Here is a 137,500-nt window from a genome sequence, read left to right as displayed (position 1 = left end):
TGTCTGTGTGTGTGTGTGTGTGTGTGTTTGTGTGTGTGTATATGTGATTACTTGCTATGATTTGAGGAAACATTTCTCTCCTTTTTTCTTCAATTCTGTTGTAAAAAGGTAAAGGTGTGTCATTATTATTACTTGTTGCTTCCTGTAAAATTGGGTTTAGGCAGCTATTACAGTAAATACAGCTGTTGAGCACCCTGCTCTACAGTTAGTGATTGGTCATAATGACCATATTCATATTCCGAGTACAAATATCCTGGATGTTATTAATGATAGAGAATGTTGTATTTCTCAGTGAAACCCCGGTAGGTTCTGGCTGTGCAGGAATATCCAGCACTGTGCTGGATGTTAATATGTCTGAATAGGACCAAACCACCATTTGAGGTATGGTATTACAGTATAATCACTGGGTCTGCAATATCTCAGACCCCCAGTGACTCGCTCCTTCTCAGAGGCATGGTGGCAGGAGAGCTAGCACACTTGCGGCTCCTCGTTAATAACTGAAGAGAATGTAATCTGTGCTTGTTGACGAGCTTCATAAAAGGTTATTTACCAAGGAGAATAAATGAATACGCTGAGGAATGTTAAACAGCCAATGATGTCTGTCGCCTTTGCATTATCAATGTGGATCTTTGTCTGGTTTCTTTCTTTTAAATGGAGGATCTTTCCCAGGTGACTGTCTTCTTGACAATGTTTGAAAAGACCAACATGCTCCTTAAGATGACATTTACACTTACGCCATGGACACGTTTTGTATATCTGAGACAACTGGTCAACTAGCTACCAGAGGGTCACAACACAAAAGAAATTACCATTTGAAATGCCAGCTTTATTTTTGTCAGCAGCTACAAGCACAAGAGTGGATGAGGTGCTCCTTGCTGATAAGTGTTTCTACTGGGATTAAAAGAGTACAATTTCCTTATGAATATATTAACATTTTATGAGTCGAATCAAGGAATAGCAATCTCCTCTGCATAAATAATGTGCAGGCTTAATATCTCTACCTGGTGGGAGACTGTGCCTGAAGTCTGAAATTGAAGGGGTCGTTTGATCTGTGTGTGCATGTGTGTGCGTAGGTGTCGGGAGCAAATACACCGGGGCATTGCAGCTTTCAGTCATTACATCTGTTTAGCTTACATAAAAGTTGCTTTGACAATGCACGCGCATCTACAATGGGAACTACAATTGGAAAGCGATCGATGACATTTCTGTGAGGGTCACCGTGGTGTTTATCCACAGAGGGTGAGGAGAAGAAGAAGCTTTGCAGTAGGAATGACTCCGCAGGGCCGGAGACTGTGGAGTCATTCCTGTGACGCTGGGTGGAAGCTGTTTACCATCAAACACAACCGCTTGTTTATTCAGTTCACATGTTTGTCTGTCGTCGTCAAATGAATGAGTCAGCTAAATATTGCCTGTGATCTCCCTGGAAATGAGCTCTAGTGTGACCAAGCAGAATGACCGATTCAATCAAATCTAACATCTCTGGCATGTTTTCCTGACAGAAATTCTATTTCCTGTTTGTGGGGTCCACAAAACAAAGCAACAACAGATGACATCAGCGGGAACATCAGCAACACAAACAAAACAGTGATGACAACAGCAGTGTAAACTACCCACGCAAGACAGCTTCCAGAAAGACAATGCTTTTTATTCAGAAATGATATCATATTTTTATAAATATTTATATTATAATGTTACAAAACAATTTGTCACTACACCATTAAATACTTTTACTTAGGTCATAGGTCATGATCTTAGAAGTAACACATGCTGCAAATCTTTCTCCCCTTTTAAGAGTACTTGGATTTGGTTGTATTGCTATGGAAATGTATCTGATATCAGCCTACCTGTTTTTGAATCCAAACTTCAGTCAATTCCAGGTTAAAGCAGCTGAACTGACTCTTATCTCGGTATAAGTGTCCCGTGTCTGAAGCAGGTCAGCCTCCTTCCACTCCAGACCTCACACTCATCCTTCTCCACTGAAGCAATCAACAACCGGCGGCCCCACAGACCGAGATGAGAAGGTCCTCGTGCATGTCAACTGGGATGTGGAGAGGGCCTCTCCGGAGAGGGTGTCCATCTAGATGCCTGTCTGGAAGGCAGCTCTAGACCTGATGGACGAGGTCATGATAAGGGGAGGTGATGAAGAGGCCTATTTGAGCGAATGATGAAATGATGAAGTCTCAGGATGGAAAGAAAGGTAGATGGTGTGGAAATTTCAGGAGAGAGTTAAAGAACCAGGCACTCCAAACACAAACACGAAACACACAAGCGTTGATGGGTGGTGGGGGGCGATATCGAAAAATAATGTCCCCATCAATTTCATTCCCCATACTGTGTGTGATATTTTCGGGCAAATTCCAATTTGATATTCGCTTAACCGCAAACCCAAAATAAAAGCCAAGAAAAAAATAAAAAATGTTTTCTATACCAAAACCCCCATTTCAATATGAATGTGATTGTGAGGTTATTGAGAGCAGAAAGCCATTATCTGTAGCCAGGGCTTGGCTCCTGTCCTTCTCTCTCAGTGGGGGTCTAATGAGACTCAAGCTCCCAGAAGCCCTGGAGCCCCTCTGTGAGAACGTCTGCGCAGGATCACAACCCACCGCTGAAGAGCTCCTCCCAGCATTACAGGGTCTCTCCCTCTCTCTTTCTCATTCATTCACCCTCTGTTATCTTCCTGCTTCTTTCTATCGTTCTCCTTCTCTCTTTCTCCTGCTGTCTCTCTCTCTCCTCTCCCCTCTTACTCCCTCCCTCTCTCTCATTCTCCCTCTCCACTCCTTTCTTTCTCTATTTTCACCAGACAAGACTTTGAGCCTCGATGGAAGGTGACAACAGAAGCCAGTGAAGCTCTCCAGATGAAAGTATCCCAGTCCTCCAGTGTTCCACAGTCACCTTGAGAAGAGACAGGAGGATGCAGGGTTGGTTCGCTCAGAGAGACCAGCATTACACATGCTAATGTGGGAACAAAAGACTGACATCCAATTAAAATTGAAATACTCAAGGGGGTTGAGCCAGGCAGCCAATCAGACACCCCGCCAGGCAGGCAAGCAGCCGCAATCCAATTTTCAAATAGTCCTATTCCCTCTTTGCCCAGGGAAGCTTTGGCCTTAAGTCCTGACTTCCATTAGACCAGTGCCTTTTCAAGAATTTGTCTCAGTGAACATAGAAATTGGAGGAGGAGGGTCAAGCTAAGTTCAGAGTAAAAGGGCAGTTTTGTGGACTCCCCTCACCTAGTGCAGCTTGATGAAATACCAGGAGACATCAATAGAAAGTCTACTGTAAAGGTTAGGCTAACGTTATGTAAAAACGATGCCCATTATGTCACGAAAGGGCTGCAAAATAATAACCCTGGAAAGCAGAGGAGACTGAGCCTGTTTGAATGTGATGCTTCAGGGAGCAGACAGGGAGTTTACTTTGAAAGGAAAACATGACCTTGAATATATTTTACGGAAACAGTTTCATCGGTGAAAGCTTTCATCGTCCCAATGCTTTCAAGACAGTTGTCATTACTCCTCACAATGTCAGCCTCTTCAGTGTCGTCTTCATGATGAAATACAAGGTGAAGCCTTCAAATGCGTGTTTTTTTCAAGAACTGAACTATAGTGAAGGAACCCAGAAAGACTAAAGAGAGTCTAAGAGTCCGTTCTCTTGGTCTAAGGGTACTCTCCAGGGCTTGGTGGGAGAGCAATCACGGTTCAATCCCCACGGGGCTCCCATTAGACCATGGAAAGAGGACGAGTCAGATGAGAGGAGAGCAGATAAAGCGCGTGAGAAAGACTCCAGTCCTTTGGTGTCTCTCAGACGGCTGATTGGAATTGCCTTTGTGTTCCCGCTAATGTGTCCGCCTGCTGATCAACATGGTCTAATTGCTCCATCTGTTTCTAAGGTGGGCCTGACATCTCCTATCTCTCCTGACTCAGTTCAGTGCACTCCACAACTGTTCCTAACCCACTCACACACCCCCTTGGGGCCACCCCCCCAACCCCACCCCCCACCCCCCCGCCTCGCCACCTAGCCTCATCTCAGGTACATCAAGAGGACTCATGGGAAGGGTACGGCAGGCTTGGATGGCAGGGCTTAGAGGCTCTGTGTTCCCATGATGCCCTGGGAGTTCTGTCAGCGCCCGACAACTGATCCTTCCCATCCAATTATGACGAACCCCGCGCTGAGATGAAGAAGAGCCCGGCTGCTCGTCTTCTTCTTCCCTCGCTCTTTTTCTTTCCTTTCAAACCCTGCTTTTACCTTACCTAACCCCTCTTCACACACACACACACACACAGGCGTTGCCTCTTCTTGTAAGTGGGTGTCTCATCACCGTGACATATAAAACATCTGCTAGAAAAGATCAATGCCATCTTCCTGGTGCTAGCCTCCCTGCCTGTCTGTTTGGCCTTCCTGCCTCCCTGCCTCCCTGCCTTTTGTGTCTCCCTCCCTGCCTCGTTACATGTCCTGTCTGACTCCCTGCCTCACAACCTCTCTCCACTCTGCTGTCTTTAACCCACAGAGTAAGGATAAAGTTCAACCTTGAAAGCTGAAACACGTATTGAACAGAGCCAGTTGGTTGACACAATGTGCATATGCAAACCTGGAAAGGAATCCAAATCAAATATCACCCTTGAATATTACCAAACATTTTCTGGTCGTTGTGTTGTGAAACATTTCGAGAGAGTTCTCTGACTATTCCTGATGGTGCTTCGCTGTGGGCTGCTCCAGTCTGCAGAAAGCTGAGTGTGTCCTCCATTAAAGGCCTGTCGGAGTCACAGTTTCCCAGCGGACTGAGGACACAGGTGGTGCTGGATGCTTACATAACGAGACCATCTGGGAACCGAGGGTTAAGGTGGGGAGGGGGAAGAGGGGGAGGGATAGAAGGGTCTGTGGCGACCAGCCGCTGGTGAACTAGGGGTGAAACTGGAGGACAGGGCACATGCTCAAAGCTGATTACCCACCGCGTGTCTGTGTAAGTGCCATGGGTCTGTTCATATATATATATATGTGTGTATATATGTTGTGCTTGTATGTGTGTGTGCCGATGTCGACATTGCTGTTGTCAGCCCCAGGATGTTTGTGTCGACTTGTTCTTGTAATCACATAGATGATAAGAAGCCGACAGAGAACAAGACAGACACCTGGCATGTTTACCTCGTAGCAGATGCCATTTACCAGCTAAGGAAAAGAAAGCATGAATCATACCCAGGACACACACAGACACACACAGACACACACACTCATTGCTCAACTGCATTGTGTAACTCAAAGACAAAAACTTGTCTTATACAGGCTGCCCAGCCTCAGCATTTACTTCACTAAAGGGGAAACATTGTATGCTCGGATATCTATCAAATGAACAAATGTCTATTATATGTACTGTATTATAGTCTAACCACAGCATCAGCTTATTCGTGGTGATGTTATACAATAAATTTCAGTTATCGTTCATAAAATAAATCCGACCATGGATATTAGAAACTGTCTGATAGGACAGTTGTATCTCAAGCTCAGACTAACCGTGAAGCCAAGAGTCGTTTAACAGAAGTCTTTATCCCAAACAGGCCGTGTTGTCTTCCAGTCCAGGCTGTGTACACTGAACACAAGGGTGAGTCACTGGAGGTTAGCAAAGCTGTTGAAGGAGTTGGGATTCAGGTTTTTCCTGTTCAAAATCCAGAGAACTACCAAGAAGTGTCGTGTAACAGCAGGGAGGGAGGAGGCAGCAGTCTGCCCTGTTGTCGGCTGGCACACGGTGCTCTCACAGGCAGGAGCAGTGTTGAGGACCCCTGGGCGGCACTTCCAATGTAGGTCAGTTTGGGGTAGGTTAGGGTTAGGGTGGAATATGTCACACAGTATAAGAGTAGGTTAGGTTGAGATTCGGATTGTTTAAAGTAAGTTGGTTTGGGGTTCTTTTAGAGGGTTAGTTCAGGGTTAGGTTAGGGTTCATTTAGTAGATGTAGAGATTGAAGCTGTGTATATCTGGTGACAAAGAGTGTGTTTGTTTATAACTGATGATGAATCACCTCCAGCATTCAATAGTGGTGTAGCACTGACACAATATTCTCAGAACTCCTATAAGTTAGCTGCATGACTTGTTAATCCTGGTACAGTACACCCCAGGGACAATATGCTAGAGAGGGGAAAAAAACAACAATACGTTTTATGACGATCCATGTTTGAGTTTATTACTCACTACCACCATGATTCATATCAATATAAAAGAAGTAAAAAAACACCTGGTGAGTCATGCTGTTGACAGGTGGTTTTAAAACCAATCGTTTACACAGGTAAGTTTGTATTTGACAAAGTATAGTCATGCACACTTACCACATCAAACCCTCTCAACAGAAGCCGATATAACAGTAGACCACATGTATATACCCTTCCAGCATTCATCAACACACGATCAGAGCTATTATAATAAACCAGTGTCTGATCCTAGCGTGTTCGCACGAGGAGTCAGGACAGGAAGGTCTATGTAAGGACCCTGACCAAACCACAGAGAGAGTGATCATGGACACATCAAAGCAGCGTGAATGTCACTTAGAACCCTTGGAGAGGAATTACAGCTTAATGTGTGTCGTGGCGGAGACAGACACAGTGAACATGAGGGTGGAAAGGACAGGCTTGTTACAAGGCACTGAGGCGGGCCGGGCTTCTGGGCCGTTCCCCGGCCGCGCCTGGTTCCCGCGCACGCAGGACACATTTGGCATTATATTACATGCTTGTTGATCTCAATAACCGCGAGGACGAGTGTAAATATGTACCTAGCGCCCATCTCGGTCCGTGCCAGGAGAGTTGATGGTGTGTGAAATTCTGTATGTGTTGCTTGGCCGGGGCATGCGCCGAATCCAATGAACCTGATTTAGACGATGGAACATGCCAGGTGCCGGCAGAGCTGCTAAAGCAGGTCTCGATGCTTTTGTAGCCGTGAGCGTTTCAAAGGGCCCTTAATAGAACCCCCGAGAGTCAAACTTCAAGGAGCAAATATGCCAGACCTAGACCGCAAAGGATGTCCCCTTGGCCCAGTGACTCATGTTCTGGCTTAGCAGGAGAGACCAGGGTGTCTTTGTCATGTTTTTTTTAAACCATGTTGACCTTCTAAATGACAACAAGGCAGAGAAAATGCCTCTATGTCAACTGTTAACAGGAAAAACAAGAGTAATATCACATGATTTAAAAGGACCAATCACTGGAAGCCTCAGAAACACTGACATGATATAACCGACAGTTATGCAATGAGAATTGCATAAGACACAGAGCTGAATAGAATTTGGCTCGGTCTGCTGTTGGAAGTTATAATCGCTTATATGTTTACCCATGTCTTTGGATCTGCATGGACTGTCTGTACAATGTCAAAACACCAGAGTATTACCATAGCAAACTTGTATGTAACTCAGTAAACCAGAGCACTACCATAGTAACCCTTTAAACAACTGACGTTTTGAACATAGAGATAGAAGACAATAATTTTGTACACACATGAATGCTTGTTAACATTCCCTCACAAACACACACCAACAGAACAAGCCTGGCAGTACTGCGACTGATCATCTCATGTTATCATCGAAGTGTAGTCCTTTGTCTCTCTTGAGTTTATAGTGGGAATACGTTCATTTCAAAATAGATACTCACACTAACACTTGACAGAGTTTCAATAACCTTCCTGTGCAAATTCCCTCTCCACAGTGGAACAAATACTGACACCATTCTGAGGCAAACAGCCTCCATACATACGCGAGGTGAAAGCAGTGTAATTTCAGCACATGAATTATTCAGAGCTCTGCTTGATTTTTCTTCTTCCTGACAGTTGCTGCCGTATGTCTCAGTTCCCTTACGCGTGTCACTTCCTTCCCCTCCTTCTCCTCTCCCCTCCCTCTCTCCCTCATCAGGCTCTTTCAAGTCTTGGATAGGCCACACCCAGCAGCAATACGCTCTGCCAGAAACAGTTTGCCAGAGGGTTTGAATACTTGCATCAAAAACAACCATCCATGGCAGATCCCATTGGAGTCACAGGCCATCTTCTGATTGAGAGAGAGAGAGAGAGAGAGAGAGAGAGAGAGAGAGAGAGAGAGAGATAGAGAGAGAGAGAGAGAGAGAGAGAGGACGGATTTGGAAAGAGACGAGAAGTGGAGACAGTGAAAGATGTGGAAGAGAGAGCTGCAGGAGGAAGAGGGACAGAGAGGGAAAAAGAGGGATCAGTAACTGATACAGTTAAAAACAAACAGTGAGACACAGAGAGAGAGAGAGAGAAATAGAGAGAAAGAGGGAGATATATATATATATATTAATGATTGAAATAGAGAGAGGGAGGGGTCAGGACTCAGGGGCTGGGGGGGTAATTAAGGTGGTGTCAGGGAGTACACATCTCTCGGCTGCTCCACAACCCCCCAGGAACTGGAGGAGACGAGGAGAGGAGGAGAGGAGGAGAGGAGGAGAGGAGGAGAGGAGGAGAGGAGGGATGCTCCCTGCTATAATCCAGAAGATGATGCCGGCTGCTTTGTAAAGCTCCCTTTGTTGTCTGCTGCTCTGTCCTCAGCAGTAAGCAGGACTAAAGCAGAAAGACAGGTAGATTGACAAGCAGGCAGGGAGACAGACAGGCACACAGACAGGCAGCCGGATAGACACGCAGGCAGGCAGGCAGGCAAGCAGGCACGCAGGCACATAGAAGAAGCAGGCAGACAGTCAAGCAGGCAAGCAGCCAACTTGAAGAATGCAAGCAGACAACAAAGCAAGGCAGGCAGCTAGACAGGCAAACAGTTAGAAAGCAAGGTAAGCAGACGGGCAGGCAGACATCGAGAAACATTGAGAAGCAGATGCTCAGCCAGGCTGATGGAGACCCAGCCTGCGCTTTTCAGCCGGCTGCTCATCCTTTAGCGGGGGAGATAAGAGCAGGCTCGGCAGACGAGCTAATCCACCATGAAAATACAGTTAGAGACGGAAGGATTGATAACTGGTGGAGAATGAAGGGAGGGAGGGAGAGGAGGATGAGGGTGTAGGAAAGGCGTCGAAACAGCGAGAGAGATAGCGAAAGCGAGCGAGAAAGAGAGAGAGAGCAAAAGAGAGAGAGAGAGAGACTGAGACGGGACGAAAAGGGAAGCAAGAGCGGTTGGATCCCTCAAGAAAGATAGAGAGCTCTGTCTGCTGCGTCCCCCGGGTCTGTCTGCGCGCTGCCAGAGATGGAGGCTGCAATCCCTCGGAGTCTCCACACGATGGCTGCCCGCCGTCACGGGTCGGGGGGAGGAGGAGACAAGAAGAGAGAGAGGGAGGGGATGAGGAGAGGTAGGGAGGGGAGGGGAGAAGAGCACGCTGCCAGCCGACGAGCCTGCCTCGTCTGCCTCGTCTGCTGCTCTCGTCTGTGCTCTCACACCCAGACATGACTGGGATGAATTTAGGTCAGCCAGTCTGGGCGCGCCCTACGCAGGCGCTCAGCAGCCGTCCGCTCGTCCGGAAAGGCGATGCCCATCCCGGGGACGTTACCGGACGGTGTGGAGACACCGCTGGATCGGTTACCGAGCTGGGGGAGAAACGGAGGTCAGGCCTGGAGCACTCACCTAGGAGGAGGAAGAGGAGGAAGGGAGCTCTTTTGTTGTCAGGCGGACTGCTAGCTTGACCGTGTCTACCGGGTGTAAAGGGGGCAAAAGGAAACAACGAAACAAGGCGGATTTTTGGGTCGCCCCCCCCTCCTGTTCTCGATCTTTCCCACAGAAGCTCTGGGACTACATTCGCTCTCTCCGGAAAACAGAACAGAGATCCAAGTTGTTTTCCTCTCTCTGCCACTGTCTGCGTATTCCCACCGTGCTGGTCCTAGTCATTACTCCTGGGTAACACAGACAGGGAACACAAAAAGCCCAAACAAATGTGGATTTACGAGGGTGCTGCGACGACACGAGAAACCGGGAACCTCCGTCCTCCTCCTCCAAACGCTTCTTCTTGTTGATCCTCCCCTCTTCCAAAAAGCCAAAACCTGGAGAGGAGCTGGTGTGTGCATGCGTGTCTGCTCCTCAGAAAAAAGTGTCGACGTGCCGCAATGCGTCTGAGAGCCAGTGGCTCCGGCAGGCAGTCAGGGAGGCAGGGGGGCAAGGAGGCAAGCAGGGAGGAAGGCAGGCAGGCAGGCAGGCAGGCGGGCAAAGTGGGAGGCATGCATGCAGGAAGTGAGGCAGGCAGGGAGGGAGGGAAGCAAGCAGGGAGCTGCGAGGACTGTCCTGATGACACAGCAGTCAGCTGACGCAGCGGTGCTATCCCCCTGTCCTCTTGGTAGAGGGGGGGTGGGTTAAACGCCGGGCGAAGAGGTAAAGAGGCATAGACGAGTCTTCCTCACCTCCCAGACCACACGGTGACTCGGGATGCTTGCACCCATCCAGCGTGGTGGACTGGCTGACTGGGGGGACTGTTCTGGAGACGAAGAGTTGGTGAACGCTGTAGAAAGGACCGTGGACGGAAAGAAGTCTGACTCGGCCCCTGACACACTCTCTCGTAACGCTCTCCCTTCATCACACACACACCTTCCCTCTCTCTCCCTCTCCCTTTTTAAACCTCTTTTTCTTTCCCACATACACAGACACAGTCTGTCTCTATCATGCTCTCCCTCTCTTCACTCACAAAATCGTGTTCTATGCCAGCCTCTTGGTTGCTCCTCCCCTTTCCTCCTACACCAATACTACTTTCCTCTCTCCCTTCCTCTCCTCTCCTGGCCAAGGTCATCCGACAAAGCGCAACACTGCTGAGTCACACTCTAGCCTGGTTACGACCCAGCTCATTGGGTAACGTGTGGGCTTTCCCTACAATCCACAGTCCACAGAAGCACGTCAATAACAGGAACCGAGATAGCGTGATGCAGAAGCACTTCAAAACTCTCTTGTGCGCGTTGCCTCCCATAAAGGCCGTTCCACTGATCTCAGTAGAAGCAGTTCTATGCTTCTACACGCTGCCATATCTATTTACTGTCAAAGCTTTTTGTCATGCAAACAGACAATAAGAAAGCAGGGAGAATATCAACAGGACAGACATGCTAATGCATGCTAACATGGTTTGCTTCGGAGAGTGGAGAGAACAGGTGCTTTCAGAAATGTACAGTACATGGAGATAGCATTGGACATACCTGACCTTTCATCCTCAAGGAATGAGTGGAACATTCTCTTCTCAAGTTTGTTACCTCAGTGACCCTCAGAGACCTTCTCACAGCTTACTTCTAAAGACTGTAATCATGCAATTATTTATTGAATAGCCAAGAATTGGTGTGTGTGTGTGTGTGTGTGTGTGAGAGAGGCTAATATGAGTGGGTTGGAGATGAGACTGTGGGAAGGTCAGGCGTGGAGTGACAGGTAATTGCTTTGCTCCCAGAGTTCATACACGTCGCTGTCTCTCCGTCTCCCAGCATGCAGTGGGAGGCCATTCATTCTCCATATGTCTCTGTGACCCACCAGTCCCACCATGCGAGCACCACCTGCTATCTGATGCTGTGACACACCTACGCACACACACACACATTCTCTCTTTCTCTCTCTCACACACACACACACACATATTTATACAATCAAGCACATACAAAACTCTTTTATTCACAGACTCACATGCACACACAAAGATATAGACATACTTACAGCATCATGAAAGGAGCTTTCAATCATTTCATCTACATCCAATTTCCCGACATTGTAAGGAGAATTGAGCTACAGGCAGTATTGGAATAGACTTCATATTAGCTCCTCCCTGGGCCTACAAATTACCTTGACTACTATCAGAATGAGCTCTTTTATCGCCTTAGCCTGTCATTAAGTTTAATGTCAAAGTGATCAGGATTATTTGTCACATATGGAGGGGGAGAGGACAGGTGTAGCTGCAGTTCACACAGTCACAATCTGAATGATGGAGGGAGATGAGGAGAAAGAGCGGGAGAGAGCGAGTGAGAGTGTGAGAGAGAGAGTGTGAGAGAGAGAGAGAGAGAGAGAGAGAGAGACATATAGACCTATATTATTCTCTTCCATCCATGTTTCTAATCCTTAACAACAGTGTTTTCAGAAGCCCTACAACATAACAAATGCATGTTTGTTCGCATGGCACTTAGTGATGTTTATTCACACATGGTAAAGAACTGCCTGAACAACCCCCTGCCCCGCATTAAAGATACAGGAAGTGTTTGACAGAAAAGTGGAAGTATCAGGTGACAGATTCACAGACACTCGTTCTTGTCTCTCAGTCTCTTTGTCAACACCCTTTCCTCGTGCTGTGGTGGAGGAGGGAGGGGGGGGGTGGACTGTAATTGGTGTGGTATCAGTTTGTCACTTCGCATTTAATCCACTAAAGGTGTTTCTCCTGGAAACTGGAAGGCGGGGGGAGGGGGGGGGGGTGGCCTGTAAATCAAATGAACTCAGGGCAAAAGCCATTAAAAGATACCTGGGTCTTCAGCTGTCATCCAACCCAAATCAGGAGGAAGTCAATTAGAAGATCGTGAAAGTGTGAGATGAGAGCCTTGTTGAGTTGGAGCTGTTTCAGTGGAGGAGCCCAAGGGGACAGAAAGAGACCCGGGTAGAGACCAGCTATGTCATAAAAAAAGGTTTTTGTGATGTACCCTGAACATTCTGCTTCTTCTCATGATGGTAACAAGTTCACATATTGTTACACGGTTTCCAAATTTCACAAGCGTCACACCGTTTCAGACAACCTCCGTGATTATGACTGGGGAGATGTTAACTTGTCCAGATACGAAGCTAACAGGGTTTACTCCTCCTACGTGAGAAAACAAGAGCTGCGGTAACCGAGCCGGGGCATTGATCCATTGATCCAGGTCTACTCACTGCAGCGAATCAAAGAGAGTGGCATTTAGCCTGCCTATCATGGAGACCTCCATGATCTGACCCCGACCCCAGTCACTAACCTGCTGCAGCGCCTGTCCTGGGGGGTAGAGAGGTGAGGGGTGCAGGTGGGGGGGGGGGGGGGGGGTCTAGGGGCGGGTGGTGGGGGCTGGCCTCGAGGGGGCAGGCCACAGTGGATGTCACACACGTCTGAGCTGCAAGTGTCTGGGTGTGTGCTTCCCGCCCAGGGGGGTCTGGGGGTCTTCAGGGGGAAAACTCTACACACGTTCTCCTTCTGGAACCAAAGAGTGACAGGGTCCCTCTGATACAGCACGTGCACACACACATATGCAAATACTCGCGTACACACACACGCACGTTCCTGTCAGGCCTGGCGACACACGGTCACCTCTCGGGGCTAATGTATGCTCCTCAGATTCTGCAGGTCACAACCCTGTATGACACTCGGGCGGCTGGTCTGCTGCCTGTCACCGCGGCTGTAGACCACTGTTAATATGGATGGAGCGTGCCAAGTGTGTCCCTGCATATCTGAATGTTCTGGAAACACTAAACATCACTCACACAGGTGGTCAGCTGTGACAGGCGAAGTAGGGAGGCGGAGAGGGACACGGAACTGTCTCTTCTGGACAACAGGGAATAGGCCTTGTTACTGTGTGTCCGGAGTCATTAATCAAGTCCTGGGTTGGTTACACCCTGACTCTTTGGTGGAAAGGTATTTTGAAAGTGTTTTCAGCCAGTATGCCTAGATGCTCATTTGAACAGCCTGAACAAGCCCTGAGGCTTCAAACAGGGACAGGTATCTATTTATCATCGCTGTATGTATTTTATTCCTGGTTAGAACAGACTTCAGTTCCAGAGGACCATACTCTTGAACAGACTGGTACATAACGACATCTGTCACTTCTGCAGGATATTTACAGAAACTGGGCACAGTTTCTTTCTAATCTTCAATCATATATCACATTTGATTTGGATTGTCTGAAATAACCCGTTATCTAATCGGAGACGGTGTATGGCAACAAACCCTAATCACCTCTTCCTTAGTTGTTAGGAGCTTTTCTATGTACGTAGCCCGCAGAGCAACCTTGAGATGCAGCAGATGTTCAAACTAACCCCACAAACTTCAAAAAATCAAAGTTTGACACTAACAATGAGCTCTTGTCAGTAAAAGAGGCTAAGTTAAGTGCAAACACTGAGAATCATTAACTGGACCTATACAGCAGCTGCTCTGTGAATGAGATAAGAGAAAGCGAGAACACCTGTTTAAACATACTTTTAAACAATATTTGAATGAATACATTTGGTATACTGTAGCACATATAGACATAGATTTGGGTAACCATCTGTCCTTTGAGGGGTAATAGAGACATTCCACTTTGTTAGCAACCATGATTTAAAAAAAGATGTGATAACATCTAGTAATAACACATAGTATTCTTGTGGAAACATTCTGTGACAAACTGTATCATGTCACTCTCACAGACACCAGTGCACACTTTCAGTTACAAGATCCACAGTTACTGACAGAACCTTCAGGGATTATGACTGAATCTGTACATAAATGTAATGGAAAGTGACATCCCAGAGCTGGTTATGGAGGGAACTGATGTCTTCCAGATTATAAACACTAAAGGATTGATTTAGATTTTCTGGAATTATGTTCTAAGGGTTATATGTTTGGGGTCTTAAAGAACAGCTTTCTTATAAATCATATGATGCTGTACAGTTTGTATCCTTGTTTGTATCCGTTTGGGATTAATTGTTTAATTCAAATGTGTATATTTTCATTAAAATATGTTACACGTGGAGTACAATCAGGAGGCAGCTGGTGACTTGGAAATGAAACAGACTCTTGATTTAAATGCCAAAAAAATAAAAGATAATTCAAAGTCCAAATGTTTACGTGTTGAGTGAGTTGTTTTGTTCCAAGATGTGTTCACCAAACTGTGTAACTGACGCCCGAAGACTTAGATTTATCATTCATCGTTATATAGCCTACTCTCGCTGATCGTGCTGAGGCACAGATGATTCAAACGGGCAGCGCGAGCAACACCTGTTGTGATTAAGGCCTGGCTGGCACGCGACCCACTCGTGTGGCAGCTGCGCACTATAACAATAGTCATAAAAGAAAGTTCGAGTGTATTTCACCATACGCATTCACACACACACTCTCACACACTCTCACACACTCTCTCTCTCTCACACACACACACACACACACACACGCACACACGCACACACACACACAATGTGTGAATCATTGAGAAAGAAAACCTGCGGACAGTTTCTACTTTCAATTGTGTTATATTCGGCGTTTAAACACCCAGTCCTGAAGTAAGAAACAAAACCCCCCACCCTACCTCAACATTCAGTCTATTGAAACAAGAAAGGAGTCTTTTGGTTCTTTTGGTTTAGAATCAAAAACCCACTGACTGAGAGCCGAACAATGCATGCGCATATACCATCTGCTGAAGGTGTGCAGGCTAAACCTCACACCGTCACAGGTGCTCCGGTGGCCCTGGTTTTCCGAGGCTGCATACCATAATCATTATAATGCATGGTTACAGTTTGTGTCCTGTGAGTAAGGTGGGTCCAAAGATGGAGCTCAATTAATGCTGGCTCAAATGTCTTGAATACGGCCTTCTTTGAATGCGGACAGATACAAGGCGATATCACATCTAATTGAAGTAGGAACAGATCAACGCTCTAGCTCCTACCGAGTATCACAATCAAAATCTCATAACAATTGTTTGTCCCATTGCCATGGGGATCTATGTCTGTAACGACAGGTACACATATAGGCACAGCAACAACAAAGTAACATGGACAAAACTACTTCTCTGTGCTGAACGCAGGCATGTTTGGAAAAACGCAGTAGAACTTAACAACTAACAGTGTACGGCTGCATATAACAGAAGCATTATGTAATAAATGCATACACTGTAGCTACACTGTATGCACTGTCTGTAGGCATCTGAACGCTTCACTGGCGCTCACTTCTGTCCTTTGGCTCCACTATGCCATCTAGTGTCACACATAAATCGCATATCGGTTCCTGAAAGGTTAGTATGTGTCAAGTGCATAATAGTGTAATAGAAAACTTGGACTACTAAAACACGTAGTTTTTTGTTCAATTTTAATGTATCTGTAGTCCCGTGAGGAATGTGAGAGTCTCTCCAGTCAAGTTAATGTTGCTCATATTGTATCATGTATGTGTGCGTAGAATAAGTATGTGTGTGCGTAAGAGGCGGTTATTTGCCTTAAGTCCACATGTTCCGTCTGTTCAACCGAACAGTTTGTATTTTTCTATACTAAGAAACAGCGAATGTGATTGCTTGTGTTTTGTGCCTCTCCTAGTTTCTCCCAGCTCTCTGTCTGATACAGTAGGACGTGCGTTATGTGACAAAGGACCTCCTGCCTGCTCCCCTGGCTCCTCCCTCCGAATCTGCTTGCCGAAAGTATAGCCTACCCGAGAATTTTTTCTCACCAGTCCTACGGCTGAGGTGTTCGCAAGCACAAGCCTGAGACATTTGCGTGTTTTCGAACGAGCAAATAGAGGCGGAACGGGGAATGTGACTCAACTGTGGAGGCACATTCGTCTGTTTTTTGGTCTGGACATATTTAGGCTATAATCAAAAGTACACATACATGATCAAAACATTATTATTATGATTTTTCTATAATGGATACATTAATGCTTCCTAGTATTGGTGAAAAACTGTGTTGTACTGAAATGGTTAGTAGCCAATCATAATATTGCAAACCATAAAGAGGTCTTGCACATTTGTCCAAATTCCTCGATCTCATTCAGCTATGTTTTTTATTATCACAAAACAAAAACGTAGCCTATTATAACCCTAATATGGTCCACTATCCTACTTTGATTTCCATAGAGAAATAAGTTAATAACATACATATGTCTGGTAGGAAAGTACATAACATAAGCATGTGTCTTTAAGACTAAGTTTGGTGTATACTGGAATGAGGTCAGACATAAAGCTCCTCATTGCACGCGCTGATTATTATTAGATTCCTTTTTTAGCCAATGTGCGCTGGCGGGGCGTGACTTTGGCACAAGGCAGCGTAGAGACAGCCTCGGATTGGTTGTATTTTATCGCCGTTATATCTTTGGAAGAGAATAAAGCTTCACGGGGAGAAATTGGAGGCTGCTGAAACATACAGACTGCAGATGGAAGGCAGACCCTAGTGTCAGTTTAACCGCTTGGTCTTCCCACATGGTGTTTTGAGGGAAGGCTATGCAGAAAATAGTTAACTTACTTTCAGAACGTAAAGGTTTTTCAGTGTCAGAGCGCAAACGGAGACACTCAGCGTATGCTCAACTGCGTTAACCGCGCACAAGTTCAGTTCTACAACACTGTTAAGGCTGATTACCTTGTACAAGACATTACCGGAGGAGAGACATAGACAGACAGTGGAGACACAGACAGGCAGTGGAGACGGGGCAGTTTCGCTGTCTGTACTGTATCATAATTTAGAGACGTGGAGAATAACTTTTTACCACATCCAGCCTTTTTAAAGAGCTAGCGACGGACTCCAGCCTGTACCATCGCCGGTTACGGCGCATCTCAGGACTGAATTCTCCCCACTCAGCCAGAACTGTGAAACAAAAAGCTGAGTTTGCTTTTAAGTAAACGTAACGTCTGGACCAAGGGAGCAAGCACGCGCTCTCTCCGTCTCTCTCGCTATGGTACAGCGGACGAGCAACACGGAGAGCTCGGAAGCGGTCTTTTTCGCCGGCGAGTCCTCCGACTCCGGAGCCATGGATCTGGACATGGCATCCTCCCCGACCCCGGGCTCCACGGCTTCGGCAGGGGACAAACTGAACCCAGCCTGGTGCAAAACCCCCAGCGGTCACATCAAGAGACCGATGAATGCTTTTATGGTGTGGTCACAGATTGAAAGGCGTAAGATCATGGAACAGTCGCCGGACATGCACAACGCGGAGATATCCAAGCGACTGGGTAAGCGGTGGAAGCTACTGAAGGACTGCGACAAGATCCCCTTCATTCGAGAGGCGGAGCGGCTCAGGTTGAAGCACATGGCAGACTACCCCGACTACAAGTACCGGCCGAGAAAGAAGGTAAAGTCAAGCAGCTCCAAGCCCGGGGAGAAGGGGGAGAAGATCAGCAGCAGCAACTGCAACACCAGCATTAAACCCTCCTCCAAAAAGAGTGGTTCGAAATCATCCAGCAAACCTCACAAATTACTTTTGGGGAGCACCAAAGCATCGTTCCCAGACCAAGGTACAGCAGATCACCATTCACTCTATAAATCTAAGTCTGTCTCGGGTGCCAAACAAATACCTGAGAAGAAAACGAAGCGGGTGTATGTTTTTGGAGGCGGAAGCCTGAGCGTCAGTCCCTCCTCGGCGTCGGTCCCAGCCAGCCCGACCCTCAGCAGCTCTGCTGACTCGAGCGACCCCCTCAGCTTCTACGACGACGCCGCAGCGAGCGGAAAAGAGGGCGGCGAGTCTCCCAGCGCCTCGCCGGAGTCGGACCACAGCCACAAGTACACCAGCATGCGGGCATCCTCACCTGCACCCTCCGCTTCTCACTCCTCGTCCTCATCCCAGTCCTCGTCTTCGGATGAGGAGTTCGAAGACGACTTACTGGACATTAACCCCAGTCCTGGCTTTGACAGCATGTCACTGGGAAGCTTCGGCTCCTCCGTTTTGGACAGAGACTTGGATTTTAATTTCGAGTCGGGGTCCGGTTCTCACTTTGAGTTCCCCGACTACTGCACCCCTGAGGTGAGCGAAATGATTTCAGGGGACTGGCTAGAGTCGACCATTTCTAACTTAGTTTTCACGTATTGAACGAAGAAAAATAACAGGAAGTGTTGTGCAAGCAAAAAAGGGATTCCGGTTAAGTGAGTTTGCGTCTTTACCAGCCAAGCTTTTACCACAAGGGACCCACAGAACAAGAGCGAAATACAGACTGCAAGCGCCGTTGAACTAAGCAAACAGTTGCTTTTTATTTCAAAGATCAAGGACTGTGAGACAAGGCAAGGCTACAAGTAGGCGGAAGACATTGGTGCGCCCCGTGTAGGATTGACTGAGATCCTATTGAAAGAAACACTCGGTCAGAACTGGAAAACTGTGATTTATTTGCACGTGTATGAGGGTGGGCTATGGTCTGCTATACTTTAATCAATGTTACTTAAAAGGGACATTTGAAAACTTTTTAGAATCGCCAAGTGAACTTCATGACTTTCAGAGGTACAGAAATAGGCTGTTGGACAGTTTTTCCCCCCCAAGGAGATGGATTTATGAACCAGGTGGGTTGACCCAAGTCGAATATTTTGTAAGAAGAAACGCATGTTACCTGTCCTCTCTTGTGTTGAGGTTTCTGTAAGACTGTCGAACAGTTAAACTTGCTAGGGTTATTTAAATGGATAGATGGCGCTATGTTTGATTCCTTCCTAAAAGGAAAAAAAATCACCAGCTGTTTAAATTTCAGGATTCAAACGCAACTCAAATCTGTGCTGAACTTTATACACTTCTACAATTCAGGACCAAAATCCTTTTTATGTTTTTGTTTTCAGATGTTATGTATAGAGAAATCCTCCCCGATTTTTCATCCTCGAGTTTTCTTTTGTACATTTATCAGATGCCATTTTTATACGTATTTATATACTGGCCAAACATTTTAGACTTTTATGTTTTTGTTCTTGTACTGGTCTCGTCACGTTTTTTCGCACCGTCTGTTTCCTTCTCCGACGAAGGGCTAGAGTTTTAACTATTGATTTCTTTTATATTTAAATGTAGACTTTTGACACTTAAAGAGAGGAAACGTTTGATTATTTTCTCAGTGTATTTTTGTACAAATATATATCAAAGGGGGTGTCAATCGGTGTATTATCGCTGTTTGGATTTCCTAATTTTAAGAACCAGGTGGCTGGTTATCTCTGAATCAGCCTCCTGTCCGTGTTTACAGTATCTATCTGCAGGCGTCTTAAAGACACAGTATCACATTTCTCAATACCCCTGTGAACATGTGCTTCAACACACAAGTACTTAGAGCAGCCACTTCTGCATTTCGTTTTAGAATCTTGCCTAATAACGAGAGATTGTAGCTTTAAATTAACCATTTCTTGGCGTTTTATATCGAAATTCGGTTTCAACCACTGGATGAAATATAAAGCATATTCAAATTGCCGATTTGAGTTCGCAACAATTATGTACTGCGTTTCTCATTGTATTTGAATATTTAATCTTTTCTACTTGTCGGCTAACTATAGCTAATTGTTTTAGTATCTTATGGCATGGTGAATAGCATTTGTATTTCAGATTCAGGTTATAGCTGTTGTGTTTTTAATAAGATAAAAATGAGGAAAACGAGAAAACATCTTTGTATATTTGACTGTATCATAAGCAAAAAGATTGTGTGTTTATGTATGTTGTTGAGCTATATCATGACAGGCGCTAGAACAGCTATCTTTATACATCCTTACTTAAGTTTAAGGTGGTGGTTCAGGATTTTATATATACAGTTTAAATATATTAACTTTATTTTCATCCATTCTGTGCAATATGCTGTGTAGAATATTGTTTCGTCTAATCATGCCATAACACCATTTTGGAGGAGAAAACTCATGCCAGCTAGTAGTGTCAAGTCCCTGCCTGTCAGATTGTTGATATTCTCCTGTACATAACTTTTTCAAGAAGGTAATAAAATCAGCTGGAACTGAACCCTACCTATACCTCTGTCTGCTTTTGTCCTCCTGACCTACATACAACTGCATGGGTGCTCCTCTGAGCAGTGCCAAAAGAGCAAACAGCCAGTGTGTGTCCGTGAAAAGAGACATTATATCATGATGATTGTGATGCAGTTACATGACACCCCTGCACCCTTCCAGTGCACATAAGCACTCTGAATAGTTACACGCATGACCACAGAAACACAAAAACTACACACAAATACTCTGTCCACAACAAGAATCCTGTGTGTGAATATGTATCGTTATCATCACAGCAAACATATCTGGGTTAAAGGAATGCCCAGAGAAGTATCACATTAAACGGCATGTATTTACTTACAGCACGTCTGGCAGACAGACCGTTTCCAGCCCACCCTTCCCCCCCCCAGACACACAGCCATGCTCATGTGTGGGGGAGGAGCCCAGGAGGCCTTCCAGCACAGCAGACACATGCATGTCTGGGTGCCTGCCTATCTCCACTGTTCTGCTCCGCACAGCATGCACTGATAACTCTCAAACGGCCCCATGCAGCAGGCATTAAAACCGTGTGGACCCCTCTTCAGACAGAGAGAGCACCGTCAAAGTGGAAGCTTGGTTATGAACCCGGATGTGAAGTTAGTTGTTGTTTTGTTTCCTTCACATTCAAACTCCTACCTCAGCTGATCTGGATGATCCAGACGTAGAGGCCCAGCACACACAGCAGGGAGCCCAGTAAAGGCTCCTCTACTGGGGGGGAAGGGTGGCCAATTGCGTGTCTGCTTATCTGAAGAGCTGGAATGCCTGGAAAACAAGGGGGATCTGGAGGAAGGATGTGTTTGTTGGGATCGGGCTTGCTGTTCAGGCGCACGTATGGGTGTGTTTGTGATTCTCATGTCAGCGTGTGGAGCATCATAAACCCCAGTGACTAGTGTCTGACACCATCAGCCAGTCTGGGCTAAGCAATTGTTAAATTATGACATCCTGAGAGACTGGGTGACTGTAAATGAAGAAACAGGGACATTCCCAGTCTGTCACACCAGTCCACAAATCACATCCAAGTCTATTTGCCCAATACCAAATGAATGTGCTGAATAAAATTGAATAGACATAAGCCTATGTCTTGATAATATGATCTGAGATTGATAAAAACTCAGGCCTTCATATTTTAGGGTAGTTTCTCTGACTTATATACTCTGAATACACCTCTCAACTGCCCCATGTCCAACCTTACTCCTGGAGAGGTGCGGAAAGGTCAACTTCACACTACAATGCTGACTTTTTATATTGAGGCAGGGAGTATGACAGCCTCTAGAATGTTCAAATGTCATTAAAAACGTTGTCAAAATCCATCTTTCAACTTACATGCTTACATCATCATATAGTGTACGTGTTTTGTTCATCATTAAAGAAAATAACAATTAGCAGTGATGTATTCTAAATATCATCCTCCCCTCCAGACTTATGGAATTAGTGTGAGTCGTGAACGTTTGCATGGCGGTAAGAGGGAAGGAGGCCACGTGCATCGACACGTCCCACAGGCCATCTGAAAGACGAATGCAATAAACAGAGTGATGTAAAACACAATTTAATCCCTTTGAACCCAATACTACAAGGACTACAAAAACCCTGATAATTTACAACTGCAGCGTCCACAGATCCGTGATTAGTTAAAGAAAACGGACTAACGAATGTCATTCTGTTGGTGAATGGATGATAAACTAGTTTAATAAATAGGTCTGGGTGTGCGCCTCTCAGAGAAGCTACTGAATACTAAAGGGTTGACACGCATATGTATGCATTAAATGTGGAATTTAAACTTTTGATGTGGATGTGCTGTGTGTTACTGTATAGTGAAAGGAATTTTTCTAAATGTATTAACAATGCGGGCGACCGTTCGCATTACCTAGACTCTGCAGGTAGCCATAGGATGACGTCATTCACACGGTGCAATCTGTTTTTTCATTAAAGAAGTTATCGTTTTCCTAAGGTGATTCTTACTTTATAAGCATGTTAGCTTAAGCCAATTGTGACTACTGCTAAATACAAATGACGGTTTGAATACGCCTTTTGAGGAGTAGGCTCTATAAAACATATTGCTATAGGGAAGATATTGAGCATGTGCTTTTAGTAGCTTAGGCAACTGTCAAAATTTGATCATTTGAGTGAGAAACAGGTCCACATGCTTGATGTTTGAAACCTGTGGAAGGAGTATCTGCCCAGCATCTATACAAAATTCACAGTTTTAGATGTATTTTAATGAAGCTTTTCCTACAAGGTAACTGACTTTTTTGTAATTCACTCTTTATCTCTCTCCCACTCTTTTATTTTCTCTCTCTGCTCTCTTTATATCTCTCTTTATTCTCTCTCTTTATTCTCTCTCTCTCTCTCTCTCTCTCTCTCTCTCTCTCTCTCTCTCTCTCTGTCTCTCTCTCTCTGTCTCTCTCTCTCTCTCTCTCTCTCTGTCTGTCTGTCTCTCTCTCTCTCAAGTCCCTGCTCCAACTGTAACTGACTATCTTTGTCTAATTGGTATAAGCTATCTAACGTTGTTTTCAGTTTCAGTTACAGTAACATGCCCCGCCGAAGTCCAGAAGATTGCTGTCACTCAAGTCTGTGTCTATTCAAAACTGATGATGAAACAGCATCACTGGTCTCCTGGCAAACGAGTTAACAAAGTAACAAACTAACAAACTATCAAAATGAAGCTTCCACGAGGAAAAATAAATGCACCAAACAAATGTAGGCCTATTCGATCATCAATGAAAGTTTGGATAGTGTCACATTTGCGTCTTTGTTGTTGTTTAGTTATGTTGAGGGCGGGACTGAGACCGAAATGAATAAGGCGCGGCCAAGGAACCCTTCACACGTGCAGACAAAGGACCCAACAACACAACCAAAATATTCACTTTCAAACTTTTTGAGAAGCTGCGAAGACTTCGGTAACCTGACAAAAAGCAAAGGTTGGTGAATTTAAGTTGAGTACTATGTTGAATGCGGTCTTTGATAACGAATATGTAGATTTCATTTCAATAAAAAGTTGCCCACAGTTGGTGCGTCAGCTCGCAAAGTTGAACACAAAGAGGAGAGGAGCGATCCTTTGTCTGATGCGGATAGCTTTGAGCGGAGAACAAGGATGCTTAAATCTATCCTGGTCCTATTTCAAACTAAATTATAACTGATAAACGACTGTATATGAGTACAATTTGTGGAAGTGTAAACTTAGCCGATGACGATTATCTCTAGGGATGATTCGAGGGTAGACAAAGCTGTCAAAAGTTGAATAGTGTGCGCGAAGTTGGTGGAGAAATTACGCCCGGTGACCATCAACTCGTAAGTGAAACTTTCTTGGGTAAAATGTACTTTAACTTGTATTTGAAATGAGATATAAAGGTTTGAGAGATATTGTATATTTTCTTTCAACAATGAAGTACACATGCAATCAGGTGCACGTTTAATTGAGTACATCGGTTTGTCAAAATGAAAGAGAATCGCGTTATTTATGTTATTGTTTACAATAAATGCCCCATCATAGTTGCGGTCTTGAAATCGTTTTTTTTTTTACAGTCAACAAACTAACAAAACATTTTCGAATGTGCAGCAACAGGTAACGCACAGTTGGTGCACAGTCTTTGTTACAAACCTTGAAAAGGCAGCATCGAGTCCCTTTGTTCTGTAGTCTATGAAAATCCGCGGAAAAAGTAGATATACGGCTTACATAAAACGGAGTATCTTTCTTTAACATTTACATTATCAACAAAAACAATTATCAGATATTATTAGTTTTCAAACATGATATTTAATCAAAATATAAGCATAACAAGTTTTTGTGACAGAATGATGATCTGAGTATTCCACAAAGACAATTAGGGCACTTTTTAAACCTAGAATATGCGTAAAAAGTTCCTTTTAATGTGAAGTCAACCTTTTTGCACCTTGCAGTAAACTACCAACTTGTTGGAATGTGTTATGACTTTGTAGGGCAATAGTGTACAGATTTGATCCATTCGTTTTTACTTAACGACATTCTCTTTAGTACTTACAAAAATAGTCTACTATTAGGCTACATACACCGCTGCACTTTATTTAATTGATTCATTGACATTGATTTGATGCAATATTTTCTTTAAATTGCCCAAGAATCGGGACCCCCTTACAATTGCAGTTCAGGCATGAGTAAGCAAGGTACCGGGCCTTCCATAATTTCATCTGGACGCTCTATCCTCAGGTGGAGTTTGAAACAAGATTTACTTGCAAAGCTCTGTTCGGGAAAACGGGAAATCGGTTTGGAGGTACGGGACATTAAGCAAGCATCCTACAGGGATTCATGGCGCGACTGTTGGAACATTTATGGAATTCTAAAAGTCCAGGAAACTATTGGATTATACCTTTAATCGCCTGAAGTCATGTGAATAGTTGGTGCGTTAGATCACCAGAATGATATGGGTAAGTTTAGTTTCTTTTATGATTTGTGTTCTGATTTCAGAGGGCGAAAGGGGGAGGGGGGAAAGGTTGTTGGATGGCACTTGCTCAGAAACTTTTTATGGGATGTGTAGGCCTATTTAGAATTAAAATGAGTTTTAAACTATGCACTGTACTGTCTTCAATATCGGATACAACAGTTGGGTACTGCTACGTAACGTAATACGGGCCTGCTGATTATGCCTTTATTCTAGAGTGGTTATACATCCCTCTGTATCTATTCGAATTTGAGTTCATGGGGAGTTTGCTTTTAAGTACGGCATGTACTTGTTGTAGCTACTGTTACTTGATAACATTTTTAATAGCAAGATTGTTGTCTGGTGGTGTGTGTCAAGTCATTTTTGTGAAAGATCCTTCGGTAGTGTTTTTTCAGCAGAGCTCGAGCTGGACAGCGTCCCTGCCATTTGTTGTGGAGAGTGAATAATGATGCGTATTGAGCAGTAACAAAGCACTCACAATGTAAATCTAAACCACACATTCCTTGTTGATTTAGTTTGTGGGTCTATTTTTGGGTCTATGCGAAGTATTTTCCTTGTTACTCATGTTGGAAGGTTTGGGGACACGAAGTTACCTCATATCACAGGCATCGTCCTCCCAATGATGTCATTAAAAGCCAATGAGAACGCGGGAGGTGCGGTTGTCAGCATCCAGGCGCCACCCCCCACCCCCTACCACGCGCATGGAAGCACACATGCACAGACCTCCGCGAGACACATCACATTTTTGCCACGCTGCAGTTCCAAGATGCGCGAGGTACTAGGCGCCGTCTATGAACGACTGTAGTTACATGCAATTTAATAAGAAAATAATTGTGCAAATGTGCTTTACCAGTTGTACTTTGCATAATTTGCGACAATTCCCCCTTTTAAGTTGAATATTATATTATGACTATATCTATTTCTCTCTCTCTCTCTCTCTCTCTCTCTCTCTCTCTCTCTCTCTCTCTCTCTCTCTCTCTCTCTCTCTCTCTCTCTCTATATATATATATATATATATATATATATATATATATATATATATATATATATATATATATATATCATATATATGTAGTGTTTATATAAATACACACATATACACTCACAAAAGAAAAAAAAAATATATGCACAAAAGAAAAAAAAATATATACATATTATATAGTTACATTTATAACTATAGCCCAATGTGCACCTTTGGAAAAGGACATCATGTAAGTGTGATGAAGCCATGTCCGGGTTCAGGGCAGCAGAGACTGCAGGGAGCTGAATACAGCAGGTGGGCACTAGGAGGACATCATGTAATGGTGTTTGTGTCATTCTGACTCATCTTTCATTTCCACAGACTCTGTAGCTTAGGAACAGTACATCCTCCATGCCAGACCCCGAATCCCTCATCGGACCACATGACCATGTCTCCATAGCCTCAGTCACACAAACTACGCAGACAGTGACAGAAAAGGGGAGCAGTCATAGTGGGATTTTCTGTGTAAAAGCAATATCCTGCCTGGTTTATCAGAGAATAACACGGAGGGGGATGTTTTACCATCTTGTTTATTCCTTCTGAAATCCTCTCTTGAGGACACAGGGTGTACAGGATTTCTTAGAGTGCTCTATAGAACCATCAATGTTTCTTTCTGATGACCTGTTCAAATCAAAAACCCTTCAGATAGTCTTCCATTGGGACAAGGGAAGCACACGCCTACACCTGAGTGTACAGACAACAACACCATGACACCATGGTGGGTCAGATGGCTGAGCGGTTAGGGAATTCTGAACCGGCAACCGATTCCTGGCTGTGCAAAATGACGTTGTGTCCTTGGGCAAGGCAATTCACCCTACTTGCCTCGGGGGGGAATGTCATGTAAATGTAATGACATCATCGAGCCGAGGCAGCATTCCGGAAACAGACCAGGCGCCTCCCGTAGCCTCTCACCTTCCTCGTGGTCCCCTGGTCCCAGACTTCCAGGCTTAATCTGCGTCCAGGGACGCCCCTCTACCAGCGGCCTATCAAGCACCTCTGCTGGAGGCCTGCCTCCGCCTCTTTTCGGGGTCTCTCAGATGGGGCTCGCCCTCTTCCTCTCCTTTATTTTGCCGCGTATCTGTGAGGAGGGCGAGGCGGGTGGACCGGAGACTTTAGGACGGCATTACTAATCGCCGTGACAGCCTACCTCTCCTGGCGAGACTCCCCGCGATCGGCCTCAGGGACCTATGAGGGCTGGTCGTACTGTAGCAGGCCTGCAGGACGCAGATAAGGCATGCTAATACACAGCCACAGTCGGGGACAGAATGAATGAGCTGTTTACCGCCTCGCCACAGGAGAGCGTCCAACCCTCCAGAGAGATGATGGTTGTTGCCCCAAAACTAGGAAGCCCACTTTTAGTTTTTTTTATCGGAATTTTTTGGAGGGGTGCTTGGTAACGATGTGTTATTCCAAGCAGTCTGTTATTGTCTCTTCCTCACTGTTATGTTTTTTTTTTGCCAGCCACAAAATACTTAATTTTATTGGACATCACATGTACACTGAGGAGAGATGTTTATCCTCTGTTAGCTGTTGGCAATCAATTGGGACTAGAGTATACACAAACAGGTCTATTTCTGTTTCTCTGATAATCTTTTGCAGAGACTGAGGGTTATCAAGTCAGATCTACTATTGTCTCTAGGTTTAGAGATTTTGAGTTTACATGGTTGTTTATCTGGATATCAGAGCTAATCCCAGGTGAAAATGACTAGTGTAACCCCCATTGACAGCCCTGCACAGCCAGACAAGATGGACCAAGGGTAATCTATGGAAAGACAGAAAGAGGGAGAGAGATACAGTGTAGAACATTCTGGAAAAATGTAACAACCCCCTAACAGAAGGTTATAACTAGACGGCTATGCCTTGATCCAGTAGGTTTAATTTTTGTAAACCTGAATGGTTCTTTCTGTCTCCTAAGTGTTCTATGTGACAGAACAAACAAGGGGTCTGTCTGGCACAACAGAAGTTAGATATTCATTCCTAAAAAAATATAATGCTCAATCAGCACGTCAATGAGGGGGAAGTGCGACGCACGGCGATTCATGTGTCCCTTTAGAGATCGCCTTGCTTTCCCCTGTGTTGCACAACCTTAGTGTATAAACCTATCCATCTGCCTGTCTGCTGAGACGTCTCTTTGGGTGTGCAGCGTCTGACGGTGGCCGAGTCATGCTCTCAGTGATGAGCTGGCGTTCTGTCTGACGCACCAGACACTCTGTCTGCTTCTCTCAGACGCTCATTCTGTGCTCGCAGGGCCCTCAGACAGTGTACGGCTAGAGTGCTACTGTCGTGGAGGAATGTGTATGCACACACACACACACACACACTCATACCCGCACACACACACACACTCACACACACACACACACACACACTCATACACACACACACTCATACCCGCACACATTAATGTGAGCATGAACACACAGACATTTATGTAAGCACACTCACGCACACATACAAATGTAAGCATACACCGACACACAAACGCAGTCGAATGTAAGCACCCACGTTTATGTAAGCACACTCACGCACACGTACAAATGTACGAGGTTTGACACGCATACGATGTTGAATGGAAGCACCGACGTTTATGAAAGCACACACACAATATAGGGGAGCACGCCACACACATGCACACACGCACACACAGACACACACTGTAGACAGACAGGCACTGCAGACACACACCAAGTGCTGGGAGCCTGTCTGGTACATACTGATGCAGCCATGTTCCTCTGGGGTAGATGAGACTAGTCCCCTTCTAGTTCACTGGCAGTTCAGCCAGCACTTGCTGACTGTCTGCTTGCTTGACTGGCTGACTGGATAGCTGCCTAACTATCTCAGAACTTCACTGAATTAGAGCTTGAGTGAAACTGAGCGTGAGGAAGCCATCTCCTTGTCATGCTAAATATGCTTTATTGGACGGAGTACTCCAGAATGTAGGAAAAAATTCCTTTCAGGAGACTTCCAACTTGTCCTGACAAAAGCCTGACTCATTGTTGGATCGAGCGTAAGGGCCTCAGATCGGCCTGGGAGCTGGTCTGACAGAAGTGTCTTCAGAACCTTCACAAGACAAGGAGAGCTGTAGACGGGCACTGAATAGACTGACATTGAAGAAAATCACAGGATACAGTCAAAGCTAGACGAGAGAAAGAAGCTCACAAATGGTAGCTTCTTGTTTCTTTAGCAACCGGCTATGAACCAGAGAGTGGTGTGTGTTACAGTTAGAGAACAAGATGTGCGTTAGGAACAATAAACTCTGTTTGTTTGTCTGCACAGGGAAGTTGAACTCCTGCTTTGGACATGACGCCATTCAGCAAGCTTGGTCTGTGTTTTCAGCTCTGTAGTAACAGCTGGACATGGTATGTCTGATGTTATTGTACGTTTGGTTTGGACAAGGATATTTTTGGGACAGCCTACTGAAATAGATTGGATGTTATGGAGGTTTGGTGTTCTCATGAAATTGATCATGGTAGAGACTACACCAATTGGGTGTCGGGACAAAACATATTTTCTCAGCACTAAAGATTTCATAAACGACAGATAGAAGAAAGATATTTGAGGTGTCAAGCTGAGATTCCACTCTGTGATTTTGCGTGTGGCTGTAAATAGACTGAATGCTTGTGCAACTGAAAGAGATGGAAGATGCAAACAGAGATGCAATCAAACCCGGTTGAGGAGTTACATTTAACAGAGCAAAGCAATGACACTAAAATCTCAAAATTGACTCGTGTAACATTAGATGCTTTGTTGGTTCCAGTTATTATGAAGGAGGTTGTACGTTGAACAGTGCATTGTGTCTGTTTGTGATTTACACAGGGGTTACGCCTCAGTGGCAAAACAGCTGTTTATTGGTGGAGAAGGACCGGGCGGTCCAATGAGGGCCTGGGGGTGGGGTTCACCCATGCGTCCATCCATGGGGGGTTGTTGGGATATTGTGGTAAAAAAAGGGGGGGGGGGCCTGCGTGCAGCAATAAAACTCAATTTCCCATGGAGAAAGGGCTTTGAAGCCCAAACGTTCTCATCATATGCACTATTAACCTTGACGGAGGGGGGAACAACCTCTGGGCTCCTGACTCCGCCCCGGCCTCACCCCCCGTCACCGCTGTCACTGTAGAGGTCACAGGGTCGCTCTGGTGACCACGGGCAACATTAATCACAGCTGGGGGAGGGGGTCGAGTCATCAGACGGTAACTAAGTACTCAGAGCATTGATCTTCATTTATAATAACTGCACCAGGCTAGCGGTTCCAAGAATACCACAGCAACCTTTATTGAACTGACGAGCAATTGATTTCAGCGTTCTCGTTTTATTGTTTTGGGTTGTAAAAAAAAAGAAAACATGAACCTCTGGTGAACGCTTGGCCGAAGAAGGACTCGAGGAAGAGGTCTACAGATGGACCACACGGAGGTATACCGTCCTGCCTGAAGCGTTCACAGCAGATGTCAATAGATCCACCTCCAGACAGTCATTTCCTCCGGTTCAGATGATCAGCAAGGCCGCGCTTGTCTGAATAGCTCTGTCCATGAAGCTCAAGGCACGGCAGCATGACAATAGTCTGCTTGGGTAACCCCCCCCCCCCCTCCCCCCGCCCCCCATGCCCCAGACAGCAGTGCGTAGCAGACAGCCCCCCGCCCCCCTTCCCCCCCCCTTAGAGGGCTAATCCCGCTCTTGTCTACCACTCAGTAAAAACGTACAATCATGCATTAGACAACAAACCCAATGAGCTGTTCTTCCCCTTGAGCACGAGTCCCAGCTTTACTGTTGTCCCGCAGACACGCAGACACAACCACACACCCATGCGCACACACACACACACGGTAAACAATAAGCACAATCATATGCACGCGGCGAGCGAGAATGTGCACACACACCAACTCCTATACACACATGCGCGCTCACTCGCATGGCAAGGCAATGAGATGGCTGTCACCACAGGTGGAATAATTAAAGGAGATAAATAAAACATGTGTGAGGTGTGTGTGTCTGACTGACAGGTGTAATGAACATGGCGGTGTCTTTCCTGACAGAGTGAGAACTGAGACTGTGTCTGAGAGACTGACACCGCGCCGCCACGCTCCAGGCTCATGCTGCCTGCAGCTACCACAGCTATTGAACTTGTCCTGTGTGTGTGTGTGTGTGTGTGTCTCCTTAGTTCTGTGACTTGGTGTCTCCATGGGATTATGCCCATGGGCCATACTGAAACAAGGGGGTGAATGACAGCGTGAGGTGGAGTGTGTGTGTGTGTGTGTGTGTGTGTGTGCGTGTGTGAAAAGGCTGACCAGATGCAGGCTGTTGTTTTCTGGATTTCTCCACAGCTCGTCAAACGTGTGCGTATTCTGCCCCTAGTGGCGGTCAGACATACTGCCCGTGACAGTGCCCACCCTTCCCTCTACAGACACTCTGAGACATCAACAGATAACCAGTCCTCTTTGGAGCAGTTGAGGAGTCCAGTTTAATACTCTTTATTCTGACTTTGAAAGTTTGTGTCGCTACAGTTTATATGAGACTTACGAAAATTCTGAATATTTATTACAGTTCCCCATCACGGCCTTCAGAGCTCAGACAGTCAATCTCTATTTGTCTAATGTCTCCCTAACAGCCTTTAATGGCAGATCATTAAAAGTCACTGATTTGTTGTGTGACAACAAAGACAGGCCTGACATAGTAAAGGCCCATTCTGTGTTCCGGGTTTATTACATTCAACACTGCATTGCTGTGAAGAATCTGGAAGTTAATGATTATTTATGACACCATTCCCCGTCTTTCTTCTGGAGAGTTGTGTGACTTCCATACACATAGGTTTAGCCATCCTGGCGGGGCTATAGGAAGCGAGTTAGAAGAAAAAACCATGTCATCGTCACATGAATCACTACTGATGGAACGAGTGAAGAGAGGGGAGAAGGGTGTGATGGCCATACAAGCTAACTTGCCTCTCTCACACCTAGACAGTCTCAGCTGTCTGCTAGGTAGAGGTTCATTACTCATTCAGAAATGTGTTCACATTTCAGCGACCCTTATAGTGGAATGCAAATGGTTAACAGTACTAACACCTTGCTCAGTGAAGACACACACACAGACACACAGACCCACACACACACATAAACACACACACACACATGCACACACCTCCCCAGGTGTCTCTACAGTTTCCACCGTGTGCCAGGATGTGTGGTGTGAAAATGAACGTAGGATCAGGAGTGCTGATCTTGTTCTCACCCTCACCATACACACACACACACACCAGCACACCCATCCACACAGCCCCCAACTCCGCCTGGTGAGTGGGGATGGTGCCAGAAAGAGACTTGGTTCCATCCCAGCCGGAGTGTGAGGTGTGTGTGTGTGTGTGTGTGTGTGTGTGTGTGTAAGTGACAGAGAGAGTGTGAAGCCAGCTCCCGCTCCATGGAGCCTCTCTCCTCTCCCATCAGATGTTTCTCCCAGACTTTGGGTGACTGATGACAGGGCGTCTGGTCTGTTGTGAGAATGGTGTGTGTGTGTGTGTGTGTGGAGTGCAAAGCGAGCAGAGCACAAGTTGCTCTGAGCATCTTTGCCAAAAGCATGTTTTCCTGGCGTCAGATCTGTCCCTTGTCACAGCGAGAGCTCTGTCTGATCAGCACGGTGTGTTCAGGTTAAGAGCACATTTGCATTGAGATCTGATAGCAAAACATTCAGCTTATCTATAACGATAATGGTAAAATAAAAATACCACTTCAGAAAAAACCACATCAAAATATTTTATTCCTGAAGTGAAAATGGCAGCTGAGGAGCCAATATCCGGCTGGCTCTTCTACGCTCAGGTGCTTTATCAACAAACAACTTCCTATCAGGGAGGAGGAAAGTTGAAAGTAGCAACAGGGGTCTTTAAAGTTTATCTCCTCTCCTCCATGAGCTTAGACCCAAAGACTGGCTGTGCTGTGTGTGTACACTACCTGGAAAAGCACCATAAAGCATTTACCAATTCCAGAACTTGTTGAACTTGTCCCACTGGGGTCAAACCACTTGTAACTTTCAGGAGGAGAGAGAGCGTGGAATGCAGAGAGGTTTGACGAATGTCAAAGGCTCCACTGCTGAGTCGGCAGTGACATAGAGAAGGAGGAGAGAAGCATTCTCCACGCTCCAGTGGAAATGACATGCAGATGTTTTTCTCACTTTAGCCTTCCCAACCATGTTGACCCAGTTAGGAAATCCCCCTCAATGATTTCAGAAGGACACACACACCTCGCGCCATGCCTCACACTACTCACCCCCCCCCCCCAGACACACACACACACACATGCACACGTACACTCACACACACAGACACACATACACACACACGGCTTCCAGGTCAAACATATTCAGTAGACATGTCACTGTGTCTTCTAAATCATGGACAAACCAGCCTTCCAGATCCAGAGAAAAAATCATTATAAAACCCATCCGCAAAGAACCTCTGGCAATCCTTCCAGCCAAGAATTTGCCTCAGTCAGTATTTGTGAAGCCAGTCTGGAGTAATTGACAACAGTAAATGGTATAAAATAGCCCTCCCAAAATGACCTTGATTCAGTAAACACATGGCAGTCTGCACTGGCCAGTAACTACTGTGGTGTAGTGACTATGTTTCCAGAGCTCATGACTTGATGCTTGTACAATCTCTGTTTTAATTGAGCTTATTTGGAGCGAAACCCATTCACCTGTTGTGTGTTATTCCAGCCAGGGAGAGGTGACTGCTATCCTTGTTTGTATTCTGGGAGAATGGCCATGCGGCCTCGTTAACCTTTTCTAATACCCCGCATGTATTAATAATGCTCTCTGGAAAGGTCAGCGTATCCCACAATTCTTTGCGTCGTCCGCTTTGCTCTTTTCATCACAGGCATTTTGCTTACACAACATGGGAGGTCGCGGCAGTCAGCTCTATAGAGATGGGCTGATGGGTCAGGGCTCGGCTCGTCATTGGACGGGTTTGCAAAGACGTGGTTATACACAGATGTATAAGCACTGCAGTTCATACCAATGTACAGCATTTTCACCAATTTGAAATCCCATTATTACATTTCATTTGGCCTTTTCCACATCCAAAAAATGTGGAAACCATCTCAGCTGCATGACCGGGTAAAGGATCTGATAAATCCACTTATTCTAAGATTTTTCTTGCAGAAAGCACGACGACCTCGTCAACATCCTGAGCTCAGCCCCTATCTTAGTTATATTAGAGTTATTCGTCAGATCACAGACCGCTTGGTAATAACATTTCTCCAAGCGTGTATAGTTATCTGCGTCTGTTCTGACTTAGAATGATGGTTTGATAATGGGTTTAGAATTCAAATCTGCTCGCCCTGACGCTACGGAATCCCAACGCGGCGTCTCACCCTATCAGGGCCCCAGAACACAAACACCAGAAACATTAGACAGTTTCTTTCTTTATGAAATACAAGCTGTTGTCTTCCCCACCCCTACTCAGGTCATGTGTTTGAATTGGCTGAGAAAGAAAGTATGTTAAAGGCAGATCTTTCAGATAAATGACCTACTCGTTTGATATTCCTGATTCAACCCAGCATATAAAACATTCAGTTTATGAACACCACTTTAAGCAACTGTGATAAACCCCCCCCCCCCAAAAAAAAAAAAAAAAATCATATATATGACTTAACATAAAATAGAGCGGACTGTTGCTGATATGACCAGCGAATGCGAGAGGAACCAGACAGTGCTAACGATGGCTATCAACAGACAGCTGTGTGGCCATCTCAGAGAGTATTCGTCACCCTCCAGCAGTCCAACTGTAAACAACTCTATGTGTCAGCTTCAGTGCCAGGGAGTCCCACTGCGGAGGCACCTGTGGCCACCCTCCCTGTCGCCGCCCCCCCATCCTGCTCAGACGACACCAACGTACGGATCTTCTCACACGGATGAAGCACACACGTTTATGATGAGGTCGAACGAAGCAACGTGAACACAATTACAGTCATGTTCACCTCAGTTTGAGCGTCCGAGAATGTGAGAGTGTACACACACACACACATCACCACACCTCCACACGTAACTAAGAGAGCAGGTTAAAAGTTATACTGGTTCGACAAGGCTGTCAGTTTTTATCCGGGAACTGATCCATAATGGCAGTTGAAGAACTTGCAAGTCCAGTACAGGTTCTCTGCTCAATAATTGACAGTTGGTGACAGTTCATTAGGGTTTGAATATCAACTATAATATTCTCTTTGAGGTAGTTATGATTGCTAATGATTTATCAGCGTTGGGCTAGCAGTTTTAATACTCTTCGCCGTGTATCTCTGTTCTCTTGCTGATTCACTCCCTGGCAAGAACAGCTTGAGCCACTCACCTTAAATCAATTACCGGCTCTACGTTTTCAACAGGGCTTTATCAATAAACTCTAATTAAAGAGATTTAGACATTCCTTGAATGCTGTCCTGCACCAGATAGACTGTTTCAATACTAATATTACCACACAGTTTGTTTGTACTGATATATTAAATATTAGAGTACTAGTTCGAGCCAAGGGCCCAAAATATAGGTTTTAGTTTCTATTTCTGTTGACAACCTACTCTTCTCCTCTTTTATTTTCCAACGATTTGACCTGACAGCCGTGTGAGTATCAGCACGATGTAAAGCCTCCCTCTTGGCCCAGTAATTATGTTTTCAACTATAAACGTTTAATTGGAGGACTTCAATGTCACAGGTTGGCAGCTTGCAGTTTGGTGTGTCTAAACATCTCAGGGAGATAGTGGCACGAATAGACGGCTGACACGAGACTGACGTTTGTGATCATTGTTTTGTTTGGTTCATATGAATTATATTTAAATATCCTGTATTGCCACAATGCTGTAGAACAGGAAGGGAGTGATAATGTGATGTGGTGTTATTGCGCTGGCTTTGTTTGTGCAACACTTCTGTTGAGGATGTAGTTCATGCTTTATAAATGGAGGCGCCCAAGCTGTGATTTGTCTGTCTAGAGTGTTCAGTTCAAATGTGTTCACTTACTATATTTCACAGCAAGGAGCACATGAGTGAGAAGGGTGGAGGAGGAGAGGCTGAGTGGGGAGGTGGTGCAGGGGAGCCGGGGAGGAGAGGAGAGGGCAGGGCAGGGGGGGGGGGGGGGGGGTGGTTGAACGTGTCTGCTGTAAAGCTGGCACCTCACTGGGGATGGGTGGATAGGTGTCTCACCCTAATATGCACACACACACACACACAAACACACCCACACAAACACACACACACACACACAACATTGCCTGGGGATCATCCGTTCACAGGTTAGCATTTTCAAGTGTCAATGAAGCAGATGATGCATTCAACCAATTAAAGGTGAATTGAATTAAACAGAAAGTGTGTACCAGTGCCAGAATGTCAGCAGTGAATACACAATTTAAAAAAACGGATCCCCATTTCAAAATCTTAACAGTATTTTTATATCTTCCAGTGTCTGCTGGCTTGCCAGGAAATCACAGATGATTGAACATGAAATCTTATTAATTTGAAGCAGTTCCAAGGTGACTATCCTTTAAAAAAAGAGACACTCTATCAAATAACCCATTTGAGAAATAAATCAATAAATCTCATAATGGTACTCTTATTTCTGACTTTTGAAGGTTACAGCCATTTACAAATAGATTAATGTAGTTTTTTCTTATCGAGTAACTACTGGTAAATGTATTACTCCCCCATGGTCTGTGTGGGGAACTGTAATGAACACTGGTGGTGCTGCTAACTGTCAGATCCTATCTAGGTGCCAGAGAGCCCTCTTAGGGTTAAATTAACCCACACAACCTCCCATAGTGAGAAACCCTCTCTAGCCTTCCCCTTTTAACCTCAACAACAAAGACTACTGTTACACAGCTCGCTATTAATCCCACATATGGTTCTTTATTGCTGTCCCCCCCCCCCCACACACACACACACACACCCCAACCTCTGCTGGTTGCTGTTGGATAGTTTTTCTGTTTGTGTTTTATATGGTAGTACTCCATGAAACCCCAACTCACCCCAAGTTACCCCAACCCGACCAACCTGCCCAAAACTTATCCTCTGGATCGCTCCTATTCAGTAGTCGTCTGCCACTATGCTGAACAGAAGCCAGTCAGCCAACCAGCCAGCCAGCCAACCAGTTAGTGTGCCAGTGCACTGATAAAGCCTAGCTCTCCTAGCAAGCTTACTGCTGCTGTATAAGATTAGAGACAGCGAGTGTGAGTGAGAGAGAGAGAGAGAGAGAGAGAGAGAGAGAGAGAGAGAGAGAGAGAGAGAGAGAGAGAGAGAGAGAGAGATAGAGCGAGAGAGAGAGTGAGAGAGAGAGAGAGAGCGAGAGAGCGAGAGAGCGAGAGAGACTGAGGGAGGGAGAGAACGGCACAGTACTTGTCGTCTGATCGCCTCAGCTCCATTTCCATATCCTCCCCATCATCCCTGTGTGTCCCCACGTCAACCTTCACATGCTCCCACAAACAGATGAATACTGAATGAAGGATGGCCGTGGCATCCGCCAGGCCCACTGACACGGTATTAATGGGATGCAAGGATCGCAGCACGGCTACATTACATATCCCTGTGTGCGCATGTTGTTTGATATCTGTGTTTGTTCAACAGAATGACACGGCCGTGGCAGCTTGTGTGTTTTATTGAACGTGTAATGCTCCGCGGTTATCAACATTTATATCTCTACTATTCTGAATACTATCTCTGAATAGGAGCACACGTCTGTCTGAATTCATACACTTGGACGCAAACAGTTTTCCGAGGCGTCGCTTCAAAGAGCAAGAGAAACGAAAAACGTAAAAGTGTTAAAAAAAAGAAGAAAAAAGAATGTTCCCAGAGTAGCTTTGATGCTCATGATGGTGTCAGCTCGCTGACCCTAGCTCTCATTGGATGAAAAAGGCTTCTTTCCTTTTTTCCATCATCGCCACCGGTCATTTTCAGGCGATGATTGAAGCCCCTGTACCCCCCGCCTTTGAGAGGAGAAGAGAGAAAGAGAGCGAGAGCGCAAGCGGGAGAGCGAGCGAGAGAGAGAGCTAGAGACAGAGAGAGAGAGAGAGAGAGAGAGGGCAGGAGAGAGAGAGAGAGATAGGGCAGGAGAGAGAGAGAGATTGAAAGAGAGAGAGAGAGAGAAGAGAGAGAGAGAGGGTAGAGAGAGAGAGAGAGAGAGAGAGAGAGAGAGAGAGAGAGAGAGAGAGAGAGAGAGAGAGAGAGAGCAGCAGCATCAGGAGACCCAAGCATTGATGTGTCCCCTCAGCCAGCCGGCCGTATCTGTCTCCCCCAACTCGTCATCTGAGAAGGAACCAGCTGAAACACTGGGCTGACCTGCAAGTGAACCTGCCAGGTTGACAGATAGAGGCAACCCAAGCTTTCATTAAAAAAAAAGAAGCTTTTAATGTATTTCTTCTCTCACCGCCAATGGTGGGGAGATCAAGTGCAGGCACACTGATGTGGCCACTGTTCTCTTTTTGTATGATAAGAATGGTCATTGTTGCCGAGATACGGGTTGATATGGAGTGGCTGTGTGTGCGTGCTGAGGTGAACAACGGCTGTGATGATTGAGATGCCTACAAACCCCTTTTGAGGGAGATATCAAGGCCAAAGGTAATGTGAAAGAGAGCCGGATAGGACATGGAGTTGGAGATGGCGTGGTGATCCTGTACGCGCCAGGACGAAGCCCCACGGAAGACCTGGAGACATACTGTTTCCCCACAATAACCAGAGTTCAGCTTTGGGGGAGTTGGTCGAAGAATTTCATGTATCTGACCCTGGTTTGACCCAGATACTCACACGAGCTGCATCTGTGAAACTGGAGGGCATGATTTTCCCTGGCATGTAGCCTGGCAAGCCTGAGAGGTCTCTGGAAGGTCATTCCTTGGACATGGGCAGTACCCACTGGCTGGTCCTCCCACTGCCAAGCTCTCTGAAGATGAGGGCTTGGCTTCAACTCGAACTCCCTCCACCCATCCTCTGGGGAACCACCACATGTTAGCACGCCACAATACAGCTCTGTGCTCGCTCGTTGGGGAGCTGAGCTGGTGGGAGGGCTGGCTGGGGGGGATAACTGACAGTTCACGGTTGTATGCTTTGAATTTTTGAAGCGAGGGTTAAACACATGCATTGTATTACATCCAACATGTACTGACCACAATACAGTTTGTGTGGATGCAAAGTTTGCCAGAAGCTCGGGCACGAAGGAGGGCTTGACCTCGGTTACATGGTGAAAGCTCCATGCTCAGGTCAGTAGAAGTCCATGCCCACACTGAGGTGAAAGGTAATGTGCTGGTGACCTTGCATTTAAGCCAGCCTTTCAGTCAGCCAGTCAGCCTTTCAGCTAGTCAGCCAGCCATTCAGAGGATTACAGTAAATAAATAAAAACCTGGATAAGGCCATGGCTCCATAGCTGGGCTGTTGCTGGCAGGGTCTCCCAGCCAGAGCAGCAGGGGCTGTGTCGTGTCCGGCCAGGGCAGCTACATTCCTTTGTTCCTGTGAATATCACACTCAACAAAAAAACACACCGGATGTGAGGAACACACTGGATACTGCATTTGAAAAAGGAACTGAGTTGCTCTTCACAGGAGTTTGTTTGGGATTTGAGTTTGTTTGATGGACTGTTAGAGGGAACATGTTTTAAAAGCCATTTCTGAAGGGTTGAGATCCACCAGCAGTGCTCAGGCTCAGATTACCTTCGTTACCCTCACCGTGTGGTGGAACATGAGAGAACCTGGAGAGAACACAAGAGAACCTGATAACCCTGAGAGGTGAGGTTGTTACCTGCTTTTAGTTGTCTGAGGGGAAGAAAAAGTATTATGTTCCTTCAGGGTTCTATGACGTCAGTGTTGCTATCAGGTGCCAAACAGACATATGTAGACATCCAACCTAACCTTCCACGGCCTCCCCCTCATCGGTGCGGCTCTAGAATCACATGTCTCGACATGCCTGATTATCTCTAGAAAAACCTCCATATCACTCTCGCACGTCTGCAGAGGTATTTCCCAACACGACTGCTGCAGTCTCCAACCCTCTAGCTTCAGTCTGGACACCCCAGAGGAGGCTGTGGGTTCACCTGCTGCGTTCTGCTTCTGCTAGGATGTGGACATACACGGTTAGGCCATTGCAGCGTGGGGAGCTAATGGTGAGAGTTTGACCCCCTTGGCTTATGTTTATTGCATCCAGAAGTGCTTTTTTTTTGTGCACTTTTTTCAAGTTGCTAAAAGACTACCACCACTGTGTGGCTTTTACTTTGATTCAGCCAAGGACATCATTGGAATTTGGACATCACTTCTGGTAGACCAAACCAAGGCTCCAGTCTGTATTCTTGTCATTCACACAGTATAAGAGTTGAGATATTGACTCATATCCTTTAAAATAACAGGCCCTACCACAAGTATTTAAACACAGCTCCTACTGTACTCACAGTGTGTAAAGTCTAGGTAAAATTGAGTCTGGATAGCTGAGTGTTTAGCTTAACTGTCAAAGGCAGCATCCTAAATAAAAGAGAAGATTCATGCCGGATGTTGTCAGAAGGGAAGAGGCTGTATTTTCAGGATTACCTCCTCTCCTGGCCCCCTCATGTGGTTGTCAGATGGATCAGGTGGAGAGGAATGTCGATATTGGCACGCTGGAACAGTTACGGCTTTTCACAACCCGGCATGTTGGGCGGAACAGAGTGGAGGCGAAGAAAAAAAACTCTCACCTTCCTCTGTAAAATCCTGGAGTTATGTCCTGGAGCTGCAGCTAAACCTGGGAAACTGTGAGAAGCTGTGTTTCCATTAGTGAGGGGGAGGGAGAGAGAGGGAGAGAGATGGAGGAAGAAAGAGAGTGCGAGAGAGAGAAGGTAGGCTGTTTTTTAATTAGTTACAGCTGGGAGCTTTGCTTTCTACCCCTCTGTCTCTCTCCTTCCCCCTATCTTTCTTCACCTCCCTCCCTCCCTCCCTCCCTCCCTCCCTCCCTCCCTCCCTCCCTCCCTCCCTCCCTCCCTCCCTCCCTCCCTCCCTCCCTCCCTCCCTCCCTCCCTCCCTCCCTCCCTCCCTCCCTCCCTCCCTCCCTCCCTCCCTCCCTCCCTCCCTCCCTCTTTCTCTCTCTCTACTTCTCTCTCTCTCTCTCTCTCTCTCTCTCTCTCTCTCTACCTCTCTCTCTCTCTACCTCTCTTCCTCTCTCCACTAGCCTATAATCCTCAGCTGGGTTATAAACACAGTTCAAGTTTCCTGCCTGCTCTTCCTGGGTGGCCAGACCAGTCAGTTAGTCAGCCAGTCACTCAGCAGCATTAGGAGCAATAGTGCACAACTGCTTTTCTTGGGTCCTGACTTCAAACACACATCTTTCTAAAAGGTCTGGTCAGGCAGATCCTCAGCCTGGAAGAGGAACTCATTAAGTATCTAGACATGATGTTTACACGTGATCTTTATGGGGGCCTTTAATCAAAATCCCATTTTTTCTTCCTCCCCGCTCCCCAAGACTTGTAAGTTCACTGTGTGTAGAGGACGTTGTATATTCTGTTGGCAAAGGGGGTACTTGTTTGATGTCAGTTTTATGCACAACTCTGCTTTGAAAAAAAAAAACAAGCTGCTTCTGGGGTTTTCTGTGCTCCCTGGTTGTCAGCTCTGGTCGTTCTGAATAAAAGCAGCGTTTATGTCCTGACTCTCCAGAGGGAGGGGTGGGGTGGGGTGGGGTGGGGTGGGGGGAGAGATCAGAGAGGCTGCTCCCTCAGTGGGTATGTGAGGAGTATCCCGCCCTGCCCAGACCCTGGCGCTCTGAGGGTCAACCAACCGCTGGTGGGCAGGGGGGAGGGGGGTGGGGGCAAGAACCTGCTGACACACACAACTCTGCAGGTTGGAAATATAGTGAGTTTCTATATGTTGTGTGGGTGGGCCTTGACTTGCCTTGAGTATGGAAACATATGGGTTTCCGAATTCGAGCTTAACCCCTCCATAAAATCCTACGTCAATATTGGTACTTTACTGAACTCCAGTCCTTTATTTCAGTTCAAAGTGGATGGCGAGGAACACAGTGTTTCCATACAGCCAGTGTGGTGTCACTGTAGCAGAGGGGGGTTTTGGTGACCCCGGGAGGACATGTGGACAGGGCCTCCGAGAGTTGCAGGTCGGCGTGCTGACCAGAGGGCCGGCGCGGCCTGCTCCACCACCGTGCAGGTCAGCATGCACGCCTCGGGAGGGGCTGGAGGGAACACCCAGGAGGCTTCACAAGGACCACAGGCCGGGGAGGAACGCCGTCGACAGCCTGAGACAGACTGTGGAGACGGGAACGAGCGGAGCAGTGGGTGACCGCGTTTGACGGGGGCCTCGTGAAAGGTGTCTTTGACGAAGGGCATCAGCAGGTGCGGCCGACTGGCTCGCCCCTCTGGAGGGGGGCGTCTGTGTGGCCCTGTCCTGATACCTGAGTCACTGCTTCCCACGGTGGTCTGGCCTGGGACTGCTTAGCAGATGACTAAACCACCCTTATATACAGCTGGGTGGCCAGGCAGGCAGTCAGGAAGGAAGGAAGGCCGGCAGGCAGACAGGCAGGCAGGTAGGCAGGCAGGCAGGCAGGCAGGCAGGCAGGCAGGCAGGCAGGCAGGCAGGCAGGAAGGCCGGCCGGCCGGCCGGCAGGCAGGCAGGCAGGCAGGCAGGCAGGCAGGCAGGCAGTCAGGCAGGCTGTACAGGCAGACAGGCAGGCAGACAGACAGGCAGGCAGGCAGGCAGGCAGGCAGGCAGGCAGTCAGGCAGGCTGTACAGACAGACAGACAGACAGGCAGGCAGGCAGGCAGGCAGGCAGGCAGGCAGGCAGACTGTACAGGAAGAAAGGCAGGCAGGCAGACTGTACAGGCAGGCAGGCAGATAGATAGACAGGAGCACTCTCCATCCATTTCCCCTCTCTCTCCTGTGTGTCTCGGACTCCTGCGTCACCAGACCATTTTTTCACCAGACCCTCTAAATGGATTAACTTCTTAGGAACCCCTCTAGCTTGCCCAGGTACAGGAGAGAGAGACAGGAGAGAGGGACAAAGGAGAGAGGGACACAATAAAGAGAGACGCACAGTGGAGAGAAAGAGGGCGAGAAAGGAGAGAGCAGCTCAGTACAGATTATGGATCCACCCATGGCTCCTGTTATTCAAAGAGCCATGTGTTCTAATAAAGGCAGCCAGGCGCTAACGGATCGAAACTTTTGCCAAAGTGATCCAGCACCTGGAATAAACTGTACTGCTATTGATCAGGTTTTCACACTGTGAAAACACAGTCCATAATGTGTGTGTTTGTGTGTTGTATTTGGACGTTTACCCTCACATCCTAGGTTTCTCCCTTGGGCCATGGGCAAACTACCCCCTCCCCTCCCCTCCCCTCCCCTCCCCTCCCCTCCCCTCCCCTCCCCTCCCCTCCCCTCCCCTCCCCTCCCCTCCCCTCCCCTCCCCTCCCCCCTCCCTCCCCCCTCCCTCCCCCCTCCCTCCCCCCTCCCTCCCTCCCTCCCTCCCTCCCTCCCTCCCTCCCTCCCTCCCTCCCTCCCTCCCTCCCTCCCTCCCTCCCTCCCTCCCTCTCTCTCCCTCTCTCTCTCTCTGTCTCTCACACACACACACACACACACACACACTCATCAACAGGATGGCCTCCTGTATGGGACAAAGGAGAAGCTGAGATGCGATGATGCAGGAGCGTGAGGGGAGCGTCTGATGAATATAATTGACTTTGTTGCACCGTCCATAAAACGGCGGGCTGGGTCCTCGTCCACACTGCGGCAGGGGCTGAGGCTGGGATAACATCATGTGATTTATGGCCACATTAACAGGGAGGTGCGGGCGTTTGCATTTTCATTTTATGTATTTCGTCGGCGCGTGACGAGATGTTGCCTCGGATTACGTTCATTCTCTCTGCGGAGACGTGGTTTGTGATGACTCTGTAGTTACGTGAGCCTGTCCTGCCGCGACAGTCGCACCCAATAAAACGGCGCCAAGCCAATTCATGTCCCATTGGAATGATTAGATCAAGTGTGAAGCATCAGCCAAGCTGCCCGATTCCTCTTGCTGGATATTTCTCATTTCATAAATATAGAAAACTCCCTCTCATCCTTTTTCCATCCAACCAGCTTAAAATGCTCGAGGAAAGGCACGCACATACAAGTGATTCAGCATTTTTTATGGTTCTGGTCATTTATCAGCCAAATGTGATGTTAGGCTTTCTGACTAAGGTTAGGTAGCAGTGTTTGCTACCAGCTATTTGATGTGTATAGACAGAATATACTATTTCACTGCACACATGCTTTATTAAAGCAATGCTGTTGAATTACAGCTAAAGGCATTGCACTCATTTAGAGAAGGGAGACAATGTGCTCTGTGAATATGTTAATTTTCTATTAACAATACAGTGTTTCTGGTGTGTGAGATGATCATCCTATTAAAAGTAAGTATATATGTTACCGCATCATTAAGAGGCCATCTGGATTCACTGTTTGGGTGAGTAAGTTGTCTCTATTCCTCTCATTATTACATATTAGTCACCCGTTCCTGTTTCCTGCTTTCTTAGATTATGAAACAATTAGAAATATATAATAATGCTTGCTAAACCATGTATTCAAACACTTATAGTGTGTAAGATGAAATACCTTACCTTAATGCCAAATTCCTCGAAGCTTGCATGCAAACACACACACACACACACACACACACACACACACACACACACACACACACACACACACACACACACATACAAACTCACACACACTGTCCTGACACCAGGGTGTTGCCGGCCCCATTACCTCTCTCCTTCCCCCTGACACAAATTGCCAGATTTACATGCGACAGCTCTCCCTGCCAATCAAAATGATCTGTAACTAATGGTGATCCTGACAAATGGAGCACACGCCATCACTGTGGATTATCCAGAATTAATTCCCACGGCGAGGTTTCTCTCCGTGTGGCGCCCAGAATTCAATCGGAATGGTCGGAGGGGGATTGGCGTCGGCGAGTGGGCGAGGTGAAGCCTACTCTATCAGGGAGCCCCTGTGGATGGTGGAATTTGAGCCACAGGTAGCTATTCAGTTCCAGCAGGGGTCCATTCTGAGTAATATTAGAGTGGTCACCGCCAGTGAAATATGGCTCAGCCGATGTGCTCTCTCCATGGTTGTGTTTTCTAAAGTGGCTGGAAACCAGCAGCCCGTTACTCTACTTCAGCTCTCAGCCTGGTCAGGTTATTCATTCTATCTTAAAGCTTTTCTTTCATGCTGCTCTTTCATTTATTTATTTTATTCATTTCATTTTTTTCATGTAAACATATTCACGGAATCAGGGGGTTGGAATATTTACCTTTTATTATACATTTATTATTTGCAATAGCAAGATTTATTTATGGAGCTAACTCTCCCAGCCAAGACCAGTATTAGTTTGATTGTCCTCGGGCCTTGAGTCCGTACCTCAGCCTGGTGACCTCGCATGTCCAAGCTTAGTTACCCCAGCAGCGAGCTCTCTGCTTGGGCACGAGGCCAGCCAGTTCCTGGGCGGTCCACATCCAGCCCATCAGACCTCCAGACGTCCTGAAGTAAGATTTTCAATCATGTCCGCCCCTCTGGCCGAGTGCAATCAAGACCAGTAACAAGCTACGGTTCATTGCAAATACAACACAGCAAGGGTTAGGGCTCGTCCCCTTGGAAGTATACCCAGTAACTACTTTTATGGCTGCAAACACACATAAGAACACAATAACAATTAGCATAACTCTAGCTAACATTGCAACAGTGCAATCCCGGCTGTTATTTAGTCGGCATGTGTCACTGGCCCACTGCTATCTTCAGAGTAATGGAAGTCACGGTTCTAGTTCTGCAGTTCAAGTTAACCAATCCTCTTTCTCTGGAATGAGTCTTGCCTCGCAAGAAGTTGTGTAGAGGGAAAGAGAGGATGAGAAATGTGGGTCATGTATCCTGTCTGATGTTTGGCAGTGGGCCCGGTGCAGACCTACAGCAGGCTAGCTCCCTGCTGTACCACACAGAGCAGGCGCTTCCATGCCAGGGTGAGGTCACCACACAGTCAAGGCTAATGACGATGATGTCATTTCCTCCACAAACAAGCCTCACTTCCTGTGAGGGTCAGTATCAGTTCAGGTCATCCTGAATCCACAGAGGAGCAGCAGACAGCCGGGTGGCCTGATTCCGTCAGAAAGGAGCATCAAACTCAACTCAAATGGATTGTTTTAAAAGTGATATACAGTACATGTTTTTCCACTGGGGTGTGTTTGATATGACTAGTGTTGGAAGGTCCTTGCGGCAGTGCTGGTACACGCCCCACCATTAGTTGTTTAAACAGAACACTGATTTGGACTCACCTCGGAACCCAGGAAGGGCGGCCCTACAGGATCATCACACACCACAAAGGCTTTAGCTGTTAGCATGAACCTTATGCCCACACGCATGACACACACATGCACACAAACACACACACGCACAGCCAGGTTATCAGTATGAGCCTTTGTCGGGTTACACTGAGATAGAATATGTTGAAGTTTAGACACCGAGTTGACACTGTAAGAGATGGAGGGAGGGGGCTGTGGAGAGTTAGTGTGTGTGCGCCATTACTCTTGTTTGATTTGGACGTGCCGAGATGCACACACACACGCACACACACACACACACACACACACACACAGATGACGCAATCTAGTACTGGCAATCTGCATGGAAGACCAGTCCAGATATGTATCCTTGCCTGTAAGGGGCTATTTATCTCTGTCACTTTTATTGATATCAAGTCATTCTAATCAGAAAACCCACCGAGTAGCTGTCAGATAACACATCTATCTGGGGACTGTGCAGGTACTCCTGTCTTTGTCCTGGGGCGGAGGCTTGTTGGCTGCGGTGGTGGACTTTTCACCGGGGTTGCTGTTTCACTGGATGGATTTGTGGGACTCGTGAAATGTTGGAGTCACTCTCCCCGCCCCAGCCCATGACCACACAGCCACCCTGGGAGGTGTGTGAAGTGGGTTTCTGTTGTGTGAGTGGTCTGAAGTCATCCCCTCGGGTCTGCTCGCTCCGTGGGCGGATGAGGCTGCATGAAGGAGCCAACCCCACGCAGACCTGCGGACGACGGCTTGATTTACAGTCAGCCTGTCTGACTCATTCCCTTTCGGGAGGGATGATTAGCCATCCGAATGACATGAATCATCCCCACAGATCCCTGGTTACTTCAGAATGTTGCCGCACGTGAGGGCTGCGCGGTCGCAAGGAGGAGCTGTGATTGGACGGTGGGGATGTTGACACCACACACGACTTCAAACACAAACATCTGAACAGGTTTTGTAGTTTCACATCAAAGAATGGCAAGACATTTTACATTACATTTACATTTCGTCATTTAGCAGACGCTCTTATCCAGAGCGACTTACAGTAAGTACAGGGACATTCCCCCCGAGGCAAGTAGGGTGAAGTGCCTTGCCCAAGGACACAGCATCATTTGGCATGGCGGGGAATCGACCCAGCAACCTTCTGATTACAAGCCCGACTCCGTCACCGCTCAGCCATCTGACTCCCACCCATCAGACTTCCACAGACACATTGAGATCCACCCCCACGGCTTAACCTGTCATTCATTACAGCTGTAAACACTTCCAGTTTCCATCCAGGGTTTGACGGAAGTCTCCCTGCCTGTGTACAGCGATCTTCACAACAAACTCGTGTCACATCCAGGACTAGGTCCTCCCAGCCCTGTGTTGACAAACAAGCAGGATTAGGTATAACTAAGCCTTCAAACACAGCCACCGCGTCTTGTTAGTCACATCATTATCGGAGACACCGTTTCGCTAAGCTCCGCCATGGCAGCAAGTCACCTTCTGCTCTTCAGAGATGACAGTCATTACCTCGCCGAGCTTCATTAAAACGGGCTGTCTGCGCGGACCGTGCGAAGTCAGCCTGGAGAGTGTCCGCGTGTCTCGCTCCAGAGGATCGAATCCCGGGGTCTCTCCCTGAAAAAGCTCAACCCTTTGAGGCCGACGTGCATCGAACACAAGCGTGACCCACTTGATCTGGAGCTGTCCTTCCCCCTTTAAGAGAGCCATGTGACTACACAGAGGGACCTCCCTGGAAGGACGTTACACCTGAGATGCTGTTACCTCGGGTGGTCGTCCAGCGCTGACCTGAACACAGAGCAGGCCTGGAGCGAGTGCAGGTTCCCAGGGGGGTGGGGGGGGTGGGAGGGGTGGGGGGGGGGGTGGGAGGGGGGTCAGTGTGTGACTGAGCTGGCCAGTCTCAGATCGCAGCAGATAATCGCGCATGGTCAGCCTGCGAACCGGGACCATATGTGTCATGAATAGCCGGGCCAGCTAGGCCACCATATCTCCACCAGCACAGTAACCGGAGTAGGGCGGGATAGGGTTAGGCTCCGTTTGGGTTCCCTCCGCTTGACAGATGTTCTGGGGGCTGTGGTGGAGGCGGGGTGTCCAATTTAATCTACCCTGCAGCGAGAGAGCTGCTCCCACCCTCAGCGTGGGCAACTGGGCAAACATTCTGCCTTCTCTCTTCCTCTTTCTCTCTCTCTTCTCTCTACCCCCCTCCCCTTTGCTCTCTGACTCTCCTTCTTTCTCTCTCTCTCTCTCTCTCTCTCTCTCTCTCTTTCTCTCTCTCTCTCTCTCTTTGGCTGGAGTGGAATGAGAAGGTGGGGCAGTGTTGAGCACTCCTACCCAGTTCCTTCTGTGTGATCCAGTCATTAAGTGATTGAGTTTCCGGAATGTTCAGCAGATGCCCCAACCCCAGGGGCCACAGGCGAACCACTCACTCTTTCACTCACTCACTCCCTCCCTCCCTCTTCCTCTCTCTCTCTCTCTCTCTCTCTCTCTCTCTCTCTCTCTCTCTCTCTCTCTCTCTCTCATTGTACAACCCACCCGTACACGTACACGCCCATTCAATATCTCTGGGTAGAAATGTGACTTTGAACATGTTTCAGTTCCTTTGAAGGGGCCCCCATGCAGCCGTGAGTGAGTGGATCAGCTACACAATAGACTCTGACTCTGGACTGAGGGCTGAGGGACACATGAGAGCTTTCTGCAGGGGAGTTTGAAGTAATGACTGACAATCAAAACCAGCCAGGTCATTACCCCTAAAGGGGACAAACTTTAGAAGAGTGTGTGTGTGTGTGTGTGTGTGTGTGTTTGTGTACGTGTGTGTGTGTGAATCCCAGCTCCCCCTCCCAACCAAACACCCACACACAGTTTCCTGAGCTAACTCATGAGTTGCTCTGCTGTTGAGGAGGAAACGGTCACTCTAATTGCTGTTCCTGTGTGGCTGGCTCCTTTTGGATAGCAGACGGTGTGTGTGTGTGTGTGTTTGTGTAGGTGTGTGTGTGTGTGGGGAGTTTTTTCATGTGTGTTTATGTGTATCAGATGCCTGATACAGCATCTTTAAACTCTGGGGCTTAAGCCAGCCCTCTCCTTCCTCTCTCTCTCTCTCTCTCTCTCTCTCTCTCTCTCTCTCTCTCTCTCTCTCTCTCTCTCTCTCTCTCTCTCTCTTTATCTGTCTCTCTCTCTCTCTTTCTCTCTCTGTCTGTCTCTCTGTCTCTCTCTCTCTCTCTCTCTCTCTCTCTCTCTCTCGTTCTCTCTATCTCTCTCTCTCTCTCTCTCTCTCTCTCTCTCTCTCTCTCTCTCTCTCTCTCTCTGTCTCTTTCTCTCTGTCCCTCTGTCTCTGCCTCTCAGCCCTCTCTCTGTCTCTAATCCTTTGCTCCTAATCTATTTTTCATATCCTCAGAGAGCAGATACATATTAAACCTAATGCAAGTTCAAAAGTGCTTGTCCAGTGATCACAGCCAGTCATTGCATATTCATTACCCACACAGTCATCTTCCCAAAATGTTGACGTTTCTTTGGGCGGGGTGCTGTGTTGCATGATGGGAAGAAAAAAAAAACACTTTCTTAAACAGTCCTTGCACTTTAAGGTTGCGAACACTGCAGCAATTTCACAAAGACCACCTGGGTCACTACTCATTTCTCTGTTCACTTTGTAGTCCCTCATTGACCAACTGGTTGGTGCTGAACTATGATAGCTCTGAGTTCTTGTTGGGAGATGAAAAAGAGAATAATCTGAGTAGTTTGATTGTTTTTCCAGGGTGTGCTGTGAACTCTCCCATGCTTCTGAAACACTCGTGGCTCCGCAGTGGTGGTTATGAGAAGTTCAGTTCAGGTTAAACAGCTTGCAGTGCCTGGGGAAATGAGACTGTACTGGCTGGGTACCAAAGCTGCGAGATTAACTGATGTTTCCAAGTGTTGCTGAGTCTCTGCATGAATAGATCGCCTGGAAAACCAGATCTGCCTATGAGAGCAAGTTTTCGGACCAAATATTAGATTTCAGGATTACAGGATGCAAAAGCCATAACTTTGGTCCTTACAGTATGAATGTGTGTGTGTTTTGTTACACAAACTCCCTCTCTCCCGGCCGTACACACACACACACACACACACACACCACCCGCACGCACACTCACATACACTTAAAGATGAAAAATGAATCTCATATGAGTGCAATAATCTTTGAGCTGGCTCCCTTTATGGGAGCGCTAGTCTGCTGTGCTAAAGCCTGGCTGAGGGCTTCCTTCATGCCAGCTCGTTCTGCAGCACCGGTGTCCCTCACACGTCTGAACTCAGTAAACAACAGCCTGATGACTCCGAGGGGAGACAGCAACGAGACTGGGACAGGACGCTGGGGTTATATCTTTCCCAGACTCTGTGTCAGACCCTGTTTTTCAGTCTGGACTGACAATTGCTACTTCCTCCCCACAGCAATAACACAACACCATTGTGTAATACGTCGTTTCCCCATCTCCCAGTTTAGAAAGCACTGTTTGCATGCAATCGCTTTTCTCTCGGAGGAATCAAGAGGCAGAGATTTTCGGGGGTGATATTCAATTGTTACACTGCATAATGGCATGTGCCGTACTGTTTTAGTTTAGCTAAAGGCATGTACTGTACATGGGTCCACACTGGGAGAGCAGGAGGGGAGAGAGGGAAAGAGAGAACGAGGGGGAGAAAGGGGGAGAGACAGGTTGAGACGTGGAAAGAGAGAGGGGGGGAGAGACAAAGAGATGAGGAAAGTCCTGCTCCGCCCAGGGGCATGTCCAAGGCAGGCCGGCCTATCTGGTTGGTTACTCACTCTGTGTGTCCATGGGTGAAATGACCTGAGGATCCTGCTGTGTGGACCAGGTGGCCCTGGCCTTCCTCCTGGGGACGGGCCTCGATACTCTCTCTCCTCCAGATCTCTGGTCTCTCCGGCCTCCTCCTCCCCTCCTCTGAACACAGTAGAGCTGAAGAGGGCTGTTGTGGTGCACAGTAGGAGAGGAGGAGGAGAGAAAGAGAGGCCGTTGAGGTTTGTTCCGAAACTGCAGTGGTCCTCATTAGAAGGTGAGAAAAACTACAAATCAGAACCGTTTTTTTCTCCACCTGGTAAAATCATTTACAAAAGACGAGATTGGGAGCCAACCGCAGCGCCAACAAAGAAAATAAACCCAGATTCTCCTGGAGGAGGCTGTTGGAACACCAGAGAAGTGTTACAGGTCTAATTTCACCTCCGTCTCACTGTGAATTACTACCTCAGATAGCCTCTTATTAAAACATGCGGAAACATAACAAACCATTAGGGAGTTTCCTGCCATTATGACAGGCCTGTGTTTTACCCCAAAGCTTAAGTGTTTGAATCTGGACCCCACCACAAGCCTTTACACGTAGCAACCACCCACAAGCTGTCTTCGAAGCCAAACACTCAGTCAGTGGTGCGTACTGTTGGAGCAAATGAGGTTTGGAACCAAGTTCCTGATGAGGTAAATCATGGTAGAATGTGACCCCGGAGACCGTTGTGATGACCTGTTGGTCTCATGATGGATTTTTGGGTTGGCGTCTGCATCTGTGGGCGACCGCGGTTTGACTTTTGACTCCACTACTCGAGTCTGAGCTCGGCGCAGACTTGTTTGACCACCTGCATGCAGCAACATCCATATGGATGGTGTTTGTCTCCGTTATAACGATGTTCAACCTGCATAATGTTGCCTGCTTCTGTTTCTGCTCGACCCGTGACCCAGGTTGCCTTCCAATGCCAAATAAACATAGTCAATAATGAATAATTGATCGATTTGATGCCATGTTTTTAGTCAGCCAGATCCTCTCTGTGGGGTGTCTGTGCCGCCTGTCTCCCTGTGCATGGTAATCATCTGTCATTGAAAATTAACACAGAAGTGTTTCTCTGGCAAGCAACAGACGCTGATTGAATTGCTCGAAGCTGTCCAGCGTCTAACGACCAAGCGGCCATATGGGTTTGTGAATTATCTCTACCTCTCGCTGAGACTTAGAGCCTTAAAGATTATTAAGACCTAAGTAGCCAAACTGGCACCATGCGTGCCGTCCCTGTCTTGAGTTAAATGGCATTAGGGAGAAGGAGAACTGAAGGAGGGGCGGCTGTTCTGTTGGGTTATTAAGCCCTCATAGAAGTCACAGCTATTAACCTTGAAATAATGTCAAATTAGCGAGAGAAGAGCGAGTGTGAGAATATTCATTTATTTTTCAGTAAGGAACTTTCTTTCTTTCCCCTTTTAAGAACCAGGCCTGAGATGAAAAGAAGCTTTTCTGCTAAGAATGGATTGCTGTGGTGGGGGAGGAAGAGGAGGATGAGAAGGAAAGAGGAGGAGGAAGATGAGGAGTACTGGTCAGTTTGGTCTCTCACTCCCTCTTCAATCCATCCATCCATCCGTCTGTCTGACCAAGCTGCATGTGAGAAGCTGCAGCTTCTTCAAATCTATCTATCTATCTATCTCTCTCCCTCTCCCTTCTTCTACTATCTCAGGATATCTTTTCTCCTCTCGTCACCACCCCAGGCACATTCCAGTGCTGACAGACACTATAAAAGACTAATTTGTCTCTGGCTGAACCCTGGGGGTGGGCAGTTGGGTTGTCAGAGGGTTGGAGAGTTCAGGGGAGTTGTCGTGCGTGAGACCGCTCTGGCGTGTTCTCTCATTACGTCCCCAAATCACCTTGGCGTTAGTTAAAAGGATTGTCGGTCTTAGAAGGGCAGAAAGGGCATGAGAATTACCGTAGCCTGTTTTTTCAGTACGTCTTCCAGTGAGTATGAGAAAGTATGACACACTGCTAACAAGTTCAATTGACACGCAGAGAAAAGGTCAATAAAACACACAACGTTCTGTCGAGATATTGAACATACCTTTCCAGATTGAGTGCTATTGTCTCTAGTCTTCTTTTACAATGTAAACTCTCAGGCAGTCCCCTTACTGCACAGACAGACATTTTGCAAACCTTAAGACAGCTGCTGCAGTGTGACCCTTGACCTCTGACCCTCGACCTTGAGCTGGTGGCTCGACCTTTCACAATGACGACCCAAATCTAACAATACCCCAGCTTATCTTTTCCCTCCCTGTCTCTCTCTCTTTCGCTCCACCTCTCTCTTTTTCTTAGTTTCTTTCTTAGTTTCTTTCTTAGTTTCTCTCTCTCTCTCTCTCTCTCTCTCTCTCTCTCTCTCTCTCTCTCTCTCTCTCTCTCTCTCTCTCTCTCTCTCTCTCTCTCTCTTCCTGTCAGTGACTGATGGCTTCTCAGTGGGACTGTTGTCCTGTGAGCGAGCAGGGGAAGGAAAGGAGACAGGGGAACCATGGGGACGGGGAAGGTCAACGTTTGGGGAACGTTATCCAGGCTGCTTAAAATAATAGCAGGCCCAGATCTGCCTTGGCCGGAAGAGCTGTGGTCATTATTCAGCTACTTTTACATCAACTTTGACCTTGTCCCTTAGCCTTTCTCTTCCTGGCTGGCAGGAGTTTGGAGGACTGTGTTGGTGCTTGTTTATGTCTGTCTGGCTCTCAAATGGTCTACTAGAGAGACCAGGCTTCTGGCTTTATTATGACTGGGATTGAACCCAGGTCACCAGCACATCTAGCCTGATTGTTTACCGTTGGACCAAAGTGGTCTGAGGACAGGCACATTTAATTTGACAGTTTTACCAATTTCCCGGTGCCCCAGCTCTCACAGAGAGAACTAACTAATCACCACAGTGTGTTTCCAAACCACCACAGCTGCATCTGCAAGAGAACCTCTCTCTCTCTTCTCTCATCTGTAAAGGGCCTTCCTGTCATTGTTCTGGTGGTTGACTTTATGAGGGGGCTTCAAAGATGAGATCCGGCCTAGACGCAGGGGTGAGAGCATGCACAAACAAAGGGGAGGAGGCGAAAGAGAGAGAGAGAGAGAGACGGGGGAGAGGAGTATAGCTGGAGGGGGGCTGGCCCATGACCTCCTCTTTGTGATCCCATCGACTGAGGTTCATATTAGCTGTCATTAAACACTCGCAGACCCTCCCCTCACTGTGTGGGGAGAGTTGTAATTCACCGGTAATAACGTCTGTAGTGTGTGTGCATGTGTTTGTGTGTGTGTGTGTGTGTGTGCTTTCAGGCGCTGGGCTCCTTTTGTGTTTTAGGTTATGGCTCTGTTTGGTTCTGCCTGGAGGAACTGGCTTGTATTTTTAACCGCTGGGGCTGGGCAGTGTTTTCTAAAGGCCTCTTATGGGGGCAGCAGATTGCTGGGTGTAGTCCTCCAGTGGAGGGGAGGGAGGATGGGGGTTGAGGGTGGGGGGCCGAAAGATGTACTGTAGGGCAGGGTGAGATGGCTGGAGGGAAGAGGGAGAGGTGGTAGGAGGGGAGAGTCCTGAAGTGAAACTGCCCCCAAGCCCTGGCCCTGGTTCTATCCTCTCTGTAAGCTGTAGAACATGAACTGTCCGTGATAAGCAGACGTAACAAGCCCTCGTTGGCACACCAACCCCAAACATGTACTCCAGAGAGGGAAGGAGAAACTGTGAGAACAAAATCAAATAAAAACATGTGAGTGTTTGGGTGTCAATTTTTTTTACAAGTGTGAGAGAGAGAATGAGAGAGAAACAGAGAGAGAGAGAAAAACCGAGAGAAAAACAGAGGACGAGAGAGAGCAAGACAGAGAGAGAGAGAGTGAGAGAGAGACAGAGTGAGAGAAACCGAGTGAGAGAGAGCTAGTGAGCAGAAGTAAACCACACTGCTCTCTGAGGTGAAGACGGGTACTACATCCCCCAGTGTGACATCATTAACCCTTCCAGGGCAGGACAGAGGTCCTTCCTTCCCACTCAGCTCTCTGCACTAGGAGCCCACATTATATATGTAACAAATATACTTTGAAATGGAGGACAGGGCCGCTGTGGTGAAGGTTGTTTCAGAAATCTAGTCAGATTCAAGTGTACTCAATATCATTCAGGAATGACGCGGTCCTTGCTAAGACCTGTACTTTTGGAAATGCAAATGCTTCTTTTGGTCTAATGGTAGATGCTTGTGTTCAGTGAGGGAGGAACCTGGGCTTGATCTTGGCGAGGAGTGAATGTTGAACCCTGCTCTTTCGGTTCACTCAAGTCTAACAAGGCATGCCTTGTCAAGACCCCAGCTGTGGACTGTTAAATGTCACGTCACATGTCACTCGACCTTTGACCTCTAAGAGAATGACCTTTGACCCTGACAGGTCGTAATGGCAAGAGGAAGGGCGGGGTCACCAGACCTGGGGTGTGATGGCAGACAGGAAGCAGCTTAGACATAACAGGTCACGTCTGCTCTCTTGCAGTGTGTGTGTGTGTGTGTGTGTGCGCGTGTGTGTGTGTCTGAGACTGGAAAATGCCCCGTGTCTGGTTTGGCCACTGATCCAAATTCTCATTCCTGTTCAACCGTAGCACCCACAATTAGACCAGAATTCCTGATCGTCCACAGCCAGGGGTTCAGGCTAGCAGGACTGGGGTTCCAGACCAAGCACTACACCCGGCTGGGTAGAGAGAGAGAGCAGGACAGACCTATTGACTTGGTAATGAGGCTGGAAGGCTGAGAGACTACACATGTATCTAAATATAATGTCCAGGTAATTGTGTTGCCCGAAGGTTCAATCGGACAAGAACTAATTTGTTTGCACCTCCGAGGGGCTCGCCTGGCCCAAAGTAATGAGCCGTGTTTCTACCCTCACCTACTAAATCACCCTCACAGGAAAGGTCCACAGGACCTTTAAATTACTGTGGTAAGGAGATGTAGATTGGTGCCGCGTGGCATTTGTAATAGCTGCATGTGGGTGGGTGGTAGAGAGACAGCATATGTAACTGATTACTTTATTTATTTGCTTAGCATAGCAATCTCCCCTCAGGTCAGCTCCGTTCACCTCTGCCGTGCCACAATCTCTGCCGGCAACGAGAGTAAGACCCAACCCTGCGAGACACACTCACACCCCACTCAAACACCCCCCCCCCCCCCCAAAAAAAAAGGTGACTTTTGCATGAGTTATTTGCTCATTTTGCCCATGCTACCATTAAGGTGGAATTCACAGGGGGATACCTGCATCCAGGTTGTGTGCATAACAAACGCACACACACACAAACCCTGTCACACACTCTCTCGCGGCCGCAAACATGCACATGCACGCACACACAATTCCAGAGTAAAATCATCAGCAGTATTCGGTGTTTAGCATAATAGTGCTGGGGATCTGCTCAGTGAGGAGACAGCCTCACTCTAGTGGGAGTAGGGTTCTCCTCACTCAGGGGTCAAAGGTCACACATCCATTACCCTGGCGAGCAGGAAAGGACACTACAGAGGGTGTTTTCAGGAAGGTGTCTGCCCCCCCCCACCCCTCTCACCCTCCAGGGACTTTAGATTTGGCATGAATTAAATCACAAGGAGTCTGAGTGTAATATGTGTGTAATGTGTTTTTATGAGTGAGTGTTTAGGCCTGTGTAACGTGTGTGTGTGTGTGTTAAAGTGGGAATTACTGGGCCCCTGAGTCATAAGTCACCAGAGCCTGATGATGCGTACAGGAAGTATTTGCCTTTCGTCCGCAGTGACATCACCCATTCTGGTGTTTGAACTGGCTTCAGAGGGAGCACCATGGCACGTCTCCATAGCCCAGCCGTCAAGGCCCAAGGTGATGTCATGGGGAAACATGTGCTGCGGTGTGTGCTGATGTGGTCGAGCGAGCGAGAGGGAGACAGAGAGCGAGGGTGAATGAGAGACAGGAGATGTGGTCTCTGGTCCCTGTAGCACGGTACAGGAGGAGGCACAGCAGGAGACATGGTCCCTGCTTGTTTGAACCCCTCAGAGGACAATGATAATTAAAGGAAGTTCTTTCTGGCGGCCTGCTTATCTGCCTGACTGACTATCCGCCTGACCGCCTGTCTGACTGCCTGTCGGTCTGTTTGACTGGCCACCTGCCTGTGGGCCTGTGTGGCAGCCTGTTCTCGAAACACTGTTACAGTCTAATTGAAACCAGGACGCACCAACCGAACGATGAATACAGAACACGAATGCCTCAGACTGTCCCCTATTCATGGTTCAGAAGCAAGCTGTAATATCCAACTGTCTCTGTGGCTGGAAGAAATGATATTATAAGTCTGGCTCTCTCTTTAGGAATGATCTGTTATTTCATGGACATAAAGAGTATTCATGTTGATCTTCACACTTACAGATGATCTCCCAAAATATGTGTGTGCATGCGCCGCACACACATGCTTGTGATTATCTGCGTTTGCGTGCGTGTGTGTGTGTGTGTGTGCACATGCGTGTGCCCCACCCTCACACGTCTCCCCATAAGTAGGTCACCAATATATTCACATCCTCTGGAGGATTGCTGGATCCTCATGCCTAAATTAGATACAATTAAGGATAGCTACTAGATATCCTCCATCCACGCTCTCATTCAAATCTGATTAAAAGCACTTGGCCACAGTTTTCCCTGAGTCCTCGGAAACATAAGAGGTTTCCAGTCAACACCGTACTGTGGCTATTACACACAGTTAGCAAGCGCTAGCTCGTGAGAAGGCTTGTGATGTAGTATTTATGAAGTGCTTATTCGAACCACTGGAAACAGGATGGGGTAGAGGGGAATGGTTTAGTATACAGCATGAGGAGCCAGTATGAGCTGAACCTGGTACCAGAGCAGCAGGGCCGGAGCACTCCTGTAGGCTCCTACGTTTGATGGAGGAAAACCTTTTAGTTGAATTTGAACTGTTTGATATTTCTACACTTTAAATGATGTTCAGAAGTTACCCCCCCCCCCCCCCTATATTTTCCCTATATTTTATGCTGCTCTAAGCTCTTAAATGACTTTGAGGTTAGCACACGTGCGTGGAGTACGCCTGTTGGATACCTACAGCCATGCGGGCTTCCTCAAAGCCAACTGAGACTTGTGTCTTCATGAAGAGGTGAAGGTCTGCTCTGTCTTCAGCCTCAGTGTCTCAGCTCAAGGGCCCTCGAACCAGAGCTGGCTCCACATCCTCTCCCTGCTGCCAGTTAGTCCATGCTATATTACATTTTAGTCATATACGGTTCCAACCCGTCTACCATACTTTGTCAAATATATAATTTGAAACACATTTGTGTAGCCATGGAAATGTACAATAGCAGACATCATTTTACGTAAGTTACAAATGTTAGGCTTGTTCCCACTGTTTTTTATTCTGTCAAACTAATTAGTTTTGTTTTCATTGTTTCTGTATCTCATTAATTTCATACCTGAACTAAACCCAGACCTTCCCATTTTGCCAGACAGCCCTCCCCCAGAAATCTGTGTTAAAAAACAAAAGCAAGAGTGAAGAAGCAAAGCGGAAGCCCCATTTGTTTAAAGATGCATCACGTGAGATGTTTCCAATGAATAATAAATGTAACGTTGACTTGTGTCTGTGGCCTAGACAAGGCATGAATAATACATTGTTATTCCTGGCTAAGGCATTGGGGCAGTGTGGCAGGACTGTGTGTGTTCCTGTGTACTGTATTTGTCCATATGTGTGTATGTTTGTGCATCTGTGTGTGTGTGGAACAGAGAGAGTGTTCGGGGCGAGGTGGATCTCCAAGCACATTTTTGTTTACAGTTTTTTTTCCCACTGTTTGATCTCTCTTCCCCCAACTCTCTTTTTTTTTGTGGTAATCATTAACTCTACAAAAGAGGCACGCTTCACACAAGTTGCGAAAGGTTCCACTTGCATCGCTAGCACTTTCTCGTCTTGGGAGCCCAATGTCTTGATTGAAGAGAGAAACTAATCCAAAACCATCCACTAGATCTCTGTTTGCCTCTGACGTGTCACTCTTGTTCCTCAACTGTTCTTTGTAAATAATTCATCAAGGTTGGAAAGGGGGAACAAATATGCTAATTATCCAAAGACCATTGCCACGTGGGAAGTTAAATTAGACGACTGTACCACCGCCTTTTTCCACTCGGTGTTTCATCTGCTCTGACAGCTTCAAGTCCCAGTCCTGGAAGGATTTTTAGAAGGAAGCCTCTTTGAGATTGTTCTTAGCAATGAGGCACAGTGTGACAGTGACCGTCCCTGAAGAACAACAGGACACAAGGGCTGGATTGAGAGATGGCATCAGATTTAGGATGAAGTGTACACTCATCTGATATTCCCTTGCACCTGCCAGCTCCCTTCTTGCTGCTGAACTGTCAAGACAATATGTTGTATTTCTTTGTCATTTTAAATCTAGAGTGTTGAAGAGAATATGAAGCTAACAAAACTAAAAGGTAAAAGTCAAAGATGATTGGAAAACGTGAATAAATGACAACTAGATTGTTTTAACTGTAGCACAAGGTTGCTGAAATTAGCAGCACTATTTGGGGTTGTACTTTGCATAGGTAACTAAAAATCCTTCCCTAAGAGAAGTGCAATGTTGCAGATATGAGGTATGGGCATATGCATTTCAATAGGACTCAAGCCAAATGATAACAGGGTTGTCAAAGACAAAGAATATGTCAGTGTTTCACAATCCCGGTTAGACATAGTCTTGTCACATGGACAATTTGCGTTGGCTGAGGGCGTGAGGCAATTTATCCTGAATTGAATGGATCTTTTGCCTTGTTATGCTAATTAGGTAATAATTTATTCGTGAGGACAGTCTCTTCTTTCCCTCTTTACACACACAGACTCACACACAGACACACACATCAAAATGAGGTTTTAGTCGTAACGCACATTTTATCCCTCTTGGGTTTTTTCCATTCACTGCGATAATAAGCCAGACCAAGCAAGCACTTTCCAGACCAGGCAAAAACTCTCCAGGAGAAAAACGTGTTTTTGTCAAATCGTGAAGGTGAATAATTGATGACCAAGTGAAAAAAATTGAAGTGAAATAATAATACATTGTTGGATGTTGGAAAAACATCAAAAAACAGTTTGAGCTTGGCACTGCCAGGCTTGCCCCCCTCCTCATAACACATACGCACACACACACACATTCACACAGGCATACACAATCACACTTACACAACCTCGATGTTGAGAGGCTGCTGTGTTGAATACAGATGAAGGGTGTGCTTGATTCGAGGTAGCTGTTCTCCCTGCAGTTCTGCCTAAAGGGGGGTTGTCCTACCTCATTATCCATTTCCAGAGCAAAGGTAAAGTTCAGTTCATCTATCCAGACAGTGATCAAACAGAATTAGTCATTTCCATCACTCTCCCTTCATAGTCTCGCTCATGACTCCTCTACTTCCTATAAAGAGTTTTTGGGTCGGTTAGGGTGTAACAGATTTAGCCGGGTCCTAGAAGCTGAATATGAACATGGAGGCTGTCCATATAAAGAAAGATAGATATGCTAAAGGACTTTATAGCAGGCCTGAGAGATATCCCAGCAACCCAGTGTCCTCTCTTCTTGTCTAGACTACATTCAGTGAAGTTTCTTTGAAAAAGATCAAGCAAAATAACCCTTTAAATAAACAACAGCATTCATCCATTGATTAGTTGAATGGATCAATGTCACCAAGGCTGATTGATGCAGAGAGATACTGCAGACAACATGGTGCAGGGTGAGGATAGTGCTGCAGGGTGAGGATAGTGTTGGTGGGTGAGGATAGTGTTGCAGGGTGAGGATAGTGTTGGTGGGTGAGGATAGTGTTGGTGGGTGAGGATAGTGCTGGTGGGTGAGGATAGTGTTGGTGGGTGAGGATAGTGTTGGTGGGTGAGGATAGTGTTGCAGGGTGAGGATAGTGCTGGTGGGTGAGGATAGTGCTGGTGGGTGAGGATAGTGTTGCAGGGTGAGGATAGTGTTAGTGGGTGAGGATAGTGCTGGTGGGTGAGGATAGTGTTGGTGGGTGAGGATAGTGTTGCAGGGTGAGGATAGTGTTGGTGGGTGAGGATAGTGTTGCAGGGTGAGGATAGTGTTAGTGGGTGAGGATAGTGCTGGTGGGTGAGGATAGTGCTGGTGGGTGAGGATAGTGTTGGTGGGTGAGGATAGTGTTGCTGGGTGAGGATAGTGTTGGTGGGTGAGGATAGTGTTAGTGGGTGAGGATAGTGTTAGTGGGTGAGGATAGTGCTGGTGGGTGAGGATAGTGCTGGTGGGTGAGGATAGTGTTGCAGGGTGAGGATAGTGTTGCAGGGTGAGGATAGTGTTGGTGGGTGAGGATAGTGTTGGTGGGTGAGGATAGTGTTGGTGGGTGAGGATAGTGTTAGTGGGTGAGGATAGTGCTGGTGGGTGAGGATAGTGCTGGTGGGTGAGGATAGTGTTGGTGGGTGAGGATAGTGTTGCAGGGTGAGGATAGTGCTGGTGGGTGAGGATAGTGTTGGTGGGTGAGGATAGTGTTGCAGGGTGAGGATAGTGTTGGTGGGTGAGGATAGTGTTGCAGGGTGAGGATAGTGTTGGTGGGTGAGGATAGTGTTGGTGGGTGAGGATAGTGTTGGTGGGTGAGGATAGTGCTGGTGGGTGAGGCTAATGCTGCAGGGTGAGGATAGTGTTGGTGGGTGAGGCTAATGCTGCAGGGTGAGGATAGTGTTGGTGGGTGAGGATAGTGCTGGTGGGTGAGGATAGTGTTGGTGGGTGAGGATAGTGTTGGTGGGTGAGGATAGTGTTGCAGGGTGAGGATAGTGTTGGTGGGTGAGGATAGTGTTGCAGGGTGAAGATAGTGTTGGTGGGTGAGGATAGTGTTGGTGGGTGAGGATAGTGTTGGTGGGTGAGGATAGTGCTGGTGGGTGAGGCTAATGCTGCAGGGTGAGGATAGTGTTGGTGGGTTAGGCTAATGCTGCAGGGTGAGGATAGTGTTGGTGGGTTAGGATAGTGTTGGTGGGTGAGGATAGTGCTGGTGGGTAAGGATTAAGCTGCTGCAGATAGCATGGTCTCTGGTGGGTGTATGTACAGTGAAATATACAGATGGAAAAAATTCTGTGCTAGTGGTTCAACTGAGATGTAGACTACAGCCTGTGTGTCTCGAATCCATAATGTTTGAAATTAGGATGCACATCAACGTCAGGCTCTCACAAGGGAAGTATATTCCCAAATGAGGGTCAATAGCTTAATACTGTATCTGTAGAACAAAATAATGGTCTGCTTTCCTCATTTCTTCAGCCTGCTCTAATTTAGGTTCATTTGCTCTGACTTTTTTGTTGACATGAAACTAGCTCAAAATGCCTCTGCATCGTCTCTACAAATGAAGACAAACAACATTCAGCAGCATCTGTGTAAGTGCTTTCTGAGAATGGAACAGTGGTGTGATAAATAAAACACATTCAAATCTGAGAGTTGTGCCATGGTGCGCATCCCAGCCATATCTTTTCATTGCTCTGTGCTTGTAAGAAGCCACAGTATAGATTTTTTCCTGCACGCACACAAGCAGTATAAATGTTTATTGTTATTACTATTTTTCTCCATCAGGCGCTCACAGTTATCTTCCTCTTTCAATTACGGTGAAATGTCACAGAGGAACCAGTGAGCGGGTCAAGAGCTGTGTTCTCTGTTTGAAGGTGGGATTTAGTCTTTCATCGACATCCTGAAGAAAACACAGCGCTACAAAACACACATAAGTGCAAAAAACACTGATACAAAACACTCAGAGAGAAGATGGCAGGCATGAGTGTGTTATCAGGCGTAGAGAGAAAAGGAGGGAGTCCAAAACATTTTCAAAGAAATATTTTCACAAATTGGAAAGGAAAGAAATATTGGATATTTGTCATGGGGTATTTACCTGGCTGATGTAATTATTTCTAATCTAACTGAAAGCTGACATTCCGCTATGAGTGAGGCCTTGCAATATCTCAAAGGAGTGTATGTGAAAGTACATTTCTCTCAGTATGTAAATTATTCTTTCAAGTGGATAGTTTCTTGCCTGGACCTAGACAATTCTTAATCAGGTAGTGTATGGTGAGATGGTTCGCTACGCTAACAACCTGATGCACTGTCATCCAGTCAGCAACTGACAGGATGGAGGGGCTTATGGGTAAAAATGGTGCACCGCTCAGGTAGATGCCGAACATCCAGCTGCTTGATTACCACAAGGCCCTCATGTTCAGAGATGAGGCACATTTAAATTCGGTCCCCCCTCCCTCTATCTCTCGCTTCTCCACCATCCAAAAAACATGGTCTAGCCTTCCACCTGCCGTCACCCACCAAGAGTTTGACAACACCCGGTATGCAATTAGGCTCGCAAGGGGGACGTCCCAATTTACTGTCTGAACATGTCATCTCTCCGCTTTCCCTCCTGTGCTCGTTGAGTGATTAAAGAGACGCTCTGGAGACTTTGAATTATTTTGAAGCAATCTACAATTTCACACACACACACGCACACACACGCACACACACGCACACACACACACACGCACACACACGCACACACACACACACACAAACAGTTAAAAGTGTGGGTGTAACAATGTAGCTGTTGGTTTGGCCTGATTTGATAACAACTGCTCTTATTCTACCAGATAATTCTTTTTTTTTCCATACAATAGGTAATGAATTAAATCATGTTTTTATAATTTTGTAACTTCATATTATTTTATAGCCTTGTTGAATTAGCATACAATAATTATACCCATAATCTGCTATCTAGTTTGATACCTTTAATAAGAGAGCTTTAAAATCACTTTGTGTGGTATTTGATGGATGTGAGGAATATTTGTTTGTCTTTTTTACTTTATGCTTTTCCCTTTCTCTGAAACTCATCTGCTCATCAAATCTCAATATGGACATAATACTGTGCTTCCTTTAGAGGCTCTAATCAAAGCCTACAGCAGATCTATAAACAGTGATTTCAAAGGTCTACCAGTAATTGCTTTTCCGAAAAGCTGTATCCCACGTTAAGATTCGGCAAACACTGCCATTAAAACCTTGAAAGCTATGCAATAATTACAAAAACTCTGTGAACTGTAAAGTAAACACAGTCACAGGGATATAATTAACATTACTCAAATCATTTTGAAGATATGATTGAATCTTTGATTTCTCTTTGTTCAGTCTTCGGGTCTGCACCATCTCTGCGACGTGTTATTCTGTAGAAAGAACTGGAAACATGGCCCCTGATCACTGGAGGATGAACACGGCGCTGCACCACGTTGCTCCCATCATGTGGTGGGGGGCGCACAGAGCTGTTTTGTCATCAAATGGAACATTTAGGTTTGCTACCATTTCCTGGCCTTTGTAATCCAACCACAGAGATGGACCTTAACCAGGAGCCGTAAAGCTTGGCTCCATCTCCCACACTATCACACTAGAGTATACATATTCTGAAGTTATGGAGACTGTAGTGTTGGAACCAAAAGATTCGAGCTAGCCAGTAACCTGACAAGCTTGTGGCAGGACACAGTATAATTGACCTAGCACTGCTCAAGATACTTAAAAACCCCCAAATCATATCATATCAATATGCAAACATAGTGTATTCAACCCTTTAACTTATGCTTGTCCCACATCCTGTAGCTAGGCAGTCAGAGTCCGAGTTTTGGTTCCTGACAGGGCCAAGGAGCTCACGCTGATTCTAACCCCCGCTCTAATCACGTCCTGTCGGCCAGAGTGTCGGGTTTCGGTTGGGCTGCAGGTCGCACACAGACCCTCATTCAGTGTGTCAAGGCCCCCATACAGGGAAAGGCTGGGGTGCTGCTCCAATCCCAACCCTCCTTGTAAAGTGTGCAGTCTGTGAAGGCTGTCAGTGGTCAGGCTCCTGGGTTCTCAGTACAGATGTCTGTGGTGTGTGTGTGTCTGCAACTCTACATTCGCAGCCTGTTGGAAGGGAGCTGTTGTTACAGGAGCAGTGCAGTGGAGATCTTTTGCCGTGTGTGTGTGTGTGTTGTCCTCTTCCTGACCATCAGCCCGTGAGCTCCTGGTCAGGAGTACGATTGCGAGGTTTTGAATCCTAAATCTCAAGAGGAAAGACTGCAAACACATATCTCCCTGTCCCTCTTGTTCTCTCTCTCTCTCTCTCTCTCTCTCTCTCTCTATCTCTCTCTCTCTCTCTCTCATTTTCTTTGCTTTCGCTGCCCCTCCCTCTATTCCTCTTGTCACAGGGTTATTCAGTGAGTCGCGTCACCCCGTCCACAGTGTCCTCTGAGACGAGGACAGGCACCTGCTCACCTCTCCTGTATACGGATCTGTCTGACTGAGCACAGCAAACCCTAACATCATGGACTTGCATTCTGCTGCTTCCTATGTATTTACCACAAACTAGACGTACTGTACAATATAGCCATATCACAATCAATGTTATCCTTCAATGTAATTTGTAGTCGTGAAAATAATAATAATAATATATTAAGAATGGCTCGAATTCAAAATGCAACGTCTCAACGGTAGAAACGACAAACAAAACCACAAAACGACACCAAATTAGGAATGAGCAAAAAAATAACACGGATCCTAACCGTCCAACTGTAACAGAGTCCATTCCACACCAAGAAAAGGCCTGGTTGCTGCATACAGCCTCTGTATCGTCCTGGAGAGAAACCACAGGCGGCCCGCACACTGGACTCTTTCTTCCCTGGCCCACTCGGTTCCCTATTATCCTGCTGCTGCCGAGGGGACAAAGTGTGTGAGAGGGCACATTCCTTTCTCCTCACATCATCTGGACAGGTCTACAACACGGGCCCAGGGTTTCTATAGATACACCTCTGCGGATTCAATGAGTCCCATTATTCTTGTGTACCACATGCAGTTATATGTACTGTCCTGCCGTTTCCACCCTATTCCACTCCATTTGAGTGCAAACCGTGAGCCTGGAGAGGTCTGCTCACTGTAACACAAGCAGACGTGTCTCTAGATGTGCTACTGTAAAGCCACACTGTTATTGTTATTTCACTGCCAGACAGATCCCTGACAGGACGTTCACTGAAACATCCTTTTCTTTTCCACAACGTGGATTTAATAGAACGACTAAGCATTCAGGGCTCAACTGTCGGCGATTTCGCATTGCTGCAAATATATAGTCTCTTAAATTACAGGGAGCTTGTGAACTGTTCTGGTGATTCCTACACAATCAGGGGTCTCTATTGCGCTTCAGTACACTTGACACTATTAAATATACAGGCTAGGTAATCCATAGCTATGTCTACAATAACCGTCAGCGGTTGCACAAATGTAGCTGCTTCTTACACCCACTGTGACCAGATTTAGTGTCGGTGTATAATTACTGTACCTGTACACGAAGCAGAGGTATTTACAGTATCATTTAACCAGTGAGATATTACATTCACATTCTCCATGTTTCCTTTCAAAGCTTCTCTCTACCAGCTGCGTCCAATACCCTGAATTCAAATTTACATTAATTAAACATCTTAATCCTTTGAATCGTGTCCTGTAGCGGGTTGTATTAGCATATGTACAGGAGCTGGATGACCACATGCATGGTCAGCCATGCAACACCCTCTCGTCTGGCTAATGTCATTCATGCCTCTATTGTGATCAGCTGGTCAAGGGGAAAATCCCTGAGATGTGGCTCCAGCGTGTGCTGGAGGGAGGGAGCGGGAAATAAGGAATCCTGGAGCGGACAGAGAGACCTGGGAAAAGAGACAACATGGGATAGGGACGGGATGTTTGTCCTCCTTCTTATGTTGCTATCTCTTTACATTTTTTATTTTTATTCTCTCTCTCTAATTTTCTCTCTAACTTTCTCTCTCTCTCTCTCTCTCTCTCTCTCTCTCTCTCTCACACACACTCTCTCTCTCTCTCTCTCTGCATTTCTGTCTGTATCTGGGCTTTGCTCACCCCCTCTCTCTATCACCCTTCTTTCTAACTTGGCTGGAAACCAAAAGAAGGAAGTGCCCTTGCTTGGCACTTCTTTCCCTTCATACATTAAATATATGTTCAGTGAGGGAAAGTGAGGTTACTGCCATCACAGTCCTTGAACAGATTTATGCTCAGGCACTACCACATTCATGCTTGTTTTTCTGCAATTTGGATAAAGAAATGCTCTATAATACAGTGGTGTTTGGAATGGATCGGAGTGATGTTTGAAATGGAAGTCTTGTTTCAGAAAGTATGTCGTGTTCCGAGCATATGAGGGTATCTCTTCAGGTCAGAGTGGTTTGTGAGTGTTTGCTTATCTGGTCTGGTGCTGGTGTCTCTGTTCTGCTCTGCTGACTGGCTCCTTTTAAGTTTGGGATCAACAAATAGTAGTCTCAAGGTTTTACTCATTCAGACACGTACACACACACAGAGAGAGAGAGAGAGAGAGACAGGTGGGAGGCTAGTAAACAAGCCACGGTGACCTCAGCAAGAGATCAGGGTGAAGGAGGGAGGGATGAATGAATGGAGGGGAGTACAGAGATATACAACTGATGGATAAGAAATGAAATATCTCGCTGCTAGAGAGGCTCATACAGAGTGGTACTGTCTTTGATAAAGGCATGGGAGAGGGTTAGTGTTGTTCTAAGTGTTAGGGTTTCTCAAGTGAGATGGCAAATCCTAGAGCAGGAACTGTAGTAAGGATAATTCAATCTGTAGTTTGGAACCGTAGTTCATGTAATTTAATCTGTAGCTCCGAACTGTAGTTAGTGTAATGTCCTCTGAATGCAACTGTGGGATGAAAAATTCCACACGGGTCCTTCTGTGCTGTGCTGTGATGGATGGTCTGGTCTTGTCACACTGTTGTTGTCGGTTAGCCTGTTGAAGTACCTTTCTGAATTCCACATTCCACTCTTATGCTGACTAGTTACATATTGTACCTGTTAGTCATTTATGTAGAACCAGTTTTGCACCTCCTCCTCCAGCCTCCAGGAAACATCAATACTTCAACACACCCATCCTTCCACCTGTGCAAATGGGCCCCTCTGTAAACACAGCACAGCGGGCTACCAGTATGTGGTTAGCACCAGCCCAGGAACCAGCCCTTGCTGGATGTGGTGATCTAAGGAGAATCATGGTTTATAATTCCTTCCAGGTGTCAAGTAGTGTTTTCTACCGGCAAAACGTTACGTTTGACCGGTGCGTAGATCATCAAGGCTTGTTTTTCTTCTCTGCTCTATTCTGAAGTTTTTTGGGGGCCAGAAGGCAAGAACCTCATAGAGTCTTGTGCAGTATGAAGCATTTATGATGATGTATAAGCATGTATAAGGACCTATTCATAAGTCTTACCAGTCTCTGGACTTGTCCTGGGAAGGTCACTCTGTACTGCTCTGGTTTCTGTGTGTGTGTGTGTGTGTGTGTGTGTGTAGCTTTGGTTTCAATGTGTGTGTGTGTGTGTGTGTGTGCGTGTGTGTGTGTGTATTAGTGTTTGTGCACTAAAGGACCTAGCATTCCTCTTGCAGTTGGAGGCATGTCCCAGCTAATCCAGCCTGTATCACCCAGCCAGACAGTTTCCATGACCTCAGCAGCTGTAGTGGCCTTGTTCTAGTCTGAGTGCAGTTCAGGGGCTGCTTTAACGAGCCTTTCAGCAGGCACCGCAATCTGAGAGACGTAGATGTAACTACTCTAATGTAACACGGTACGGAATTTAATATTTAACAGTAGGATATTCACATGACAGCCTTACTGAGGCTCGAGTTTGTTTTGGGCTGTGTGCCAGTGAGCTTTTGAACCAGATGAACTCAGCTAGCTAGTTTGAGTCACAGTAAGTCCATTTAAATGTGTTGATTGCCAACCAGCTGACATGGTATCATTGGCCTCTAAACTCTGTAAGTGTTTTCTCATCTTTTACATTAAACAAATACACTTGGGGGACCAACTATTTAAAACTAGCTCAGTGACCAGTCAGTCAACCATATCAACACACATCCCTTACTGTACAGTCTAGCTCAAAGCCTGTCAATCAAATCAAGAAAGAGCCCCCACCACAGCATTCCAAAGTGGTGACATCATGTTCAGACTCAGCAGACTCTCACAGTAGGATGAGAACACAGCAGCCTGGAAAATCCCTTCAGTCATGTTCTAAAGTGAGAGAAGAAAGAGAGGGAGAGGAAGAGAGACAGAGAGAGAGAGAGGGCATGGTTAAAATTAGAGGACATGGTTTTCAACCCTCTTAAATTAGATTAGACGCCATCATTCACCAACTGCACCAAGACTCCAGAACATCTATTGCATGTCCATACTGAAAAGTCAGCTGTTCCAGCACATAGGTTGTAATGCATGTCATCAGCTCCACTGCTTGTTAGACAACACGGCCACCATACTTAGCATAGTGTTAGTGTATGTATAAACTTCTACATCTTGATGATGTGACATCTGGCTGCTTTGCATCAAATTCAGCTTCCCTATATCTCTGTGAGGGCCTGTATTTTTCTTATTTTGAACAACTTCACCCTGCATAGAAGAGTCATCCTCATGCATTGTGGGTTTGAATACGGTTTCAAAACCATTTTCAACAATTTGGCATTCTTTATTTTGCTTTTAATTGCCCTCTGGCTGATCCAGTCCTGCTGTTCTCCCAGCCTTCACAGTTCACACCACTAATTAGACCCACTTTTAAACGCTGCAATTCACGTCGGCGTGGAAGAGAACACACACCCACCAATCTCCGAGCCATGGAGCAGTGATGCGGTGGTGTGCTCACTGCCCAGATCGCAGGGAGGAGGAAACGACCACGTAACCCCCTTCGCCACAATAAGGCCCCTGGGTGAACTTCTGAGACGACAGAAAAAAAAAATCTTTGTTTTTTATCGTCACTGTAACTGCGAAGAACCCTCGTAATTCCTCTCCCACTTAATCTCTCCCATGCTTTCTGAAGCCTGCAGATAAATGCAGAGGGAAAGGCGCTATGCAGATGTGGTTGTTTGTTGCTCTCTCTGCGTCTCTAGACGGAGATCGACTCGGGGCTGGGACGGGGGGGGGCTGTCCTTCCCACTGGCAGAGGTCCACTTGGAACCCATGCCAATTTGTGGTTCAGCATCTTCTTAAAACGCCTTTGACTGGTGACGAGCAGCTGCTTGGAGCCCAGCGTCTCTCTGGGAACCTGGGTTCTTCTCGGTTCTTGAACGTAGCGGCACCGAGCTCTGTTCAACGGCGCTAAATTGAACCAAGCTTATTTCAAGTGAGCCGATTAAAGTGAGCTCACAGTGAACTGCGCTAACTGAGTTATCTTCAACTGAGTTATCTCCATCTGTGGTTTCTAACTTTCCCAGTGGAGAAGCTTTGAACGTCAGCTTCCCACACCAGCAGGGTGGCGTTCAGTTCAATCAGAGGTTGCATACAATCTTCTAAATAAATCTGAGGAAATAAACGGAAACCAATGGTAGATTTGGGGACGGTCTCAAATGAAGAATTTAATTAGAACTGAATTAAAACTGCAGCCCTGCTAACACTACTGTGCTGTGTCCTCAGTTCACCCCGGAGTTTGATTCAGTTGTCACATCATACTGCAGTAATACTGCCCGGAAATGTCTTAACATGTCACAATATTTCATTTCAGATCTGGGTGTCCGTGCCACGGAAGCAAGCGCAGATGAGAGGTGTCAGGGTGAGTTCTCCTGTCCTCAGCCCCATCCTTATTGAGAGCAGGAATGAAGGTCCCAACACCACAACAGCTGGTTCTTCTGAATCTCGGACCTCTCAACTGTGGGATAGTAATTGGACAGGCCCTCGTTCCAGCTCTGGCTGTCCTCTGATAGGTTCGTTTATCATATAAAGTCACAGGGCTGCGGTGGTGTGTGTTGTGAGTGGGGCTAGTCACCAGTTGTGTGGAGCTGCACTCACATAGATTGGGATGCATGTAAGGAGTACAGTCAGGTTACAGGAAGGTCATGTATGAAAGTAGTTAGTGTAAATCTAGGGAGGGCTAAACGTGTTTAAGGACTCCATACTGACACACGGAGAACCCCTGCCACTACCAGTCCATTGTTTCTCAGCGGTGGGGTTATAAATTCTTTTGTTGTACAAATCAAAAAATTACTGATTCAAATGGACTGTTCTCATTCCAATACTACACATGTGACTCTTTTTTATATTGGACAGAGAACGAACTAAAGAAAATATTACCTGTGGCGCTTCTGAATAATTTCACTTTTCTGTTCTATTCTTTTGTCTGTATTAAAAACAGATCTATTTGACATTACTAATCTGACTTCAAAGAGCTTTCGTCATGTTAAAGCCCTAGTCAGTGGTGATAAGAAAATATGCTTTTATTGTTAAGCCCACATCCTCATTCATTCAAACCCAACCCAATGAATATTGAGTTTTTTGCTGGCAATTAAAATTGGAATTGGTCACATTCTTCAGTGTCAGCTCTTTATATCACAGGGAGACATAGACACATGCACAGCATGCGTTGAAAAGGCACACACACACACACACACAAAGACCCTTCTCCTTGGTCACAGACTGTGTGAGCATGAGTCTTGCCCAAATGCATGCCTGCCCACATGCATCCAGCACAGAGGTTTCTCCCTGTGGGGGGTGGGTGGGCTGAGGACCTGTCTTGCAGTCTGGACCCAGCCCTCCCTCTGGTGGGCAGGGCTGTGTACCTGCATCCTCCTCCTGGGTTTTTGTTTTGCTCGCCACTCTCATTACCCAGGTGTTTACCTCTGAGAGAGGAAGCACTTGTCAACGACGCCTGCCAGCCAGGGCCTGGGGGAGGGAGAGGGAGGGAGGAGGAGAGTGGAGGTGGTGGGAGGGCTGGCGTCTGGGAAGGTTTTTTTTTTGTGTGTGTGTGTTTGTATCTGTCTGTGTAAGCCTGCATGGGTGTGTGCGTGTGTGTGTGCCGAGGTATACCCTGTCAGTCAGGTCACTGGGTTCCTCGACTCCTTGGAAGGGGAGTGGGGTGGGGGGGGGATAAGGGCTAGGTGCTGACAAGGATTTATGAACAGATAGTGTCAGACTGCACGCACGTAGCTCTGTCCCTGCCTGTCTGCTCCAGCCAGGGACGAGAGATGAGCTCAGCCACCGATTCACTTCCTGTTGACCTTCCCTCTTCTTCTTTTTCTCTGCTTCTCTCTGTGGGTGCTGAAGGTGGTTCGCAACTGCAATGGGAACACCCTGCTTGAGTTAGTTCAAAGTGAAATTGTCTGTCTTTGTTATTTAGTCCTTCACATGGGTGATGTTTGATATTGGCCCACGGCTGGTGTTCTGAGGTTTTTCGAGGTGACTGAGTTTAGTGCCTGAGATTGTTTTGGAACAGCATTCTCATGATGAGAAAACCCTGGTCAGAAGTTGTGAGCTTGAGTGTCGTCATCAGAGCACAAGGGCGTCCTTGTTGTCTAAGGTCGATGTTTGGGTTATCTCTCTCTCTCTCTCTCTCTCTCTCTCTCTCTCTCTCTCTCTCTCTCTCTCTCTCTCTCTCTCTCTCTCTCTCTCTCTCTCTCTCCCCCTTTCTCTCTGAACAAAGCCTGGACAGAGACTGCTCATTGTTTCCTGACTACGAAGGCCTTGTTTGTATATCATCCTGACGCTGGAAGCACGTGTTCAAGTACACTATAGACCATAGACCACTGGAACTCTCCTCTGTCTATACAGAGCTAGCTGACACAGTAGCTGCATAGAATTTCTACTGTCTATAAGAATGATGCCTTGACACTATATCTGGGATCTTTCCGGACATTTCCGGATGGTGTGTTTCATTAGTTGAACAAGAGACCCTGTGTGACATGGAGTTAAGTCTCATCAGCCTCCGCAGTATTATCTGTCGTTGTTTTGTTTATCCAGTAAGTGAGCCACCAGAGATGGAACGAAGCCAGACCCAGAACACATTCTTTTCTCTCAGTCTGGGGTTTCATAGTCTTGGATTGTGCTCAATGTGGGTTCAACTACAGTATTTGTGTGCCGTGACTTAATAAAAGGTCTCCCTTCTTCAGCTGGGTGTGTATCCACCACTGTCATCCGTTGGTTTTTAATTCCGATTCAGGCCTAGAAACGTGTGTACAAAGTGAGGATGCTTTAATCTCACTCTTTTGAGGGACTTCGTCCAAGGTGGAGCTCGACAAGAGACCTGTGTTCAAATCTTGCCTCGGGCAGTCATGAAGACACATGCTACTCGTTTCCCCTGCTAGCGAAAATGCCTTAATCCCTTCGCCAGCTCTGTGTGGTGGCTGGTCTACGAGCAATGATGTTTGTGTAACTGCACTCGATATATCCGGCAGATTTAAAAGAGCATACATGCAGTGTGATCAAAAAAAAATAAACATGGGAGCAATTATTTACGCGACACTATATGGCCGTCCGGGAGTGGGATGCAGGGCTTCCATCTTGTCCTCCACCACGGGACTGGGAATGTCTCCGACGCCGCTGAGACACGAGCATGTCCTGCATCGCTGCTTTGATACAGCTGCATGTTTGTGTTTGTGCGTCTGGGTAGGAAAACGAATAATTCATTTTTGTCACATGTGGTTTTTTTTTTTGTGTTTGTTCTTGCTGTGCAAGAAGGGCTCTAGCTTGTGCTCTCAGTGTGAGTGTTGGATGTCTCATTAAAACACATGCTTGGTTTAGCGGCGGCATTCAGCTTCCCTTCTGTCCTATGTGATATTTAGGGATGCTGAGCTCAACACAAAGGTACTTTATTTTATACAGGTCTACATGTGAGTTGAAATGTACATTTCCAAAGTAAACGCGAGAGCTCGAATGCACACGGATATACAATGCATTAGAAGAAGTGCTCCCATTCTATTCATCTCTTTGGATACATTTAGAGTACGTCTTTGAGTTTTCTGAAAGACGTGTGCATGAAAGGGTTATATGTGTGTATGCCCAAAAGCATGATGTAAACACTGTTTACTTTGAATATGTACCTCAGGATATATACAGTATAACGTTATAAACATAACAACCTTGAAAGGGGAAGCGTCAATTATAAAGACCATTGAAATAGAAGTCATGTACATTTATGGGATGTGCTGAATAAGGGGCATGGTAACCAGCTCCAGTGTCTTTGCACAGTATGTGACGACTCTACATTGGATATCGCTATCTGTGGCTTGAAGGTCGGACTCTTTTTAGCAGTGGGGCTCAGTGGTCACACAGGCCTCAGGCCCTGTAACAGAACACACTTCCTGTTTCTCCACAGTGGCCCCCTCAGAGCCGAGCAACAGTCATCAGCTCACAGGAAGTGTGCAGGAAGTGAGATCCGTGGTCGAGGGACCTGCTTGGGCTAGTCTGGAGACCAGACGCCTAACTGCCGCTCTGCACCTGAGTCCTGGAGAGGGAGATTACAGTGTCACGTGGAGACCTCTGGAACCTCTACTGGGCAAGACACGACAAGACTCGCCGACTGATTCGAACACATTCAAGGATTTTCTCTTCATAGTTTGCATTGATAGAGTTAGGATGCAGCCTGAAACAGAGGGGTTGTGAGAGATCCATCCAACAGAGGACATTGTACATTGTGTTGTGTTTGATGCCACGTACCTTAACACACCTTGGGCTGGAGGCTGTGAACAGAAATGACTGATGGCTCAAGTTACTGAGAGCAAGGGGTATTATTAGAACCAAGGTCACAAGTTGAAGTGTCACTGAGACCGGACAGGATACTGAACCTACAGGATACGGTACTGTTTTGTGACCAGCAGCCTTATAGTATATACTGTAGCTAATGCTAAACCAGAACAGTAGTCGAAGTGGAGTAGAACTGCATCCTGTGTAAGTTGATGTTGTTGGAAGGAGGTTCACAGTACAGAAAGCATAGGCCCTTGTCGCCTTCGATGCTTCGGTGAGTTACACTGTAGCTCCTGCGTGCTTACACACCTCTCGTTTTCCGGTAGCGATGAAAAGTGGTGAGATTTCACCCAGCCGAACAGAGCCTGACAGGGGGAGGAGAGAAGAGAGGGAAAGAGTGTGTGTGGTATAGAAACATCTATAGGAGTCCGTGAATGGAGGGTTCTTTTTTTCATTTCTTATTTATTCAGGAAGGTGGAGGATGATGAAACATTTACAGCTGCTGGAATCACCTCCGCTCAACAGCAAGAGGTTTTGATGTTTCTCGGCTGAAGGGAAACTTGTTATTTTTCGATGTGGTGGTACTGTGAAAGAGCGGCACACATTCAGGCTCACAGAAACACTCTGAACTCCTGTCTCCTCTCAGGCTGAAGTAGCTACAACATACCAGAAGTATCTACCAATACACCAAAGGTATCAGGCAGGCAGCAAAGCAGAAGTATGTTCCAGCAGGCCAGAAGCCGACCAGAAAGAACAACCAATATATCTGAAATAATATATATAACTGTAGACCCGAACGAATCATTGGGTTCCGGTGGGGGCATTTTGGCAAGGCTACTCCCCAATAAAAGGGTGGTTCAAACCACCAACAGCTTTTACCCTACTGCCAGAACTGCTACTCTAACCTAGCAGAATCCTAACCTGCCGGTAAAAGTCAAGTCACAATCACAAGCACTTTGCCTTAGTACCCGTCTAACAGCTAATTGTTTAATTGTTTACCCCGGTTACAAGGTTACGGCACAGGGTAAGCTGAGACCTGTCGCTTTGCACTAAATGAGTTAGTTTTCTTCCGTTGAGCTGCTGTGTTGCAGGTAATTACGTGTCATAATTGCATTAGCCTCAGAGCACTCTGTAATGTGGCATGAGATAGCATCATTAAACACTGATACATCATCATGGTGTGGCTCTTTGAAAGCTCTTCCATGTCTGGTGTTGCAAAACATGAACCACAGTGTAGCTCTCTTGCCAGGTGGGGTTATATCGACATCGATGGGCTTTATTTATTATTATTTGTAATAGTTTGGTGTCTATCACCACCAGTTGACCTTTGCCACCAACCCTCCGGGGCCAAACTAGTTGTCTATTTTCCAGGTAGGCTTCAGAGGAAGGGTATCTTGACTGAGCTTCACAATAGAACCGACTGTGTTGATGTAAACAGTCTAAATGAGGTTCTCCCCTCTGTGGAGGCTGATGCAATACAACGAAAGCTCTGGAGTCTCAGTGCAGAGAAGAGCCACAGAATGCTTTACGCATCTCCCTCAAGGTTTTTTCCCCTCCGTCTCTCTCTCTCTCTCTCTCTCTCTCTCTCTCTCTCTCTCTCTCTCTCTCTCTCTCTCTCTCTCTCTCTCTCTCTCTCCCCCTGCCTCTCCTTCTCCCCTACCCCTCTTTCTCTCTCTCCTCCCCCCCATCACTCTAAGATCCAGAGAGTGGTCAGCTCGAGAAGGAAGCTACATTTGAACTACCCCCACCCAGCTTCAGTCTCCAGAGATCACATGGTTCACATGTAGCAAAGGTGGTTTGGCAGGTCTACGCTGCACTGAGACCACCACGTCTTCATCCAGACCTGTTTGTCTAATGGAGAATTGTTGAACGTGAGAGTAAGACTACATCCTTTAAAGGCCATGTATGAGACAGATAGTAAAAGGGTGTGACAGAAGACTGTGGTGGAAGTCAGTTGGTTCTCACTGTTAACCAACTGGGAGGTCATGTATTTGTGTCCAGCTCTGAGGAAACTCTGAGGGTCACTGAAGGTTGCAAGAAGAAACCAGTTCTGTCTGGACTCAAGCATACTGTCTAAACACTTCTTAAGCTTCCCCTACAAGTGGAGCTAAATATATCAGTCTATCTCCTGATGGAGGGTTCCCAATGATTAAGGATGTGGGTGTGTGTGTCTGTGGGTGTTTGCTTGGTTTGGTGCCGTCTACAAGGCTGAAGCTTTCTATTTACAATCCATGTGCTAGCCATCTTGTCCTTCTTCTGCTGATTTAAAAATGGTTGACCTCCAATGCTGCATCAACATAAATACTTCATTACAGTATGTAGGGAAGGTCAAAAGGCGACATTGATTAAAGACACTGAGGGTCTTTAGAAAAACATCTGTAAAAATGTGCTTCCCAAATAAAGATTTTTCCCTTCAAACATCCATGTGGGTTAGGTTGTATTTGCTGTCAAATTTTCTATTGAGAGCTCTATGTCTTGTGATGTGGTGAAGTCTATCACCTACAGTATTTAACATGAAGAGTCATACACAGCATTTACCTTACAACGAATGCATTGCTCTATACATTTCCACACACACGCACCCACACACACACACACACACACACACACACACACTTGCATGACCAACACAGTTCCATTGCAATGCTGTTTTCCCTAACCCCAATAGTGGAAGTAATTCTAACCTTAACACAAATTGTAACCCTAAAACCCCCTAGAAACAGAACTTGAACTTATAAGGACCATGAAAATGTCCCCACAAGTAACACTCTTCTTTGTTTTTTTCTATTCTTGAGGGGACTTCTGGCCTGTATATGAACAGTTAAACACACACACTATCACACACACACACTGCCAGGAAATAATGACCAGACATAATGAAATCACTGTTATTTGGTGTGTACTGCATGGGTTGTGATGCTATCCCAGATACTGCCCGTCTCACAATAAGAGACTGTTAAAGCAGAACGTTCTTCCGGAGGCAGGAGGGTAGGGGGATGGTGGGGACCCCTCCAATGATACAAAAACAGAAATCACATTACTGCAGGTTGGGCTGGCCAGCACTGTAAACATCTTCTCTATATTAGAAATGTTTCGAGTATACAACGGAAGCATAATGCGGTCTTATATGGACATATTTGCAAGTGAATTGAGGTTGCATATTGCTTAGATGGAAATCACACTGGCATTGTGTTGAAAGACCGGGAGTCCAATATTGTCTGTGATTGAATTGAATGATATCTGATGGAGAGAGAAAATGGAGAATATGTAAACTGAATGTGCACTGTTTGGCCAAAATGATACTAAAGAACGAATGGCTTTTGAAACAGCATGACCAAATTATACGGAAATTACAGTGGAGCCAATCCTTAGAATCACGAGGGAAATACAGGCACATACACACACTGGGAGAATAAGATATATTGGGGTGCATGCCTTAAACAGCTACAAGTCTGAAATGTGAGAGCTTGCTGGTTATCAATGGACAGCCCATCAGTTCCGCTCATATCTTCCTCCCTCAATTTATCTCAATTTCCTATTTCACACACCCCCTCACTATCTTACTCTTCCTATTTTCCTATGTCTGCTTTCTGCGTCTTATTCTCTTGCACGCTAGCTGTAACACCTATTCTCAGATTTTCCTCCCTCTCTTTTGACTCCTCATCCTTTTCCTCTCTGGCTCATTTAGGCTCCCCTCTCTCCGACTCTTCACCTCAGCTGCCTCTGCTTTCGGCACGAGATGTCTGTTCTCTTTCACCCTTTGGCTGTCTCTCGATCTGTCCTCCTTCTCTCTCCTCTCTACCCTCCTCCTCCCTCCCTCTCTCCGTCTCCCACGCAGACAGATAGACAGCGAAGCGAGCAGACACATGCAGTCTGTCTGGCTGGAGCAGCTTACAGTGACTGGTACTCCCTGCTCGAGCGAGCCCAAACCTCCGTGCTGTCTGCCTCCGCCAGCTGTGCACTGCTGACCCAGTAAACTTTCCGGTGAACCTCAAATCCTGCCTACCCATTTGCTGGCTGCCGCATCATGTGACCCTGCCCCCCCCCGACTGCCACCTCCTCGCTGAAGATGCAGCTCTCCCAAAAACTCAGCCTCCCCCGGCTCGCTCAGAGGACGCCTTCCTCAACGGCATCTCTCTCCCTCAGACGGCTCCCTTTCTGGTCGTGATTTCGATGCTGCTGCATGAGGGAGGGGGTCTGGGAGGTGGGGAGAACACAGGAAAGGAAGGGAACCTTGCGGGCATTCACAGGCAAATGAGAGACGCAAATCGTTGTTAGGGTTTCGTTTTTTGTGGTGGAGTAGGATATGAGTTGGCAGGATTTTCCCACCGCTCCACACACACTGCGGGTGTCTCGCTGCAACCCCAGAGGCAGAGGAGCAGAGACACACTGTAGCCCGAGCTTTCCTCTCACATGGTCTCTCCCTATCCCAGTCTGCTTGAAGCCCTTCAATTATAATCAAACTTTATTGGAACCCGCATTTATAATCAAATTGATTTACTTTCATTCGTCGCCTTCCAAGCTTCTTGCACTGACTTTCTGGACGCGAGAATCATGGGAAACCGAGTTTCACGTCCAACTTTTGTGGCATCTACCCAGGCTGCTACATCCAGTTTCCCACACTTCCCCCCCCCCCCTCTCTCCGTTTGAATCCTCTCCTCGTCGCCTCCCTCTGTTCTCCCGCCCCCCCCCCCCCCCTCCCTCTCTTCTCCTCCCTCTCTTTTCCCATGCTCTCATCCTCGCAGCTGCAAACCTGGGAAACGGCTCCTGTCCTGTCCTGGGTCCTCCAGAGCTCGCCTTTATTTCCACACAATCGTATCGTTCCACGACGTGGATGAGAGATCACAGGGGACGGAAGGACGAGATGGAGGGAATAGAGATCACATAGATATGTTTGTCTGACTGACGATCATTCCACCCATCCCCTTCTCTACCTCCGCCTCTCTCGACCATTTGAACAGAAAATGGTTTTCGACATCGGCAATAACCACACAAACTCTTCCCCGATAGAGGAGCCTGTGCTAACACAGCCACCATCCTTTCCGTGTTCACATTGCAGGATCTAGTGGCATATTTCGTGGCGTCAGTCCTCCTGAGACGGTGAGGTGGTACACCGTACCGGGATTTGAGTAAATTATCTGTGTGACTGCCACCAAGGTGTGAAGTGATTAAGAGTTTTAAAGCTACTCGTGATTCCCTGGACACAGACCGGGTGGGACGCCTGAGGAATGGCATGATGACCACAGAAGCTCTGTAATTACCTGGTTCAATTTCAAAGCCCAGCTCAGTCCCAGATCCCTGTAATTAATAGCAGCGCAGATACTGTAAATAAAGGCAGGGAGTCGTTATTGTTGTAGACAGGATTGTGGAATGGCAGTCCTGTCAGATGACGCGACAGTCTGTGGCAGGAGGTGGAGGTGAAAGGAGGGTTTCGCGTTTGAGTCTCCATGTCGAGACGTTTGGAGGGTTTGGTGGCTGAGATTGAGAGACACACACATGCATGTTCGCATACAAACGCTCACCCTTTCTTCCCCTCTTTCCCCTCTGCTGTCTCTCGCTCACTCTACTGTACACCCGATATCTGTTTCACAGATACACTCGCTCCCTCCTTTTTTCCAACAGTCAGTTTCCTGCCTTGCACATGAAAGACACCCTGAGCCAAGGCCCCCGTCTGTGGGTATGCAGGACAGCTGGGCTCTGGGAAACAGCAGTCTGGCCTGGAGAGAAGACAGAGGAAGATGGATTGATAGGAAAATTGTTAGATGGATGGGTAGATACATGTGTGAATAAATCAATGGATAGACAGATGGATGGATGGATTTATGGAAGAATGGATTGATAGATTGATAGATGGATGAATGGATTCTTAGAGGGGTAGATGGATGGATGGATGGATGGGCAGAAGGGATGGATATTATTATATGAATCTAGCTGTTACTAGCCCCAAATGTCTGGCCCAAGGGTGTGGGAATATGTCCTCTTAGAAAGACAGAAAGACATATACAGGGAGCGAGCGAGGGGGAGGGAGTGGGGGCAGAGGAAGAGGGAACCATAAACTCCTCTGAGGCTGTGTATAATCAAACCCACACCCCAGTTCACTCAGTTCTCATATGGCCCCATCACAGCAAGCCAGAATAGAAGCAGAGTTGTTCCCTTGCATCCACACTCTATATTTTCCTGTAATTGTATTTGGATATCTCTTCCACACCCTACTTGCCCATCCCTTCCATGCCCACTGGCTATATTGGCTGGTGGCTTGACCTATCATGCCAGCTTTGCTAGTCATGCCAGTCTGCATGTGGCACTAGCCCCCGAGGGAATAGTTGATGCGAGAATGTGGGCAGCAAGCAAACCCAGCTGTGCCCATCTCCTTCCATGCCCACCCCCGGTGCCCAGGCTGGGTTTGACTAGCAACTCTCGGGTAAATGCTCAGTTCTGTCAGCTGTTAACATTTCTCCACCACAGGACTGTCAGTATGTCCTCTTGGCCTAATGGTAAATGATGATGGGGTGGAATGCATGCAGAATGGGGTTCCATCTCTCCCGGTGTTGTACTTCAGGTGTCAAGAGGACTGGTGCAGAAATACTCATAAATGAAACAATTTGACATCATTTATGTTGAACAATATATTCACTTAGGTTGCACGTTAACCTTGTCCCCTGACAAACACGTGAGCAACATCTCCACCTCTTCCTCCTTCATTGTTTGGAGATTTAGTCATAGCTGAGATATAAAGCTTGTTTGTCTCTAATCTTTGTATCGTAACAACATAACAGGTGTCTGGGTCCTGTATTCTTCCCAACATCATGATTCATTCTGTATGTCAATCGTATTTTCACCACAGATATTGATCTCCTTTACCCCCACAGGCAACCTATTCTTATTAAACAATACAACTGACTTAGTCACCGGGCAGAGCTGGTATCAGCAGACTCACTCACTTCCCTTAACAAGAACTCCCTACAACAAGCACCCCGCCAGCTCAGAAATATGAGCTGTTTACTAGGGTGCGTTGGGATTTCTGTTGTGGGGGAACTTTTTCTAAATGGTCCGGACAGAGAGTGAGAGAGAAAGAGGAGAGGCAGAGAGAGAAAGGGGGGGGGAGAGGAGGAGGGAGAGGAGGAGAGCAGGGGATAGGGGGACCGATTTGGAGTCCAAAAAATAATGAGCTCATATCTCTAGCCAGGAGGTAGTGCTAGCAATTACCATGATCCATGGACTCTAGCTCTGTGTGATACTTCACTCTCTACACCGGGACAGGGGGAAAGATTGCCAGATACACAGAGCTTGTTCTCTTTTCTATTTGAAGAGAGGTAAAGTTTCAAAGGAGGTGTAGATGAGACAGGGGTTTTCTAGTGGCAGGGGGCCGGGGGTCGGGGCTGATGATGAAGGACAGAGATGGAAGTGTCTGTATTGGTGATAGAGATTTGAGAGTCATTTGGTGAACTGGTTCTGAAGACCAATACACACTTCATGAAATTCATTTTGAAACTGTGCTAGGCAAGGCATGGACCTGAGGTTGAAATGCGGTTGAACGCAAGCCAAGCCATCTGTAGAGTTTGAACCTGTCTGTCTGTAGTTAGAATCTGTCAGTCCGTTTAGAACCATTTTCAGTCAGTCCCCAGTTAAAACTAATGTCATTGATTCCCAGGAATGAGACCACTGCACTTTCCTGACTAATCAGCGGTTCTCTTCAAGATCCCAAAGATTTTTTTTCCACTAACATTTCGAAAGACATCAATTAGTCTCAGGCAATCAATCTGGTTAATGAAGCAATGAATTACATGAGGATCTCTCAGATCTAGCTAGTGATCTGAGCAGGAAGTCATTCTGGCCACAGTCCACAGCCTTTGGTACTCTTTACTCCTCAGGTGAAAAAATAATGAAATTATTAGATTTTTGAATTGGCAAATGTGTGCCGAAATGACAATGTCCATGTGATTGGTGTTGGTTATTAGATTCAATATAATTTCTAAAGCAATAAAATGTGCTTTTTTTCATTACTTCCAGAACTTATTAACAAGCTTACTTTATCCTTAAAGGCTCACACTTAATTACATTTGTGGGGCGAAACAGGATCATGGAGCTACTCGGCCAGAATGACTAATGTATATTTTTTTTCTCTCTCCCTTTTTGATTGAGATGAAGGTTCTGTTTTGGGTTACATCTTTTATTTATGTTTAATTTAGAAATATTAGCCAGAGAAGGCAACAGGAGCCCAGATCAGACCTCATTCCTATTCTCCAGCTTAACCCCCTTGCTAAATCTGTAGCATGCAAAATGTCACAGCAGAACAATATTAACCTTGGGACATTGAGAGGCTCATTATAGCCTGGTTATCAACCTTAGCTCTCCCTGCTGTCTTACCTTTGTTTTCTCTCCCTCATCCCATTATTCCTTATCAGCCACCAGCACTCAGCTTGTTAACGTGAGGAATCCCCACAATGCACCCTGGTAAATGTACACCCTCGGAGTATCCCCGAACTCCTCGTCGCGTCCGTGTTTAGTTTAGAATGTGTCTCTTGTCTTGTCAGGAAAGTGACAATTGATGACCCGCGCGGAGGCTCCCTGAGGAGAGCAGAGAGTCTCAGAGACAGTCAAGCCTGATTGATGATGGTGCATGATGACCAAGTCCCTCTAAACCCCTGGGAGATCCACTAAGGGCTGCCCAGAGGGGCCCGCAGTCCTTCCTGTCTCCTCTCAACCACCCAGCCAAAATGGCAAGCAGGCAGTCAAGAGATCCAGCAAGCCGTCAAGCAGGCATGTACTCATAGAACGACTTGTAAAAGCAGGTTGGCGGTCAAGCAGCGAGCCAGTCAGCCACCCAGCCAGGTAAACATCCAAGCTGGCATGCAGGTCAACCTGTTGACCTGTTTAACTAAAGGCTTTAGTAAGTCTTATGACACCTCCAGTTTTTACATGGCTACGGCTCTGGGCTACCTACACCCACCTCTGTTACCCTCTTTAGCCAAGAACCGCTCTGTGTCTACATTCAATCACAGCAGAGTGGTGGAACGTTCTGGTGTGTTCCCCCGGGCCACAGAGTGGTTTAGATTAGCGCCTGGCAGGGAAAACACAGAGAACGTCATGGGCGGACCTGCAGTCACAGGCCAGGAGCCATGCCGTCTAGCATACACAACCTCCCGTTAATTGCGATGATGTAAACTCGAAAGTTCATGCTATTCTCATGCAGAACAGCAGAGAAAAGCCATGCTTAAAGTATGGCATTGACAGTTAAAGGTTAGGTGAATTGTTGTGGTTAGGATTGTAACCAAGCAAAGGGAAGGGTTGGGTTTCTGTCTTGTGCTAGGTGCCTCTGTGTGTTTGTTGTGCAATGTGAGTGTTTCTGTGTGTAGTTCTATGATTTTATGAGTGCTTGTACTGAAGATATGTTGGTCTCTGTGTGTCTGCTTATGTGTGATCAATGGAAGCAACTCTGATTGTAAAAAAACAAGTTGTCTCACATTCTAACCCGACTTTAACCATCATGAATACTGATGCAAATTATCACACAGTCTGAGGAACGTTCGCTCTGCAATTTATGATTTGAACTGGTAACTGCCTCATTTTGGACTTTTTCTTGTTATGCTAATGTGCCCTCACAATAGTCAAAAATCAGTTTGATTTTACAGTGAAAATATCGCAGTATACAGCTGTCTCTGAAATGAGGGATGTTTTTGTGTGTGAGTGAAATCTCTAATCTACATTTTTATGTCATTAGTTGAGCCTATCAAGCCTAGAGCTTTGTAAATCAAATTGTGTTTCAAGAGTGCTACTGTGAATTTGAAATGTAGTCTCAATACCCTCTAAAAAGCAATCTTAAAAGTTTCACAATTGTCCTTTTGCCGGTCTATTGCTGTTGTATTTCTTTGGTTGTTCGGTGGAATTTAATTTATATATTTTTTATGTTCATAACCACATTTCCAGGCAGTTTCTGTGTGACACAAGTAGGGCACACAGACAAATGTCAAGCAAAGGTTTTCTCCTCCTGCTCTTACTTCATTGCCTGAGTGGCGGCAAGATTCTGGAATGGTCCTCTGTCTCGACGGAGGTAAAATAAGGGACATGGGCACGTATTACATACACACACACACGCGCGCACACACACACACACACACACACACAGACACACACTCCATATGAAACAGTGTCGCTGGGATCCTGGAGGTAGCTAGCGCACAGGAGCTCAATAAGAGAATCCTCAGCATCAGCAAACCAAACAGGGTCATCTCTCACCTCTCCCACTGGGCGACCCCAGAGACACTCTAAACAATAGCCAGCCGTGACCAGGAAGCTGGCCAGCTGCACAATCCCAGACACTATTAACATTTGAGTTGCTGGAGGCTTGTGGGGTAAGGCGACCTTTGACACTTTATCCTTGTTTTTCAAAGTTGACCCCTGACCCCTCTCTGGGTCTCATCTACCATTTTGTTCAGGGGCTAGCGAGGAAGAGAGCAGGTGAATCCATCTTAGCTGTTGGCTCTTGGCTTTGTAGCAGGGTTTGGTTGAATCTCTGGAGCATAAGCTAGCAGGAAAACTACCAGCTGCAGCAGAATAAGTAGGAAGCAGTAGACTCCCTGACCTTGCTCCCTTCGCACTGGGCCACGGGGCTACACCAACACAAACCTGTCTGTTCTCACAAGCTTTACTGTACCAAGAAACTCAGGAATCATTGGGGGGAATTTTTATAATCATACTGTCTATATTATCTGTTGAAGTTAGACTGAAGTTGTCTAATTAGTTTGTAGAATTGTTGCCAGAAGCTTAGTCCAGCATACAAAATCAGGATGCAGAGTTTATAATCCTTAAATCCTTAATGCTCTTTAAAAATATGATTCAAGAACAGCCCAAGTTTGAACAAGATATTTGTTCTGTACGGCAGAGCTACATCATCTTTTCTACACTAAAATCAATTGTTTTCTCTCTTTTTTGGGGGGGTAAATCAATTTAGGCTTCAGGCTGATCTGCCTTGCAGGCAGCTCTTTCTTTGATACTGTTCCCAGCACAGCTGAGCGCAGGAACCCAGCCAGACTCAGGTTCTTTGTAGGATTTGTGTTCAGACTCCCTGTTGTAGCCCACCAACTCCAGCATAGACTTTATCTTCTGCTCTCCACAGGGCTTTGAACAATGAGGATGTGAAGCCCCGAGTTTTTTGGGGGGAGGTACGTTGTGGGAATTGAATTAAAGGGAAAAAGGGTGCCTTGAAGGCAGCTGTACCTTGAAGGCAGTGTCCTTCAAAGAGCTTGATGAAAAAGTGTTTACGCCAGGAAATAAAACGATGCATAAACATGAGTGTTGCTGGTGTTGTCGTTAGTTCTGGTTTTCAAAGAAGGGGGTGACCTTTCCTAGTTCTGAGGCAGCTCTGACAACTTCAGAATGGGTCATTGTTCTATCAGTGCACATCAGCAGAACAATCACCTCATCAGTGAAACAGACATTTGACTGCATTTAGATGCTACAGTCTAAGAAGTCAAAACCGTGTGTAAACAATCGACTTTCTCTGAGTTAATGGACTCACTCACAGAGAATTAAGAGTGAACACAGCAGAGGATCTAAACCGACTGTGGTTAGTGGTGGAGCTAAACCATCCAGTATCTCGGAGGCCCAGGGAAAAGCAACTGTTACCTCCGTGTTCCAGCATAGAAGCCAATTCATGGGAAACAGCACTCCCTATTGACAGATTGGGAAATAGACTGTGGATTTTAGACACATTCAAAAGGGTAAAAAATGGATACTAGTCAAATACAACTGTGTACTGTGGATACCATTTTTATTCAAGAATAGTTGTTGTGCCCCAACTCTGTAAATTGGCACGTGAAGCCAAGAACACGTAAAGGGTAAACTCTTTATTGAGGAGTCGTGATATCATACTGTTATGCTCAGTCGGAACTTCCTGGGGTTCAGTGATTTCCCTACCTGTTTTTATGGTCTCATTAACTCATGGGTGTTTTATTGAACTTAAATATCCACAGCTGAATCTAATGCTTCAACCAAACTGTAACTCCTCTCGTAAAATGTTTAGCTACTTGATCATGAATATCACTGAACCCCACACACCCCAACACCCACACTGAGCCTATCCATGATTCACATGTGAACCTTTAAGGGAAAAACGAGCCTAGCGGTTTCTGTGAGCAACACGTGTGCTGTAGTAAAGTTAATCAAACTAAGAAAACGACTAAACAGGGAAACTCTGCCAGCTGTGCTGTAGGCCCGTTTAACAGAACTCCAACAGAACATCTGGCCCTGTAAGGGTGGGGAACAGGTTTTTATACCAACCTGGAAAACTGTGCCGACAGACCAGACCTCCATGTCTGATGAAGACATGAGCAACAGATTAGAAACTAACTGATGAGAGAGAAACACATCAATGCTGCTGTGTTGTTTCTCAGTGGTAAAAGAAAAGACATCATCCTGACTGGGACACCTGCCTAGGCGTGTGTGTTTGTGTGTGTCGTTTGTCTGTCAGTACAGCAGCCACCGGCCTGCTGTGTAAATCTACAGGACTGAGCCTCTCTTCTTGTGTCAGGGCTCTAACACAAACACACACACAAAACCCTCTGGAGTGTTTGTGTTAGAGCCCTGACACAAGAAGAGTGTGTCTGTGTGTGTGTCTGTGTGTGTCTGTGTGTGAGAGAAAGAGAGGACCCTCCCATTCATCTGCACATATAGGGCCATCTGCCTCTCTTCCAGCGCCTCTACCCTCTCCCTCTTTCTCTTTTTTCTCTCTTTCTCTCCTGTCTTTCCCCCCTGCTCTCTCTCTCTCTATCTCTCTTTTTGTTTCTCTCTCTCTCTCTCTCTCATTTTCATTAGTACTTGGTATTGAATTAGAGTATTCTGATGGCTTATTTTGTTCCAGCATGTTTCAGTCTCTTCCAGATGGCTCTGCCCGTAGATGTGGGGTCTTCTGAACAACAGTATTAGATGTGTCTGGTCTGTCTGTCTTTGATGACCAACCATTATGCACCCCGCTGTTTTCTAACTCTACACAGGTTCCAAACACCTGGAGCTTTTCTCCCCAGGACACTTTGACCTCAGCTCCAAACTCTCTTACAGTGAGACAGACAGAGAGAGAGAGAGAGAGAGAGAGAGAGAGAGAGAGAGAGAGAGAGAGAGAGAGAGGGAAAGGGCGAGGGGCGGGGTGGAGAGAGAAATAGACAGAGAGAAAGACAGAGTGAGAAGGGGAGGTTAGGGGGGGGGGGGGGGGGGGAGAGAGCTCAAATAAATGCGGGAGAAGGTGGAGGGAGGGAGGTTCAACATGAGCCAGAGAGTGTGTTTTTGAAGTGCCCTTATTGAGTTGGTGCGTTTATAAAATTTCCTTTTAAACTAGCAGGCATCCGCCAGGTGTTAACGTGTGCACTTACAGCCAGCCGGACATTAAAGCCTGGGGCCAATCTCGCTCTGTCACATTACGACATCTGCTCAGGATCCACAAGATGCCATTCAGCAAAACAGTGCGCCTCAGGAGCGCTTCTCTTGTCAATAGAAGGACTGTTTCATGTGTGATCCTGATGGGCTTTCTACTTCAGCCCCTCTGGTTACGCACTCTGAAGAACAGACGACTGTTGTTTAACAACAACTCAAATGATTGTTTGGGGTTCCGACAGATATTAACAGTACAGCAGTAAACGGAGAAGAAGAGCACAGTTAACTGGCTGACACCTCTGCTCAAGATTTACCTCGGTCACATGGCTAAACAGGGTATTGTATGGATTAGTTGTTAGAGCTTTTGATTGCAAATCAAGGGGTCACAGGTACAAATCTTCCTTGTACAACGTGTCACTATGGATGAATGTGTCAACTAGATTAACGTATTATCATTAAGTGACCTGTAATGTGTTTATTCCCAGGCATTGCTATGTAGTTACACAGAAGTTCATGTAAATGTTATGTAAAGTGTAGCCTTCTGCTTGTATTTCTTTTTTACCATACACTATTCTCATCCAGCTTGGGGACTGTGGCTAACTATTGTGTTGTAACTTTGTAAACGGAGACTGACTGAGGAAGTTTAACCTTGATCTGTCTGAGGATACAGACCCGTCCATCCGTCCGCTCGTCACGCAGCCAGCGAGCCGTCTTGGCTTCACGTTCAGGGGTTTTAGGACTGGAGACATCCGCAGGGGCGGTCAGAGGGGTGGAGGGGTGGAGGGGTGGAGGGGCGGAGGGGTTGAGGACGACTGAAAAGGCCGTCCCCTGCTGCGGGTTTAATCCCCTCAAGAGGTCACTAAGGTTCACTGAGAGGTGTGTGTGTGTGTGTGTGTGTTAAGAGAGAGACATTTGGTAGCATCAGAGGTTGAAGCCAAAAGCTAGACTGTACGTGGGGAGGCAACTGTACATTCCAGAGAGGGTCCCACAGGAGGGGTTATATCACATAGCACCACATCTGGCAACCTACACAACCTCATACTCACCCCGTAGCTTAACAGTTAGCTCTGCAAATGGTCTTCTTTATGGAATCTTTCAGGTTGCCCAGGTCAGTGGAAGACTGACTCTGACCAGACTTGTTTTCTCCCTCTCCCCTCTCCCTCCCTCTCTCACGTGGGAAAAGGAGAAGTTGTGACCGTAGAACCGGTGGTGTGTAACAATGCATGTTAGCATTAATTGCACCTTTGAGGGGGATGGAGAGCATGCCGTATATCACATAAGTGTCCCATGTGTGACTTCAAAGGGCTGTGTTCGGGCTATTTATAATGCTCTCAGGAAGGGCATGGTTTTATGGAGCTCCTTTAGCAACAGAACCTGGATAGAAAAAAACCTTTTCTGTCTTTCCAATTTGAGTCTCGCAGTTAAATAATTCATTTGGAGCTACTTCTAACTAACGAAGATGTGTTTTTGTCCTTTCGATGCAGGAGCGGAGGAATGTTGACCTACGTAGCTATGGAGGAATAGCAGACAGGAACAACAAGGGTAAGGGTCTGTTTGTGTGTGTGTGTGTGTGTGTGTTGCTGTGTCCATGGGTGTCTGCGTGTGTGGTGTGTATCCGAGTGTGCAGATTGTGCGCGTGTATTAGAGTGTGTCTGTGTCCCTTTGTGTGTGTTATGTGTCGGTGTGTGTCGGTGTGTGTGTGTGTGTGTCGGTGTGTGTGTGTGTCGATGCGTGCCTGTGTGTGTGTGTACTGAAGCGTTCTCCAGTCTCCCAGCCAGTCATCTGGAGCCTTCCCTTCCTGTGTGACAAACTCAGTGACACAACAGTCGGCACCACAGGCTCACTGAGGGGGAGAGTGAGGGAGGAGGAGGGTGTGAAAGAGAGAAAGAAACTAAGGGGGGGGGTGGGTTCAGCAGGAGAGGCAGATTTAGACATGGCAATAGAAGAGAGTGAGGGGGAAATGAGTGTGCAAAAGAAGGAGCATGTGTATGCCTGTGTGTGTCCTGTACTGGGTGTGTGTGTGTGTGTGTTTGGTACCCTGTGAATGTGTGCCCTGTACTGTGTGTGTGTGTCCTGTACTGTGTGTGTGTGTCCTGTGTGTGTGTCCTGTGTGTGTGTGGCCTGGTGAGTGTGAAGGCAGCAGCAGCTGGGAGCAGCTCTCTGTTCTCTGTCATCAATAAATGATCAGAGGGAACCATCTGGAGCAGCCCCAGCACCCCCAGCACCAAGCCTGGCCTAGGCCTGGCTCAGAGAAGCCCTCCCTGCGTCCAGCGCCGGCCCCGGACCCCCCGCTGGATCCCCCAGCTCCATATTACCATTCCAACATCTGACAGAACATTCCACTGTCAGTTGGAATGAAAGGAGCTCGACGCAAACGTCGGTGACTACGGCTGAGTTGGGTGTGTGTCGACAACGCTTCGGTTACAAACACACGGCCCCAACCTCCTTAGGCTGCATCATTCGGTCAAACCCGCGCAGTACTCGTGCCTAATAGTGTCAACATAGAGCGTGTGACAAAGATGTCCTCTCTTTTCACCCATTTGCATTCACTACGCCCACTGCCAGTATGCTAAATGGATGGAAGGAGGCACAGACGGGCTGGCGTTTGTCTGCTATCACCAAACCAAAACAAAACCCTTTCGCTTTGACCTGTTCTTACAATGTGGCCCCAGTAGTATTGGTTTGCTATGCCTAGCATGACCGGACTGCATGAGTAGTGGTATTGAAGAGTCACTCTGGTATTTTCTGACCCCAGGTCCCCCGCTCTCATGAATACGGTCCGGTCGCCCTACAGAATCACAGCCTCTCCTGTGTTCTGTCTCATTAATGGAAAACATATGCAGGACCTTTATTATGAAAGATCTTTGACTCGCGCTTGGTTGAGTCGGTTTCTTTCGTCTGTTTCGAAGTCTTCCAGAACAGCGTAACTTTACGGTCGTCATAAACGACCCCGACGTTGAACCCCTTTGAACGGCACCGGTTTCCTGTGACATCGTCTTTGACGCCGGGGAGATGTTTCGAGACGTCACAATGTGTCCTTTCCTTCGCAGCATGCACAGCTCCAACACAATACCTTCTCTATGCAAGATGGCAACTGTGAGCTCTAAAACAGGCCCTGGCTTTTCTCTCCGTTTCTTTTCTCTGCAACGGTGGAGTTCAGGGTTTAGGTCACTGTATCCTGCCGCCTGTCAGAGGACTCCCTGCGGAGCACTCCCATAAATCTGAAGGGGTTAGCCCAAGAGACGTTGAAAGGAAAACATTTATCCGCTGGCTTCGTTTGTCTTCACTCTATCTTTCCTTTCATATCATAAAAAAAAAAAAAACACGAATTCTACCTTTATCGCAAACTTTATGAGATGTTTTTTTTTGGTCTACTGTAGCACTAATAATAATGGAACTGGTTTACTCTCCTTCTCTGTCCTCCTATGGATGTCAAACTTTGAGAGTGCGTTTCATGGCAAGCCAACTCCTCTCTGGAGAGAGCCAGGCCTTGTGGACATATGTCAAGGCCTGTCTTCTGCCAAGGAGAGAGAAATGGCTGTAATGTAACTCTGGCCCAAAGGGCTGGTGGGGGGTGGGGGGTGCTGGCGTGAGAAGTTGAGGGAAACTCAGACTCAGGGAGGTGTACTAGTACATAGCTGTGCTGTGTACTGTCAGGATCCTGATGGTCCCCTATAGACACCTGCTCACACAAACACACATGCACGCACACACACGCACACACACACACACACAGCATGAATCACACACTAGTCTGAGACATCCTGACATCCATGCAGAGGAGGAAAAAGAAGATGAAAGGAGACATTGAAGCTAAACATGGCGGCCCTCAGGGAACAGCCCTGAACTGGAACTGAAGAATGGCCAGTCCTGAAGAGGCCCTCTTACATGACAGAAATGACAAGGGTAATTCCTCTCAGTTGAGGAGATGTATTAAAATGCATAGAATCAACTCTGTGGCTATGTATTATAAAGAATGAGCAGCTGAATAATTATCTTGACTCCGACAGGATACTCATTGACCCTGAGTGGAGAGCAAGTGAACTGAAAGAAAATACTTTTTTCCACTCATAAACAATGGGGCTATTGTACAGAGCTCCCACTACTGTATATAGTGCTATGTTAAGAACTTAGAAAATGGCTTTTCAAGTCCAGGTTATTCCCCTTCTCCAGATTACTTTTAATCAGGTTCCAACCCAGAAAAAAGCAGCCTGGAGCCCAGGACTTGTCAGGGATTGCTAGCTCATAGGATTTCAATCCAGTTTTTGAGCCTTTTATCTTTCGCCATGTAGCAGGCCAGCTTAGTCGTGTCTGGAAGTGTGTTCTTTGTGTGTGTATGTGTGTGTGTGTTTTAGTGGGGAGCGGAGGTTTAGGGGGGGCCTCTGAGTTTGTTGAGGGAGTAGGCCTCTGAGGTACCAAAGGAAGGAAGTAGGGTGAGGGTTTGAGTGAGGATGGTCAGTGTGTGTGTATGTGTGTGTGTGTGTGTTAACATTTTTACAAGGCAGTTTTCTTCTGTTAGCCATTAGGAAACATGGGTCCCATTTTTAGCACGCTGCAATCTGCACGGAACACGTAACAGATGTAAAACAACAAACCTCAGCTCATTCAGTCAGATCCAAAACGGCACAATATATACTGGCCTGACTAGACAACCTTACCGGACAGACGACATCTTTACAACATTTAAATTGCTTTCCCTCTACAAAGGCGTTCCTCAACTCAATTTAGTAACCTCCATGTATCAATCCTCTATGTGTTTGCTGCGTAGACCATTCATGTGCAGGTTCAAGAAGTGACAATGTTACGTTTCAACCAGAGTCTTGAATACTTTATTTTTTACGTGAGCCTTATTGTATCTGCTTCCTATTGGTCGATAACTCACAGGGTGAATGCTTACTGACATGTGTCACTGCACTGACAAACATCTGGCCATTAAAAAGACAAACTGAAATCTATCACACATTCTGTCCTGTAGTAGATTAATCTCTGAGACAGCAGATCTGACCGAGATGCAACAAAAAGACCTACTATAGATAGTGGAAGGCTTGCACACTGGATGCGTTTGGTTTTCAATCAGAAAACCAGATATCGAAGGGGAATGGGACCATATTTTAGTAAAAATCTAATAAAGCATTTGAGTTTGATTTGAAACTGATAGATTGACCTTTGAGTACAGCAGAGTAGGAACAGATTCAATCCTGCGACCAGAACATGGGGAGTGATACCAGCAAACAGGAGGAGCAGTTCAATTGGATTCTCTTCGATGGACAGTACCAGTCCAAATTCAAACCATTCAATTGAATGGGAAAAATGTGTCCAAACTTTTGACTGGTACTGTATGTGTAGTGCACTGTGTAGCTACATTGTATAGAGAGGGGTTCTGAGTTGATATGCCAGTCATTCCTCATGAATGGGACTCCCATTCTCGGTCTTGCAGTGCCTCTGCTGGATGCGCTGTGTGTGTATGTGTGTGTCTGTGTGTGTTCTCCAGGCTCAGCTGTGAGAACATGTGTGGGCTCACCAACGCCTGTGTGTGTTCTCCAGCCTACGTGTGGGCTATTCAATGTGTGTGTGTTTGTGTGTACTGTAGAACATCTGCTGTCACCGTGGGTTACAGGGGGATCTGTCACAGCAGATCTGGGGCAGACATGCAGACAGGGGTAGACTGACCCCACCCCTTTTCACACACACACACACACACACACACACACACACACACACACACACACACACACACACACACACACACACACACACACACACACACAAACACACACACACACACACACACCCACACACAAACACACACACACACACACACACACGCACACACACACACAACATGACTCATTAATCCTTGCCTCACCAACACAGACACCACACCAGTCCTGGGGGTTATAGCAGCCAGGATCAGAGAGTTAGACAAGTTACGGCTCAGATTTGTATACCTTCCACAAAACAGCAACTTATATTTGAGGCGGAAAGAAATTATTTTACAGCAAACCATGTGAAGCCATCTAAATTAGAGTTTTGATTTACGTAATGGCATAATAGTAAGGATTTATAAAATGGCAAGGCTAATTCAAGGCTCTTGACTGTTGGAGCACTCCCACTTGCATGCTTCAACATACAAAGTGTTTGAGTGTGATGAGGGTGCATTACCGTTAATGGAATCAACTGTGTTGAGTTGTGTGCATGGTTTTATGAGACAGTCAACTGACGGCCGAGGAGGAATGTGTAAACAATGTGTTCAGGGTACGTTGGAGAGCTGCAGTGGCAGTGGGAGGAAGTGTCAGTAGTTGTTGTTGCAGTTTATTCAGTGCAGCTGTGTGTGGCTGCTTCCTGTGACGTGAGCGTTGTTGTTGGAACAGGGGGTGTGGGGGGGGGGGGGGGCACATGAGCTTGGAGGAGGAAAAATGAAGTCGATGCAAGCAGAGGGGCAGACAGGCTGACAGACAGACAGACAGACAGACAGACAGGCAGGCAGGCAGGCAGGCAGGCAGGCAGGCAGGCAGGCAGGCAGGCAGGCAGGCAGGCAGGCCATTACGTTAGTTGACAGACAGACAGACAGACAGACAGACAGACAGACAGACAGACAGACATACAGAGAGGCAGGCAGGCAGACACAAGGTGCAGCATACGTGGGCTGTACTGTAGGATGTGGGCTCTGAGGTGAAGCTCAGAGGCCTTGTCTCTTGCGAGCGATCTAAACGTTTTTCCTGTAACCTGCTGCAGGTGGCCAGAGACCACTGTTCTTCTCCTTCACTTTGGCTTTGCCGCACACGGTTCCAAGTCATGTGACTGAGCACACACATGCAGAACCATACAGACATCTGTACAGCGTAGATGCAAAAATACGCACACACAACCATAGGGAAGTTTAAACATACACAGCCCTACAGAAGTATGTGTAGGCACATGAACACACACACACACACATAGTACTACAGATCTGCTACCATGCATTCCCTTTGCTTCATAAATCTGTCATGGAAAAGTAAATTGCTGTTTTAGTTGTTGACCACTGTATATGGACCAAAAAACAACTTTGAATTAAACGTTCAAGACCTTATGACATGAGTTTTACTAATATAGTCTGTTTGCCTTTTGTTTCATTCGTATCAATCATTATAATGTTCATTTCTCGTTTGCTAAATAGTCTGCAGGCTAGAATTCATCCAACAATTTGTTTTATCTACCTTCAACCACAATATGTTTTAAGTATTCTTTTAAAGATTTAATCAATTTACCTTTGTATATTGAGGTTGCTAAATCATCATGTCCCTCAGCAATGTTGTACACATTTGCTCCTAATGTAGTCTTTGTTGTAATTCTTTTACGTGGGGATATGCCTCGTAGGAAAATACAACATTAAAAATGCATAATGAGTGACCTCCAGCTATACCCATCCAACCATTCTCTTTTTGAGTGTGTATGTGTGGCCCTAATTTGAATACTCATGGCCATTTCTTATTTAATTTGCCTTTCTCTACCACTAATTTGTGCTCCAATAAGTAAGAACCCCCTCGGGCAGCAACCTAACAAAGCTCCAGGTTTGAAAATAAGTTCATGGATTCCTGGATGCTAAAAATGTGTGCCATAATTATCAACGTTAATTAACCTTATTACCATTCTCCAAAAGCTATGTGGTTTCAACCATCCCATTAAAAACAGCTTCCCTAAATAGCATCATACCCAGTTGGTGTAGGAAATTAATCAAACAGGTAGGACAGTTGGAGCATTACATTGTTTTAAGTCGTAGTAAAATAAAATGTCTGTTATTGTTAGGCTGACATTGAACAATGTCGATCTCTCTTCTCTGGAAACTCTCACAAAGATGTTGACCAGCAGATAGGAAATATCACTTCCTTGAATTCACACTTAAACAGCCTTGTGGTCATTGAAACCAGTCACTAAACAGTCCAGTCCAAAACGTTTTTTTTGTGAAAATACGAGAACTTTCTCACACTATTGTTTGCACCAAACGTGTGAGCCTAACTTACCCAGGGAGCCATGCAATAGGAAACCAGAGAGCGAGACTCCATGGACATATACTGTATAGACTGGGTATAATCTGTTTCAGGAAGACTAGTTTACAGTGACAGAAGAATCACAGTACTGAGACCAGTTATCTCACCATTCAGCCTCCAGACTCTGTCCACAGCAGCTAACAGTGGTGCCCTTGGCAGCCCCTGTCACTGACAGACACCTCAGCAGCTTGATGGATCGACCTCGGCCACTGTCACCCAGCCAGGGAATTCAGGGACCTGTGTGGGGATGAGTTGTGTGTAATGGAATCCACCATGGCTGGTTACTATTGCTCATCCCTGGTGGAGAGAAAGGCCCTGTCTGAACTCAGCCAGGGTTCAGAATGTCGTATACAAATATAAGCATTTGTGTCGAACAACATAACATGAATAAATGATGTGCACACTGAGTAAGGTGGTAGTACTATGTCTCAATGTACAGTACAATTCGGTTGTAAAAAAAACGAAACAAAATGAACACGTCTGTTCCGGTTTTGGAGTCCTCTGTCAACAGGGGCTTCTCCCAGGGTAGTCTGAGGAATGCCACGGTGCTTCACACACCATAGGAAATAAATCCTGCAACTGTCATTACACACACTCCCCAGTCTACGCGCCAGTGTGTTTTTGAAATCTGGAGGTGTATTGGAGGTGAACTGTTCCTCAGCGAGTCTCAATAATATTTGCAGTAACCAACTGGGTCCTCTAACTACTACAGTATATGTTATCTTACTGCAGCTCCCTAGTTATCTGGATGTGTGTGTGTGTGTGCACATTTCAAGGCTTAGAAACTATGAAGTGCCTATCAGGTATTCCTTGGAGGACTTTTCACCTTGCTGCTTCTTAGTGACAGAAGCTCTAACTTTCTTCTCCTTGTTCTAAAGGACCACCTGCTGTGATATCCACTGACAGCTCTGCCAGAACGCGCAATATAACCTTCTCTACAACTTGTCATGGAAAAAGAAGTTTAAGATATGCTTAAACTGGGACAATGAGCGTACCAGTAAAACATCTATGGTGTATTTCCAACATGGGTGTAAATAGCAAATCAAACTGCAGAGCTGACTCCATTTTGCTGTTCCTCGGGGTGTAAAGGTGACACGTGAAGATTTTGGAAGAGTCCTTTGAACAAAGTAGACTTTTACCCCACATCCCTTTGGTTCAACCACTGCTGGGCGAAATCCAGCTTTTAGCCCAGTATTTCTGTGATGTGTCTTTGTTTTCAGCCAGCCAAACCTGAGGTCTTGTCCGATGTATTACCAAACATCAGGATCCTACGTTTTCATTGGATCACACTGAAAAAAAATAATCTTTAAAACCCCCCAGAGATCCTTTACACTGAACAATGGTGTAAAAATAGAGACGAGTTTTGGGTATGGGTGTGAGCTGTCAAGTAGACTGATGATTCAAATTTTTATAGTCAGAACTCGTCTCTTGACAAAAAAATTGACAATTATTTGGCTTGGCTGTGGGGCTTATTTTGAATAACTGATCCTTAATTGTGTATACTACGTGCCTTGCATTTTCTTACTATTACCCAACCGACTGGAGATTGATGGAGCATGAAGACACAGTAACAAGCACAATCGTCCCCCCCCCCCCCCTGCTCTGCCTCATACCCCCCCCCCCCCCTTCCTTTCTTCGCCTTGTACATTTTCACTGTTAAATGGAATTATGATCAAAGCGTCGTGCCGGCGTATTGTGTGTCCCACCGTTAGTCACACATCACTGGTTTGAGTTTTGATCTCCCTCTAGCTCCGCAGCCGACTGAAAAGCAGGCTGAGGGAGGGTGGAGGGATACGCTGCGGAAATGGGGGGGAAAAGTGGCAAAGGGAGAAAAACAATGTAGTCAGATGCCGGGGATCATCTTTGTGTTCTTAGCATGGTGCTCCTCTTGAAGCCTGGTACTGGAGGGTGGGAGGGAGGGAGGGAGGGAGGGAGGGAGGGAGGGAGGGAGGGAGGGAGGGAGGGAGGGAGGGAGGGAGGGAGGGAGGGAGGGAGGGAGGGAGGGAGGGAGGGAGGGAGGGAGGGAGGGAGGGAGGGAGGGAGGGAGGGTGAAAAGGGAAAAGAGAAGACTGGGGAGTGAGGAAGTGTGGTAGTTCAGGGAGAGAGAGGAAGAGGGAGATGAGGAGAAGGATGAGGAGAGAGGGAGAAGGGATAAGAAGGTAGCAAAGGGTAGCTAGCTGAGGAGAGAGAGGGAGAGTGGAGAGAGAGAGAGAGAGAGAGAGAGAGAGAGAGAGAGAGAGAGAGAGAGAGAGAGAGAGAGAGAGAGAGAGAGAGAGAGAGAGAGAGAGAGAGAGAGAAGGGATGGTAAGGAAACAGAATGTCTGGCTCCACTTCCTAATGATACAAACAAGAGTGTTTCATAACCCTACAGAGTTCACCCTTACACTAGTAATAGTGCTCTTCCAACTCACCCTTGTAATGCACCCAGAGGGTTTTTTTCAGTATTCACAAAATCCATGTTCACAAAACTCTTGTGTTGCAGTTAAAGATGTCCACACAAGGGCAAGATCCAGCATGCTTTCCTTCTGTTATGGAACATCTTGGTACTGCATCCACCATTAGACACGTAAGTCCCCTACTTACAACACAGTGGAAGCAGCTTTTTTAATGAATACTGTTGCAATCGGCCACCAGAGATATTTTATTTTCTCTATGATCATGATAAGGCTCAGTTACTTGTGGCAGACCCCACACATTATTTTAGTCTAGTCACAAGTTATTCTGTCATAGGGCCTTTGACCTTTTATTAGTCATGCCTTTGATTGTTCAAGGGTACAGTAGTGTAAAGTCAGCACGGAGTCAGGGTACCTCCCTCTATATTGAGGCTCTGAAGTATTGGATCCAAACATGGAGTGCAAATAGGTATTCCATTGAACCATTGATGAATCTAGAATCAAATTCCTATTAAAAGGTTCGAGATGGAAGCCTTTTCAGTTCCATAGAATGCAGCTTAACCTTAAATGATTAATTCAGTTCCTTAGTGTGCTATTTGGGACCCTAAAACTGACCAGTAGAGAGATCTGCAACCTTAACCTTGAAACCAGAAAATGGTTAGAGAAGGAAGATTTCGAAATAGTTTTTTCTCTGTCTTACAAATGGTTATAGCGCATGTACAGTAGCCCAAATGTATTATTTTTTGCTTATATTGTTTGTATTTCTTCATGAGCCTTTGTATATGGCTCTGTTTCCTCTTGACAGGCCCTGTGGTACGGCCAGAGGAGGCCAGATCCCTGGGAGCCTTAATAAATGTGGACGGGCCTCCACTTCCATCCACCTCTTCACCTCCACAACGCACCGCTGACATTTCCTCACCGTCCCCAGGGGTTCCGGCCAAACTTCTGACTGGCAGACTGCCTACCGGAGTCTTATCATGCACACAGCCAGAGCTCTTCAGGTGTGCGTGTGCAGTGCACATGCATAGTACACACAAATGGCTCTCTTGGGTCACTTACTGGCTCCACAGTGACCCAAGGAGTCCAGGCCAAGGGGATTGAATTGGAAGTCATGCGGGCAGAAGGGGGTGGATAGGAGGGGCCAAGTAGCTGGGGCCAGGCAGGAGGGCTAAGGGCCAACCTGGAGGCTGACATGCCCTCACAGCAGCCAACACGCTGGGGACCTGGGTCAGGTCTGTGAGGGAGCTGGCTGACTGGACCACCTTTAACACTCGACCACAATGATGAGGTTATCTTGAGACAACAGTGTTTTATGTTTCAGCCTATTACCTCACCTTAATCAAAAGTGAATTCCGATTTGTTAATTGAGTATTTTATATATCAGATTTGTTGAAGAAATGCTTTCTCTAATAAAAGCCTGGTCTACAGCAAAAGTCTGAACATGAAAAGTCAATTGGTGTAATGACTCTTTCTACACTTTCCAAGAACATACCCCAAAATAGAACCGCTTCTATGGGGATGAGGGGTCCGGATGGGTGTGTGTGTGTGTGTGTGTGGGGGGGGGCGGTTGATGTGTGGTCTGGAGAGAGAGAGAGGGTCGGTGGATTCTGCCCTCTGCCCCCGGGACGCCCCACTCACACCAAATTACCTGCCAGTGTTTGACATCACCTACCCCCCAGCCAGCCGCGTTGAAAGGACAAGAGCCCCCTCCCTGCTTCAAGGCTCCTGCGATCTGTCAGAAGAGCTCCCCTCCTTTTCCCCGTTTCCTCCTCTCTAAGTAGATCTTTATATATTTATATATTTCACCCGGCGGAGGAGCGGGGCATGGCGGGGCAGGACCGCAGCCTCATCTGCCAGTGCCGCGGCCGGCCCGTCTCCCCGCGGTCCTAGTTAAAGATGGCAGCACGGCTGCCGCACAGGCACAGGCCTCGCTCTCAGAGACACGGGGCCTGAAGGCTGGGGTGTCAGGGGTCTCCGACTGGGGGCCCGGGACCCCTCCAGCTGTCCACACGCATGCACACACACACACAGACACACGCTGGCACACACACACGTTCACACGTACACACACAGGCACACAGATACACAGACGCACGCTGGCACACACACACGTTCACACGTACACACACAGGCACACAGATACACAGAGGAGTGATTGCACGCTCCCCCAGAGGCTCCTAAAAAGACCTACAGCTTCACCAGAGTGAGAAAACAGAGGCCGTCTACAATTGGACTGCAGTTGTCAAAATAGCTCCTGGTCCAGTGGAACGGGGATGAAGTGATTCTGTGATGCTCTTCTCAAGGTCAGAGGTGCTCCACCTCACAGCTCTTTAAGGGTCGCACCGTTTACGGACTTCAAAACTTCCATCTTACTGCGTGGATGGCATATCAGACGGCTGCTGGCTGCTCTCACACTAAGCGTTAGGCCCAGGCTGCGTTGGAGGGACCGTCAGAGGTGCGGGCCTGCATCTTCAAGGCAGCGGACCACATGATCACGTCGGCTGAGCCCCATACAAGCTTAACGGAAGTTCTCTCGATTTTTTTTCTCCCCTGATAGCTCAATTTCATGTTCAGAAAATGCTTCATCTGGTGCACCCACAGGCCCAACGGAGCGGACTCAAATCGCTTTCCGTACGTGACAACATTTCTGCATGCCTCAGGGCTTTTAAAGACTTCAGGGCTTTCTCAGTTGTCGGAATGTGCCGGTGGTTCTATTCACTGAGAAATCTAGGGCATGTAAAATACCATCTACCATGTAAATGCTCCTTCCGACAAGTCTCCTAAGCCTATTTTCACCATGAGATGGGTCCGACTTAAAGTTATTTAGTGGCCGTGTCAGCCTATCTACTCCCACTCTGTCTAATTTAGCAGGTAGGCCCTCAGCCCTCCGCCTCAGCCCCTCCTGCTGGAGATTGAATGTGTCAGGTAGATCTGTCTCTTAAGCGGACAGAGTTCCACATTCAATTTGAGATTGACTACCTGTCACAACCTATTGATTTCCCCTCTTCGTTGGTTCGTGGCAATCTAGTGGCATAAATCCCCCTTACAAATAACGCCGGCGCTCTGCTTTCTAGGGGCCATTCACATGCTGGTCCCTTTCATTAGGAAGGAAAAAATACCTTTTAATGTATCTGAAGTTCCTTTTCGCGATGATGTTAAAGGCTCTGCTGCTGGATCTCTTGTGTTTGGCTGGACGCTAATGAGCCATAGTCGATATCAAATCCGCGCACCCTGAATTAATAGCTAGTTAGCTCTTATACACACGCACACACAAAAACAGCTGAATCATTAGCAAGCACCCCTTTCATAGGAAGCCAGCGCTAGGCGCCTCTCTCCCCTTTGAGAGAATGTGTCTCTTTCACACATGCAATATTCAGTAGGACATCGCTGCTGTCGCTTTCCTAAAGAGTAAGAGGTGTGTGATAACTTGCGTTCGGCTCCATTAAGGTGCCACTAGGGTAAATAAAAACCAGCCGCAGAATGAGGATGTTACATTAAGCAGTAGATTAGTTACCTTGGCTTCGATGGTGAATGGTTAATCGGTTATGTTTTAAATAATCATGAACCCTTCTCTTTAGGTCGTTGAACACCTGCGAATGCAAGCGCTTTTATGAAGGGTTGGAGCATGTCCAAGTGCCAAACTGAATACCTGCACTCAGTTACATAGTACAGTGACTTGGACACATTAGATCTGGTGTCTTGTCACTCTTCAACAGAGACTTCCAATATCACCACTTCACACTGGTTATATGTGGGTTTGTGGGACTTTGTCCCTTATCTCTTTGGATGTCCTAGCTTCCCCACATTCACATTTGAAGACATTAATGTTACATAAGCCATAGTTCTAGCCCCTGGTAGACAGAAAACTGTATGTGTACCATTTCAAAATAAGCATCCTAACAATAGCAGAGATTAAAATCATCCACGCACATAACACACTCATCCAACTGTGATTTCAGCTGGCTGCCTGTCTGGTTCACTGTCAGGCTGTCTGGATGTCTGACTGCCTGTTTGGCTCACTGGTTGCCTGTCCGGCTGTTTGACTCCCTGGCTGCCTATCTGGCAGTCTGTTTGTCTGTCTGTCTGTCTGTCTGTCTGTCTGCATCATCCAGGACATAATAATGCCACATAGAGCAAACCCATCAGTCTTCAAGGGAGGAGACCATTCTAATAACAGGATCAACATTTGCCAGAGAGAGCCTTCCCGTCCAGGCCTGGGCCGCACACAGCTGACCTATATACATAGCCCAGGGAGGACGCCTGTTCACTTGCTGTTACGTCTGGTGAAGGGGCATTAGCTGGATCCTGGGCTACACAAGTCCGTCCGGGTTAGCGTTTTCTCGCCCTCCCCCGTTCTCCGGCGAGCAACCCCGATATGGCTGGATCGGAGCGGTGTTGGCATATGTTTCCCTAGGAAAGGCCCGGTTGGCATTGTTCTGAACGGGTGTCAGCCCGGATTAGGGCAAGGGAGGTACGGAGGGAGGGTGGAGGAGAAAGGAGGGGTAGGAAGGAGGTGGGGTGAGGGGAGGAGGGGCTGTGGGGAACCCCCTGCTGTGTGGCTCTGCTGTCATAACCTTTAATTACGCCTTCCTCTGACAGCATTGCAGATGGTCTGGACGAGCGAGGTTAAAGCAGCAGTGTCAAGCTCTCCCCCCCTTTCTCTCTCTCTCTCTCTCTCTCTCTCTCTCTCTCTCTCTCTCTCTCTCTCTCGCTCTTTCTCTCTCACTCACTCACTCTCTCTCTCTTTCTCTCTCTCTCTTTCTCTCTCTCTCTCTCTCTCTCTCTCTCTCTCTCTCTCTCTCTCTCTCTCTCTCTCTCTGTCTCTCACTCTCTTTTCTCCCTGTCTTCCACTCTCTATCCCCCTCTCCTTCCCTCCTTACTTTCTGTCTCTCCCTCTCCTTCTTTCCCTCTTCATTGCTCCCTCTCTTTTTCCTCTTTGTCAGCTACAAGCCCTTGCACAGTACTGCTACTGCTGCCAGTAAAGGAAACCGAATAGCAGATAGGAACCGGAAACAAACTCACTCACCCTGAAGTGTTGGTAGGAAAAATACAAGAAAACACACACACTTTGATGTGAGAGAAAAAGCAATGAAGGAAAACATGTTATTTGACCTTTTTTGTGTTGAAGGTAGTACAACTGAAGAACCTGTTATAGCTGTGAAGATGTCGTTGTACACTGACACACTGATCGTCAACAAACACAAACTAGCTGCCCCCACAGCTTTACAAAAGCCTGCGAAAACCATGTTTGTATATGTATGTCACAGTCTGGCATACTGTATGGAATACAACATAAAGATATAAAAGGGAAGTGTGCAGCTTTAACACCCAAGTATGTAACAGAGACGGAGGAGAGCGAGACTCTGGAAGTCATCTGTGAGTCGCAGCTGCGTGCATTTGTGAAAGAATGCACCGGAATGGATATTAGGTTTGTCATCTCGATGGCTTTACTGTGTACGACTACAGCATGTACGGCACCTTTACAGGGCTTTTGAAGTTGGTTTATTTTCTCTGCTTTGAACTGCAGATGGTAGGTTGATTGTGCTGTGGTGGGTTGTGGCATGTGGACATGTGTTCTTGAGCTGCTGGGCCCAGGCCTCAGCACTGGCCCCTAGAGGGAAAACACAAACCTGCTCACGCGCATCAAACTCTCAGGTTGTCAGAACTGCTGAAAATTAGTATGTATTATGAAAGCTAAAAATGTATGATTACATACCATAGGGACCTGAAATTGACAGAAATGTATGTATCAAATACATAGTCACTAGTCATTCAGTACCGGTTAATGTATTATATAGCAACAGTACTCTAAGATTTGGTTATTACATTGCAGTAGGAAACAAACTGAGCTGTTCGTCCCTTAGGATCAACTACTGCATGTCTTGATCTTAATCTATCAAACCCTTAATTATATTATCATGTGTTACCCGATAGATAAGTTGATCTGTGATAAGAATAATGACTAATGCGTCTCTCTTATGATTGGACGATAATGTTACACATTGATTATTGTGCTCCATTTGGAGTTGTCATGTTTGTCACTTTGGAAGAAAATTTGAAATAATGGGATAAATATGTCAGTGTTTGTCTGGTTCCATGTTCAGTCTTTCTCATGGGAGCTGGTTCAGCTATAACTTCAGCAGGGATAGAACATTAGTTTCTCATTACTGAGGAGACTGTGGTTTAGCGAGAGAGCATAAAGTACACAGCGTATGAATTAGAAGCCACCAACAAACTCATTTGCATAATACCATGCACACTAAACCGTCATTCAGCAATCCATTCTAACATTCACAGGGCACGGCTAATGCACTGTCGTCAGAGGGAGGATGAAGCGCTCTCGTAATGACCCTTCATCTACGCCATCACGTCGAGGAGCTGGTGATTTGTCTGCTCTTTCTCTCTGTCTGTAATTTATGTGTGATGTGGCTAAAAGGAATAAGCACCTGCTGTTACCTGAGAGCAGTTCATCGTCATTTTTTTCCCCCAACTGTTTTCAAAGTTCATCCGTGGTCTTTCACAGACCGGGGGGGGGCTGGAGGGGGGGGGGGGTGACAGGCCTTCAGAGAAAGAGATCGGTGTCAGCAGAGCAGCTAGTGCAAACGTCTGTCCTCTCCTCAGCTGCTGGAGATGTGCGACCTTTCCCAAAGTGAGAGGGACATAAGTGGATTACAGCACCTAGGATCGGGGGGCGGGGGAGTCGTGACATCACAGCACACAGGAGGCACCTCGCACCCTTCAATGACAATCTGAGATGGAGACCAGCAGGCAGGCTGGGCTGTCCAGCCCAGGGGCGGGCTGGGTGTTCAAACCCATGTGTGAAAGCTGGAAAGAGGCCGAGAGCCTGCATTCCCCCAGCCGCACACAGCCAAGGTCAGGGGGGTGGGATGCAGATGAGGATTTTTGATCAAAGTGGGAGATGGTATGCTAATAGGTTCCCCGCAATTAAACAAAATTCATACATAATACATCAAGACTGGCCTCTGTGTGTGTGTGTGTGTGTGTGTGTGTGTCTCTCTGTGTGTCAGCTCCTTGGGTGATCTGAGGTTATTTCACCCCATGGTATCTGGACGTTGTTGGAACAGATATTCAAATCCTGACAATGGAATCCCAGGATAACCACCCCAAAAATCTGTCAGTACTTGTATACAAAGCTCCATGGAAGAATAATACCCATGGCAGTTTTTCTAAACATTGTTCTAGACAGTCTCTCACAGATGTTTTCACCTGGACAGTCATCCCCCTTGGTTAACACTGTATTGTAAGTGACGGAAATATCTTAGTTAGCTATCCTATGAGCTTGCTCCGCCACCTCTTACAGCATCCCTGGTATGGTAGTTTAGGATGTGATGAAAACATAAATCTCCAAATTTTTATATCGAGAAGGACACTTTGTACCGTGTGGTGAGCTTTTTTGTTACATCTCAACATGATGTTTTCCTTCCTTTCTCTTCTGAGGTGACATAAAAAGGTGTTTTTGACACTCTGCTCAAGCAGGAATTTACGAGGTTTACGAAGCCACCGTGACGTTTAGTGCTGCTGGTATGAAGGACGGGCCATTACGCTGGTTGGTCTGTTTAATGGCTCTGCTTCAGATTTGACCAGGATGACCCCCCTTGTGAGCCACACAGACTTCAATAATACAGGGTTCTTTCTTCTTGCCTCGCTGAAGGCTGGAGGTGGAAATATAACAACTGTAGCAATTCAAAAGGAATTTGAAACAGACCGAGGTCACACTTTGGTTTTTGGGCTCTGTTTTTGTACCCTCATTCCAGGTTTCTTTGGGCCGTCACACACATCGAAATCCTTGACAAAAACAAATCATACCAATCACAAGTGTATTTAGATAGAGGCTATGAAGACAATACGCCCTGCTACACTGTAGACTAATCTACTTGATCTCGCGACTACGTCGTTTTAATATTTTGTTCTAACTGATAATGCTTTGCCTCAAACGCGGTTGGGCGTCTCGGAAATCCAGAAGAGGCTACTGTGGATTTCAGAGGTAATGTGCAGAAACACAAAGGCCGATATTTATACGCATGCATACATTTCAAAACACTTGGGTCTAAAATAATACCTATATTTAGCTTGATATTTAGGTTGTCACTGCCTTGAACTCTGCAGTGTTAATGCCGGGTTAATCAATTGAAAATCCATTGTACCATCCTACCAGGACGTCAAAAGAAAACTCACTGAATGATTCACTCTCCTTTGCTTTCAAAGGAAGTTTTACAACTGACTGATATTATGGATGTTTCTATTTGAGTGTTAACAGATAAAGGTTACAGTTAACCAGTATCTCTATACTCTTACTGTAAACACATTTCATTCGTAATGAAAGCAGAAAGCTGTGCTGCGGGGATTGAAACATGGCACCACGTGGGTGCTGTGTCAATGATTTACATCTGTTCTGCTCAGAGTGGATATCACACAATATGTGTCAGAAGTAATGCAATCCAGCTCTTCTTGAACAAATATAATGAAACATTTGTTTCCATGCATTTATAGAATTTGAATGCTGGTGACCGTGGGTGTCAGTGAGTAGATGAAACAACCTGACATTAAACACCTCCATGTAATTCCATGTGCGTCTGTATTGTTGGTAATTGTCTAGATTGAAAGCACTAAGAAACCGGTGAAAATGTCAAAAAAAATGAGTACATCAATGTATACTAATACAATATATGTAAAGTGTTGACATGTTATTTTAGGTGTACTATATTTAATTGTATTCTACTCTATACTATTCTATTCAAACATCACTTGAAATCCGAGCATCTTTGTCTTACAGTGGTACCTGACTGGTTTAAACTGGAGCTCATCCAGGCCTCTTCTCGCCCAGACTGACAGACTGACTGCAATTATGCTGATCCCCTCCTTTTTGGGGAGAGGGGAGCGGAGGGGTCTATGCCGCACCCCTCAACTCTTTTCAGAGTCTGGAATGGTTGTCATGGAAACGTGGCGTACGCCAGGCGCTGTCCCCCCCTGCCCCCCCCTTTAAAGGCAATTAACATGTGGTTTGATTTATTCTCTTTCTCTGAGTGTGTGGGGTTGTGGTGCCGGTGTGTGTTTGTGTGTGTCTGTGTGTGTGCATATGTGTGTGTTGGGTAGAGCTTGGGTGTAGATTTGTGTATTTTTCCCTTTTGTGTGTGGAGAAAAGGAACAGGGTATGTGTCTGAATTGGGGTGGGAGATAGGGGTGGGAGATAGGGGAGGGGGAGGGGAGAGGGAGGAGGGGAGAGGGAGGAGGGGAGAGGGAGGAGGAGAGAGGGAGGGAGGAGGGGAGGGGGAGGGGAGAGGGAGGAGGGGAGAGGGAGGAGGGGAGAGGGAGGAGGAGAGGGGGGAGGGGAGAGGGAGGAGGGGAGAGGGAGGAGGGGAAAGGGAGGAGGGGAGGGGGAGGAGGGGAGAGGGAGGAGGGGAGAGGGAGGAGGGAAGAGGGAGGAGGAGAGAAGGAGGAGGAGAGAAGGAGGAGGGAAGAGGGAGGAGGAGAGAAGGAGGAGGGAAGAGGGGGGATAGTATTGCCTTTTTTTTCTTTTTTTTCATTACCCAAAAATATGCATAGCAACCCTCCACTGTGTTCTAAAGAGAGGTAGCTGCCAGGATAAAATGAACAGTAAAATAAATGCCAGTTAAAAAAGGAAAAATGACTTTTTCATAGAGAAACGATCAGTGTTATTTTTCGCCAGGTTGTCACCAAAAAAAACTCTAGATTAATCGATCCTACGCCCGCTTTTGGAAGCGGAATGCAAAATGAGAAAGCACTTCTTTTCAGTATGCCATTTATTACTTTCATTGGGTCTTGTTTACCATAGCATTTGCATTTACATTTGTTGTTTACCAAAGGCAAATGTCAAGTTTATACCGTTCCTCTCTCTCTCTCCTGGACTGAATGAAACTGAGCACGGTTGGCTTCAATAGACACATTATCCCTGGTCATTAGACGGGCTCTGAGTACTCCAGCAGTGAAAAGGGGGTCTTGATCTTACAAGGCAGGGGGGGTGGGGGGGGAGGTGTTGAGAAGGACAGGGGGACCAGGTGACAGCTATGCAGTCAGGCGGAAAAAAAGCAAAAACGCCGGAGCCAATTAATTCCAACCACATGTTCTCTGAGACAAAGGCTGTGGAGCACTTGACCCTCCTGAGCAGAGAAGAGTCCAGGTGCGCTTGGTGCCGAGTGCCCGCAGAGGCCAGTGCGCACTCCATTGTGTGTGAGCGCACGAGTGTGTGTGTGTGAATGTGTGTGAATGTGTGTGTGTAAGAGGTGCGGGGTATTTCTCCTTTCATTTGTTTTCTCTCCTCAAAGCATGGGTGTTGTGGTGGCACCCCCCCACCTCCTCAATCCCCCCCCCCACCTCCTCAATCCCCCCCCATCCCCCACTCCACCCCCTCATCCGCAGCTGTGGTATTGACTAGACCTCCCCGAGGGGCGGGCGGGCGGGCACGGACGTTAGTTCGACTGCGTGCGTGCTCGCGGGAGGTTCAGGTGGAAGGGTTTTCCTCACAACATCGCGCCACCCCCCCCCCCCCCCTCTCCTCTGTATACCCCCCACACACCCGCACAAAGTGCGTCTGTCTGACCACAGAAACGCCCCCCCCCGGGACGTCTGCTGCCTTGCTGGACAAGGTTACGACACCGTCACCAAGGATCCAAGCACCCTTTCTTGGCTGCTGTGCCACGTGGTGAAGACCTCGTGATCGGGACTGGAAGGACGGAGAGCGTGGTTGTCCTGCTCACCACCGACGCTCATCAAACCTTTAATAAGGCCGTGCGTCAGAGGGGATGATGTGTGATCACTCGCTCCTTGCGGCCCGTGGGAGTTTTACGACGCCGAGTCTCGATGGAGGGTTGTTCATTTAAGGGGCGAAGCAGATGAATGGGCCTGCGCTGCCCTTGTTTATTCCTATAAACTCTGACCGTAACACGCACCATGAATTTGGAGACATTTGCATTGACGTGGAGGGATCAATTGGTGAAGGTTTTTACTGGATTTGGGAACGTTTGAACGTGAACATATACTTCCTGTTCCTGTCACGTGACAGGAGTAGTAACGGAGATTGGGAGGACCAGCCACCAATGAGGGGTTGTTGAAACGAACGCTGTTTCAGGAGCTTGGCCAAGTCGTTTGTTTAATGTCATTCACCAGACAGCTCTGTCAACACATTCATGGTCTTTATTCTTGAACTGTCCCCCGGTACTGAACCTCCTCAACACCACATAAGCAGATACAGCAGCAGAGACTGCTGCCTCCCAGTGTGCAAAGCACTCACTGTACTTAGAATGAGGAGAGGGGACAGTATGCGGATGAAGCAGTGTGTGGAAGAAGGACGATGAGGGTGGAGTTGAGGGACCGTGGGGATAAGGGAGAGGGATGGGGAGGGGAGAGAGAGGGTCGCCTCATCCTACACTCATCCACGCCTCAGCGCTCAACCTCTTTCCCCACTTGTTTCTTCTGATGGAGTCTGGCCACATCATCCCCAATGATTTGTCATGTGCCCTCTCACATGAGCCTCAGTGTCTCCTCTAGCATATCCTCCATTCAGCAGTCAGGAGCAATGAAATGCATTCCTTCAGGAAACACTGCCGTCCGAGAGTCCGAAAGCGAGGCAACCCGGAAAAAAACGAAACAGTGGAAATGCGCATGCAGCTTTAGCTGCAGCCAGCGCTCCTCCGATTTTTTATTGTTTGGTCGCTCGTCTCCTGCATGCCACTGGCAGAGGAAAGAGGGTCTGTCTGGCAGAGAGAGAGAGAGGGAGAGAAAGAGAGAGAGAGAGAGAGAGAGAGAGAGAGAGAGAGAGAGAGAGAGAGAGAGAGGGAGAGAGAGAGAGGGAGGGAGGGAGGGAGAGGATGGCATCGCTGAGACAATAGGCGCTGTATCTGAGGCTGGAGGGCTCTGGGAGTTTTTGGGAGGGAAATACAGTGGAGTAAGAAGAGTCTCTGTGCCAGCATCAACAACGCAGACCACAGATCACTACATGGAGGAAATGAGAACGAATACGACTCGTGACGAGGCTTACCGTTGTGTTTTCGGCTTTGTGTGAAGGCAGAGAAGGGGTCGTGGGTTTTTTTTTGGGGGGGGGGGGGTGAAGAGCTTCGCAGAGATGAGGAAGGGGACGGCGGAAGGTATTTCATCTTCATCATGTAACAAATGACTCCTCAGGTTAGAAAACGAAGCCCGTAAAAAGGTGAACAAGGAAGACGGAGGGGGCGTGTTCAAACATGGATTAATACCTCGGGTGAACGATGGCATCCTGGCCTCAAAGTGGAAAGTTCTGGCCCGGAGACACAGCACATCCCTGATGTGTGTGCCTTGTCAGAGGAACGCCGGGGGAGGATGAGGAGAGGAGGAGGGGGGGGGAGAGGGGGTAAAGTGTTATCGTTCGATGCTCCATCGACTGCCTCCCTCGCGCGCAACTCGCAGAAAAGGAGCATCTTTCAGTGACAATAGACAGACAGCCTCTGAAACAGGTACTCAGAGAGGAGGGCAATCTGCGCCTGGACCTGCTATTACACGCCCCCCTAAGAGCCGCTGATGGTGGAGAGAGTGTCCCCTGGAGAGCAGAACGCCGTCTCGGTGCTCACTGCCGCATCCACGTCCTCCATACATTCTGTATACATACATACTGGATGGGGAGAGAAAGGGGCTGCAGAGTAAAGTGCTCATGTCAAAGGTTGTGAGGCTGTCAGCTTTTGTCCCCCCCCCCCCCCCCCCCTTTCCATCATAGCCGTAAAAAAGTACGTCTTATGAGACAGTGTGTGTTTGTGTGTGTGTGTTTTCTCCTTTTTACTTTTCTTAGAATTGGCACTCAGAGATGTGATGGTTGTTGCTGCTTTTATGTTGTCTGGTTTGATGTAAAAGGTGCTGTGTCATAATGATGTTTACCTCATCAACAACAGGCATTGTTCCCCTGAGGGAAGATGTATGCTGCTAGCGACATCACTGCAATTGAGTAAGAGCCGCTAATGTTGTAATCCTGACAGAAAGTTCAAATCAAATTTCAAAATCATCTTAAATGTTGCGCGAACAAGTGAGACTAGTGTCAAAGTGGCTTTTTGGAAGGAATGAATCATTTGTGCCTGGAATTCCAACAAATGTATGCAATTCTGAAATATACAGTATGCTAAATGATGTCGACATGCTATATGATTAAATATTGTTTTAATGTCAATTATTATATTTCATTAGAATATCTATCTATCTATGCACATTCAATTTTAGTATAGATAAGCAAATACAGTATGTATTATATATATATAGATATCTTTCATAGATGTGTACATACACTCACACACATTTATATAAATATATGTATTATATACATGCATGTATGTATGTCTACATATGGATGGAATAACCAGCTCTATCCTTGATAGGGGTTTCCTCCAGGTTGTGTGTGTGTATGTGTGTGTGTGTGTATGTGTGTGTGAGTGTGTTTGTTTGGCTTCTGTATTTGCCAGCATTTATCACTACCAGTACGTCTGCACATATCATGAGTTTGAATCCCATACATATATATATATATATATATATATATATATACAGTGTATGCCGTGCTGTGAATGGTTCAGACAGACGTGTGTAATGTACCCAAATGACACCAGTGCTCGTAACACCGTGCCAGATGGTGTGTACATTTACCATGTCAAACAGGGTGAAGAGGACATCACTTTATTAGCCCCTGCTCTTCAAACAGCAGGTCTCTCACTCAGGGTGTGTGTGTGTGTGTGTGTGTGTGTGTGGGCACGTGTGTGTGTGAACGTGTGAGGGTTCAGAAGACACACAGGAAGACGTTGAATGACTGTCTGATTGATATTGGCCCTGCGCCGTGTATCCCTGCGGCCTGTCAGGGGGGGCCCTGGGTGGAATAATGCTGCCTGATTTGACTGCTGTCCTGGGTAGTATGTCATTGTGTCACCAGGCAATTGGGGTTATTATGGGGCATGGCAGACAGACGGACAGCCCCGGTCAGCAGACCGTGCCATCATTAGAAATGCAGGCCTGACCTACTTCAGCAGCCGCCTCCTCTGCCCTGCACAAACACACACACACAGACACAAATAAACACACACACACACGTACACACAAACACACATACACAAATAAACACACACACACACATACACACAAACACACACACACATACACAAATAAACACACACACACACACATAAACACACACACACACACACATACACACACAGACACGCACAAATAAAGGCACACAAGTAGACTGACACACAGATAGACCCAGGGAGAGGTGACAAGGAGAGCGAGAAAATGGGAATGAGGAAAAAGGAGGGGATGGAGGCCGTGTGGAAGGGGGCGATAAAGGGAAGGAGGGATACAAGATCCGCAGGAGCAGAGTGGAATTGATGAAGGGGGAGGGCTAGGGGAAGGAGAGACAGAGTGGAGAGGAGGAGAGGGAGGGAGGGAGGGATAGGTGAGGGAGAGATGGAGAGCAGAGAGGTGGAGGGGAGGGAGGGATATTGTAGGTGAGGAAGAGATGGATTGCAGAGAGGAGGAGGGACAGGCAGTGGAAGGGCACAGAAAGGGGCAAGGGTGGAGATGGATGGTAGAGGAGGGGAAGGGAGAACCAGGGGGGTTAGAAAGGAGAAGGGAAGGGGTGGCATAGGAGGGTGGGGCAGAGCAGGCCAGGAAAAAAAGGGGAATCGTGTGATAGGCTGATGCTGTTGCTAGGGGAATGGTTTTGGGGTGTCGTTTTTTTTCATCCCCAAAACATATTTGCACCTCACAAGCAGGATGTCTTAGCCTCAAAGCAGTCCTGATGAAAGCAGTCTGCTAGTCAGAGACCACCGAGCACTGAATTATTCCAACACTCTGATACTGTTGTCACTAGAAGAGGAAGCAGTGCATGTGTGTATCTGTGTGTTTGTGTGTGTGTGTGTGTGTGTGGGGGTGGAGGTAAAAAGGGGTGTATAAGAGGATGAGTAGAAGACCAAAAAGAGAGGGCTCATTGTTGATATTAATATCACTGATTCATTTCTGCCATTCGTCAGCCCCTTTTTGTTCAAACCCCACCTTGCGTATCTGTCCATTACTGCACCTTTGTCAGACGAGATCACACCCCCACACACACACACACACACACAAGGCCTTCACCTCCGCTCTCCCTCTCATTCCGTGTGTTCATGCACCAGAACAGTTCCCTAATGAGCCCCTGATGCCTTCCAGGTCTCGTACAGTACAACACTGTCTAGCAGACTGAGGAGGGCCTGAATCTCCATCTATTTGGATTTCTGACACATTGTCTTAGTCATACCTCAATGCTTAAAAATGATTGAAAAATAAAGCTGCTTAGACTGAAGTCTTATTGGAGCGCAGCGAATGCCCACAGACACAGTTTGAGTGACAGACTTTGGTGGAAGTCATTAAAGGAGTATTGTTGTTTGATACCTACAGGTGCAATAGGAGACACCTACACCTGCAAATTGCCCCAGAGAAATATGCAATGACCAATTAAGAGTCATTTCATGTCAATTACGTATTGTTTCTGTCATTGAGTGGGATGAATCCAACAGAGAACATTTTACAGTAATTCAAACATTCTTTTAGCACTATTGTCACACATACAAACAGGGAGCTTTTTGACTGCTCTCTCAGGATTCAAACAACAGTGCATTGAAACACAAATCCCTCAATATGAATCCCAGGTCCTGACTCCCTGGCATACACGAAAGCTTTATATAAGTCATGCTGGAAGACCATCAATTTTAAGGTGTTGTCAACTTAATGCTCACTGCACCTTTGGTTTGATTCATGGTTCATCCCAGTCATTCTCTGTTTTCTATGGTGAGGAATGGGCCTTGCTGTCCCAGACGTAGGCCGGAGACAGCGTAGGAGTGTCTCTATTCCGGGAGACGGCCTGGCTGTGTAAATGGTTTCAATCACGTCAGAAGCTGATCTTCATCATCCACGCACGACTGGTGATGGATGAAAGCATCACCATCTCAACTGGCTTTTAATTCAACATGCAATCCTCCTGATGGACAAGGCCTTCCATGGTGGCTGATGGATCAGCCTGGGCTCTGGGTCTGGGTTCAGCTGGGAGCGCCGACGATTGGAGGGGCTGGGAAAGGGTTGTTCAGGGTGTAGACAGTCTAGAAGGCAAGAATAGACTCTGGAGAGGATGTAGGAATAGAGCTCTCAACTTTAAGCGTTCACTTGTTTGGATTTTTCATGGTGTTGGGGAATGTGCTGGCTCATCCACATTCCCACTCTTTCTTTGTGAACTGGTATTACAATGCACTATTCTTCATTTGGTCCTGGGAAACTAGTCATGAAGCAAGTCAGCAGACCTAAGGGTTTTTCTCTCTGCTTCACCAAAAGGCAGAACATACTGAACCTGATTAGTGATTAGTTCAGGTGTTAATTAAGCTTTAAACATGTTCCCAGAGTTATTTTCTATCATAATGCACTGTAGCACAGTCTTTAAGATAAAAGGCAGTGTTTGCTTAAAAGACAGTAGTTAATTCAGGTCTCTGTGTTGCTATTTAGATTTGGGATTTTAATGAACTGTTGCATTTCATTTTTGCCCATGTCTTAATAGATCTCTGGGGATGGATGACTTGCTTAAGAAATTACAAAAGAAAAAAAATTGCTTCTGTCATCAGATTTGCCAGATTTTCCTTGTGGAATTTGCATAGTGGTATACTTGCTAGCATACCTTTTGCATCCAACCTACCGTGGCATGGAGTCATTACGCATGCTTGATTGTGCTTCAAAATAGAAGAGACTCACGGAAATTTGTGGGGGAAAAACAGCCCATGTAATTCTTTAGGGAATGGGTCTCCTGTGTAAATAAAGGCTGGTTGTTAGTTGTTTCACCCAAACAGAACAGAGGAGAAATGAACCACAGATTGGGCCATGAACATTATACAGAAAACAAGTGCTCCTTGTGTGATTTTATGGCGAACATCTCACCATTCCCTCTGAAGTGCCCTGAGCACATGCAACCATCGGGGCACTCCAAGCACTGTGTGGCTCCACACATGAAACAGCATGAAATGAAGCAGCAAGGAGATCTGAGAGAGTGGAAGGAGACCACTCTGGCAACAACCAAAAAAGACGGGAGTTTGGTACTTTGGCTTCATAACCGGGCACCTGTGTCTGTCCTAAACCATGTTCCACAGAAGACAGTCCTTGCTGCGGAGGGGCCTGTTTAGCCCCCCCCCTTGGGTACACAAACATCTTCACAACACACCTTCAAAAGTTCTAAAAACCCACCGTGCTGCATTGTAGTGCTCTATCACATCACCTAGTCCCTGCTACTCCTGGTACATATGGTAGTGTAATTGCTGACAGGGGTTATCCATCACCCCTCTGGAGCTGTTTGCAATTACATTGTCTGTGTGACGCGGCACCCACAGAACGGCGGGGATAAGATCTTGTAGCGTAATAACTTAGCACTTCATCACCTGAACGAGTCAAGTGGAGATGTGATGTATGGGGCTCCTCTGACCTGTAGGGGAAGATTAACAGAGGTCTCTGAGACGCTCCCCCCGCTGTCTGACACACATTCCACTGATACAGGAAGTAGGAAGGCTTTACAAGGCACACTGATAATGCACCAGCGGCCTGCTTTTTCTCCTTTGTTTTCAATCATCACCTCAGGGTCAAACCTGTTTAAACCGGCATAAGGGTCGAATTTCAGCGAACCAGTGGATGCCTTTCCAAATATCTTCTGACCTCATTGTGTAGAATAGTTAGACGAAGACATGGCTATGTCCCCCATATCGCTTCACTACAGTTCCTACATAGAACTTTATAGACTGAAATGGCTCAGCTGTTTGTTGTGATAACTTTGCAAGACAAATATCCAAAATTATATCATTAAATTGTGTATTTTCCTTATCGACCCTTAGCCATCTCCCCAGAGAGAAAAAATGATCTTCTACAATATGTCTTATTTATTAAACACAAGATAAAAGAAAAACATGTTTAAGAGATTATAAGGATTTCCATCGTTTTAAGAGAAACAAAAATATGCTTCCGGGCTCTCTTGGATTGATAAACAAGCTTGTTTACATTATGTAAATCACACTGCAGCTAAACGTTTTTTTTTTCCCAATGCAACTTTAATGAAACGAGACACTAGACCACCCATTGACCAACATGTTATTTCCAAGTTGGACTGATGTTCCAAGTCCCACATTTGAATGATAACATGTTACACCGCCGTGACCTTTAGATCTCGTCCGACACTACCTCCACGTATAGTTCCAGCTCTGGTTGATGTGGAGCTGCACCACACAGGGGCTGCCTGAAGATGTTACCCAGATATTTCTAATTTAATAAGTTATGTTTGAGAATTTGATTTGGGAGCATGTCTCCCATTACGGATGTGATGGTCTAACAAGCTTCATCTTTAATGTAGCAGCAAAGGTTGTTTACTAATCATCACCCCTGTGTGGCTTCAGTCCAATTTGTGTGTGACCTCCATGGTTGACGAGGACTATGATGAAACACCTCAATGAGCCTGCCATATTCCAGGTGTTCTCACTCTTCAAAGGTGCTCAGAGGAAGGACACACACACTCTCACATACGTACACACACACACGCATGCATGCACACACACACACACACAGGCATACACACACTTGCAGACGTACACACACACACTCCAACATGCGTGTGCACACACACACAGAGGCTTCACGATTCCCCACAGGCTTATGACTACCAAATTTGCATTTCAGATTTATGTGAAGACTTGTGAAAATGTTAAGCATGCTGAAGAGATTTGAAATTAATGATGGTCGAGAGATTCTCCTCTGACATGAGACGCTTTGGAGTTGAAAACAAATTATAGATCAGGTTGTCCCTTTTAAGTTTAAATGTCAACTTTTACATGCACTTTGCTTGAAGTCCTGCCGGTAAACGAGACAGTCATTATTTGAAGTCGGGAATCAATAAATGACAAAGAAAGACACTGCCTCCAACACAGTCACATCATCAAAATTAATTGTCGTCGTTCCTAGAATTGGTATTACATGAGGGCATGGGGGGTTTGCATAGCATCAAGCACATGGTAAAGGCTGCTCTCTGTGATATGGAATGTTTGGAATGAACGGAATGCTGCTGATAAGAATTGTTGGGGATTAGTGCACTGGAAAACGCACGTCTTCATGTACACACAACTTTAAACCGTTTGTGTGTTTGAAAAAGTGAAAATTTCCCCTTTTTCCTTGCTTATGGATTCAGTTCAGAGTAGGAATCTGTTGTGAAAAATGGAGGCCGCTCTCAGATAAAGGTGAGTGCCATCAGCTGCCCCTCCGCTTCTATACAATCCCCCCAACCCACCACCACCACCACCTCTCCACCACAAACCGAGTGATCGGGGAGTGGACTGAGCAAAGAGACATACATCAACACGTGTCTGCAGGTTGGAACACCTTCTCTGGGAGCTGTTGACAAAAGAAGCAGGGAGACTGAAATTGGATCACTCGTGGAGAATCTTCAAGGTGGGACAGTGAGTGATGTTCGCTCCAGTCATTTTTACATCACACCTCCGCCCACGTCTTAGCTGAGGACCAGAGAGACTGGGAGGCAGTTATAGCAGTTTCTGCAGTGTATCTTAGCTGTTGGAAGGCATAAGGTGAGACATGCCAACGACTTCATATCACATTCTAGATAATCACATGACAATTGTTAAGAGATCTCCCTGGTAGCAGGTAGTTTGGGTGAGCAGTATTATGAAAGACTACGCTGAAATCAGATTTGGCACCAAAAATACTCAATTACGGATCAGTACTCAATCAAAAAGTGTCAATATTGTCACAGGACATTTCACTGCTTAGCGTGAAGTATAACTGGAAACTGTTATGCACATCACATGGTTTACAGAGGACCCAGAGTTTAGAGTTTGTGTGACTTTTCAGAGTCAAATAAAGGACTAATTCTTCTGAGCCCCCTCTCTCTGGCATATTTCAAACATTTGTGAATCCATTCCCAGTCATCTGTTACCCAAGGGACATCCTTTGTTTACAAAAGGGTTGCAAATGGCATTCCTCCCCAAAGTGCTCGGAGCGAAACAGGTGGCAAAGGCCTTTTCTGCAGAGCAGTGAATCTGAGGGGGTTTGACAGGGCTTCAGATCGGGTGGAAGCAGAAAGAAAGGACTTGGTGACCTTTTGGGAAACGTAAACCCACCAGACCTGGGTTTATGTAAATAGTAACCAAAGTATGTTTAATAATTGAGGTGCACTATATTTAGTTTGCTGGCAAAATTGGACCCCAATTTGGGAGCTAAAACATCTCTTAGCAGAAAGAATGATGGAAAATATATTTCAAATTCTGTATGCAATGTCTAAAGAGGAAATGTTAGTCAGGTTTGAAGAGTCCACAATGTATTGTTTTGAACAAAAACCTTTACAAAGAAGTTTACACAGGAATGACAGAAAGATTTGCTCTAGTTAAAATCTGTAGTAGTTTGGCTTCAATTTTCACTACAATCATTCATCAAGAGTGTGTGGTGGTGCTTCATATTATTACCATATTAATATAACTATTCAGTTTTCTGTGAGTTTTTCACCAAATTCACATGCTGGAGCCACTTGTGTTCTGACACACCGTCTCTCTCCATCAGTCTCTGTGGATTGCTGCCAGGACACTGCAGCTGAGGCAGATATCATTGGTTCAATCAACACCACTAAGAATGTATTCTCTACCTTTGCGTGACTCCACAGGGTCCTTAAAAAAACCAACCCCCATCACCCCAAACCCTGAACTCCACCAAACCTTAACACACAAACATACACACACACACATACACGCACACACACACACACACACACACAAAACACCACAACACTAGCTCATATGCGAAATTGCTGCAACTTAAAGAAGAGGGTGAATTTATTTGGAGCAGTTTCACTGGGAATGGAGATGAAGATGCTTTCATCTGTACGCACCCTGGATATGGATGAAAATATCAACGTTCTCTAGAGGAGCAAGACAATCTCTTAAGGACTGTTATTGTACCACTTGAAATCCCACAACATCAGCCAAAACTGCTGATCGTCAGCAAATGTGTGTCATCCACAAATATCTCAAGTTAAAGTGGATTGAGGTTTGGGTGCGACACAAACCCCACAGTATAGGCTAATAGACAACATTAGTATTCATTGCCTGGGTTTCCTGCCCAAAATATATACATATTTTAGGTTTGTATCAGAATTAGATAGTCTAAAAGTAGCTTTTCCATTACTCATTGATCTGCAGTGCAGCTGAAAGTATTTCCCCAAACACCACCTGGATAGTCTCCTGTGGAACATGTTTGAAACCAGAGACAGGGGTGGTGACAGAGAAGCAATGAACGAGGTGCATCTATAGGGCCCGCGTCAATCAGATGTGAGAACAGCATTCTGTGCTCCTCGATATCTTCTAAAAGACGTGGGTTTAGTTGACTGTGGAAGCGTGGTGTCATTGTCCTTAGAGTATTCCGACTGGCTGATCTCAAACAAGAGGGCATTTCTCTTCAACGAGCTTCGATGACGACAGGATAAAAATGCTTTTCTTTTGACAACATTATCAACATTTTTCGACGCACCGCAAAATCCTGGGCGAAGAATAAAGGAGAAGGCATTCTATCAGACCCCCTCCATCCTCCCCCCCCACCACCACACCTCAAAAGCACCCCACCATCCTTTCATCCCCCCCCCCCCCCCCCCGCCAGACCTCCCGCTGAAAGACATTCATATTTCAGGCTCATTCTCTGGGCATTTCCAGCATCAGATATGACATGTCATCAATCAGGGTGGCGAGGCAACACGTTCAACATGGACTCTCCATCACCGTGGCACAGTCAAAAGGAGGGACGGAGGGGTGGGGGAGCGGGGGTGGGGGGCAGGAGGAGAGGGAGTGCCTGCAGAGATGTCTCCTCTGGATAACAGCGAGCTGAGGAAACCTTTATTCACCATGGATCAAATCTGTGTTCTGGGGGGAGATAAATCATCCAGTCAGCGGGTGGCAGAGAGCAGGCTGACAGCTTCTCACCAATGCTGCTACTGGAAGTAACTCTACAAACCCCAACACTTTTCCTTCTCTACAAAGTCTTATTTTCGGTCGTTTTTTTTTTATTTTTATTCCTTCCCACCAAAAGAACTATTCTGTGCCAAGATAAAACATAGTGAACTTGAAAATGATCAGCGTTACTTTCTATCAAGAGAAACCATTCCTGGTATTACTTGGTCTGAATACACAGTAATGTTGACTGAACTATAATGGTTGCACAAATGCTGAACATACACTGAGTTGACCATTTACCAAGTACAAGTTGCAGGTGTATTTGGGGTGTAATTCACTCAGCACTCTTCCATCTCATAGTGTATTTCTCTGAGAGCTGCATCAAGGGGGACAAGCTCTCTGTGGCCGATTACAGCTTTGTGCTTCACGTAGCATTTAATCACTGGCTGGAAGAAAGCTCTCTGAGAGAAGGATCCCTCTCTGCTCTGGACCACCTCCCTGGAGACAGGCAAGAATTGGTTCAATCCTGATCCCTTTGTGGTCCATTAGATAATTAGGCCAGACGTGAAGCTGCAGCGCAGGAGATGGACACGCGCACACCTGCCCTGGCACAAGGGTCAAACGTGCAGAATGACATCTTCAGTGGCAAAAATAGACAGTACCTTCAATTTCAAATGTACATACTTCTAAAGACATAGATACGGCAACATAAGTACACTGTGTGCTCTGTATATGTAGCATGTCAATTAGAAATTGAAGTTCAACTTTCTTACTTTGTTTCTGACTGCACCTTTAATTGCCGTAACTGCTCCGTCATTCGAAGCCATCAGAGCAGGACAGTTAGTAGCAGAAGGTAGATGAAGAGTCACATGACTCCTGTCTGTCACATTCTACCAAGCATTCCCAATGGGCCAGGGCAAAAGAGTTTATTGACATGGCAGGAATATTCAAAATAACGAAGGCTAGCTCTTGATGAAGCTAGCCTTTCGTCCGAGTCGCCCTAGCAAGATCAAATGTGCTTCCAGCATGTGTGCCGTAACCGCGCCTGTGATATTGGAAATGAAACCTCTCTATCATCAAAGCTTACAGTAGGTGTTAAGAATTCTCTGTACGTTCGATATTGTTAATTCAACTCTCCACAACCCCCATCACCTCAAAATCACACTGAGGCACTGAGGTAAGGCACAGGTTATAAATATGCATGGAAATCAATAAATATTTGGCAGTCGGAGAGGGAGAATATACTCCAGTATGTTCATCTCTTTTTATTACTGTGATTTATTTGGCCTAAAGGGGAGAGTATGAAAATGGCCGACTCTTTATTGCAAGAGGTGAAAAATAGCCAAGTTCAGCACATTAGACCTTGTTTACCCTCCTTCTTCCTACCTCTTTGAGTGTGTACACTGTACAATTAGTTATCCAGTGTTCACCTAGGGGACATCAAGTCTTAAAGATTTTTTGTAGGTGTTTATTTACAAATCTTGTGCTCATTTTAACTAAATAAAAAAAACATGTTTTCTTCCTCATCTCTAATTGTCTCAAGATTCTACATGCAGTATATACTGTATTTATCTATGTTTGATTACAGTGGTACATTTAGTCGAGTTTCTGATGAACTGTAAGTGAACACCTGTTTAAACATGGTCCCTGACATTAGCTTTCAGCTGACTGTTGTTATTTTAATTCCTGGAAACTTTTTCTATGCATAATTTCGATGCAACTCATTGAATGCAAGTAATGTGAATGAAATAGGTGGGATTCTGGTCTTGTCTATTGAGAGATGAATGTTTTTCCAGCACATATTTCCTCATTGTCTAGTTAAGAAACACTGAAAATGAACTTTGACCTTAAATAGCCTTTAATATATTAGAAAACTCAGCATAATAGTAAATGGTCTGCATGTACAATGTGGTGCCCACCACTGATTAATACACTGCTAGCCAGTGTTATGTGTTTTCTAACAACGTCCTCATCTAATAAGGCTTAATACATGCGAGCCATCGGTTTAAAGATGTTCCATGCATAGACCAAACAGTTGCATCATTAATCTCTGGTTACCAATGCAACCTGTGTATTGTGGTAATTGGATAACACATTGTTTCCGTAGTGAGCAGGACATCCATATTATCTATTATCAGCTCCCCAATAGATTACTTCTCAGAGGGGATATTCTTTAGGTGTTACAATAGTGAGTCAGTTCGTTTGGTCTACAACATAAGGCCCCCGTCCAAGTAGCAGGACCAGCTATACGTCAACGATGATCCAAGACGAATGTGTAACAGGCTAATTAACCCTGGGCTCTGCAGTCCCTCACCAGTCCCAGTATCATAACTGGGAGGTGTGTTCAAGCTTTCGGTTAATTGCGTCAACCCTGGGAAATAAATAAATAACCATCTGGTTTTCAATGTGACCTGAACGACTCCACCTCCCCCCCCCCCCCCCCCCCGTGTACACTCGCAAACACGTTCGCAACGACACATGATCACATGTGCCCACAAACACACGAGCGCACATGCGTAGCTGGCACACGCACTATTGCGTGTGAACACACACACACACACACTGCTATGGCATCATCTGGCTGTAGTGTGTGTTCACCGTATGTAAAGGACCTTGTCGTGGAAAACGAACAGCACCCTGTGGGTTTATTTATGTAGGGTGGCTAAGATGGAGGCTGTGTAGGCCCACGTTGTCCCCAAGATGAATTCCCCCTCCATACATCACTGTCAGTAACCTGGGGAGACACCCCCGTTAACCTGCAGAGAGGCACCAGGTGGCTTCACACTATTTGTCACGAGTGTCCCTTCCTGGTCTGCAAAAGTGAACGCGTTCCAGATTGTTTTTCATGATCTCTGGATTTCTCTTTTAGTTTAGAAAAAGCTTTTAAAGACAAATTTGGTCATCCTCAAACCTAAGGCAAGAAAAACATTGTAATAGTAACACTACATAGAATCAGATGGCTAAATCCAACGCCAGCTCAGTCTGGATACAGTCCAATAGGAGTAAGGGAAAGTCCAAAACAATGTCATATTTGATACAAAGAGCCTCTTTCTCTGTGATGGTCTTTAGTGGTGTGCTGCACACAAATGTATGTTGTCTACACGCCAAGTCCACGAACGGCCTGAGGAGCAGAACAGTTGGCAGCCACATTTGGACGGTTACACACTGTTAGACAGAGATGGGCCAGGGTCTTCAGGGGGATACCATTCTAAATGATACCTAGTTACTTCCCCGAGTTTTGAAACATCAGCAAGCTGTTGTGACCAACTGCTCCATTTACCCCTGGTAGGTATCTAGCTACCCAGCGTCCCCTGACCATAAAACTTGAAGGCACATGTGCCATATTCACTCTCCGTTTATTGTTTTTACTTTTACAGATGGCTGCTGGGCATTACAGTGTGGATGGAAATGTGTGGATGCCCCATCCATGGCAGTGTGCTATTGTTAACGAAACCTTTCGCATTGTTGTGTTTCAGATCGTCCTCAAGCCTATAACTTTCCTGTGTCTCTAAACCCTTGAGAGATCAGGGGAATGTCGTTGTTGGGAGCTGTTGGTGTCTGAAGCTAGGAAGGCACTTAATTGTCCCATTTAAAGAGCTTGACCTTGTTGAAATCTAATTAATTAGTGTGGTATGAAGGTTAATTAGTACTGTGGATGTCCATGCATCACATATCCCCTTGTCTTAACTCACTTTGGCAGTCCCTACGCAAAATGGTCATCACTCATTCTGGGCGTGAAGTATTAAAACTGATATTCATGCATTCACATCATATTTCATTTAGCTGAAGCTGCATATTGACATCTTCATGCTGAAAGTCCAGTCATCCAAGAATCTTTTTTTCAGAGTTCCATGCAACTCGGAATTCACCACATTTCTTTACTCTACCGCTGTCAACCAATCATGTTTAGCCTTGCATACTGTGCTGACAAAGTCTTTGGTTTGACCAAAAATGTGACTTAACATTTCAAGGATTGGCTCCATCATGTCTTAAATAATCACTGACATTGCAGCCATTATAATCCAACAGCAATGACATTTCTCATACTGGGAAATAAAAACGACATCACAAAATTAGAGTTAAACAGAGAGCCAAACACAGAGAGAGCCAAACACGGTACATGTTTGCATGCATGCCAGTGGAAGTACAAATCCTGCCTCACGCTTCATGATCGTTGTGACTGAAGGCCTTATTTTATGCATTAAGTCCAGAAAAACATGCTTAGCCTTCCAGCTGGGACAGTGCCTGCATTGAGGCCAGTTCTTGGCTCACAGAAAGTACCATAATTGACATTCTGATGGAATTACACTGAGGACGGTAAACAAGCAGTGGTGACTGGCAGGACCTAACAGCAGAGGAGCCTGATTGCTTTGTTAGGCAGCAGAGAAGGTAATGAAAGTGGAGGTTGTTAAATATTTATGCCCCACCAAAGCTGTAGATTACAAACCGTTCCAGTTATTCCTATCTGTCATGATGTGTAAATAAGCGTCTAAACTAGAGGGCTCTTATGAAGAAAATGTGGGGTGCTTGCAGACATCATCAAGTATACTTCCAGGATGGGTGGGGGGTCGGGGGGGGGGGGGTCAGGTCATAGATGCTAACCACATATTCATAAAAATGTAATTGACTGTCAAGTAGGGACAGATAAACAACTGTATTATGGGACTAGCTGCAAATCCAGCTATGGGATCAATGTCAATTATGTTTAAATCCATAGCATGCTGTGAAATATAAATATTAAGGCCTTGGTGCACACAAATAATGAGGAAGTAATTGACATTCTAATTAATCCTCTATTTAAAATCAACAGTCTTTAATACAATAGTATTTGGCCATATTTCATATGAGGAGGTGTTTAATAGGCAGAGCTATTGGGAAGTTTGGCATGTTGTAATATATTGGGTGTTAGGCATGAGAGAGGACTGTGACTTACTAAATAAAAATTATGATAACCTCAACATCTGCAACTTGTTGGTTCTTTCTGAGATTGTTGTTTTTTTTGTTTTTTTTTATATCCTGAGAACTTAGAACATGTCATGGACAATACAGTTTATTGGATAGTTTCTCAAATCCGTTTTCTGCATAAACACTAATATAAATAGTCAATTAGTACATTTGACGAAGCACTGAAAGGATCCCATACACATTCAGCCATTACAGGAGAACTTGAAGCAGCGCCCTCTTGTAGGTTACACTGTTCATCTGTTCTGTAACTTAAGTCTGGTCTCTGCAGGGCTTTTGAGAGCAGCGTACCCAAGGGCCCAGTTACCCACGGTTAGCACCTAAAGACTTCCATCTCAATGCTCCCGTTTCTCTTGGGCTTTGCCTTGACTGCTCGTTCTTCAGAATCCTATTCAAGATTTTCAGGCCAACTCCACTGAAACAGGAAAGCACACTAACACAGAGAATTTGCTGACAGGTGCACGTTTTTGCACCGAGGCCCTGACTGGTATTTTGGACAGGATGGAAAGAGCATGTATTACTGTCCCAGGTGCATATCTTTACCTGCAGCAGCTGAATCTGCATCACAGTCCACTGATTAAAGCAATTGAACTAGCATGCAGATTTCAGCTTTTTTTTCCTCCTTTTTCCTTTCTGATGTCCCAGAAAAACGGTCTTCAGTTGAAACATATTCTTCCAGTCCTCGCCTGGAGCAGGGTTGACAAGACAGGGACTGCATTTTTTCCCTTTCCTCTGTAACCATCCCTCCAATAAGATCAATAAGACCGCTTTTAGAGAGTTGCTGGAAAGATAGCGATTGGAAATCACACTGCTCTTTGCACCTGTGCCCAGGCTTGAGTGATGTTTGATGATACCTATTCATTGAAGACCGAGCGCTGGAGAAACGCTGAGTTGGGGAGGGCTTTTTGTTTTGATGCCATAGAAAATCAATAGGACTTTGTCCTTCTCCCAAACACCTCAACCATTCCCCTGTCATGCAATGTGACAGGTCCGATTCTCAAGCAAATGAGATACGGCGAAGGAGCTGCTGAGCTCGGGTAGCTACAGACATATCAAAATATTCATCTACTTTCCCAGCAACAGAACAACAATAAATTTCCCCTTGTCATGGTAACAGAACAAGATAGAATAGAACCAACAGAGCATGTACTGTACACAGGACAGTCTGCATTATCTGAAACTTTCTAAGAATGGAACATAATGTAAACTGGTAGTGTAAGAACGTTGGGAATCCTGACTGACACTGCTTCACATGTGTCTTATCTGGAACTATGTTGTTTCTCCTGCAGCCTACCTTCACACGTGGCATGTTTACTTTTTTGGTTGTCACAGTAGACGAGCTGGGAGGCAAATGAGACAGTTCAGTGTACACAACAACCATCAGTCTTCTGCAGTGGCATTTGCATACTCATTATGTGCTATATAATGTAATCTGAGAGCAGTATATCATGTTACAGTATGCCGTGCTTGAAGTGATGAAGTCACATTGAAAGTGAAATTAGACATTTTAATATAACATGTATTACGTATTAGGACCGGTGGCTTCATCAATTTGAGTGCATAGCTCTGGTGCTCTTTTTTAAATTAATTTTTATTTTGTGTTTTATAATCCATGACATGCTTCCTAAGATGTGGTTACAGTTTCCAACACAGCAATATCAGTTCCAAATACATTTTTGTTTTTTTGTTTTAACATCAACAAAATAATTCTCGTATAGATTAGAAAGTATGGTTGGCAGCACTAATTTGTAGGACTGAACTGCTCAAATAACACTGGGTTGTAAGTAGAAAATATAGATTTTCTGGCATGGCAAAGCATTTCATGAGGAAATGTAGTCAAAACATGTATTTGCTTTCACTATATGCTTGACAACTGGGTAAAGTTGTCTAAATAACATTGTTTGAGTATTGAAACGCAATTTATATACCCATCCAATAACCGTCATGTTGGGAATGACTTCAATTTTAGAGGAACGAATGCACAGGGCGCGATAAAAGATTAACAAGCAAAGCATCCTGGAACAGATTTATAGACCACACAGCAGAGCGGAAGATGATTCTGGATACGTTTGCAAATGACCACAGGGGAAGGAAAGTGGGAACGAGGAGCAGTTGGTTGAAAAATTGAAGCGGGCCGCAGATCTGACGAGGAGAGGAGCTACTAATTCTTTCATTTGATGTAATTATGGTGTCGTAGGGCCAGGCGATGCACTTGTTAGATTTATCCCTGGCATTGCGTGTTCTTGACGCCCAAGACCCAACGACGGGCTCTAAAAAGGGGAATTTGTCATTGAGATCATGCAAATGTATGCAGCTCACACACCTTAAATCACAGTAATTACACTCTGCTTCCCCGAGATGTGATGATTTAAGAGGGGGATCGTCTATATGTTTTATTTCACTCTTTCTCTTTTTAAATTGGGTGACTGGAGCAAAGTAGGGATTCACCTGGTGTACACTGCATATTCTTTCACAATTTTCTCAATTTCCTTGACAGTTGTATGACTCAATAACTTTCAGACACCAAATTATTACTCTGACATTACTGTGATATAATGTTGGATTTCAATTGATCTCTCAATTCTCCCCAGAAAAGTATTTTGCGATGCATGTTTTGATACATACATACATACATCAGAATTGTGGGGATCAATTTGTGTTTTTGTGGCCTAGCTGCAGAAGCTAACAAATCATTCATGTAGCACTTGTTATGAGCCAATGTCTATTTGTGCAAATTGTATTCAATGATATTGATCTTATAATGACAAATGATATATCAGGTTAACAATGCATTGAATCACACACCTCTATATCAAATATAGGAACATGCTTTACTTTCCTGGTTTCTGTCCATCGATTAATTTATGTCACATTGAGAAACCATAATCTTGGAAATCTGTCCTTTCCTGTCCTAACGTTATGTCCAGGCTTGTTTGTTACTGTGGTGTCGTACCTCGACAGTGACCTATGGGAGGGGCATTTTAACCCTTTTAGACATGATTTATAGCAAATAGTCATTCTTTTAATTATCCCTCTGGATGTCTAACAGATTTGTAAAGCCATTACCCCAAATCAATACTTTGCTTTTAGGTGATGAATTAATTAATGGAGTGTGAAGTTTACCCAGAATGCACCAATCGCCTTAGTGTCTGGCCGATGGCTTCTTAATGAATCTATCAGCGTTTTTAGAACATTTTAGCGCAGTAATTGCACTTAATTTGTGTTTGGATTGGGATAATTTGAGGGCAGGGCTGAGAAACAACAATTTCACTCCAGACGTGAGGGTAATTTCCCCTTTGGCACTACTCTCAAGTTAGAGCAAACTGCTGTAGCAAGACTCAGTTGGATCATTATTATGCTAAACAAAATCTTTTCAGTCCATGAAGTTAATTTCTAATTCTCTTTTCTTTTTGTAGATTCCTCTAATTCTAATATGTGTTTCAGGCACTCAATCAGACTGTGACATGCTTTGCATTCTAAAAACATTCCCCCCTGGAACACCAACAAGGTCTATCCCACACTGCCTGTTGTGAGCTTTGTGGGATAGCTGGTAGGAGATTAATATCGAGCTACTACTCTACAACAATCGAATCGCAGTCAACAACACAATGCTTGGATAAAACATGAAAGACGAACACATTACTCCAACAAATTGCATCATTTCTCCAAAACCACTTAACCTTTTAAAATCAACAGTACTGTGGATTGTTTGTGTATGTCTGTGTAAATGCATGTACATGCATGTTTAGCCACACAGTGTGTGTGCATGTGTACTTTTCTTTGTGTCTGTGATAATATGCAAAGCACCCAGAGCCATCAGTATATAAAATTACATACACCTCCAGCTGAAATGACTCGTTTTCTCTGGCTGCAGTTACTAGAGGCTAATAGTTCCCATTATTCATGTCTGCTGCGATAGAGGTCACTGCCATGTGCTTTAGACAGTGAGACACACTTATTTTTCTAGCTCTCCAAATTGGAAGTCAAGAGAAAACGCATTGAGACACCCACACATGGAATGAGGTATAGCTTTGACTTTGACTTGTCCTTAAAGTGCATAAAAAGTAGTTTTATAAATGGCACAGCAGCCAGGGAGATTGGTATGTTTGGCTTCTCTTGTCACCCTGGCGCCTCACTGAAATATTAGGATGTCATGTTATTTTGTTCTCTGATTTTATTTATTTATTTCCGACATATTACTTCCCCCTTGACCAAAGGTTAACATGAGTTGAAATACCAAATTGGTAATTGAAAGCTGTCATCCCAGAGAGAGCTCTTCAAGTGCAGTGTGCTGGGGGAGATGGGCCTTCATTCCCCAAGATGAAAATTGAGTTTTAGCTTTAAGTGTTTGTTTGTTCTTGAAGCGGTTCTTGAATCACTCAATGTACCCTCATTATTGAGCCCAGGATTTTTAGTCAGCCGGTTAAGCATGAGGTCAAAGGTCACTGCAGCCTGACTTTATCTTCACCATCAGGCGAAGAGTTAGCACAGTTCATTTGAGCCTTCGCATACTGAAATGTAGATCTCAGCTTTTTTGGCAGTACTCAAAGCTCTACAGACAATGTCCCTTTGATGTTATCTTGGAAATGAACAACAGCCGTCTTTAAGTATTGAAACTCACATGTTGGAGACTAATGACTTCTGTCTTGTTTTTGTGATCCCAAGCAAAATATCACATTACCACATATCTTGTGGATGGTAGAAAGGCTTTTGAAACTGCACAACTGAGTAATTGTGAGGAGGACAAATTGAATTGACTTGATGGGTCAGACCTGGTACTGCCTGTCACCTTGCAAGTTCAAGGTCTCAAGCTAAAAATGTAGACATTTGCCAAGTGACTGAATGGCTCTCTCCAGCTTCTGTTCATATTGTTCAGTCTGATCTTTGACCTTACTGGCAAAATTCATCCATTGTGACTCCTGTGGAGAGTGAGTGATTTTGTTGACTGTCTGATGGACCTTAGCTTGGACAGACTATTTCTCCTGTAGAAAGACTGAGTACTGTGTGTGTCTCAACATTGGCCACATGTGACTGGGTACCGTACACATTTAGAGGGCAGAGCTAAAAATATAAGGTTACAGTGTTTTTGATCCTTTACAGAGGATAGTTTATGTACCTTAGTGTTTGAGACTCTGCTGAATATAGCCCACGAGTCACCCATTGAGTGTATAATAGTAATCTTTCATTATAGTAAGTAAGTTTCATAATTGTAATTTTTCATTATAGTAAGTGTCAGAGTTGTGCAACTGTGGCATGAATTCACCTCATCGTAATTGGCAAAAATCTCTGTAGACCATTTTAAAGGACTTGATGGATATTCCATGCTGGTCCATTGTGCAGTCCAGCTGGTTTTACTCTGAAAAAGCCTGGCTTAGATGGAGTCGATTCAAATGGATCATACAAATGACTTTAGATCAATTAGAAACCAATCTACTTTTCCCCCCCATCAATGCATACCATACGTTCCCTTTCCATTATTTGCCTGATTAGGATGAAACGTAGCAGTTTGATAGGATTCCATATCTTCCAGGGCTACTCTCTCTGCTGGATAGATCCTTCCCCAGGGCTGGCCATATATTACACCTTCCAAGTCCGTATATTGTCTTAACAGCATAGTATAAAGTAGCGCAGATCCATTCAGGTGGTCGGAATGGTCCAATCCTCTGGGTGTTAATTTATGACGCTCCTCCAGTGCAGCCCTCGATGGGCAACTCCTCAGCCCTCCGTCTGAGGGACGATGAGGCTCGGCAGACACAGCGTGGATGTTTCACGCTCAGCTACGTCCAGTCATCACAAAGGGGACTTCCCGTTACAGTACAGTCTTCACATCTATTAGCGGGAAGCGTAGAGACGCCAACGTGTAAAATGTGTCATGCCAAAAATTAGATGAATTACACCAAAGTGCTGAGTGCTGTGAAGGATTCCGTGAAATTTCTGAGATTGAGAGACCTATATAAAAGAGCGCTGTCGCTGGCAAATATAATGTACGATGTGTCTGACTTTTGTGGGCCAGTGATTTGAAGGTAGTAATGTACGGTAGTTATGAATGTGACTTGGCATGGGATTCACTGTAGCATGAAAACGAAGAAACAGCACGAATGTCCAAACGGCTAACGTGATTTGTGTAATACATAGTGTGTCAAAGTCAGGACATGTGGCAACATACTGTACAAAAGCATCTCATCTTTCAACATGCTTTTATGTGCGGGGAATCACAGTGTTCACAGCACAGGAATTATGGTGGTTATAACTCCTCATAAAGGAGAGTGACATCACTATTTTTGAGAGTTTTTTATTTTTTTATTTTTTTATACAGCATGCTAAGGATATCAGTCCCTTGGAAACATCTCAATGTATGGTTTCAACATCAGAATCCTCCATGTGAGCACTGTCCTCAAAGGAACGTCTATATTATGCTAGCGATCTATTCGTGGAAGCTAGACCCTCCGATTCTTCCTCCACATAGTAGGATTTGAAAGGCCAGGAGGAGCAGGGGGTGCCACAGACAAAACATCATATATAGAGTTTACAATGCTATCAGCCCCACCATGCTGGGCTGCCTGCTGATAGGGTGACCTCTGTAGCCAAGGGGTTAGACCTTGCCTATCAGCAGTCTGCACACAGCCACTAACCAGCCACTAAGACAGGTTCCGTCCTGTGCCGCTGTCGGCAAGCCACCAGAGTTGAGGTCAGTTCCACTTCAACCACCCCCCCCCCCCCCCCCCCGCACCCTGAAAAGTGTGCAGAAATGTAATATATAGATTGAAACAATAGTCATGGAAAGACATTTTCAATTTGTTGAGTTGATATTTAAACTGTATGGTCAAATATTAGTCTGTTATGTTTTGGGAATCCTTTGTGTTGATTCTTGACAAATACTTTAAAGTTTATACATACAATAATGTGTATCTAAAAATATACACTATACTATATACTGTATATATATATATATATATATATATATATATATATATATATATATATATATATACTCATACATATATCTTCAGATATGCCCCAATATTTCCTCTTCAGTATCCACACATTTCTATTTTCTAGCGCTGTTTCTATCTCTCTAGGCCACGGCAAATTAATTCCCTAGATGGACAAAAGATACAATTTACATTTCATAATTTAGAGTCTGCAAATCCCTGTGAATACAGAATGTCGCTCTTCGAGTCTCCGAATAATTGGTAATCTAGTTCAGTGTGATATTAAACCTGTTCCCTTGTGGTCGGCTTCCTGTTTTTTGTCTGAGGCCGGTGTGTTGGACCTGAATGTGTCGTCAGTGGAGACTGCACTTGATGATATCAGGGCAAGAGGTTTGTCTTATATTTCAACATCTGGTGACGATATTAATAAATCTATGAATCCTTCGGTACACAGTCATCTTGGTGTGAGGATTGCAGGAATGAGTTGGGTCTGAAATACTTTATTTGCAAGATAATATGAAACCCAAGATCAATAGCAAATATCTCAGATACAAATTACAGATGCTTCCCGAATGCTGAATGTTGTCGAATACTCTTTCCCCAAGTCAAAATGCTGTTTGCCAAAAGTTGAAATGGCACAAACCCAAAATGGGTTACATTTCCATGTGCTGCTGCAGGCTCTCATGCCTGTTCTCTGTTGGGATGCTATCCTCCAGACATGAGAGCAGAACTATTGTTAAGCCACTCTCTGTTAGCTGCTAGGAGCAGTTTATGTCACATCTATTACCTCAAAACATCCCAGAACCAACTTAAGGCATCAAACTACAAGCTACAGAAACATAAAATGTACGCAGTATGTTTACAAATGAATAAACGGTGACAACAGCGCAATGTAAAAATCGACACAATTATGTAATTGTATGGTTTAGCTTTTCAGTGGACATGCTACTGCATACTATGAGGGAAACCAAACACCTTTTTTATGCTTTTAATTATTAGGAAGGCAAGGATGGGGATGACATGAAAACAGTGCTTTTGTGAATATTTGATGTTACTTCCAGCCCTTTTACCCACTCATTAATTCCAACTAATGATGAAGCTTCATTTATTCATCTGACATCTGTACTGCTTGTCTCTAAGATGTTTATGACAAAGGGCTTGCATATGGTATCATGAATACATGTGCCAACAACCTATTGTATGTCCATGCTGAAAAAGTTGCCTAACTTCGTAAAACATCAAAGATTGTTGTTCAGTGTTGGAGAGAAATGCTTTTGGTTTTGGTTCCTTGGAGTGAGCCATCCAGTCTAACTTTTGGATGCTGGTCACAGTCAAAAGAAAATATCTGGAATTGTGGTGATACCACTAAAGCAATGACTCATTCCATGCAGTGTGATTCTGGTCCCCACAAAGTCATTTGTATGGAGGACAGGCGCAGGAAAGTTGGTTGGATCCTGATGCTTACTGAACTGAATCACCTCCATCCATGGAGTGATTGAGTGAGGACGAGGAGAAAAATATATCCATCTGTATTTCAGCTCGGCCACATCTGTTCATTTCAATAGTACTCATGGTGAGAGAACACTGTACACACACAGGTGGCCACATTCTCAACCTCTTATTTGACTTGCTTGGAGGAGTCTGGTTGTGATAATAAAACAGAATCAAGATTGTTTTTTTTTGGTTATTCTGCCTAGACCAGGGTTGTGCTGTAATGCAGGCTGAAATATGATATTTCCCCAGTGCATTGGCTATGTTTCACTTCATTGAGAATCCTCTACTTTGCAATGTGTGTTTTAGAGGGAACATTTTCAATAGCAATGAAGTGCAGTGAGATATGCAGTATGTTGGTGGTTCATTGCACAATTACATGGTTGGACCAAATAATAAGCAAAACTTCAGTCTGTGGGGACTGGGAATACACGTCTGTAAGGCAAGAAAAACATGATCACCCAAGAATTGGACTTTAAATTTGTATGGGAAAAAATGTAATGAGTAAATCAATATTATTCCAAAACGTTACCATAAACAAGGGGCAAACAGTAAAATGTTTAAGTTGTTTTTATTTTAGATAGGATTAAAAAAATTTAAGGAGAAAGTATTGACTCTCAAAGGTATTTACCATAGCCTGGTAAAGGGGGGGTGAATTTGTTCATGATTTAGTTAATGAATCCTGGGTACCTGCAGTTAATCTGGTATGCCGTGAGGGCCATAGGAAGACCCCACTGTTTAGACGACTGGCGTAATTAATCTCACATGCTTATTCAGAGGGGGATCTCTGGGGCTGGGGTACTTCTTCCAAATGACAATGACATATGGGGATAGTTTGGTTCTTTTAGCATAAAGTACATCACCTTCACTGCAACTTAATGTTGTTGCGGTACAAGACTGTATTGATTATTTAGTCATTGGTGTTCACATCTGGACTTGTTGTTTAGGGAGGAAAAAAATAAAATAAATGGATTGTATAAATCTTTATTCAGAATAGGCACAGAGCAATAAAAGTATCTGCTCCACATTGTTGATGAATCTACCCAAGCAAGTATTGAACATTCTTAATTTTACAGTAAAAGCCAGTCCTTTTAAGTAGTTTAGAACTGCAGTAAAAAACAAATGAAAAATGAATTCCAAAATGAAAACCTGTAAACGTCTTATTTTCATAGCTTTCCTCAAACCCTTTTGTCTAGCAATCTTCCTAGAAAAAAAGACAAAACAACAGAGAGAGACAAGAGAAGCTCATGTACTATCTTCAATTATTCCGGCTTTGGGCAATATGTTTTAATAATGAGCTCGTTCTCTGTGAGAAGAGGAGAGCTTGCCAGTAATGTCTTTTCCTCCTGTCAGGTTGGGCTGGTTTAATCTGAGCCTCATTACAGCTGGGGAATCCAACAGCAGAGCAGCAACCCAACTTCCCTGTGGCACGGAATTTCTTCTCCACGAACTCTCTCTTTTTCCTGCTTGTATCCCTCTTTCTCTATCTGTGCATCCCCAACCCCCCTCGATCCCTCAATCTCTCTCTTTCTACCCCTTGAGGACTCCAGACGAAGGAGAAAGGTTCTGAGGCAACTGTTATTGAGTTTTCTCTTGGTTCTGGAAAAAAGTCCATTTACCAATGGGGTCATGAAGGCAGGGAAAATGCATGTCCGCTGCTGGCCTGTTTTGGGGGTACAAACATTATATTTATTGATTTCCAATATTCAGTAGTACTGCATTGTTGCATATGTTGAAAACATTGCTGTAATAGGCCATTAGGAATGTTCCTGTATTGTACATACTCAGTGAAACCTCTTGGACTTGCTGGTAAAAGCAATTCATTTTTGGATCAGATACACAGTGGTTGTCCCTTAAGTATTTATGTAACCTACGCAAAGCCTCTTACATGGCTTGATATTTAACACAATCGTCAACGTTTGTCTCGGCAAGTGTTTCATTCAGAAATCGAGAGCTAAATGTCAGATGAGTTCTCAGTTCTGGGTAAATGATAGTCTGAGCAACAGAAATGCTACATTCTTTGTAACTATTCTTCATATTTTTAGGCTGCTGGCTTTTCTCATGCTGGACCCCTTTTCTACTTATGTGCTGGATTTATAATGAATAACACCCAGTAGGCTATGGGACCATGTTGAAGGTTGACGTTTTTTTGTTTCCACTTCAGAGCCTCCGTCAATTTACCCACAAGGAAGTTCATGTCTATCAGATGGAGGGAGAGTGAAATGTTACGTAAGACAAGTTTATCCGGCATTCTGAGTTCATCCGGCTGTAGCTTATCCCTCGCTTCATCTTGGCCTTGTTTGACAAAATAAAACCGCTGGAAAAATCGAAAATCTGAATTGCAATGTTTGAACTGTCACTCTTGCCAGAGGAATGCACAGCTGAGTCGACAATCCCACATCACTAGAAAACACCGTCTTAACATCCTTATTTTAGGGATAAAAATAGATCACAAAAATCTGAAATGCTAACTGAACTGATGCTTGAGAAATGTAGAGACAGCTATGGAGCAACCACAACCCTGTACTTACATATTCATGGTCTGACCTTGAAACCATAACCAACCAAACTATCAACAAATCGATGTCCACAGTCTGACTTTTAAAACTTTGAAAAAATCCTATGGGTCTGTACTTTCCGCTTTTCAAACTGGTTTCTGTGCTGTTTGTCCTCGTCTGTGTCCACAGGGGATATTCACATCTCTCAAACTCATTGTGACTGGGTAGACCTCTTCCATTCAATTCAGAATGGAGACTCTATAGGCATCTACTTAACTGTGGCCTCCCTACCTCCCCATGGTCATACCTTATGTTGGCTAGTGGACTCCACCATTCACAGTGAATGAAGGCATGTTACCGTGAGTGCTGGCCTGCCACCACCCGAACCATATACTTTTGTACTATGTGGCATTGAGACCGCATCAAGTTAGCAATGTTTTTCCCGGCTAATAAAAGCAAGAAGCATTGCGTTCGGAAGGGCAAGCAAGGTCTGCACTATAGCGGATCGTGATGGCTCCTCCTGTCCCCTGGCTCTCCTATAGAGAAAGCTGTTAAGCAGATGTCTCATCTACATTTCCATACAGAGCCGATGAAAGCGGGCCTGGTGTGTGTCACTGACACCATAGGCTAACGCTCTCTATCCTTGCCTCAATGAAGGTCAATGCTCCAAAACCGAATGCCCAATACTACACAGAATGGTCTCTTTTCATAGTTTTGAAACCTAAAACTCGATTTCTGAAGTGACCACTGCCCATTAGACTTCCCCACACAAGAAGAAATATGTTGACGTGGGAACACAGACTTTTCTGAGAATATCAAACAGTGCCATGTTTGACCAGAGTCCCTTATTATCTAAGATTTAGGTCAGGAGTTTGAGAGCTCCAGCATTCTGGCCAACGTGAAAGTGAATTTCTTGAGCTTCCTGTGGATCAAGCCTCATTACTGCCTCGTCCGAGTCTTTCTTTCTCAGCCCTGTCACTGCATCCCTCACAGGCAGGGTTGTGTGTGTGTGTGTGTATGTGTGTGTGTGTGTGTTTGGGTGTCTGGGCTGACTTCAGAGTAACTATCTGAGGTCCCCCCAGGGTGGTCATCGTCTGTGGCAGAGTGAGACTCCTGTCACTGGCCGTCATTTCCTTCTTATACACAAGGTGGAGGGACAGACACCTGGGGCCAGTCTGGCCTGGGTATGTGCTCTGGGTCTACAGCAGGCTCTCAGAATTCAGCAGTCCATGCACCGACATGACCACATTTGGGTTCGCCCAATTGCATGCTTTATTTTTTGGGGTCAGTGTCTCACACAGTTTTATGCTTTCAGAAAGTTTAAAAAAGACCAATTGTAACTGTAGTTATCGGTGATTGGATTAGCTGCATGACATGACTAAAT

At 45.8% G+C, this 137,500-nt stretch overlaps 1 protein-coding gene and 1 long non-coding RNA gene across 2 annotated transcripts; both read left to right on the top strand.

Moving 5' to 3' along the window:
* The first annotated feature begins 16,963 nt into the window (after positions 1 to 16,963).
* On the top strand, positions 16,964 to 20,516 carry sox4b (SRY-box transcription factor 4b). Its single transcript, XM_084708549.1, has one exon. The coding sequence runs from the start codon at positions 17,506 to 17,508 to the stop codon at positions 18,634 to 18,636; it is 1,131 nt and encodes a 376-aa protein (XP_084564675.1). The 5' UTR covers positions 16,964 to 17,505; the 3' UTR covers positions 18,637 to 20,516.
* Positions 20,517 to 23,327: 2,811 nt separating this feature from the next.
* On the top strand, positions 23,328 to 99,682 carry LOC146300985 (uncharacterized). The gene is made up of 6 exons (XR_014729526.1): positions 23,328 to 23,455; positions 24,721 to 24,938; positions 70,513 to 70,560; positions 89,312 to 89,369; positions 98,340 to 98,423; positions 99,056 to 99,682. It is a non-coding gene; the product is annotated as an uncharacterized LOC146300985 (long non-coding RNA).
* The last annotated feature ends 37,818 nt before the right edge of the window (positions 99,683 to 137,500 follow it).

Source organism: Hypomesus nipponensis, chromosome 2 (genome assembly GCF_054491055.1).
Source record: "Hypomesus nipponensis isolate SF chromosome 2, ASM5449105v1, whole genome shotgun sequence".
In the NCBI taxonomy this organism is placed as follows: Eukaryota; Metazoa; Chordata; class Actinopteri; order Osmeriformes; family Osmeridae; genus Hypomesus; species Hypomesus nipponensis.
Note: the sequence above shows the minus strand (reverse complement) of the source record. Positions and strands in the feature narration are given on the sequence as shown.

Coding starts and splice junctions, on each gene's coding strand:
- sox4b (XM_084708549.1), top strand. CDS start 17,506: ATGGTACAGCGGACGAGCAACACGGAGAGCTCGGAAGCGGTCTTTTTC.